We start from the raw sequence: 138,676 nt of genomic DNA, 5'->3' as shown, positions 1-138,676 counted from the left end.
TGTAAAATGAAAAGTTCCTAAAACAGTTTTAAAAACCTGTGGGTTCTGAAGTATTCCTCCTTCTAGTTAACAGACTGGACAGGTCATCATCTCAGCTTTTGCATGTTAATATTTATTTAAGCAGCAAATTGACCCTGTCAGGCTGTTCTTATCCCCCTCTTCCTCCTCCCAGCCCCACCTTGCAGACTCTGCCATTTTGTCTTTCTATTTCAATTCTCAGACATAACTCTCACTGTACCACGGTGTGATAGTAGTACTGGCATCGTTCAGCTGTGTTGTGGGTTTGTTTGTTTGTCTGTTTGTTTCCCCAATTGTCTGGGATGGATAGGAGTCACTATTCTATTTCCTCTGTAGGAAAGTAAAATGTGTTTTATGGTCCAAGTAGCAAACTTACAAGTTAATTTTTGTAACACAACTTACTTGCAGGCCAAACCAGGGACAAGCTGTGTATTCCTTCTGTGGCCCCATTAACAGGATATCTTTCTGTGATGATCAGCAATGGTGGTATCACAGAGTGTTCTCCTACCTCACATCATGAGAAGCAGAAGGCCACTGGCCTTCTCAGGCCTTCCTTCTGTTGGCCTTTCTGACTCTGGAATGATCACTCCACTGAATAGAGTATTCTATCCATTGTCCTGGCTACAAGCACTTGATCATTTCTGCAAACATTTGAGTGATTACTCTGTGTCAGAAGTGTTGGCTGTATGTGCTTCCCGGCCACCTTGTGGTGGTTTACTGCTGTTGAGAATTTAAGCAGGGCCGTCCTTAACTCTTTTTGCATTTGACTGTGTACAAGTTTATTCACAGCTCTTTTATGTAGACTTACCTTTCCTTACAGAGTTCTGTACCCAAGACATTCCCATTAACCCCTGTTGGCTTCTTGTAGCTTTGATAATATTTGGGAGATTCTGTTGTGTATACCTCATTGCTACAGATTTTAGTAGCATCTCTTCAGTGAGTGGAGGGCTCACTGACTGAGAGTTGCACAGTAGAGCACTAAATGTTTAAGCAAAGCTTTTGCTGCAGTCCATTCTAGTGCCTTCTTTATCTTTTTACTGAGCTGCTTCTTTCCTCAGTCCTCCTAGTTGGAAAGGTTTTGTTTTTTTCCCCTTCTGGGACTGTTACCACCTCCCATACAATTTGGAGTTTCTTTTTCTATTCTCCAGTAATCTTTGTGTGTGTATGTCCCCACCCATCACACTTCAACAGTCTTTGTAGCTAATTCTGTCTTAGAAAGGGCAAAAGGATTGGATGGAAAGGGTGCTCTTGTAGGAGCCGGTCAGGAGCTGAGACTGGACTCTGTCCACTAAGCCTTCCCAGAGCAGGCAGCTTATTAGCGGTACCAGAACCTCCCTGTCATCTGGCACTTGAAACTTCAAAATTCAACAAAAGCACTCTAGCACTACACAAAGCATCTGGATGCAACTTTGATCTCAGTCCACACACATGGGTAGTTCTCTCTCTCTCTCTCTCTCTGTCTCTCTCTCTCTCTCTGCAGGGTTTCCCTGTGTAACAGAGCCTTGGCTGTCCAGGACTTGCTTGGTAGAACAGGCTGACCTTGAACTCACAGAGATCCACCTGCCTCTGCCTCCGGAGTGCTCAAATTAAAGGTGTGTGGCATCGAGACCAGCTTGGGTAGTCCTTTTGTTGGAATGCACAAAGTCATTTAATGCATGGAAGACTTGGTTCTTGTATATTAGTGGGCTAGAAAACTTTAGGCTTAGTTCCTTCTCCTCCTGCTTGACAGCATATTGGTATACATGACTCAAAAATAGGTATCCAAGTCCTTGAGTTCATATGATCTTCGAGTACAGTTCTTTAGAAGAACTCAATAATTCCTGGAAAGAACAGGAGAAAGTTAAAACCTGTATACTGATTCCATGGCCAGACTGGACATTCTGAGGGGGTCTGTGCTGGGCCTATATCTCCTGAGACCATCTGTGCACCAAGCTGGACATCATGTAGGAAGCCTGTCTTTTCACCTCTTGGGAGGTGGAAGTAGGAGAATAAGGAGTTTCAGGCCAGTCTTGGTACGCTGCGAACTGAAGACCAGACTGGACTCTATGAGTCTCTTGCCTGTTCATGGAGAATATTTTCTCTTCTTTATTTCTAGCAACAGGGAAAGCAGCAATATTGCTTGGTGCATGGGTGGAGGCGCTCTCTTCAAGTGCAAATTACTGATAGAGTAGTTTCACTGAAACTACTTTTGGCTCTTCCACTGTAGTTCCCTATAAGTCTGATAGTTTGAAGGTACAGTCTTTTATGGTGGGAAAGTCGTGGAGGCAAGAACATGAGGTAACTGGCCACATTGTACCTACAGTCAAGGAGCAGAGACAGTAATGCTTAGGTTGTATTTTTTTTTTTTTTCCTAAATTAAAACTGTTGTCTAATCATGTCTAGAAGGGCTTCAGCGTTGACTTGCCCTTGTATTGCTGGCATTTCTTTTCTCATGGCTTCTGTGTCCTCCTCTGTTGCTCTAAAGGCATCCTGTATGCCCTCTTTGTCAGCTCTGCTCATCCCTCTTCCCTTCTTTGGTGGTCTGTTCATGCCCTCTCAACCTCAGAGCCAGTGAGTCTTGATAAACTTTCCTTGTTTGACTTGTCCTTGAATGTACCATCAAGTTTCCTCTTGTGAGAGTTTGCAACCTTGCACAGGTTTGGGTAATGAACTAGTCCAATACGCTCATGACCTTCAAGCTTAAGAGCCTTTGCATAAGGGAACAGAGCTTCTCCATGCCTCGTCTTGAGTTCTGCTTCTCCTTGGTAGAATACCTTTATTTCTGTGCCAACTCCTGGTAGAAGTGAACCATGTAGTCCTTCATTGATAAGCTTGAAGTGGTTAGGTAGATTGTCATCTCTGCGTTTGCAGCAACAAGACGAAGGTGGCCTATGAAGGCTTGGCAGTCTCGCTGGCACCCTCCTCTATGTCAGAAATCACCTTTTGAAGGAGAGTGTCCAAGTCATTTATGGCTAACCAAACTGCTGCACCTTTGAGATCAATGGTTGTATCAAGTTCAATGCTTGGTAGAGTTGAGCCTTGGAAGACAGTGACATACATGGCATTGAACTTTTGGTGACTTGAGTTGCTGCCTGTTGGGACTTGCAAACTGAATGATACATAAATCCAAGTTTTGACAATTGTGTTCATAAGAGTTGCTGTCTCTCTGACTTCTTCGTTTACCCAAGGCATGCGCTTGCCGTCTTGGTTAGCCTCTCCAGCCCTGTCTCCATGAATGAGAGGGAGAAAGACCTTCTTTCCAGTGACATACAAATCTGGAAAGACAGCAAGAAGATGGCAACAAGGCAGTGAAATAGCTCCTCCGAGTATTTTGGAGTTTATGGCCTCTGGAACACACAGGTTTGTTATAGCTGCCTTGACACCAATGTTTGGTGGTGGTAATGCAATTCTGTCATCCTGCGATAGTGCCAACTTGACTGCGGGGGCAGTTGTGAATGTCTTGCGATAGGTGGAGGAGCTGATCTCCATGATCTCCTACCCACTATTCATCCTAAGTACCCTTGGACACTTAGTCCTTAGGTTGTGTTCTTAAAGAATATACTCAGCAAGAATATTGATTAGAGGGTCCTTCCCCTGCCTGGGCCTTACAGGGAGAACAGAGAAATTATGGTGACCTGGGAGCTTCTTAGAAGAGATAAGCAAAGGGACGTTCATGTTAGAAGCACAGTTGCTAGCCTGCTATTTATCTGGGAGGTTGAGGAGATCCCTATTTTTAACCTACTCAGAGCCACTATCATCTTTGCTGCTTCATTTTTTATTTTTCTTCTTCTTAGGAGTCTTGGCACCCGAGATTGCTTTCCTCACTCTTGAGGCCACTCTACGCTGTTTTCGGTGGTATTTCTTAGCCTTCATTCGACCTCAGTTCTTCTTTAATATTACTTAGAGTGCATATCATGGCTTCCACTGTAGCTACTACATTTAGGCTTGGCTCTCTTCTCGTTTTAGTGCTGAATACTGTTCATTCTGTGGTCTCTTGACCTGGCTCCTGCATCCCATCTTCCTCTTTGTTTGTCCTCCTGTGAGGGAGCCTGCAGTAATGCTCTTAGCTTTGCTTTCCTAGGCACCACTGGGACATTTACCAGAATACAGATACTTTCAGTGTCAAATAGAGCTTGTTCTGTGCACGCCTTAGACAAGCTACCTGTATCTTCCTGTTTGGTTGCTTTCTCTCTAGTCCTGTAATAAGTGTGGTGGGTTTTTTGTTTTGTTTTTTATTTTTTTATTTTTTTTAAAGATCTGGGGGAAGTAAAACTATGCTTCTGCTTGCCTAGATCTGTGGACTCTCATATTAGACCCTGTCCTGAGTTTTAAGGAATATCATACATACTATCCTGCTTTTAACTTCTAAATATTCAAGTCATTTGGTATACACAGAAGTAACCTACTAATCCAAAGATATTCATTGAGGCACATAAGAAGGGCAAAAGCAGGTTGTCAGATTTTACATTTGATGTCTATGCTAGGTTCCTGAATGAAGGAGCCGAGAGATGGTAGTGCCATGTGCCTTCACAGTGTCCCAGGAAATCTGGGTTGGTTGCAAGAGAAAATACCAGTATTTCTGGGTTCCAGTAAGTAGCACAAGAGTTGAGATAGAGAAACAGGGACAGGGAGAGCCCTGCACATTGTTTTGTACCTGATGTAGAGCACTATGGGGAAGGGTTAGCTGCTGACCAGCAGCTGCTTGGAGATCTTACAGCCTCTTCCCAGTTTTAATGCTTCAGAAAAATGTGGCTGACCACTCCTTGTGTTGTTCAGAGCCCAGGTTGAGTGCCAGCCTGAGTTCTACTAATCTGGCAGCTGAACAGGTCAGCAAGAGTTCTAATCACCTGGCCCTGCAGTCCTGATTCAGTCCCACAACTGAATGTGAGAGGCAGACCTCCACATTGCCTTGACATTTCCTTCCATCTACACCAGAATGGAGGCCAGAGAAGAGGATTGATCGATGAATGCTGTGTACACTGCCTCACCACATAGGCCCTGAAGTGGGCCTGTGTTGCTCCTTCTCCCCTACCTCTCACCCAGTAGTGGAGAGGGTGACCATGTTTTGGCTGTCTTTAAGTGGCAAGAGGATCCCAGGCCCTGTGCTCTCTCCCCTGCTCTCTGGGCTAGTAAGCCCGCCCTGCAGTATGAACAAGAGGACGCCTCCTGACCTCCTCCTCAGCACCCATAAGTGGGAAGTGTGACCTCTGCTGAAACATGCTGGGCATGGCAGCTGTGAGGTACCTCCTACATCTGCTTTCTGGCTGTGGTGACTTGGGATTTTTAACCTTATATATCTTTTTCCTTTATTCAAAACAAAACAATTTTTAGCACACTGAAAAAAAAAAAAAAAAAAAAAGCCAAATGTTTTGTGCCTTTCTAAGGCAGCGCTGTACCCCAGGCTGCATCTTAGGACTTAATATGGAAATACCAGAGTCTGAGCTCCTCTGCCTTGAATATCTTTAACCCTAGAGTCTTGGGGACAAGATGTCTGGCTGGAGAGGTGGCACATAGGTACCTGTGGTCTCCTTCTCGGCCATGAGGCTTCATTGGAAAAGAGCAGCATTGTATTCTTGCATCACTTAGTTGGTTCCAGGCAGCAGTTAGTGTTCAGGCGACTACTCTGGATGTCCCCTTCCCCCTCCCCGATAACGGTGCCCTGCTGAGCAGAGCTGTAGGGTGGACTCTCCTGGGAAGAGGAGATGGTTCATTTGTTGTCTTTTTGTTTTGCTGGAGCTTGAGCCAGCTTCAACCTCCTGCCTCTCCTCAGACTTGGTTTTCCTTTCATTTGAAGGCTTCAACCGTAATCCATTAAGTGACTGGTACCCTGAAGCCTGTCACTCATACCATCAAGGTTTCAAACACAAGTTTTCTTACCCTCCCCTTTTCCCTTGTTCTTCCCTGCTTGTGGCTAACAAAGAATGGGGGATGGACGCAGTTCTTTTTAAGGTCCTCCTCATTCAAGATTTTCAAATTCTTGATTTGGGTGGGACAAGAGAGAACTTGTTATTATTTTCCCCAGAATAGAGTCCCAATTTGTATATCAGTGTTAAGAAAACAAAACATACACTTAAGTGAGATTCTCGTGGACTATTTTTAAAATGTCATTAATATAAAAAGATTTCTATTAGCAGTATTTAATCACTCCTATAAAGAGCAGAGGTAAATACTCCTGCAGAGTAGCGGAGCTTAAGACTCTTTCTCTCAAGTCCATGTTGTTTTGCCTGTGTACTGATGTGTGCAGGTCTGTTATACTAATTAGAGGTCTGTTATACTAATGTTATTTATTAATTTTTTTCATTTCCATACAGTTAACTAAAGAGCTTTTTCAAGCACCCATGTCTGTAAAAAAAATATTTTTAAATAAATTTTTTTGTTGTTGTAGCACACTTGAGTTCTGTCTCATCTGGGGCCGGGGGCCAATACACAGGGCAGCTGTGAGACAGTGGCAGCCAGGCAGGTGAGAAGGATACCCAGGACAGGTGTAGCTGCCAGCTAGCCCCAGCAGCCTGGTGCACAGCTTGATGCTATAGAGATACAGGGCAGTCTCCAGGAACCTGTCCCTTCTGTGAAGACAGTTGTGGGTCTGGAAACTCCAGGTCTGTTATCCATAGTGAATGGAAAAACACAGCATGCTTTTGGGACAATAATACTTTATTTTTCTAACACATAATATATAAAAGGAAACAATTTGCAAATTTACAGACAAAACCATATATATATATGTATGTACACACACATATACACTCACTCACTCACTCACTCACTCACTCACTCACTCACTCACTCACAGATGCAAGCATACCTCAAAAGCTCTTCCCAGGCCAGGTTTTCATCTCTTAAGTACCATTTTCCCACTTGGGTTCTCTTAGGATCTGGGCCCATAAGCTCACATAGCAAAATTTGGTACTAACATACCTATAAGCCTAATCTCCGTGAACAGTAGACCACCTCTCCATCCTGTCTCTTTTCTCTCCGTCTTCCATTACCCACTGAGGGAATACAGGAAGCTCGGGCTCAGTAGCCTTCACTCAAAAACAAAAACAGAAAAAACAGTGCCCAGCTTCCTCACTCAGGGATGTGTCTGAAGGACTAACACCAGTTCCTGACTTCTGCCCGAAGGAAGAATGTTCCAAAAGAGACCCTGAATTAGTAGCAGGCAGGAAGGTACAAAAGCAGTACTACAGCTGCTTCCGATGTGTGGGGTTCTCTCATGTGGCCTCATGCCCAGGTCCTGTATCATGTGATAGAACTAGCCTGTTGAGGGGAGAGCAGCAACTCAGAGAAGCAAGCCCACACAGCTGATGGCAGGAGATGGATGTAGAACCACTGGCTGTGTAAGGGGAGAAGGAAAAAAAAACCTGGGATACAGGCCCCTTGGGATAAGCATCACTCAGCGGACACAAAAGAGGACTTGGTATCTAATCCAGGCCTACATGGCCAAGTGATACCCTCCAGGTGGCTCTGTCCCAGCTCTTAGCCCTCTGGACCTGGTCTGCAGTGGGGCTGAGTGAGGATCTTCCCTACTGTCCCTCTGGAGGCTTTTGCTTGGGGTGAAGACTGAGTGGGGAGCCGGAAATATTGGTGAGTCAGCTATTGCCTCAGATCGATGTACTTCTCTCCCTGGAAATGAGTAGAGAGAAGTAACCAGAACACGGAGAGCCAGCAGGGGTCACAACCCTGAGCACCAAAAGGAGAGACTGAAGCAAAAGCTGATGGGTTTGCAACGTCCTTGAGGCAAGCAGCAGAAATGGGGGAAGGGGAAAAGAAAAGATAGAAGTCCCCCACCTATGTCTCTGTGCTGGGAAAGAGTTTTAACAGAATGTAGGGTGGGGCTTTGCTCTCTGTTTCTCCAGGGTCCCTCCACTGTTTGCCCTATCCTGCCATCTGTCAGTAATGTTAGGGCAGGATGGGCCTGCTCCCCATCTCCAAGCAAGGATGAAGGACAGGAGTTAGTGTTCAGGAACAAGTACCATTAGCCCACTACCCCCAATTCCTGAAAGGGGGATCAGGCCCTGGCCTCAGGAACTGCCTCCTACCTGGTCTCCTGGAGCCCTCTTGTCACCGCTGCTGCCCTGAAGGAGAGCCATCTCTTCTGGGAGCTTATCTGACTTAACTTCAACTACAAATTCACTCCTACGAGGCGGGGGCAGCGTGCTGGGAGGAGGGAGGTGAAAGGTTGGCAACTTGGGGACAAGGGAACGGGAAAGCCTTTTGGGATGGCTACTCTTTGGTGCTTTGGGGCCAGTCCAGAAAGGGAGAATTGGAGGAGAAGGTGTGGTTGATGGAAGCTGGGTAGTGGGTGGTAAAAAGGGGTCCATTTTCTGCTCTCAAGGACTAAGTGGGCCATGGGTAGTCAGGGAATGTCCCTTATGAGGTAGCACGCTGGGCAGCCGAAAACAGGGTGGGAATGAGGGCCATTAAGCCTGGCTTACATCTCTTGTTTTCCTGAGTGTCCACATGGCAGTTTGCCCTTCTTGTAGAAGAAATAGAGGGCAGCACCCAGTATGGCAAGGACCAGGATGCACACGATCACAGCCACGATGACCACACCTTTGCTCTCTGGCTGTGGCAGCTTTTTCTCTGTCGAACAAAGACACTTCTAGTCACTCCCTGCCCCCAGGCTGCGACACTGCTGTTGCTGTATCCACCCTATCCAGCCCAGGGTGACAGATAAGCTGTTGTTAACCTTCCTCAACAGGGCACCCTGGCACAGGCCTGACTTACCTGTGGAGGTGCTGTTGCCTCTGGCGTGAGGACTGACCGTGGAGGTGCTGAGGCCAGTGGTCTGGCTGAAGTCAGGTGTGAGGGTGGTTAAAGTGACTAGGAGGCAGAGGGATTGGGGGAGGGGCAGTTAGTAGAAGCTCACATTAATGCCCATGCCTGGGCATGCCCCTGCCATCCTCTGCAGGGAGGCAGCTCTCACCCAGCTTCAGGACAAAGATGGTGGTATTTGAGCCCAGCGAGTTGGAGGCTGTACATTCTACACCCGTCTCTAGCAGCGATGGGGTCACAAGGACATTCAGGGTGCTCACTACTGTCTGTGGATCTGGGTTCCATTCAGTTGCCTAGCAAAAGAGGGGCAGCTCAGAGGGGAGGAGCCTCTCTGGCCACAGCCTCAAGGCCTAAGCAGGGATTAAGAAAATGGAAAGATAAATGGAGCCTGCTCACCGAGCTGTTGACATTCCAGGAGATGGTGGGCTGAGGATGTCCTGAGGCCTCACAAGACAGATTCAGCACTGCATTCTCTTGTACCCACACCTTCCTCTCCTTTAATGCCATCCATGGGGACCCTTGGGGGTGGGGAAGGGTTAGACCCCCCAAATAGCCTGTTCCCACTCCCCAGCACAGCTCCCAAGGGACAAGCTGGCTTTTTAGACCTCCAGCAGCTCAAAAGCAAGCAACACAGGGTGACCTGATCATTGTACAAAGGGCCTCACCAAAAATGCCCACGCTGACCAGCTGTGTACGATTCAAGCCAGGAACTCTGGGGACAGATGCCATGCAGAGATAGCGTCCCCCTGCTTCCCGTTTCAAGTTGTTTAGCTGGAGGATGGGCCCCTTTCCCAGCAGCTGGCCTGTCTAGAGGTGAGAGGTAGGTCAGGGGGTCTGAGGAGTAAGCTCTCATCGCCCACAGTCCCAAAGCCACGTGGGTACCTTGTCTCTCAGCCACTCGAACTCAAGGTCCTGGTTGCTCTCTGCCTCACAGGTCAGTGTGAGGCTATCACCTTCCTGGGCTTCAGGGGCGGTCGGAGTCACTCGAACATCAGATACATCTACAGACACAGCAGAAGCGTCAGGCTGGGCAGGACAACCAGTTCCTCTTTCCCCAGACGGAGCTTCCATCCTAGTGCCTCACAGTTCACTAGCAGCTCCTGGGGGTCACTTGACAGTATGGTTGTAGTTTCCAGGTCTAGGCTCTGACACTGGTAGAGCCCACTATGGTGCTTCTGTGCAGGCTCCAAGGATAGGATACCATTTTCATCGGTGGTCTCCTCCTCCATCTCCCCAGTGCGTGGGTTCTGGGAGAGTACAGAAGGGTGAGGGTAGGCTGATGACCCTCCAGCTACGGTTTCCACCTCTTTGCTTGTGCCCTTGTGCACCCTGCATGCACTCAGCACGGAGCCCTCTTTCTGTACCTGCTTGTTGATAGTGAAGTGGGGTTGAGGGTTGCCATCAGTCTGACACCTGATCTTCACATGATCCCCTTCCTTCAGCGGTCCTACAGGTTCTACCTCCACCCACACTTTTTCTGCAGGGTCTGGGTGGGCAGAGCAGAGAAGGCTCTCAGTCCAAGTGGCCCCGGATTTGATGCACAGGGACTAGCAGGAGTTCCCACCGTGCCCTCCCCCTAAACCAGAGGAACAAGTCAATACTCACAGAAAACAGGGACAGTGACCTCTCTCGATTCCTTCATGCGGTTCCCACTGGGTAGCCGGTAGTTGAGTTCACAGTAAAACTGGGCGTCCTTGTCCTCCTTAACCAGCTGTGCATTCAGAACACTCTGCAAGGTGTACAGGCCGCTGGACTCCACAGTCTGTGATGACTGGATGTGAACGCCTAGGCAGAAGGAGGGAAGCAAGGGTTGGCCTCAGCATCCACCCATCCCACCCCTTCCACACCCCCACCCCCAGCTTCTCCTGGGGAATAGCAGGGAGATACCTAAAGAAGAGGCCCAAGACCAAATCCAAACTGGCAACCCTTCAACCCAGAACTGTTAGTGCTTGGTATCTACCCTGGAAAGACATTTACACCTTAGCACATACACAAGGGTGGTGCCAGGAACTCTCCAGGGCAAAGAAGAATGGCCTACTGGTAGAGCATGTTCTTAACATGTGTGTGGCCTTATAGGTTCAATCCCCAGACTCCAACAAAAGTCCCAAAGTAACAGAAAAAAGAGACACTAAGGTGCTAACAGAAGAATGGTAATTCATCCACATCATATTCAGTATGATGATAGGAAGCAAAACAGGTCTATCTGAACAGCCTGGCCAGGGAAGGTTACACAAGGGGATGTGTGCCCTGAGGGCAAGGCTTCTCAGGCTCAGCACTGATGTTTTGGGGCAGGATTACTTCTTTGTGGTGGGGCCCATCCTGTGGATTGTAGGGTGTGCAGAGCTGGCTTTTCGACCTCTACCTATCAGATGCCAGTAGCAGCCTCTGTGTTTGTGACAACCACTAATGCCCCCAGACACTGCCAGGTAACCCCAGACTAGTGTGTGTGCAAAAACCACTGCTGATTAAGAGAATAAAAAAACCACGCGCCTTGAGCCAGGAATGGCGATGCATTCATGGAATCCTGGTGCTTGGGTGACAGGCAGGAGGATCAGCAGTTAAAAGCCAGCCTGAGTTTCATAAGTTCCTGTCTTAAAATACCATATACAAAACTCCACACAGCTGCAAATGTTTGTTTATGTGATAAACACAGAAATAAAAATGAAAGAAAACGGTTCACAGCAGAAGTCACTTTTAGGAGGAGTCTGGACCACAAAGGAATTCCTAGGGTTTTGGTTTGTTTGTTTGTTTGGTAGTCTAAATTTTTCTTTTAAAAAATTTTGTAGCCAGGTGTGGTGGCACACGCCTTTGCTTCCAGTGGCTGGGAGGCAGTGGCAGATGGATCTCTGTGAATCCCAGGCCAGCCTGGTCTGCAGAGCAAGTTCTAGAACAGCCAGAGGTACACTGAGAAACCTTGTCCGGAAAATTAAAAAAAAAAAAAAATCCCAAAATTTCTACAAGTTTTTTTTATGTGTATGAGCACCACATGCATGCCTTCTGCCCTTGGAGGTCAGAAGAAGGCATCAGATCCCCTGAACGTGGAGCTGTGGGTGGTTGTGAGCTATCACGTGGGTGCTGGGAACTGACCTGGGTCCTGCAAGAGCAACCAGTGCTCTTAACTGAGCCAGCTCTCCAGCCTACAATCTGAATTGTTGAACATCACCTGTAGGTTTTTCTGTTTGTTTGTTTCAGTAAAAGCTCTAAAAAAAACCATGCTAGATGATCCTCCCGAGCCTCAGTGGTAAGGGGCTACTCACGGTTCTCCTCCTCTTGCAGGGGCCGACCGTTCTTGTACCAGATGACTTGAGGAATGGGGAACCCATTCCTCCCCACACAGGTAGCAACCTAAGGAGGACAGGATGGGAGTCTCCTTGCTTCTGACAACCCCCTCTGCCGAGGCTTAGCCCCTGTTCACTGTCACTTAATCTAGTGTATCTCACCTCCCTAAGCTCCTGCCTGTCCACATGGATGCCCACAGCATTGGCCTGGATGGTTGGCTCCTCTGGCGCTTCTACAATGGGAGGGAAATGAGCAGAGATGTGGAGACCCATCTTTACATGGTCTACACTATGCCAAAGGCAGGAATGAGGGGGCACTCACTGTAGACTTGAAGCTTAGTGTAGTGATCCGGGAGCCTCGGTCGCTTGCTCTTACACAGGAAGGTTCGTTCATCATGGGGAGTGACTTGACTCAGGGCCAGAGTAGCTCCCGAACCCTGGAGGCTAAGGCGGTGCTCATATTCTCCAGGTTCACTCCGGCCCTGGCCCTGGCGCACACGGAAAATGAGCACCTGCTCCTCCCTGTGAATCTGAGGGCAAGGAGCAGAGAGATGAGCTACCTGCCCATGGAAGGTGCCTTCCCCCCTGCCGATGCCCTCCGAAGCCCAGGCACCCACCAAGAACCAGTCCACGTGGCTGAAGTTGCCTGAGGACTGGGAGGGGCTGCACCTCAGAAGGGCCGTGCTGCCCACTTCTGCCTCCACCAGGTCTGGTGTGTGTGCAGGCTGCTTTTCCTCTCCTGGCACACCTGGGGAAGGGGAGGGGCATGCCCAGACAGCTCTGTCAGCTCCAGCTGCTCTGTCCCCGATCCAGGCTCACTTCAGCTGTTCTACTCCAACGGTATGGAGACGGCCCTTCCTCTCCTTACCCTCAACTTCACCTTGCCCACATCCCAGTCTGGGTCAGACCTCTCCCAGTGGAGTATGGACTGGAACACAGACAGAGTGACTAGGTATCTCTTCGAAGAAGCTGGTTAGAGAGATAAGGGGAACATGGGCTCTGGGCCAAGAGGAAGGCCCCTTTGCTCCTGGGCCCCTTCCTAGGCCTGGTGAGCTCAGACTATGGGAATGCAAGGCATGTGCCAGGCTGGGGCACACAGGCTCCTTTGTGTCCCCCCCCTCCCCAAAGACGTCACTATTTTACCCTCTGCCCCCCAAATCCTCCAGAAGACACAGTGGACCAACTCTGGCCAGAAGTTACAATTCATACTCCCAAAGAGGCATGTCGAGAGACATTGCAATGTAATCTGTAGACCCCATCCAAGTAGAGAGGGGTCAGGGTCTCCCCCAAGGGTTAGGTCAAAAACCAGAGACTGGGCAGGAATGACATCAGTGGTGCCAGCCTGCTGCCAGCCCTTTGAGGAGGTGATGTCACTGGACACAAGCTGCCTGGACACTGGGATGCCTGGATTGTGTGGCTTCCAGACTGAAGGAAAGGTGGGGCACTCTTCTACCAAAAGCAGGGACTTTGGATCTCTTTTTCTGAGAGCCAAAAGAGCGATACACGAGGAGGTTAAGTTTACTGTGCTGAGGCTGCCAAGCTGAGTTTAGCCCTTTCCCCAGAAATAAAGTCAGCCTGGGAGGCACCGGACTGGAGTACCCCAGGGACGAGGCTGGCACTGGGCATGAGGCCAGCGAAGAGGGTAATGCCCAGCCCTCCCCTTCCCCAGCCTGACCAGTGGCTGGGACGGGATAAGGAGCCAAGAATAACTAACATACGACACCGACACCGCTGCAGGCCCTGCAAAGGAAGCCCGGACCCAGGAGACCCTGTCTACTTAAAGAAACGCTCCGGGCTCTCTCCACCTGACTCTCATCTCCGGCATAAGCTGTTACATTGTACAACTTCTCCACTCATCGTTAGTCCCCTGTGATCCAAACAAACCCGGAGGCACAGGAGACCCACACCACCCGCTGCCCTTGCCAACGCCCAGCCCCAGCAGGAGCTGCCTCCTCCCTCGCTCACCTCCAAGCTGGCAAGAGGCCCAGGCGGAGAGGGAGGGGTCGGCGGCCCCCTCCAGCAAGGGAAACTGCCTTTTCCAGCAACAGGCGGGCGCGGGCTGCACGGGGTTGGGGATGCGCCCCAGCCGCGCCTCGCTACCCGGCTCCAGCTGCCGGCACCAAGAGCGAGCACCTGCGGGTGGCCAGCCCTATCGTCCTGCGAAAACTCGGCCCCACCCCTTCCCGCTCGTCGCTGAAACCTCTCCGCTGAGTCCGTTCCCAGAATACTCTAGAACCTAAGCTGCAAACCCGCTGCAAAGAAGTTGAACGCGCGCGGAGCGCCTGGGAATGGGGACCCTGGCAAGGAGGAGCTCCCGCTGGAGTACAGAGCCCTGACTGCCTTGCTGCCAGTCCTCATCTCCCGGCACGCTCCGGCTCCGTCGAAGACATCCCCCAACTCCCAACTCCTGGAACCTGCGGGGTGCGGGTCGAACCTCCCCCCCAACGCCCCCTCTCCCCAACACAAAGAACTCACCCGTGGCGTGGCGACAGCAGTGGCAGGCGGCGAGCAAGAAGGCGCAGACCAGCCTGGGCAGCCCCATGCTTCCCCGACGGAGGGCGAGAGCCAAGTGAGGAGCTCGACGCTGTCGGGGGCTGACGTCAGGGGGGCGGGGGAGGGGACCCCGGGCGCCGCCCGGCCCCGCCCCGCGCAGCCCCCCGCCCCCTCCCCGCACCCTAGGGGGCGGGCCCGGCGCGCCGGCTGGGAGCTGCTCCCCGATCCCGGCCTGGAGGCCAACTCCCGCTTCCCAGCTTCCTGGCTTGGAAAGGTTGGAGGAGCAATGACAGGTGTCCCGGGGCTCGAATGACTGGCCGGGGCGGCAGAAGAAGCTGGCCTGGTCGCCTTAGAACCCTCTTGGACGCAGTAGCAGCACTCCCTCAGGTTTGGCCGTTATATGTAACCCCGGGACCCTGTGGCATAAGAGGAGCAGAGCGGTGTCCCTGACGGGGGCCTCCCAATCGGGCTCCTCTGCCCTGCTTTGGAGGCATGGAGCTGGCCCTGGTCGCCTTCTGGAAGGACCGCTTCACTGCGGCGGCTGCCGGCTTGGCACTGCCCCAGAGTCTTCACTGACTTGGCAGCCTTGGAGGACGAACTGTGCCAGGTCCCATAGACCTAGGGGTGACTGCCAGGGGGCAGGGGAGTTGGAAATGCTGCATTTTAGGTTATCCTTTCATATTCAAGTCCCTGCAAGGGAGGAAGGGGGATGAATTCACAAGCCCAGGCTCCACGCCCAGACCCAGATAGTTCTGTTCCAACCCTCCTCATGCATTCCTGGTCTCAGTCTCAGTTTCCCCTCACCTGAATGAGGAAAGGTTAATACTAATGGATGTGGAAATCCCCAGCTTGACTCCCAGGAACCTATTGCTCCCCTTAATGCTTGAAAGCTCCCACCCCCACCCCATACTGCTCTACCCACCCCTCAACTCTCTCCTGTGTGGCTCAGTGGCTGGAGCAGTCACATCCATATAGATCAACTGCAGATTGTCAGATAACAAAGTCTCCTACATAGCAAGGTGCCAGGAACCCTAGCTTCCCTTCTTTCCAAACCCCAACTTCTCCCCAGGTCTTCTGGACTCTAAGACTCAAAAAGACCCCAGCCCCATGGCTTCAGGAAGGGTGTCGGTCATATCTGCTGGCCTCGCACCAGAGAGAGGTCTGGAATTAGGTTAGTGGTCTGCAATAGCCTTTCTGCTGCAGCATGAGGGAAGAGGATGAGGCAGCAAACGCCAGAGATGGCCAGGTGACTTGAGAGGATGCTCGGGGCTGTGTTCTGATGACTCAGATGACCGGCAGGCCACATCCACCTCATTGTTCCATCTCATTGACCCTCCTCCCTGTCCATCAGTGTCCAGCCAGAGTCATGCCCTGCCTGCCAGGCCTCTGGTTTAGGCCCTTGAGGAGTAAGAGGGCCCTGCCTCTACCCCACAGAGTGAAAGGATGAGCACTTTGACCTCTGACCCAGAGCGAAATAGGAAAATAAGCATGTTCTCCGAAGAAATGGCTAGAGGATGCTGATTGGCTAGGCAGGCCAAGTGCTCAGCACCTCCCATTGCTTCATTTAACACCATTAACTTATCATTCTCTTCTCTGGCAGTCTGAAAACAAAGCCAGCTAACCACCAAGGACAGACAGTTCTGAATTCTTCCTCTTAGAGGATGCCAGGTGGGGGTTGAAGGAGTCATTTCTGCAGTGAAATAAGATTTCAACCCAGGGTGACATCCCATCCTTCCTGGATATACCTAACCAAAGCAAACAAACAGACTGCACTGTCAGAAGTCTGGCCCCTGCTCAGACTATGTAGTAAGTAGCTTGGGTTCTGAGAGATTGGTGGCCCAGAACTCCTCATCATTTGTTTCTGGGTCTCCATATTTCCTGCTAGGGGGTTGAAGACTCCCACCGTTCTCTTAATATTTGAGCTCTGGAGACCTTACAAGGGGAGGCATCCCTTCTCCTGAATGAACCTGAGGACTAGGAAGCCTACAGTGGAGTCTCCCCTAAGTTCCTGGGATGGTGGGCAGTTCCTAGAGTGTACCTGTGCTTTCATCCTCATTCTGTGTCAAGGGTGCAAAAGCCTTTCTCCTGCTGCTGTGGACCTTGCTGCTACAAAGGATGGCCCCTACCCAAAGCTGAGCAGGCCCTGGGAACTCTGGTTCTGTGTCAGCAGCTGTCAGGTTGTCAGGAACAACAAAAAGAACAAAAGCCTGGAGCCAGCACATTTATGTGCCAGGTAGACAGCATTCGATGACTGGTGGGTACCTAAGCTGTAGCCCCAGCTCCTCCCGGATGTGGAGCCTGAGCTCAGGAGTGATTTGGACAAGGTTGTGAGAGCACACACCCCTCCACCCCACAAGACATTTTACTTAACACTTATTTTGCCTTACAAGTACCTGGTTTTATCCAAAAGAGCCCTATGAGATTTTTTTTTTTTTTTTTTTTTAAGATTAAGAAAAAGAAGAATCATTCTTTTAAATGTCAAAGAAGAGGAGGAGGAGGAGGAGCCAGGCACAGTGGCGCATGCCCATAATCTTAGGGAGACAGAGGCGGGCGGATCTCTGTGAGTTTGAGGCCAGCCTGGTCTACAAAACGAGTCCATGACAGCCAAGGCTACACAGAGAAACCCTGTCTCAAAGTAGTAGTAGAAGAAGAAGAAGAGGAGGAGGAGGAGGAAGAGGAGGAAATAGAAGGTGGCCTCTGGCTGGTAGGGAGGTCAGGCGACTCACAGCTTAGGGATGGTTTTGTGAAGGGGGCATTTTGAAATTACAGACCAAAGATGGGTCAGGACCCTGGAGAGGACTCAAAGGGCTATAAACCGGAAGGGAGAGCAGAGAGCATATTGTGGGTGGAGTGGGTGGGTGGAGGGCCTTCAGCTCATCTAAGACACCGGAGAACAGAGCACCCTCGGGATTTTCAGGAAGCCAGGAGTGAAGCCAGCACACAGAGTAGAACAGGGACCTGAGGGGCAGCGAGGCACACTGAGGCCCGTCGGGTAGTGGACATCCGCCCGTGCGGTTGGGGCTTTCCACTCCTTACTAAAGCGGGGAAGAGTAGAATTGGAGGTAAAAAGACAAGGATTCCCCCACCCCACCGCCGCCGCCGCCGCCGCCTTTTCTGGGAAGGGTGGGCTGGGCGGAGGAAGGAAATGGATAAAGACGTGCTTGCAGCTGCGATGAGGGGGTGGGCAGAAATCTTGGCCTCTGTGAAGTCTGGGGAACCTGCTTCGCACCCGGCACGACCCCAACCCAGCCAGAAAACAGGATTCAGACTCTGCAGAGTAGGGGGATCTGCCCTGGGAGGAGACTGCAGAGTGAAAACCAAGGTGCGTGAAGAGTCGGGGTCAATTACTGCTGAGGACATCATCAAGCCAGGAAACCGGATACTAGGGGGGTGGGTGGAAGATGTGTGGGAAGAAATTGAATGGAGGGAAGCAGTCCCTACTCCGGCCGGACACGAAGTCTCACTCATGTCCTTCGCACCTGACTCAGGGCAGGAGGAAGGAGGTGGACGCTGTATTGGGGTGCACATCAGCCGCAACGTGGAAGAGAGGGAGGGTAGTTTTCGGGGGGGCGGGGGGTGGGATGGGAGGAGCTATTTTTAAACTTGGAAAAACCGTGAGTTCATCTCCACCCTGGAGGCGGCAAAGGCCCTATTGTGCAGGGGTCAGAGAAGGGGGAGCCAGGGGAGGAGGGGGGTGAGTGACACAAAGGCGAGGATTATGTTGGAGCGGGGTGGGGGAGGGGCGTCGGCGTCACAGCTGGCCTACTGAACCTTAGGGTTGCTCTAGACTTGGACTAGGGTAGGGACTTCCACAGACACAGGCCCCGTTGCATCCGGTGGTTCATGCTGGGGAGGGGGCTGGATGGTGGGATTCCCGCTGCCTGGCTTTCCCATGGACTGCCGCGTCTGTTCCCAGGCTCCCAACATTCCAGGACTCCCCTGGGAGCTTCGGGCCTCTTCTCTTGGCCCCTTCCCTGCCGTGGGGTTGGGATGGGGGGGGGGAGGTGAATGTGAACGCATCAGGATATTTCCTAGGGACTAGGAACCCTTAAAAGCCAACAAGGCAGCAATGGATAGAGGTCATAGATAGCCCTTGTGAATACTTAGACCACAGCCTGGCCCTCTTGTTCCCTCTGACCCTAGGGGTCTCTCCTCATGGAACAGCCCACCTGCCCACTTCGCAACACGCAGGGTCTCTAGACTCACAGAAGCAGCCGAGGCGGGAAGGCGCCCCAGCAGCCGCGGGCTCCGAGGTTCTGCCCAGGGGATGCCGAGGGGAGGCGGGGCATCCGGCAGTGCTCACCAACCCAAACATTACCAAAAATGCTCAGGCAGCTCAGTCGAGTTGGGAGGGGGGACCACTGGACTCTCCGGAAACTTCGAATCCGGTCTCCGAGTCTTTCCCAGCGCGGCCCTCAGCGGTGATTCAGTGGGTCCTGCCACCCCTCTGTGAAGGGCGGAGGCAGACCCCGGGGGAGAACGGAGGTGCGGTGCGCCGCTGCGCCCTCGGGTCCGGGACCCAGTGGGACCCCGCGGGCGGCATTCTGCCCAGGCACTCGGGTCCTGGGGAGCTGGGCGCCCTGCGGCTACGCGCAGCCCAAGTCCAGTCGCTGGTGGAGTCCTGGGTCCGAGGCCTCTAGGCTCACACCCTCATCCCACTCCTCTGTCTCCAGCATAAATCTGGGAAAAGGATGTCGGGGTCCCAGGCCGGATGCTGGGAGCTGACACATAAACCCCTCGGGGAGTTTTACATCCGCTCTCCCAAATCCCACCACCAAGGGGGAGGGCTGCTTAAGTTTGACTTTGTGTTAAGTCCTGGAGGCCAAGGCAAGTTGGTCCACAGTTGGGGAGCTTGTGGGGAACTGGGACGCATCATGAGTCACTGAGTCATGTTCTGTGTCTACCGGGCTGCTGTGTTCTCAGGAGGACATGGGTACACCCTCTGTCCTTAAGACTATCAGCCAGCTTCCAGAAAGGGACAGGACAGGGTTAGGACCTAAGGGTAGTTGACTTGAGAAGAAAGGAGATAGCAAAGGTCCGTCTGCTGCTTGCCCTCCCAGACTGCATACCCTGATGGCTTGGGCCATCAGCGGAACTTCAAAAGTAGAGAGATCACCGGATTTGGATTTAAACTAGCTCAGAAGGTGCGGCTTTCCCTGCTTGTATTGTCCCACCGGAGGCCTTGACGCCTCAAGCACCACCGTGAAAGAACTGGTGGCGTTGAGACCTGCTTACTACCTAATTAGCTATTCACCTCAAGCAAAGAAACAAGATGGCTCTGAGGGAGGGAAGCAGCGTTCCCTCTATTTACACAGGGCTTTACAGCTTAGAACTTTCCTTGAAGGGTCACTTTGGTGACCCGTGTTTATCTTGAAGATGAGAAAAGTGGGTGTGCTGGAACTGCAGTCCCAGCACACAGGAAATGGAGCTATGAGGATCATGATTTTGAGGCCAGATTTAACTTAAAAAGGGGCGTGGGGGGCTTTTAGCTGGGTGGTGGCAGCACTTTTAATCCCATCACTGGGAGGCAGAGGCAGGTGGATCTCTGAGTTCAATGCCAGCCTGGTCTGCAAAGCAAGTCCAGGACGGCCAAGGCTACACAGAGAAACCCTGTCTAGAAAACTAAGGGGGTGAGGAGTTACATGACCTTAAGTGGCCATATCTTGTGACTGATGGAATCAGCTTTTAAAACTGTGTTAAAATGCATGTAATGAAAACTCACTTAGAAGGTGGACACAAGAGGACCAGGTAGTTCAAGATGATCCTCGGTGAAAGTGAACTTGAGGTCAGCCTGGAATAATGAGACCCTGTCTCAAAAAAAAAAAAAAAAAATGCACACAATATTTAACCATTTAAAAGTGAATGTCTTAATGGTGCTAAGCATATTACTGGAGTTTTCTGGCAAAAGCCTCCTCTAGGAATACCAATAGAGTAGACGTATCTAACTATTCCAACAGAACAACCATCGTGAGTACATGTCCATGATCCCCACACTTGGGGGGCTGAAGGGCTGGATTGCACCACACCAGGAAACAGTCTGGCCTACATAGTGAAACCCTGTGTCAGCCCTCTCCCGCTTGAACTAAAAAAAAAAAAAAAGAAAGAAAGAAAGAAGGGAGCTGGAGAGATGGGTCAGGGGTTAAGAGCACTGTCTGCTCTTCCAGAGGCCCTGAGTTCAATTCCCAGCAACCACATGGCGGCTCACAACCGTCTATAATGTGATCTGATGTCCTCTTCTGGCATGCAGGCGTACATGGAAATAAAACACTTATCCATAAAATAAATAATAAATAAATATCTTAAAAAAAAAAAGAAAGAAAGAAAGAAAAGGAAAGTGAAGGACAGAGAGAAAAGAGGGTTTAACCACGGTGGCCACATCTCAAAGGACTGGCCCTGTGTGTTTCAAAGGACTGACAGGGACCTTGAGATTTCTTAGGAAAGAAAAACAGCAGAGTGCCCAAGAGTGGAAGGCTGCCTGGGCAGGCGGTCTCCCATCAGGCCAGTGGCCTGCTTGGTCATGATCCGAGTGCTGCTGGGGGTGGGGGGGTGGATCTGGAGAAGTTCAATCCCACAGTTGCTTGAGGGGAGCAGCCTGGGTCCCCTGAGATGGCTTTTGTGTGGGGTACAGACTCATCATCATAGGCTTTGGTTTTCATGGGGTGGAGATGGCCTTTTCTGGGAAATCCTCTACTGCTTGGGGCAGTTTTGTTCTCTTTGTCATACAGACATTTGGCAAGCAGTTGTGTGAGCTGGGCGAGAGGACATGGAGGTGGGGGGAGATTCTAAAGCTCCAAAGTGGAGGGAGAGGAGTACACGTGGAGGGAGGACAGTGACAGTCTCAGTAGTTTCGTTATGTCGGAACTTCTAAATTGGCCCAAGAAAATGGAAAAAGAAAGTTTTGTTTGTTTTGTGAGACAGGGTCTCACATATTCTAGATTGGCCGTAAACTCCCTATGTAGCCAAGAATGACTCTGAACTTCGGACTTTCTGGTCTTCCAGCTCTCATATCGTGAGTTCTGGTATTATAGGCATGTGCCACCTTGCCTGCTTTATGCAGCGTCTGTGGATCACAGCAGGTCTTCATGCATGCTGCAAGAGCACTGTGCTAATGTGCTCCGTTCCCGGCAAGCAATGAACGTTTGAAGAAAGCTTTGAACAAAGTCTGGCACCAAGGAGGGCTGAATTAGAGGCTGGACCCCGTGGAGTTGAAAGGGGTTGGAAGAGGGACTAAGAACAGGAGTGCTGGAGCATTCATTGTCCTGGGCCTCACCAGCCAGGGAAGTCTTTCTGGAAGTCCAGAGGTGTCGATGAAAAGCCGGTGTAGAGAAGGGAGTGAGGTGTGGTGGTGAAAACTTTTAGTCTCTGTACTTGAGAAACAGAAATGCAAGAGTTTCTGGGTTGCTGTAAGTTGGAAGCCAGCCTAGGCTACATTAACAAGATCCTGTCTCAAAAAAAAAAAAAAGGCTGTTCATTCCATTCCAGGCAGGGGAAATGGCACCAACAAAGAGAGGGAGGGAAGGAAGCCAGGCATGATTACACATACTTGTAATCCCCTAGCACCTGGGAGGCAGAGGCAGGAAGATCAGGATTTCAAGTTTCCCCTGAGCTACTGAAGAACCTGTCTCAAAACCAGAATGGCCTGGCCTGGTGATACTGCCTGTATTTAATCCTAGAACTTGGAAGGCAGTAGCAGTTGGAGCTCTGTGAGTTTGGGGCCAGTCAAGGCTACAAAGTGAGACTCTTGTCTCAAAGACCAAACAATAATTTAAAAAAAAAAAATTCAAAAGAGAAAGAGGAAGGAGGCAGAGACCAGGGCACATTCAGTGCAAAGTAAAGCTCTATGTGGAAAGGTTTTTTTGTTGTTGTTTTTTGAGACAGGGTTTCTCTGTGTCGTTTTAGCTGTTCTGGAACTCACTCTGCTGAGCAGGCTGGCCTCGAATTCACAGAGATCCTCTTGCTTCTGCCTCCTGAGAACCAGGATTAAAGCCTGCACCACCACCACCTGGGTCCTCTGTGGGAGGTTTGTTGTGGGTTATTCACCAGAGAAGATTGCTTAGACATGGGTTAAGCCAGCAGAAGGTCTTTATTAGGTGGCCAGTAACTATGCTGGTTGTTTGGTTCCCAGCGAAGCTCCATGCCCTTCTCAGGATGAGCTTCAAGCACAGAAAACATGTCCTGGGCTGACTTACTTCAGTTAACAAGAACAGTTAGCTAGAAAGCAGAATGACAGAAGCCAAAAAGTAAGTGCGTTTAGAGACTTTCTCCCAACTATGGACTTTGATGGATTAGGTCTTTGTTTTCATTTTTGGCAGGTGTGCTGTCTACATGCTGAGTTTTGCAGCCTGAATAGCACTTGCAACCTGGCATCAGCTGTGCTAAGGTCTGGAACACTGTTACAAAGTTTCCAGGAAGCTTATCTGGCTAGAAGGTAAGTGAGGAGGTGAGGTGACAGGTCTTGTGGTTATATTCTCATAGCAACCCTTCATTCGTTCCCACTCTACGTTTACTTCAGCAGAAAATCACAGCTAAGCCCGGTGTGAACCAAGCCTATGTGAACAGGAAGTGCTCGGTGAAGAGTGTTAGCTAGAAATTCACCAGGGTAGAGGGTACAGGAAGATGAGGCAGGACCAGCCTATGGGGAAACACTGTGGATTTCAAGATAAGTTGCGCAATGGGGAGACACTGAAGGCTTTTGAGCAACAGCAGAATAATTGTGATGAAATGGGAATTTGCCTTTACACTGGTTTCTTGAGGTTTCTCTTGGCCCAAGAGCTCCCCCTGGTGTCTTTCATTTGGATTGTTATGGACTAGGTGGGAGGATTCAGGCCTGGAACTGCAGGATTTCAGAGTTATAGAAAACCAGGCTTCAGGGGCCGATTCCATTTTATCCTGAGTGATGACAGAGCACTGTGGCAAAATGAGGTAACAGAGGAGGTTCGAGGTACACAGAGGACGCGGGGACTCCCTTCTCTCTGTTTTCTAACCCCTGTGCCTTTGGAATGAAGTCTGTTGTGGGGGAGGGTGGCCATGAAGACAAGGTCCCTGTATGTGAGAGGCATGGATTCCTAAGGAGGCGAGCAAGCACATTCATAATAAAATATGCCAAGCACTGGGAAGCAAACAGATGCGTGAAACAGCTGTGACGACAGCCGTGTGGGTCAAGGGCAGCCTCCTGGAAGAGTGCCACCCAGCTCATTCTGAGGGAGGAGCAGTAGGGTAGCGAGGTAGCTGAGCACTCAGAGAGTGGACCAGCTGGCTCTGTGCAAGGGACTGCTGGCCATTGGTCAGCATCCTTCGAGGGCAGGGGGAGGCTAGTGAGGGAGGCTGGATTACAGACGATTTGTAAACTGTTTGATAAATTATTAACAGCTACAGGGCGTACACCATGGTTTTAAGGAAGAGAACAATCCCAAGCTGCTTTAAATCCATTAATAAATTCAGGCCCCAGAGGGCCAGAACCAAAGAAGGCCTTGCTTTCTAAGATTCCATTCCCCTTCAGAGTCCCTTCTCTCCCTTACATGTGGACATGTCTGGACGCAATTTCCAACAACATATAGAGTGTGGCCTTATTTTAGCCTTCTGTCCCCTACATTTGACTGAATTATTTTTTTCTTCAACTTTTTCTGCTTCCCATATCCAATGGAGGAGTATACAACCTCAGCATTAATGCCATGGAGGGGAGGACTACGCAGCTGTCGAAAGAGCAAGTACATTTGAGTCATAGTCAGAATGTAGTCTTCTCTCCCTTTGCCTTCTTCTCTCCCTCCTTCCTTTCCTTCCCCTCCTCCTCCGAGTGTTTTTGAGACAGGCTTTTCCTTTGTAGCCTACACATCTCCCTATGTAGTCCATGGAGATGCTTCTGACCCGGTCTCCTAAGTTCTACGATTACAGGCTTGAGCCACCATGCCTGCCCTAGAATATAGTTTTCTATTAGGGAGCTAGCTGTCAGGCTGGGAAGATGATCTATTGGGTTAGGGCGCTGGCTGCCAGGCCTGAAGACCTGAATTCAGTCCCCAGAATCCACATGGTAGGAGAAAACCAACTCCTGAAAGATATCCTCCGACCTCTACAAGTAAGGAGACACGGGACCATCTCAGTCAACTCACTGTTGGCATATTTGTTTAGCTTTTTTTTTTTTTTTTTTTTTTATTAGGTTCTTATATCTCTACCTCCCTTATCCACTCTAATCCCTTCCACCACCACCCCACACACTAGAAAGAAGGTTAGAGGGGAAAATGGGGTGTAGACCTCCATCGGTTACTTCCTGCTGAATAAGGATGTAGTTCCTTGGGACAAGTCCAATCTTCATCATCAGGATGGCCAGCAATCCAGCAGCAGTGAGCCAGCAGCAGCAGCAGAGGCAGCGACCGTGGAGCAGCAGCCGCCACTGGTCCTTTTCCGCAGGGCTCTCCCATTTATACCCTCTTAAAAGATCCCAGAACGAAACTGTCTGCAGCTGGCACAAATCCCGAGACAATCATAGTTGACGGTTGTGGACAAACTGAAGCAGCCCCATATCCCACACCTGGGATTAAAACAAAAAACATTCACATAGCAACAGGGTTGTTTCAAAGAAACCAAAATTCTCACTATGACTCACCGAGTGGGCGGAGCAGCCCATGTACACAGCCCAGTGTTTGGACCAATCACAGCCATTTGTTTGGGCCAGTCAGAGCCCTGCCTCTTAGCATGGTAGAGAGCCAGGGCAAGCTAAGGTGAAAATGGTTGCAGGGTCACCTAGAGTTCATCAAGGCTTGGTACAGGGGAAATTCAGATACCTTGAGTTGCCGCGGGAATCAGCTGCAGTCTTGTGGAGTTACCTCAGCGTGTCAGTGAATGTTCTAGACTGCCGGTGCCGGCACACGATGGTTACGACCGCCGCGTGTGTGCGCAACAGACACAGACAGGACTTGTTATTAACACGAAGAACGATCTGTTAAACAGGCCTTAACACAGCTCGCCACCTGCCCAGTGCCCCAGAGTGCTCCTTACATGTGTCAGTGGCAACTGTCAGGATGATACAATGGGATTGGACCAATGGACAAACCCCAATGCGTATTATTGTTTTCAGTTAATAGTAATGAATATCAACATGTTGACTCATTGATGATAGGAAAAAGCAATCGGAGATACTCTTTAAGACATTTTAGAGCAGGGAATGATGGCGCCCACCTTTCATCCCAGCACTAGGGAGGCAGAGGCAGGCGGATCGATGTGAGTGTGAGGCCAGCCTGGTCTACAAAGTGTTTTCAATAATGTCTGAGGAACGTTTTGTAATGTCAATCCATACTTCTCTTCAAATTTGTATACATTGCTAGTCAGAGCGAGAAATCCAGTAATCTCAACACTCAGGAGGCTAGGCCGGGAAGAGAAACAGTGCAAGGGCAGCCAGGGCCATGCAGTGAGACCCTTTCTCAAAAAGAAAATACAACTAAAAACCTGAAAGCACATTTTTTAAAAGAAAAAATAACCATATAATTTTTGTGCATGTATATAACCCAGGCCAGCATCAAAATTCATGACTCAGGCTCCAGCGTGAGTGCCTTTGATAGGAGACGAGAGTCAGATAAGGGCTCTCATATTCTTTTGTTTGTTTGTTTTTTGAGACAGGGTTTCTCTGTGTAGCCTTGGCTGTCCTGGAACTCACTCTGTAGACCAGGCTGGCCTCAAACTCACAGAGATCTGCCTGCCTCTGCCTCCCAGAGTGCTGGGATGAAAGGCATGTACTGATACATCCGGCCTGCTCCCTAGGATGTTAATTTTTTTCTTCTCAGATTCCTGGCTTCCTGGAAAAGCACATTTTTAGCTTCACTTCTAGGCTGGGTTTATTGGCGTTTGTGGTGGCAGACAACGGCTTGTTGTGCATCTGGAACCACTGACTAGAAAGGCAAGAGCATCCGAGCTCTTCTCTTCCCTGCACAACCACAGGCCTTTCGGATATGGTGCACAATGACACAGTGTTTCAAGGACATGGATTCCGAGAGGTGCTGCCAAGTAGAAGACCAGGAGCTTGAGGTGGTACCTAACCAATACCACTCAGCTGGCCATGTGGAATGCAAAGACAGCCACAAAGTACTTGGCCAGAGCGAAAGCGGTTCAGCTTCCTCGTGACGCGGTGAACAGAGCTGTCACCTTCCTCACCTCCCTTCCTGCAAGCTGTCACAGTCCATGCTTTTCACCCAGGAATCTAAAGTCTTAACAAAGACATAGCCGACCCCACTCCAGTGCTTACTCTTGCCCATTTGCAAGATGAGACTTGTTTTTTTTTTTTTTTTTAAAGGCACACATACCCTTCCTCAGGTGCAATGTTGAGCATGGCTTCCTGCCCCGCATCAGACTGTGAAAACCCCATCGGCTCCTTCTTGCCCTTTTGAAAATGAGGAGTTTGGAGTTGGAGAGTTTACATTTTCCTCAGACCCAGGTTGGAATAAAGACCATCTCTTTAAAGGAGCATGCATAAATTGGGATGCTAAGGCAGGAGGACTGCCTTGAGTTCACGGGTAATCCCAGTTTTAAAATGTTTTGCTTTTGCTTTTTTGACACAGGGCTTTTTGTACACCATGTGCTTAGATTTGAGGTGTGCGCCACCATTCCCAGCTTTCTCTGTTTTTTTTTTTTTTTTTCCAGGAGATAAAGAGGTAGTAGAGGGCCTGACAAGATGGCTGAGCAGTTAAGAGCATGGGCTTCCAGGGCATGCAAGTCCAATTCCCTGCCCCACAGGGCAGCTCACAGCCAACTGTAGCTACAGTCCCATGGGATATGATGCCCTCTTCTGGCCACCTAGGGAACTGCATGCATGTGGTACACAGCTCTTCATGCAGGGAAACATTCATACATAAAACAAGATGAAAAAAAGTTTAAAGACGTAGTAGGACCTCCAGGTTCCAGTAATAGAAACAGTTCTCTGAGCCAGAACCCTACTATTTCCAAAATGAATATTAGGATTAATGGTGCTTCTGCTTGATTGACAGAGGAATTAGCAGGTATCCAAAAAAGTTTTGTTTTTTTTGAGACAGAGAGTTTCTCTGTGTATCCCTGGCTGTCCTCTAACTCTGTAGACCAGGCCTAGAACTCAGAGCTCTGCCTGCCTCTGCCCCCTGAATGCTAGGGTTAAAGGTGTGTGCCACAGCTGTCTGGCTAATTTTTGTTTTAGTATTACAAAAGTTTATTTGTCAAAAAACTCCTGAGATCTGGAGAGGTGGCTCAGTGGTTAAAAGCACTTGCTGCTCTTATGAACACCTGGGGCCTGTTCCCAGCACCCACCGGGCAGCTGTGGTTTAGCTAACTGCTGTCTGACACTCCCGTCTCAGGTCACCTAACCTGCCTCTTTCAGCTTCCCTGGGGACCGGGCAAGCACACAATACCCATACATACATAAAAGTAAATCAATCTTTTGTTTATAGAGGAGGGACTGGAGAGGTGGCTCAGAGGCTAAGGGCCCTGACTACTCTTCCAGAGGATCTGGGTTCAAATTCTATCATCTCCACGGCAGCCCACAACGGCCTGTAGCTCCAAGATCTGACACTTTCTCATAGACATACATGCAGGCAGAACACCAATGCACATAAAATAAAGGTTGTCCCGACCCTCGGGAGTTCAACGGGCTCCTAAGGGGTGTGTGTGGAAAGAATGGGTAGGACACAGACATGTGAGGAAGGAGGCCAAGTCTGTTTGTCTGATCAAGGCCTTGTTTATTAGGAAATTTTACCCAACTTATATAGGGAGAAGGCAGGAAAAGGGGGGAGGCTTAATTACTGCTGCGGGAGATAGCAAGAGTGCTTTCATGGCTTGAATATTGCACCTGCAAGATACCGTAAGGATGTTTTTTAAGCTATCTCACGGATGCTCTAAAACTAACAGACAGATGTCCTCACAAATCTATCACCCATGACTTAGGGTCCTAGATAACTCTTTCACTAAATAGCTTTAGGTCTCCACTAAATGACCTTTGCTCACTATTTGGCTTTGACTTCAGTAAATAAGTTTGGCTCCCAGCAAAAGGTAAATAATTTTTTAATTAAAAAAAGAAAATGTAGATGATCTGATTTTAAAACAATTTTCAGTTGATTATTTTATATTATGAGTGTTTTGCCTGTATGTAGGCCTCTGCACCACCTGTTTGCTCTGTCCTTGGGGGCCAGAAGAGAATGTTGGATCCCTGGAACTAGAGTTATCCTAATGATCGTGAGCTACCAAGTGGGTGCTGGGAATAATAGAATTAGGCCCTTTGGAAGAACAGCCAGTGTTCTTTACTGCTGAGCCATCTTGCCCGCCCTGCATGACCCAATTTTATGACGTGGTGAAACAGGTCCTTTGTGAGCGTCTCTGTGAACAGCCACTGTTAACTTTGTCTATTTCCTCAGAGTTCTTCTGCTGCCCAGCACCTCACAAGCCCACCCAGTCGTCCACTGCAAAGGTCATGAAGGGACGGAAGCCTGAACGATTCCGTGGACACACAGCTCCCGTTGCTAACTTCAGCTGTAACTTCTCTGCATGAACTTCCGATTGGGAGGGTGGGCCTCCCTCGCAGCAGCTCCTCAGTGGACTGAGTGCAGCTGTGAAGGGGCAGGTGGCCTCACTCCCTCCTCCACGAATTCTCTCACAAAGACATTTTAGGATGTGTGTGAACTCTAAACCTTGCTGCTACTGGAGTGGGGCGTACTGAGTGGAGAGGACAGGAGTGGAGAGCAGGCCCCCAGTTAATGCACCTTTTTCTTTATTTTTCTATATTTGAGACACCAGGCTAGCCCCAAGTCCATGTTGATCTTTCTGCCTCAGCTTCCCGACCTGGGATTGTAGGTATGAGCCAACATACTTGGCTTAGAATCTACGTTTTCATACAGTGTCCCCCTACCTGGTGCTGGAGACTGAGCCCAGGGTCTTGTATATGCCAGGCAAGTGTTTCTCTACCACTGAGCTATCTCCAGCCCCATTTTAAAATAGATTTGACTTTGACCCTGTAAATAAATAATTTTCTTGTACACACACACACACAATGCTAGGAATAAAAACCTGAGGCTTTGCCCAAGCTAGGCAAATGCTCTATCACTGAGCTACACCCTAGCTTTAATTTGCATAATTAAAAAATAAAATTTAATTAAAAAGAAAACCTTCAACTCTAAAAATCTTGGCAAGCAACTTTCATCTTGCCAAATGTTTGCCGAGGAGATGAAGGAGCTCACAGAAGAACCTCCTGGTCTCATTCCATCCTTGATCCCCCTCCCCAACACACACACACGTAACCTCGAAATCCCTGCTCTTATCCAGCTGGGCTTTCTCCTACCAAGCAGAAGAGGAGCCAGCCATCAGCAGTGCAGATGCCCCTGGCTGCTAGAGCAGGCCCTGGAGGGCTTCGGTTCTTGCCAGGGCATTTTCCCTACCAGTTCTGCAAGGATAACACCCCTCTGGGCATCCAGTTTTCTTCAGAGCTGGTTTACTGGAGCCCAGAAAGCACACTGGCAAGCAATTCCTTCACCAAGTTAGCCGAGCTAGGATTGCCCACATTGCCCACAGCTGAGTTCCTGGGTCAAGGGCTGTGACTCATGAAAAGTGGCTTTGGGTGGCTGAAGAGATGGCTCAGTGGATAAGAGCACTGCCTGCTCCTCCAGAGGTCCTGAGTGTGTGTGTATGCATGTGTGTGCGCGCGCGCTCACACATGTGCCACAAGGCACTCACAGAAGTCAGAGGACAGCTTTTGGGAGAGCCAGTTCACTCCTTCTATGTGGGTCCCAGGGATTGAAATCATTAGGTGTAGCAGCAGGTCCCTTTTTTTTTACTGAATCATGTTGTAGGCCCTAGCTTGCTATTAAAATGCAACCACCGCAGGTGTGACAGGTGGCAGGTTTGACTGTGGGCACGGGGAATGTGAAGCTCTAGTGTGATCTGCAGACGACACACATTCAAAAAAAAAAAAAAAAAGCATGCTAGGCCTTTGGAGATGGCTCAGAGCTCTTCCTGTCTGTGCAGTTAAGAAGATTGGAGTCTGAATCTCCAGCACACATAAAAAGCTGGGCATGGCTGAGTATACCAGAAACCGCAGGGACAGGAGATGGAGGTAGACCCCAGGAACTTAGTGGCCAGAGAGAATCATCAAAATATGAAAAACAAGGTGCCAAGTGATAGAAGACACTGACACACTCCCTGGTCTCCGAATGTGTGTGTAAGGGTGTGTGCACTTGCCTGTATCTGAAATCTGTTCTCTCTTCCACGGGGGACTGGGCTCAGGTCACCAGGCTTTCACACAGCGAGTGCTTTTTACCTGTATGCAACGGCACAGAGAAACTACAGAATTAGGCTGCTCTGTGGGCAGAAAGAAAGGTTTGTTGGGGATCAAACTGTCAAGACCATCTCTTGGTGCATTTATGTGTGGGAGGGGGGAAGGGGGAGTTGCAGGGAGAAGGGCCGAAAAGCAAGGAAATTTCATATGACAGTGGGGAGAGGGGTCTGAGCTGATACAGGCTGTCAAGATTGATCCGGATCTAGGTGCCCTTGGCAGAAATCCTTAGCTTTTGTGGGAAGGTTAAGAGAACTTTCTGGTGGACAGAAACTGGCTTTTCTTTTCCTTTCCTGGGTGCTGAGATTAAAGGTGTGAGCTAATTAGTCAGGCTTCATTGAATTTTAAAGACAGGGTTTCATGTAGGCAAGACTGTCTTTCCTTAAACTTGCTATATACCTTGGGAAGCCGGCCTTCCTGTCTGCAAAGTCTGCGCTTCCCAAGTGCCCTAGGAAGCCTCGTTTATGTAATGCCGAGGGTTGTGCTTCATGCATGCTAAGCACACTCTTGAATAAGCTACCTCGCCTTCATGGGTGATGCTTGGAGAAAATGAAGGGCTTCGGCACCTATTCAGAGTTTGGGTCAGAGTTGGCAACAGAATTGGAATTCAAAACAAGTAGGAAATGAAGAAACAAACACTGGTGACCAGGGGAAGGATAAGTGTCCTTGTTTACTTTTGTTACCATGATAAAAAGCACTTTGAACAAAAGCATCTTGCGGAGGAAAAGGGTTGTTTACCTTACACTGTCAGGTCACAATCCATCTTTGAGGGAAAGTCAGGGCAGGCACCTGAAGGCAGTCATGCTTACTCTTCCACACATGACCTTTGCCAGCACGGAACAACACTCAGAGCAGGAGCCATGGAGGCTGCTTCTAGCTAGCTGGTTCAGTTACGGCTCTGCTCTCAGCAAGCTTACTTATACAGCTCAGGACCTCTCCACCTAGGGAAGCAACCCACAGCGTGCTGGGTCCTCCCTCACAGACAAGTTTACAGACCAACCCCACCTGGGCAATCCCTTGGATTGAGGTTTCTCTCATACGATTCCAGGCTATGCCAAATTGACAGTTAAGGCTATCAAGGGCAATCGTCACCCAAGAGCCCTCTGAATAAGTAGAAAACACCAGGGCTCCTGATGTATGGGGCACAGATGGCCTACAATGTAACAGAGGCCAAGGCAGACCTCCTTCAGTCTGTGGCTCCTTTTCTCAGTGACCACGAATCTCCTGCAACAACATTCTTTTCTTTTGATAAATAACACGGACGAGGTCCTATCCCAGAGTCGAGCCTGGAGCTCAAAGAGCGCATGCTCCGGGAGCGGTTGGGGCGACAATACTTAAAGTCATTGAAGTCAGGCTCTGGGAGCAGCGAACTGCCTGACCGCATAGGAGAGCAGCGGGAAGCCGATGAAGAGGAACCCGTGCAGGTCCTTAGTGTTCTTGGTCTTATATAACTTCCCCGTGTGCAAAAGCTTTCGGGGACCCAGGCAGTTGCTGAGGGACTTGAAAATAAGTGGTTCTGCCAAGCCTTTGCACTGCACATGTGTCCGGATCCACACTAGCTGGTCTGAATTTTTCTTCTCCCGAACTCGTTCACCCGAGAGCACAGCCCGTCGGCTCGTTCCAGAACCAGTTTCAGGAAGGAGTGTTCCCAGGATACTGCGGATGGCCAGAGGGTAGCGACTGTGTGGGCTTCGGCGGGAAGCTGGACGGGGGCATCTGCATCGTGGGTCTGCTGCCAGCTTCCTTAAACATTCTGTTGACGTCTGTGTCCTCATCTGTCTTCTGCTGTAACAGGTTGCTCCATTAAGCTGACAGCTGCAGAACCGGATATGGGCTGGCATGTGGGACAGCTCGGCCGCCAGGTTGTCCCGGATATCTGAACTGGCGTCTTCTCACCCGCAGTTTTCTTCCGCAGACGTGCTGACGGGCCAATCACCACCTCGAAGAGGAGGGGCTTTCTGAACATAATTCCACCCCTCTCACTGGAAACTGGGTCTTTGGGCGCCATTCAAAAACGCCAATGGTTTGTCGACGTTTCTGCCACTGTCCCTCACCGATTGGCCACAGAACATAGTCCCGCCTCCCGCTTGCCCCACCCCTTTGCTCACAAGATGGCGGCGCCCAGTGGAGTCGAGGCCGCGCCTGGGGTTTGCCGAGGCTGACTCCCTGTCCCGCTCTCCCTTTGGGTGCCAATTGCCGCGAGCGGGAGGACAGGGGCCGGGCGGGGACAGGGGCACCTGCGTGGCTGGACCGCGAGCCCACGCCCAGCCTGCGCCTCCCCCACCCGGCCCCGGCCCGGCCCTACACGATCCCGTCCCATCCTTCCCGGTCTTCTCCCGGTCCGACCCGTTGTCCGGCCTTGTTTCCAGCTCCAGGCTTCTAAAGCTGAGGTACTTCCACGAGTCCGGGCTCCCTGTCACTTTAGAGATGTTCCTCCTCTCCGCTCCCAAACAGCCCGCCTTCCAAACCGGGACTCCTTTCCCTCTTCTAAAGGTCTTCCTTCCAACCCATTTCTTTAGACCTTGGTTCTCCCTTGGTTAGACATTCACATTCCTCCCACGTTAACCCCGAACTTTCAACACTATTGGCAACCTTGACACCGTCTTCACTGAGGAGCCAGGCTTTCCTGTGTTCTGAACTCCACAGCCCCCTATCATGGAGGCTGTGTACCTGGTCGTGAATGGGGTGGGCCTGGTGCTGGACTTGCTGACCTTGGTGTTGGATCTCAACTTCCTGCTCGTGTCCTCCCTCCTGGCTACCTTGGCCTGGCTTTTGGCCTTCGTCTACAACCTGCCACATACAGTGCTGACTAGTCTTCTGCACTTGGGTCGAGGAGTCCTACTTTCTTTGGTGGCCTTGGTTGAAGCATTGGTCCGATTTACCTTCGGAGGATTACAGGCCTTGTGTACTCTTGTCTATAGCTGCTGCTCTGGCTTGGAGAGCTTAAAGCTACTGGGACACCTGGCCTCTCATGGAGCTCTGAGGAGCCGGGAAATACTGAACAGGGGCATCCTGAACATGGTCTCCAATGGCCATGCTTTGCTGCGCCAGGCCTGTGACATCTGTGCCATTGCCATGAGCCTGGTGGCCTACGTGATCAACAGTCTGGTTAACATCTGCCTCATCAGCACTCAGAACTTCTTCTCCCTGGCGCTGGCCCTGTGGGATGCCGTGATGGGGCCTCTGTGGAGGATGACAGACGTGGTGGCTGCTTTCCTGGCTCACATTTCCAGCAGTGCTGTGGCCATGGCCATTCTCCTGTGGACCCCCTGCCAACTGGTACTGGAGCTGTTGGCCTCAGCTGTCCGTCTCCTGGCCAGCTTCCTGCTTTTCCACCTCACTGGTTTGGCGCTGCTGGCTTGTGTGCTGGCAGTGACTTTGGCTGTGTTGCACCCAGACCTCACCTTGAGGCTGGCCACCCGAACTCTCAACCAGCTTCTTGCCCGCCCAACCTACCACCGGCTCCGAGAGGATGTTGTACGGATGCCTCGCCTTGCACTGGGTCTAGAGGCCTGGCGCAGGATTTGGAGCCGATGTCTACAGCTGGCCAGCTGGCCGAATAGGGGAGGAGCACCTGGGGCCCCTCAAGGTGGCCCCAGGAGGGTGTTCACAGCCAGGGCCCAGGGACAGAATCCTTTCCCTGAAGCAGAAGAGGAGGTCAGGAACATCAGAACAGAACCTGCTAGAAGCCGGGAGAGTCTCAATGAGGATGAGCCTACAGCTGGGCAGGACCCGTGGAAGTTGCTGAAGGAGCAAGAGGAGCGGAAGAAGTGTGTTATCTGCCAGGACCAGAGCAAGACCGTGCTACTTCTACCCTGCCGGCACCTGTGCCTGTGCCAGGCCTGCACGGAGATCCTCATGCGCCACCCTGTCTACCACCGCAACTGCCCGCTCTGCCGCCGCGGCATCCTGCAGACCCTTAATGTCTACCTCTGAAGACTCCCTCCCTGCCCGCCCGCCCTCGGCCCCCCACAGGCTAGGACAGCATCAACACTTTGCCTCTGGGATTTGGCCTGAGTCTTCTTCGCCCCGACAGCGACTCTGCCAAGCCTCAAGCCATATATCCGGGACATGTAGCTGGAATGCTCTGAAGACTCCAGTCTGGGCGGGACAGGGTTAACAATTTTTTTCTGAACCCTGTGGGGGGACCCGTGATGCTGAGGGTGGTGAGTATGTCACTATGCAAAGGCCCTGAGACTCTGTATTGGGCTCTTCCGCAGCCTGCCCAGGGCCCACCCAGATGCCTGCCTCTGGGGCTATCTTTCTCTGCTTCTGGCTTTTCTGTTGGAGTCTTTGGTCCTTTCCCCCTAGGCCACACCACATTAGTGTCATTTGAGGATTTTGGCAACTCATGGGCCTTGGAGTGATCTTGATTTTTTTTTTTTTCTTTTCTTTTTTTTTTTTTTTTTTCTTCTTGTTTTGGAATGATCTTGAACCTTTATGTTCAGCCAGAGCCTCTGCCCTGGTGGGTCTGGGAATGGAATCCCGAAGGTGCCCTTAGATCCACTTCTGCCTGTCATTGTCTTTTAAAGACTCCCAACTTGGGGTCAAGAGTTTATACCTGGGTATAGGGGTGCAGCTACACCTGGCTTTGGGACCATTTACCCTCAGGCACCCCAGCACCATGGGGATCCTCAGAAGAAATAACCAGATCTCTACTCATTCCCAACATGGCATAAAACATGGCATTCCTCCTGGGCTCTCCCTGGCATTGGGAGGGCATTCTGCACATTTCACTAGGGTCCAAACAAAGGGCCAGGCCTCAGGGGTCATGCAGCTCTGTTAGGTCAGCCTGCCCAATTTCTATTAATAAAGTTCTGTTGACAGCTCTAACTGTGTGGTCCTTGCAGGTGCCAGCAGGTGGTCAGCTTGCTTTTCCCTCAGGGTCTTTTGAGACTGGCTAGAGTAAAGAGTGGATTGCTGAGCTCTGGGGGTGGGGATTGGGTGGCTGGCGATGCAGAAAGGAAAGCCCCCAGCAAGCCTGGCTGCTTCATGCTCACCCTTCTGACCAGCCCTGCCATCACCCTTCTGGAGCAGCCTTCTCTTAAATGCTTGTGATCGGAATGTGAACTTGTCCCTGTAGCCAGCTCTTCCTGTGTTCCTGTTGGTGCCACTCTTTCCAGGAGGGCACAGCAGAGCCTGCTGCCTAGAGGCCAGTCTGCCCTTTGAGTCCTGGAGGAGCTGGTGTTTGCTTTTTGGTTTTGGTTTGTTAGTTTTTTGGTGTTTTTTTTTTTTTTTCTTTTTTGAAACAGGGTTTTTCTGTGTAGCCCTGGCTGTCGAGGAACTCTGTAAATAAGGCTGGCCTTGAACTCACAGAGGTCCACCTAAGTTTGCCTCTGCTAGGATTAAAGGCGTGTGCTACCACACCCTGTGTGGTCCTTGTCATTTTTTGTGTCTTGGTACAGGGCCTGGTACTGTGATGGGCAGGAGTGTGGGACCCTTTGCTAGAGTTGTGAGCTGGAGCCTAGAGGCCTATGCAGGAAACACAGGAAGCCTAGAGTCCTTTGATACAGCTGCCCTCCCAGGGCTAGCAGGAAATTAGGGGCACACCCCCATAATTTTATGTTACATGTAGAAGCACAGTGTCTGAGACTGTCTTCTGGATGAGGGAGGGGAGGCAGGGTCCTGAAGGAGGTGAGGTCCCTCCACTCTGCTTTGGGAGGTTGAGCAATTGGTGTTAGCAAACCTCGGTATGTTTGTTAGTCATTAGTCTGAGCTTGCTAAGCTGAGTGTGACAGGAGGTGAGCTCTCAAGGGGCCTGTGGCCAGCCTCAGACTTTATGGCTTGGCCCACCCAAGCTGTGCCATCACAGTGGAGACAAGTTCTCCATTTTAGGATCCGAGGCCTGTGGCAGGGCTTGCACCCCACTCCCCCACACCCCAGGGGCTGAGAAGGGCGAAGCCTGGCTCCTTCCAGTCTCTGTTTAATGTGGAGGATAAACATTTTATTAGGGAAGATAAACTTCCTGGGCTGGGGGCCAAGGACCTCCTTTTCTTCCACTCCCATCTGGAGTTCTTTGTGCAGACTTTAATATCCTTTCCCCTAACCACCTTAGAAGCTCCGACCTTAAACCGTTGTTGCAGTCTGGAGCTTCGTCTCCCCCTTGTGGTCATCGTTGGAACTACTTGTCTCTGGGTGGGGGTGACCCCAATTGCTTTTCAGTTATCTAAGAAAGCAGGTATCTTTATCCACTATCTGGCAGGCAATGAGGGCAGCCATGATAAAAATTCTGTGGGGTTTTTTTTTTTTTTTTTTTTTTTTATACCATACAGTGGAAGCTCTCAGTTGGTTTCGCATCTCTGAATTAGAAAAATGTGTCTCTCTTTCTAGGTGGTCATAGCCCTAAATCAGAAGGGCAACCCCCACTCAGGCAACCCTGCTCAGCATCTACATAACTGGGTGCCTGTGGAGCCAATATTCTAGCTCTGCTTGCCTGTATCTCTGCCTCAAGTCTCCGTCCAACCCAGGAACCCTCCTGCTGTGGATCCTCAGAAGAAAGGCAGAAGCCAGTGGGAGGTTTTTAGGTTTATTAAGTGACCTCTGAGAAAAAGTCTGGCCCTGGGAGCAGGAGAGGTGGAGGCAAGGACCTAGAGGGGGCACAGTACTAGGAAGGGAGTATCCCACCTTGGAATCCTGGGCCAGGATCCCACAGTTGCCAGCCTAGCACATTCTAACGTCCCGGGCAGAAACCCAGCTCATCTTGACCTCAGCTGCCCAACTTGACCTCAGACAGCCTGTCTCCTTTCCTCGATAGCAGTGGGACCGGGGGTGGTTCTCTCTCTTCCCTAGTCACTCACAATAGTCCAGGGGGCCAGCCCTCCTGGTGTGCGCCTGTCAGTGTCATGCCCTCTTCTAGGAGCAAGTGCCAGCTCCCAGTTCACTGTATTTTAAGCAAAGACTGGGGAGCTGTGCCAGTCAGAATAGACGAGAAATCCAGAGAAGGTGCTGTCTGTCTTGATGCTGGCATAGATGCCAATGTAATCACCCACGCCCACCTGCACCCACACCTGGTCCTCAGGTTCCAGCCTTACCATAGCCCCCCCTGAGAGCGAGGCTGGCTTGGGCCACCCCCCGAAAAACTGGAAGAAAGAGGCGATGGACTGGCCATTTTTGACAAGGTCGAACTGCAGGCTGGCCCGGTAGACGGTGGCGTGGACGGCGAAGTAGTAGACGCCAGGCACTTGGCAGGTGAACTTGCCCGTGGTGGCATCGTAGTGGCCCTGCTCATTCAGCAGCACGCGGTCGAACGGCAGGGGTGTGTCGGCCGGCGGAGGCACCCGGCTCTCCGAGCGCTTGGCACTGAAGGCTGACCGAGGGGGCACCGAGCACTCTCCAGCAGGCCCCATAGCCCCCACCGGACCTGCCTCTCCACGCGGCCCGGGCTCCCCACGTGGCCCGGGCAGTCCTGCACGGGGTAGAGAGGGGAGGGGGAGAAATCATGAGCTACAGCCGAGTGCAGGAGGGTAGACTCCATTGACTATCTAAGCCTCCCAGCCTCCCTGGCTATTGCCTCCTGCCGGGAGCAGATCTGAAGGGCTGAGAGTAGAGGGATCAGGGTTTCTGCCTCTCTGAGGCTGACTCACCCTCTCCAACCCGCAGCCCATCTCGCCCCCCGCCCCCGGCCAACTGGAATGGGGAGAGTAGCGCCCCCTGGTGGGACCCTGGAACCCTAAAGAATCTACCAGAGCGGCCGCCGGTGCTCAGTAGGACGTCCCCATGCACTGCAGCGAGGATGACTTCTTACCCGGCCTCCCGCCCTCGCCTTTCTCGCCCGGAGCTCCGGGGGCACCGTCGCGGCCATCGCGGCCATCGCGGCCAGGCAGGCCTTGGCTGCCATGGTGACCTGGTGTGCCTGGAAGGCCGGGCTGCCCGGGACACAGGCTGGGGATCTTGTTGTCATCCAGTGGAGGAGAGCCTGACACCAGCCCCAGAAGCAGCAGGGCAAGAAGTGACCTCATGGTGGTGACTGCGAAGACCCAGACGCCAGGATCCTCTTGGAGTCTGTAGGCTGGGCAGGACTAGATTTGAAACCCCCAATCTTGAGACCCACCTCGCGCCCCACCCAGGTGTAACCCGGCAGCTCCCCGCCCACAAACATGCCTCAGGGGCCGAGCGCAGTGAGACAGGATGAAGACGGAGGTGCCCCAGAGCAAGAACTGGGAAAGGAGAAACAAGCCACCCCCACCTTGCCCCCTAGCTGGCGCCCGAGCTTTCCCACAGTCCCCTCCCCCACCCATCTTCCTCCTCTGCCAGACTCACCCCCTCCAGGCTCCCCAGCTCCCCCAGCTGCTCGCTCTGAATGGCTTCTTCAGACCCTCCAGCTGGCCCTGCTCCCACTCCTACCCCGACTAGGCAGCCCCTGCCTTTGCTGACTGACTCCCAGCTTCTGGCTGCTCCTTGCCGGCTCCCTTGCTCCTCCCAGACTCCTAGAGGAAACCAGTTGTTCAGGGGCCAAGAGCTCCGGGGCTGGGAAATAGCAGGGAAATAACTCGTGGTGTCGCCCGGCGGCCGGCCAAAGTTGTGGGGTTGAAGGGGGTGTGGAGAAAGGAGGAGGAGGGAGACTTGAGCCTGCATTACAGGGAAGCTGAACTGTGAGGCAGACACTTAGGGCTCCAGTCCCCAGGAGCTGGAGGAAGGGAAGGATGGGTCAGTCGTAGAGACCAAGGTCGAGACTGGCGTGTGGGGGTGGGATGAATGAGAGCCAGCTGGACCGCCAGGCTTAGATTAGGTTCCCACCACTCCAGTGGCTCTCAGTACAGCTTTGTTGACAAAATGAAAACGCTGAAGGTCAGGTGACAGTGAACTTAAATACTCAAATGGAAAGGGGGGAGGCAGAAGACAGGGAATCAGGGTCAGAGACTTGGGTAGGAAGTCGGCTAGGCCGTCCAATGTCCCCGTATGGAGCCTGGCCACCGCCTAAGGCTGTCTGGGCAGGTAAGAGCACAGAGGGACAGGGAAGATGTGGTAGTCCCATCAGGGCTGGAGCTGGTCCTCCTCCTCCCTGGGAAGCACCAGAGAGGATGCGCAGAGTCCCATGTCTGTCCCTCTTCCCTCTGTTTTCTGCCTGCGCAGCACCCATGTAGGTAGAGGAGGATGGGCAGATGGAGGGCGGGGCTGGCTTCAGGTCAGGGCTGGGAACAAGCTTCCAGGCTAGCTGCCTCAGGCAGCCTGTTGCAGTTGAAGGGCCAGGGGGTGCCCAGTAGCGCCAGGCTCGACTGGCACTGTTGCTCTGCCTCCTGGCAGACAGAGCGGCAAGGGGGTAGAATAGTGCCCAGTGGGGTGCAGTAGGGTACAAGCAGCCCGCAAAGGAACCTCCGGAAATTCTGGTAGCAGGGTAGCCTTGTCAGACTCTGTGGGAGGAAGAGACAGCCCTCAGGTGTCTGGTCCCCGCGCACCCACCCCTTCCTGTGGCCTCCCTCCTCTCTGTCCCCGCACCTTGTAGCCTCTGAGGATGTCTACCACCTCTGCCTGGGTGGCCGGGCCCATCCAGATGTTAGGGAAGGCTGTGTTACTGTAGCTTAACCCAAAGCACATCTCCACCTGGACAGGTTCACAGGCCAGCTCTGAAAGGGGGTGGGGTGGGAGGGAGGCTGTGTCACTGTACGGGACAAGACACTATCTGGCTCTGGGTCACTGTTTCCACATGGGTCCTATGGACTTCCATCCTGAGTATCCTAAGAGGCTGCCACAGAAGGGTTTCATGCACCCCAAGGAGCCTGCGTCTGTCACCCTGTGCATCAGGTAAGGCCCCTCTGGGGACCACTTCTCTCATGTGATCTGTGAAGTGGGCTGTGGAGAAGGACTCTGACAATGTAGATTAAGTCTCAATCCCTACCACTGACTGCCACATTCCCATGTCCCTTTCAGATGACACTAGTGTACAATGTCGCCACCAGCAGAGAGTCTCGCCAAGACTCTGTGAAGTGGTCCCAGGATGAGAAGAGAGAGGCCCAGCCATGAATTTATTCAGGAGGAAGGAAAGGGAGGTGAGAAAAGTGTGGTAGAGGAAGCAGCCTGTTCTGGCCAGCACAACTTGCTCAGGGTAAGGCTCCTTACCTGGTTGTGGGAACAAGTGGCTGCTGCAATTGTCATTGCTGTCATTTGCACAGCCTCTCCACAAGTCACACATCCATTGCAGGTCCCCACACCCTCCATTCTGGCAGAACTCTCTGGGCCCACAAAGGTCTGTAGATACAGGAGCATGACAATGCCCTAGGACATGCATGTACCCACTGCCCTTGAGGGTTCCCCTTAATGTTCCTCGGAGGAGCCTCTGTTGCTCACCCCTACCTGTCCAGGGGCACCTACTCTCTGTAGTGTTGATGGCCTGGTAGGTGGCATAGAAGCCCCCACTGCTGATACCAAGATCCGTCTTGAAGATTACAGCCAGCTGGTGCTGCGAGGAGCTGAGGTGGGGTGGTGGCTCTGCTCCACAGAACCTGCCCAGTGCAGAAAAATATCCTGGGCACAGGCCACTGGCCAGCCCTGGAGGCTCTGAGCTAGGTTCTTGGCCATGTCAGGGGTTCCGGGGAACAAGATTGCTAATTCTTGGGGCTTAGGGGGAAGGAGGCACATGCTATTTGTTACAAAAAGTAGGAGATGACTTCTTAAACTTGAGGCACTCTGAGATGAGGAGAGTCAGGGAAGAGAGGGGAAGGCAAAGGTCATTACAGGTGGGAAGAATAGGGCTAAAGCAACAGCAGAAGTGAAGGCCCACCATGGGGAGGGAGAGCACATGCTGATTCAGGATGCCAGTGAAGGGAGCTCTGATTTATAGAGCAGCTGAAGACAGTGAAGCTGGAGATTCACTTGAACCTAGCATGGGGACCCTGGCCTGCTGGCTGGGGGATGGGTTGCCCACCACTCTTGTCCTGATTAATACCTGCCCAGGAGGCTGAAGGCCCCTGAACCGCCAACTTCATACACCTCCACGTAGTCAAACTTGCACTCAGCCTGTGCCTCCAGGCTGAAGTTGTGGAACTGTAGTCCTATGCCGTATCCCACGGGCACCGAGATGTGCCATGTGCAAAGCTGGGGGAGGATATCCATGAGAGAACTCACAGGGACCTTCACCTCCTCCAGCCTGGACACACAGGGGTCTTCTTTGCCCAGAGCAGACCAGGCAGGGTGTGAGTGGCTGTTTCCTACCTCACCTTCCATCATTGGTGCCTCTTAAAATAGGAAGGGTCAATCAGGCATAGTGGCTTACCCCTGTAATCCCAGTGCTTGGAAGCAGAGTCAAGGTGAGCTCAAGCTCTATGTCAAGTTTCATAGCAGCCTCCTGAGCTACATACAGAGAGTGTCTCTAGAGGCCAAGGTTCAGGGATGGATGTAAAGAGCTTGTCTGGCATGCACAAGACCCTGGGGTTGACCCTCAGCATGGAGAAACAGAAAAACAAAACAAAAAAATCCCAGCAGGTGTGGGGTAGGGGAGGAAGGGGTAGTGCACACCTGTAGTTCCAGGCAGAAGCAGGTGGATCTATGTGAGCTCCAGGCCAGCCACGGCTACATAGTGAGATCACCCTGTCTCAAAACAAAACCCCAGGCCTGGCATGGTGGCACATACCTATAGTCCAAGCACCCAGGAAGCTGGGGCAGGAGGATTCTCACCAGTCACAAGATCAGCATGGGCTGCAGAGTGAGGCCTTGTCTCTTTATAAATAAGTGCCTTTTCAAATTGTTTGGTCTCAGAAACATGTGTTTACCCAGCACACCTGAAATACCTGGTATACAGTTGGTGCTTACCAAGGTCTTTTTCTGGCCTGCATAAACTGTTTTTACCAAATACATTGCCTGGCATACTGTTCCCAGGTGCTCTTGGTGTCTCCTGGGTCCCACACCAGTTCCCAAGGCCACTGCACTTACCTGATGATTAGGATACTGCTGTGGGTAGTTGGGAGAAGAGAACACCCCGTGGGGCCCAGTCAGGTTCCCTCCACATCCTGTAGAGAAGCCAAACGGCACATGGGTGGCCAGGCAAGAACATTTTGGGTCAGAGCAGGGGATCGCAGCCTGAACCTGGGACAGAAGCCTGAAGATGTGCCTGTCCTGTCTGTCGCTGGGCCCGTACCCACGGTCTCAGCACTGCAGTTGGTCTCATCGCTGCCGTCGGCACAGTTGGTAATACCATCACATACTAAGTCATGCTTCAGGCAGAGGAGCAGGTCACAGCGGAACTCATTGTGGGCACAGCTCCCTGGAGAAGGGCACAAAGCATCTGGAGTCAGAACCCCCCTGGCATTTCCATCCCCTTTTGCCAGTTCCAGGAGTGGCTGAAGGGGAAGTAGCTGGGGACATGGGGCGAAGTCACTTACAATGTCCAGGGGCCACAGCTTGGTACCAGGCCTGGAAACCAGACCCTTCCACATCATTGTCAGAGACGAAGGACACACGAAGGCGGCTGGTGTTGGTGTTCAGTGTGGCAGGAGGCGTTTTGCCACACACCCTGTGGAAAGCCAGGTAGGGGTGATGGAATCTCTGAACTCAGGTAAGAAACAGATCAGAGAGGCAAGCAACTTTTCCTAGGCCACACAACAGGGTACTGGCAAGGGAGGCACCAGAGGTCAATTCTGTTAATTTTCTTCTAGTCCACATTTTTGCTTCAGCTTCTAGTTTCTCTACCCTTTAGACAAGTGGGATCCCCTTTAGGCAGAGGGACCCACCTGAGGAGAGGGCCAGCAGGCTCTGGGATAATTTCCAAGCGATCGAAAAGACAGGAGAATACGCTTTCTATGCTGAGGGCTTGAATTTTGAGCTGTATCGTCTGGCCTGTGGCTACCTGGATATGCCAGACACAGTGGCTGTGGGGTGGGTAAAGGTCTGGGTAGTTGGGGCTGCTGAAGAAACCTCTTGGACCAGGAAGGAGGCCTCCACAGGCTGCAGGAGATGGAGGCAAGAGCTCAGAGGTCACTAGGAGAGAGGCCTTTCCCCCACATGCAAGGTTCCTTTTCCAAGCTTTTCCTCCCCACTGCCATCTTAGGCTTTCTCCAGAGAGTGCCCTTAGGACTCACTGGTCTGGCGTGTAGGGTTCAAGGCTGCCTCCTGCTGCCCTGTGGTTGCTGGGGAGGTGGTGAGGATGGTAGTGTTGATGTTAGGGGTGGCGCTGGGAATGCTGCCCATGGGGGCGAGACCCCGGTTGGGCAGTGGGCTCTCGGTAGTCCTGGGGAGGGTTGTAGCCTGCAACTCTGAGGGCAGGAGGATAGAACAGTGTACATTTAGAGGAGCAGGTCCCAGGGGTTTGGCTGAATAACTCAGGCTCTGCATGGAAAGCCCTCCCAAGCCCTTACGAGCCAGGATGACAGCCACCAGCAGCCCCAGCAGCAGGAGCAGCAGGCCGCTGAGCAGCAGGATGCAGAGCCAGGAGAAGTGGCAGTCTGGTTGAAGCCCCCGGAGATGCTGTCCTGCAAGGACACAGTGGACGTCTGAGTGGCAACCCTGCCTGGGGCATCCCTCCCGCCTTAGTTCCTGGGCTCCCTCTATGGCCAAGCAACCCCTGATGGTTAGTTACCATGCCAGGGAGTTTGGTGGCTGCTGCTGGCATCTTTCTGTAAGGCTGGTGGAGGGCAAGAAGGCCCTGCTTCAGGGTCGAAAACGGGATTGCAGAACTCTGTCTGGAATGGAAGGCGGAGGCTTATGAGCTGGGACAGGCAGCTTCACTGGGGACATGGGATTTTGGAAGGTGAGTTCCATGTGGGTCTTACCTTGCTCAACTCAGTTGCTTCCGGACAGAGGACGACATCGGAATAGTCCTTCATGGCTTAAGATTCTGCATGGCTATCTGGAGATCCTGTGACAGCTCAAGACCCCTGAGAGTCCTCTTCCTGGTCACAAGTCACTTATCAAAAAAGTGACCTTTGCTCTCAGAGGGACAAGGCTGTCAGGAGAGACCAGTTCTCTGGTTGCCTTTGGCAGAATGGTTGGGGCTCCAGGCTACTCTGTCTCCACATGGGGGAGGGAACTGAGGCGAGAAGGAATTTATAAAAGGCACGGAATGGTCCTTAATCCAACTCAGCTGAGGATGCTGAGGTCAAGACCCTGGCACTGAGCAGCAGTCCTTAAAGGCACAGGCAGTGGCTGTGGACACCAGCAGAGAGAGTGGGGTGCTCTGTGGACTATGGTTAGGGGAGTTGCCATGCCCCTCCTCCTCACCCAAGGTATGGAAGGAGCTCCTGGGCAACTGCGGGTGGAGATCATGGCTGCAGGGCAGGCCTTGGCTGGCACCTCAGGTGAAGAGAGACAGGCAGGGTAGCAAGCACACTAGGCAGGGCTGTCTTCTAAGGGTCACAGGGTTAGCAGCCCACCACTTCTCCTCATCTGAGTGGCAAATATTAGCTAAACCTGAACTCTCGGAAGAAGCTGCTCCTTCACCCCTGGCTTTTTGTTTGTTTGTGAGATAGTCTCATATTGTCCAGGATAGCTTTGAACTTTTTATATAGGCAAGAATGGCTGTGAACATTTTTGTGTACACACACACACACGCACATACACAATTATATATCAACGTCTCTCACTTGAACCCAGAGATTGCTTGATTCTGTTTGTCCAGCAAACTTGTCCAGCCTACTCCAGGGATCACAGATGGGGCCGCCACACCTGACTGGCACTCACAGCATTTCCGTGAGTGCTGAACATCTGAGCAGTAAGTGTTTTACCCATTAAGCCATTTCCTCAGTAGGACCTGGAGCTCCTGAGCCTGTCTATTCCCCCTGGTGCAGGGGCTGAACCCTTTGTGCATGTTATGTCAGTACTCTACGGACTGAACAGCTTCAACTCTATTTTGTTGTTGTTGTATTATTGTTGCTGTTTTGTTTTGAGACAGGGTCTCTCTCTCTCTGTTGAAGCTAGCCTCAACCTTGAAGCCATCCTCTTGCCTCATTCTCCCTGCTGTTGATAGTGAGTTTTCACATCTGCCTGGGAGAGGCCCCCGTTATATCCATCATCTATGTTACAAGAACGAGGGAAAAAGCACAGGAGGCATGGCGTGAGATTGAGGGGTTGGCCCCACCGTCCGGGTCCTCAAGCCTGCAGGAGGAAGGACAGGTGGGAGAGGGTGCCTGACCTAGTGGGCAGGTTGGATGTGGAGTCTGGCTGTTGGTCCTGGTTGCTGTTGTGGAGTAAAAAGGTGTGTCCCATCCCAGCCTGGCACAGCTGTTCCAGGGAGAAAGGCAAGGGACTGCCAGTCTGTCTTGTTTCATCACAGTGACAGGAAGGGCTGAGAGACTGGAGATAACTTCATATCCCTAGCAATGTATAATGTCTGTGATGCTTCAGGCCCCGGGGAAGAGGCCTTACATATATATTTTTTCTTCTTCTCCTTTTGTGCATAACTCAGTGAGATAGCATAACCATTTTACAAAAGACGGTATTAAGGTTCTGAGATGTTAAGTAACTTCCCCAAGGTCAGACAGCTGAAAAATAAAGAGATGCATTAAAACAGAGCATGTGTTTTGTTTGGGATACAACCTATGAGGGGGTAAAGCCAAATTAGGAGACCAGACAGATCCTAGGAGGGGCAGACAGATCCATGATCCTAAGATCCTGTGATCCTGAGTCTCTGTACTCAGGAAAGAAGCCTTTGTCCAAGTTCTCCCTCTGCCCTCTCTGAGGCCTGCCTTCTTCTTCTTGGACTCTTTTCATGGAGCCCAGCAGCGCTGGTCTTTAGGGAAGGCCATCTTTGGTAGCTGTAGGGACAAGTGTCTTGAAGAGATTATGAGAGGCATTCTTTGGCCGCAAGTCTTTGCCTATTCTCTCGTTGGACCACACTGAGTAGTATCCCTAGCTATGGAAAGAGTTTGGAATAGCTGAGCATGGTAAAGCACACTTTTAATCCCAGCACTTGGGAAGCAGAGGCAGGCAGATCTCTGTGAGTTTGGGGCCAGGCCTAGTCTACAGAGTGAACTCCAGGACAGCCAAGGCTACACAGAGAAACCCTCAAAATAGGGGAGAAGGGAGAGAGAGAGAGAGAGAGATTGAGAGAGAATGGACTAGAACCCACAGACTGGCTGCACTGGTCCGCGATGAATGTGCGCATGGTGCGTTTGGGGGGCTGAACCCCTGGATGTGACTATTCACTGGAGGCTGCAGGTATCAGGCTTGGCTGGGTGATGAAGTGTAATGGAAGTTTTGATTTCTTTAAAAACTCACTTATGTAAATATGTTTTTGTTTGTCCACAGCTGATAATTGCCTCCTGCAGGGTAGGGTCTTTGCCAGCTAGGAACAGCCTGACTCTTGCAGCATGAAGAGGGGCGTGGTCTAGGACCCTGAGGGATAGAGAGAAAGTGTGGCATGTGGTGTGTGGCAGTTTGGAGATCCTGGAGAAGGATATCATGGCTGCTAAGACAGATGGAGAGAAATGCAGTGGCTTGGAGGAGGCTGCTTGCTGTGTTTGCTGTTGATGGAGATTGGTGTAGGCTCTCAGAACCCATCGACCCTGACCAGCCAGGAGAAGTAAAGGGATCTGCGCCTCCTCTCCCCACTAACCTTCTTTCTTATCTAGGGTTGAGGGGTTGGAAAAGAGAGGCTTTAAGGAACCCCAAAATGAGTGCAACAATGAGGTGGGATGATGGAGCTGGTCACTGTCACCTTAGTAGCACATGACTTAGCAAGAGCAGTTTCAAAGTGGGGCTCAGAGACTCCTCTTCTCCACTCCCAACTCAGACCGGATAGGATTTATTACAGCTGTGACTTAGTGAGGGGGGGGAGGATATAGGACAGCACCATGGAAGCCCTCTGTGTATAGGGCTCATCACTGGTCCAGGGGACCATGACTAGCCCCACAGCCATCAGCAGCCATGTCTCAGCTACCATGTCTTCCAGTTCACCCATGTTAGGCTTAGTGAAGCTGCCCTTGGAGATATGAGTCTTCTGGCAGGCAAGGGACTTGAACTTGGCTCTGTGGATGGGTCAGATGACCTGGCCACAGCCTGGGGCGCTTCCAAAAGGCACCCATATACCTATCTGAAGCCAAGGCTAGGGACAACATTGACACCAGAGGAATGAAGACCACTCGAAAAGCATCTGTAAGGTCCTGAGGGTAACCCGTGTAATCTACGAAGGAGGTGGCTATCCCAGAAGCCATTGCATCTTCTTTCTTTTTAACTTTTTGTTTGTTTGAGACATGGTCTTTTATTTAGGTATATGTGTATGTGACTGCACCACGTACGTGCAGATGCCTATGGAGACCAGAAGAGTGTCTCTCCCTGGATTCCAGGGATTGAATTTAAGTTGCCAGGCTCCGTGGCAAGGGCCCTTACTTGCTGAACTATCATGCCAACACAGTTCTAATAAAAGACTGCATTCTTCTCTAATAGTGCATAATTAGGTAGTAATATTATCCAGTAAAAGACGTGTGTGTCTCTTCACATGAGTACACATGCAGGTGTGAGTGAGGAAGTCACAGGTCGGCTTTCAAGAGCCAGCTCTGTTCTTCCACTGTGGGGGCTGAACTCTGGCCCACGGGATTTTGCAGTGCATGCCGTTAAGTGTCCACTGAGCACCTCTCTGGCCGCAAGCTGCTGCTTGTCAGATAGTTGGCCACAGCAATGAGAACCTGCTGTGTGCCACACTTTCTAACCGGCCTCATGATGAGTTGGTGTTATCACAATCGGCTTAGAGACAGGAAACTGGGTTTCGAGAGGTTAAGTCATCTTGAGCTGCAATTGCTGGCCACCTCCTCCTGCCCTTTGCAACCCACACAGGTGGTTGTTTGTGTCCACGAGAGTTGAAGGGTAGGGACCCTTGGAAGTGTCCAGCTCAGCTAGACAGGGCTCAGCTAGATCATGCTGGCTTGGCTGCCGGGCCTGTGTGCACGTTACATGGCTGTTCCGTTCAGTTCCTGATAGAGTAGGAAAATTCTGCCAAGAGTCGGGCCAAATGCTGTCATCAATTAAACCAAAAGGCCAAAAGGCTTCAGATGGTACAAGAACTAGGTGGGATCCATGCTGGCACATCGAGGTGGTGTAGCAGTTGATGGATCTTGAGTCCTCAGTACCCTTACTGTCAACGACAGGACGGATGAGGTGGCCTCTAAGGTCCCAACTCTAAACATTCAAAAAAAAAAAAAAAAAAAAAAAAAAAAAAAAAAAAAGAATTGGGCTAAGCATTGGTCAATCAAAAGTTAATTCTGAGGCTGGAGAACTGGCTAGTACTGTACCAAATCCCCAATATAAGATCTGTCCCTGCATTTGTTATTGCTTCGGTAAGAGCACATGCTACAAAACCCATGGCTTGAATTTGATTCCTGAAACTGACATGGTGGAAGAAGGGAGCTCTCAAAAAAGTTCCATGCACACAATACAGTGTACACACACTGTCCTCCTAGAATAAGTAGATGTAAACAAACAAACCCCAAACCCCTAAGCTGGGCCAGGAAACCATGTGTGTATGAGTCCCAATTCAAATGTGTACTTGGAAGAAAAAAATGACTTAGGATGAAAATACCTGAGCAGAGACCTTCAGTTGGATGAGGCCTGGAGGCCTGCAGAGGAGAGGCACCTTTTCAAGGTCACAGCAGCAAAGGCAGCACCTCCTCTCAGGGAGCGCCTGCGGGAACACCAGCTAAGGACGGGTGAAATAATCCAAGTTGCTAGGAGGCGAAGCAGATCACAAAGAAATGCAGTGATAGACCTGCTTGTGTTTGGGGTTTGCAGCAGTACTGGGGACTGTTGCCATGGGAATGAGATGGCTAAACAGAAAGGAAAGCTGCCAGCAAGGGCAAGGGCTTGACTGAGTCCCTGGTTTGTTGCTATCTGTCCTCTGGAGAACAAAATGCACGGGGTGGCTTCTATCACCACTGAAAAACCAGGCACCATCAACCTGACTGCAAGCCCATTTCTCTTTAGAAGCGAATCCTATTCACCTGTGGCTTTGAGAGAGCTCATCCTGGGCCGGCCCTGCCATTCCTGGAGTGGACAGGGGAGTCCAAGTCCCTCAGAGAGAAGTCACAGGGTTTGTTTACATCTTCCTTCTTATGCTGCTCATGTGGTTTGCTGGGGAGAGCCCCAGCCTAGCACACCAGAGGCCCTGGGTTCAATTTCCAGTACCAACTAAAATAGGATGGTGAGGGCACACAGCCCTGCAGGAATCCCTAGCCCCTGCAGGAGGAGAAGCTGGAGGTATGCGCTTAGCTCATCCTAGGCCTTAGCCAGCTCGAGGACACATGGGCTATGAGATCTTGTGTCAGAATAAGAAAGCTTATCTTTCTTTCCCACCCTCATAAGCTTCCCAGGTTAGAAAGTTGTCTTCCTTCATGAGGTGGACGGCACAGTAACACACAGGCCCCATGTGACAGCAGGTACTTGTGCCACAAGGACGGCTAGATAAGACTGTCCTTTTGGTGCCCAGAGCAGTGAAAGGCAGCTAGGAAGAATCCTGACGGTCTGGTCTACACAGATCAGTTCTTTCACAGAAACATAAGCCAGGTGTGGTGGCTCATCCTGTAACCTCTATACTTTGTAAGGCTACAGCAGGAGGATTTCTGTGAGTTTAAGGCCAGCCTGGGCTACAGCGATTGCATTTTAAAAAGGGAGTTAGATATTCAGGTGGCTTAGCAAGTAAACGCACTTGTCCCAAAGCCTGATGGCCTGCTTGATCCCTGGGACCTTCAAGGTGGCAGGAGAAAACTGGCTCTCGCATGTTGCCCTCTGACCTTCACAGGGACGCACATGCACCTCTTCCCCCAATAAATGTAAAGAGTTACCGCCAGGCATGTGTCCCCGGATGTTTAGACCTTGCCCTTGTAGGGTCATGTCCTTGGAAGAGGCTGCTGAGGTCTTTGGAAGTGTGCTATGCCTCATCTCTAAGCATTTTGGCCCAAAGAATAAAACACAAGGACAAACTCAATCTGAGAATCCAGATGTGGAATATGGCATCTGAAATACTACTTAAATTTAAAAAGAAGTGAAAAGTTTTAACAAGTGGGTAAGTTTCTAGACTGCAGCACTTCAGGCTGAGGCTGAGATCTGCGCTGCCCTCTCCAAGCTGGGAGCACTTCCAGATTTAAGCCCCTCCCAAATCAAGACTGTCACGCCAGCAGCTTCTTTCTCAAAGCTATTTATTCAGTACAAGGCTCCGCTGTACATCAGACTCTCTACTCTTGCTTACACAGTAAACAAGTGGACACCAGCCCTTGGGCTCAGGTTCACAGGTCTTCCCTAGAGAAGGGTATCAGGCCAGGTAAACTCAGGTTGTCTTTCTCAGGTGCCTCGTCCTGGGAACACTCAAGCTCTCCAGGTTTTGAGGGCATAAGCCTGGCCCACCTGTGGGATGTGCAAAATGCACAGTGCAAAATGCCTTAGTGATGAACAGCTTGGCTCTTGGGACAACATGGAGTTTTGTCTAATGTCAGGGCGAAATCAAGCCTGAGGCAATCATACAAGACATTCCCATACATCCAGGCTCAGGCTTCCAGGGTAGGACCAAAGACTGATACCAAGAGGGGGTAAGGGGTGGCATGGGTGTCCCTGAGAAGCTCAGTCCAGAGGGCCTTTGTCTAAAGACTCTGAGGGGACAGGTGGCAGGAAGCTTGGGGATAAGGGCAAGAGAAGAATAAATTAAAGGGAGCTACCGGGACAAAGGGCCTGTGCTGTCCTTCAAACAGCTGAGGAGTAGACTCGGGTGGGTAATAGGGCAGCAGGAAGAACTTGTTACACTATCTTAAGAAATATCCTTTACCCATCCCCCTCTTCACCACTGCAATGTACAACAAACCAGGGGCTAAGGGCAGGACTCCATTTCCCCACCTGGCTTTCAACATGGCACGGGGATAAAGGGCAGCAGCTGAGGGATTTCTCAGGAAGGGGAAGTTACCCCCTGGTCCCCAAATGCTATAAGGCACAATTCTTGGAGGCAACTAGATTCCATCCAAAATATAAAAAAAAATAAAAAAAAAAGGGGAAAGAAAAAAAACAAAAAAAAAAAAAAAGGAACCCTTTCAGAACAGAAAACTTTAGATCCCAGGTCTAATGTGACTACGTGAGGGCCTGGCCAACACCCACCTAGCACCACAGGGGGCTAGCATTAGAAAAGTTGTATTTGGAGAAGTAAAAGAGAGAGAGAACAAAAACCCCAACAACAAAAACAAAAACAGAGGGCCAGCCCAATGTCCCAGCTGTGAAGAGGTGTGAAGGACGGCATCTCCAGTCAGAATACATTCGTTACAGTTAATTTAAACAAACAAAACAAAAACAAAAAAACAAAAAAACCCTTGGGTGTTTGAAAACCCAAACCAGCTTTTTTCAAAGATGTCCCCCTCATCTGTACCCTTGGACTTAGCAGCGTTAAGAGGGCTCTTGGCTCATGGTGTTTCCTCTCTGGACTGGTGAGCAGGTCCAGGGTTGGGGTGGGGTTAAGGGGGACTCTGAGCAGGCTCCTCCCTAGCTCCATCCAGCAGCGATGCTACCAGCAGGCTCCAGATGGCGCTGTCCTCCCAGAAGGCGTGGAGCTGGCCGGGGCAGCAGGTGGACTGACGATCTTCTCCCCATAGTTGTTATTACACACAGGAAAAAACAAAAAACAAAAAAACAAAAAACAAACAAACAACAACAAAAAACCACAGGCTTAAAAATGCAAACAAGAGAAGCCGAGGAGCCGAGGAACACTGCTGACTCTGTCTCTACATCAGTCCGTCGCTCCCGACAGGCCGTGGCTCAGGGGCTCCTGCCTCCTTGCTCCAGACCCTGACCAGGCTGTTATCAACTTCTGCTCGGCAGCTTTATTTTACTTTTATTTTTCTCTTACTTGTCAGGACTTTGTTGTTGGTTTTTTTGTGGTGTTTTTTTTTTTTTTTTCTGAATTTTTTAAAAACTTAGGACGTGGGGCCACCACAGGGAAGAGGGAAGGGCTGTAGCTCCTCAATGCTACATACGGGAGGGTGGACTGGCTAGTTCATAGAAGAGCAAATAGGCGTCGCTGGTGCGCACTTGGCTGGACGGCATGGGTGTGACACTGTGGAAAGATCAGGGAAAAGTCAGAGCCTGTCAAGGAAGGTGGGGGGAAGAGGGGCAGGGGGAATGGGCACGGGGCACAGGGCGGGACAGGACAACACAGAGCCCAGTAGCTGAGGCTGAGGAAGTATCTAACTTCTATGTCAAGTTAACCTCTGCCCCTGTCCTTGAGGTGTTTTATTATTTTTAAATAGGAGAACTTGAACACACACATGCAGGTGTCCAAGGTGGCCAATGGCAATGAACTCCTGTTCTCCAAAATAGTGGTAAGAGCTCTTAACCACCAAGCCGTTTCTTCAGTGCTACCCTTTTTTTGAGACAGGGTTTCATATAACTCAAACTTGCTAAGTAGCTGAGGATGACCTTGAACTCCTGACCCTCCTGCCATCACCTCTCAGGTGTTTAGTTACAGTTGTGTGCTACCGTACCCATTCTTGACAGCCAAAGACAGGGCAGCGCAGAATTGTATATGATGTAGCTTTGGGCCCCAGCTTTCTGTCCATTCACGATGGAAGCTCTGTGAGGTGTTTGCTATCCAGGGGCCCCGCCTGGATCGCATCTCACCTGGAGTCATTAAAAGTGTGCCATTCGCCTGTTACCGGACTTCGGCAGTAGGCTGTATAATGGCCTCCCATGGTGGTTCCGGAGTGATTGGACACAGCATAAAGGTTGTAAACAGCATGGTCTGAGGAGGGAACACAGGTGTCAAACCCTGGAGGTGTTCCTGTCCCCACGCTCCTTCCCTTCCTCCCTTTTATTCCCTAACCTTTTTTTTTTCCCCTCAAAAAATCCATTCTACTTAAAAAACAAAACTTTAAAATTTAATTTACTCATTTTGTGTGTGTGTGTGTGTGTGTGTGTGTGTGTGTGTGTGTGTGTAGGACAGAGGGACAACATAAAGGAGTTAATTCTCACTTTTGTGTGGGTTTGGGGGACCAACCTCAGGCCATCATCACCTTTACCTGCTGCTCTACCTCACTACTTCCCGCTTTTTTCCTAATTGGCTAGTTTCCTGCCACTTTGCCTCTCACTTTCACTATTCCCTCCTGTTGAAGGGTACTCACTGGTGTTTTCTGAAGCAAATTCTCTCAAGTCCAGGTCTCTTAGTGGGAAATTCACAAATGTTGTGAGCTTGCTGGTTCGTATCCTGGATTCTGAGAACCGCTTCAGGTCTGTGATTGCCGGAAGTCAAGGACAGAAAGCAGGAAGGGAGTCCTTGGGAGACGCAGGTCTTCTCAGGAAGCAAGAATGTCTATTCTGCTTTTTCCCTACTCTCCTTCCTTCCCCTTTTGGTTCCCCCCAAAAAAGTCAGGTCCCCACCCTGGGGGTTAAGGATACGGAGCACCAAGATCTTTGGGAACCTCTGGACAGAGAACTTCTTTATACATCGTTTTCTGGCTCGGCAGCGGCAGCATGTCTGAAAGACAAAGTCAAAGGGGCTAGAAAGAACTCTGGGCCTGAGGCAGTGAGACAGCCACACATCATGAAGGTGGCTCTTCAGTCACTGAGGAGTGACTTACTGGCTTCTCATCCCCATCCAACACGTCCTCTTTGGTGAAGAGCCTCATACAGTCCATTAACGTCACCTCAGGATAACCTCTCTGCAGAGAAAAAAGGTCCAGGTCTCGGTCACAACCTTGCAAAGCCCCAAGAGGGAAGCTGACCCCGGGGTTACAGCAGGGCGTACCTTTGCAATGGGCAGTGAGAGGTCCCAGAAGGGATCGAAGACTGTGGAGCAGTAGCCACAGTCGGTGCATGTTAGGGAGCTCTTTAGCTGCCCTACAAAGAGATCTGGGGAGAGAAAGCCAGGGCGTGAGGAATGCACTGAATGCTTGTCTTCCTTTTCCCACCCACTCTTCCCTTAGCTTTGTGGGCCACAGGCAGAGGCAGGGTTCCCTGGAAAAATGACCCCTGGTGTTCTTAAGCAAAAGCAGGTAACAGCCGAAGCAGGCATTTTCTTGTCTATTTACTTACCCCCAATCCGACTGTCTTCCCTCTCAAGATACTTCCTCCACATTTGTCGCCCTTTTTCATCGTCACTGGGGACCACAGACAGGAAGACAGCTGGGTCAGAGCTCAACCCTGGTAGGCTTAAAGGGCTGTCAAGGAGGGTCTTCATGTATTTATATGTATGACTTTCTGTGGTGCCGGGCATGGAATCCCTGGCCTCGCTCCTGTTCTTCACACAATCCTCCACTGAGCTGTACCTCCCAAGCCATGGTTTTCTTGAGACAGGATTAGCCCAGCCTGGTCTCAAATCCATAATCTTTCCTACCTCAGCCTTTTGAATTCTAGGACTACAGGTGTGTGCCACAATGCCTGACTTCAACCTTTTAATCTTCAAAAGCAATCTAGAGGGTGTAAAGTGGAGACAGAATGCTTGCTCATCACTTATGAGGCCCTGGTATGATCCCCGGTGACACAGACACATACTACCAAAATAAAAAGCCCACATTCAAAAACAACAACAAGCTGGTTTGGTGGCATATGCCTTTAATCCCAGCACTCAGGCAGGCAGAGGCAGGCAGATCTCTGCGAGTTCAAGGCCAGCCTGGTCTACAAAGTGAGTCTGGGACAGCCAAGGCTGCACAGAAAAAAACCTGTCTTGAAAAACCAACCAACCAACCAACCAACCAACCAACCAACCAACCAACCAAACAAACAAACTAAAGTAAATTGGATTTCCCCCAATTCATCACTCTCAAAGAAGCAAATGTCCCATTCACAAAGACCTCACTTTACAGCATTTTTCCTCCTCTTACTTACGGGAGATGATCAAGGTTCTCAGGGCTGGCCTTAGGCCTCACTGTCACCCGGTTCACCTCATTGTGGAGGCCATCCAGGAGGAAGCGAAGGAATTCCTGAGCATCCTGCTGACTGAACCCAAGGCAAGTGAGTGACTGGCACCTACCAAGACCCTGTTTGTGCTGCCACCCCCTTTGGGGAGGCCACGCATGCCAGCAGCCCTTACTTATAGCCAACGAAGCGTGGAGCATATCTCTGAATCTGGGTCTTGAACTCAGATGGGCTCACCACATCATTGGGGGATGATGTCCAAATGGTCTGGATTAGTTTTGCAAACTCTGTTGGAAGAGTGATCAGCGAGATGGTGGGGCACGGGTGAGACATTTATTTTTCTTTCTTTTTTTTTTTTTTTCAAGATAGGGTTCCTTTGTGTAGCCTTGGCTGTCCTGGAACTGGCTTTGTAGACCAAGTTGGCCTAGAACTCAGAGATCCACCTGCCTCTGCCTCCCTGAATTCTGGAATTAAAGGCGTGCGCCAGCACTGACCAGATGAGATATTCTTTTTTAAAAAGTGATTTTATTTTAAAGTGTGTATGTGTGTAGGTTCTATGTGCATGCTTGTAAGTTGCCAAGGAGGCCAGAGAGAGTGCTAGATCCCCTGAAGTTACAGGTTACTGTAAGCTGTCTGACGTGGGTTCTGGGAACCAAACTCTGGTCCTCTGAAAGAGCAGTAAGCACTTTTTTTTATAGTGCACACCTGTGATCCCAAGTTAAGGTAGGAGGATCAGGTGCTCAAAGCCAGCTTGGGCTACATGAAACTCTGTCTCAACAAACAAACAAACAAACAAACAAACAAACAAACAAACAAACACAAAACCCAGGACAACCAACCAAGCAGCCCAAGGATCAACCAACCGACCAACAAGATGGCACACTGAAACTGGCGTCAGGCACGACACTGTACACCTGTAATCCCAACACCTGGGAAGCTGCAACAGGAGAGTTATGAGCACGGCTCCAATCAGGGTTACACAGCAAGGCCGTGTCTCAAACAGCAGAGTCTGAAAGTCCAGTCCCAACCAAGAACAGGCAAAGAAAGAAAACCAAAGGGTTGGGGGTGTGTCCACAACACAGTGGTCAGTCCAGCCTGGTGGAGCAGAAGAGCTGGGAAGGGGAGCAGGACCACGCCCACACGGAGCTGCTCACCTTCCATGAGGGCTGTGTGCGCGCTGCTGGTGTGGCCGAGGTCCCGCATGTACAGCCTCTGGAGGCAGTAATCTCTCAACTCTCGGGTGTTGCTCAGGCACTGAAGAATTGAGTTCATGAAGCACTAAAAGATCATCTGGCAATTAGTGGGCGTGCACAGTTCTAGGGTTTTTATAAGCCATGTATTCTCAGCTAATGGCACTATTAGCATGTGGTAGCAGCTTAAAGACATGAGGCAGAGTGGGAGGCCTTCAGGTATGGGGGCTTGCCCTGAAGAGGCCTGCAATTCCCCAATCTCTTCTTTTCTCTCTCTTGCACCCTGCCCACAAGTTGAATGGCTTTGCTACACATGTCTGCCTTGTCACAAGCCCAAACCAACAGAGCCAATAAGCAAGCCATGAACTAAAACCTCCCAAACTGAGCCCAATAAACTTACCGTCTTTTTAAGTTGCTTTCTCTCATGCATTTATCATAGGGAAAGCTGACTAACACTGTGGCGGAGTAAAGACCCTAACCCTGCACCTCTCTATCACTTACAACTAAAGGTTCTGTTTCATCTACCCAAAACTGAACTCTGTCAGCTCCAGGTTCCTGTTTTCTGAGTGAAGGCAGGGAGGTATGAGGCAAGTCCCCACTATGGGAAAAGGCCATATAATTGGTTATTTCCTATTGAGGTGTACAAAAGGGTGGGGCACATTGGTCAGGAGTGGGTGGAAATGATGGGAACCAGGAGGAAGGTCCAGGAGAGCAGCAAGCTGGCAGTGACAAGGGCAACTTCCTTTTAGCACTGCTTCCTGCTGGGGGCGGGTGAGACAGAGCCCAGCAATTCACTGAAACACCAGCCAGGAAGGGCCCGTGCCCTTCCCAATTGCCTATATGGGATAGGAAGTTAGCTAAAGCCTGGAGGAGACTCTATGGGATTATCCCAGTCAGGAGAGTGTGGGAGAGCCTCAGAAGGAAAAGAGTGAGTTGGGAGGAACTTACTGTATTCCCAAGGTTTCGAAGACCGGCCAGACCCTGGGCACTCTTTGAATTCTGTAAGCAGAGAACATATGACGTATGAGGATGAGGCACAGAGCCTGGGACTGTGCTAGCTCTCATTCAACACGCTTCCTCTCACTGCTGGAGTGTTCTATTTTCAGCTATGCTCTATGAGTCTTGAAGAAAAGAGGATGGAGAAATGCCTATTTTCAACACACAAACTATTCTTCAGGGCTTTTTAAATGTATTTCCCCATCTTTTGTTATTTTGAGACAGGGGCTCAATAGATAGCCTAGTGAACTTGTGGCAATCCTCCTGTCTCAGCCTCCTGAGTGCTGGGATTGCAGGTATGAGTTTGGGATTACACTTGACTTCTCTATATTCTTTCTCTGCTACAGTGGCAACCAAGGATTAGAACTCAGGGCTGGGGATTCATAAATCTGGAAATACAGTCAATTCCTTGTTGAAAGAAAACGAAAGTCCAGGTCAGGCATGGTGACGAACGCCTGCAATCCCAGCACTTGGGAAGTGGAGGCAGGAGAATTAAGAATTCAAGGCCCGTGGATTCCAGTACATACATAGTTGAACCCAAAGGCTAGCCTGAGCTATATGAAACGACAAAAAAAGGTTTCATATCTCAAGTCCAGGTACTATTTCAAAGGGCCTGTATTTGTACTAGATGTTCAATATATAAAGAAGCTGTCATAACTGGCGCTGTGAGGGGTTGAGAAGGTTCAATGACGAACCACTCTGCGCTTCAATTTTCAGCTGGGAAAAACTAAAGCTGCCTGCCATTCTGAATTGCCAGAGACAGGTGGAATTCTTTCCAGCTGAACTCAGCTTCTAAGGGCTGAGCCAAGGTGGGAGGATCCTCTCTGCCGGCCTCAGGTTTCAACACCGGGACTGGCCACTGGCACCAAGCTGAGGAAGCACCTGGCTAAAGGTGCCACTCTTGTCTCTACTGTGGAGGCTGGTGAGGGGGTTGGAGAGAGAACAGGTGTGAGATTGCAGGCTCTGAGTATTATTTGTCAAGGTCTCTTAGCTAATCCTGGGCACACCTCTTGGTTATCAGGAAACCTTCAGGCTCAAAGGGTTAAAGCAACAGTGGATGAGTTTGTGGATTCGTCTGCATCCCCCTCTCTTAGGAAGGGGCCTGGGAGCAGGCAACTCTGGAGCAACACTGGCTGGAGCATGCGTGGGGCCAGCTCAACCCTGATCAGAACAGGAGCCTGAAATAACTCAGCTAAAATTACGCATGCCATGTGCTGACAGCCTATGAGGCCGTCAGCGGCTCAAAGCCCAGGAGACTGTCAGCTTGAAGGGGGGTGGGGAGGAGGCAGGTCGAGGGAGGGCTTTTCTCAAGAAGTGTCAGGCCCATCCCACCGGTAAGAGGACCTCCCCCGGTCAGTTTTCAGCTCCAAGTCCAGCAGGTAGAGGAGAAAGCATACCGAGAAGAGGAATGTGGCTTAAGCCTTCAGCTGGAAGAAAAGCTTGCTGGCAGTAAGTCGGGTCCCCCATGACCCTGGCCTGCAGTGCGAACCATATGTGGCCCCAAAGAAAATGTGAATCCCACTACTGGGTGTCATAGTTCAGCGGTAGAGGGCCTGACCAGTATTTGTTAAAGATGTTGGGTTCAGCCCCTGGTCGTGGCAAAATGTGCATTCTGCCTTCCTGACAACCGTGGTGGGCCCTGTAAGCGGGCTCCCCTAGAGACAGTCCCTGGGGACAAAGATGTTATTGGGGCTTTGGATGGAGTGGTAAAAGACTCCCTCTTCCCCAGAGCCCAGCAAGAAAGCAGGGCAGCAATCTTCATGCTGCCCACTTGGAGGCACCCACTGAGGTGTGCCCACACACGATGCCCACTCACACCTGGTTTCGGTAGCTCTTCACTAGTCCTTACCCCCTGTGCCTGGGACGACATCGGTCTAAACAGGCTGGAGAGACAGAAAGCATCCTACCACCGGTGACCATGTCCACATCCACCAAGGCGGGCTCTCAGCTGAAGCACTTATCTCCCAGTACTAGTGAGGGCGGGGAAAGGGAGGCTGGAGTCACCAGTCCACAGAGGGACTCCTGTTTCTAGTCTGACTGGGCAGCTGGAAGGTGGGACGCGCATTCTGGCCCCAATGCTCCTATTGGCTTGAGGGTAGGGAGAAGGGAGAGGCTCCCCTAAATCACCATTAGAGCCCTCTCATTTGTGTGTGTGTAGGGAGACATGTTTTCACTTAAAATTTCCTAAACTCCAAAAACACTTGGCAATTTCTTTTTTCCTTTCTTAGACACGGGGTCTCACTATATAGCCTGAAATTCTGGTTAGCCTGAAATTCACTATGTGGGCCGGATGCCTCTACCTCCCAAGGGATGAGATTATAGGCATTCACCACCATGCCTGACCCCACTGGCCAGGTTTTTAGTGCTCTGTGCAGAAGGCGGGGGTTGCGGGGCTTGGGGGTGGGAGTGGATGGGAGAGCAGGGCTGCTCTAGGCCAGGCCAGATATTCTTCAGCCATGAATAGGAAATCAGGAGCTCCAGGGAAAGTCAGCACTTTCCATTCCAGAGAGGAACAAAATGTCCCAGGAGTGACCTTTCTCACAGGGCAAACAATCCTACCTCGAGGCTGGCAGGGAAAGAGAGGCTAGGACCAAAAAGGTGGGACAGAAACCAGGTACAGCCAGCCTCTCACAATGACAGCACAAGGAACCCATCCTGGCTGTTTGCCTGGGACCCGTGCGCAGAGTTGAGAAAGTTTGGACCCGGCGCCTCCTTACACTCAGCCATCAGCAAACCTAGCTTTGACTCAGTGGCAAGTACTGTTCTAGAGAGAGATGCCACCTCCATAGTAAACAGCACTCCTCTGCTAGGGCAGGAGCGGGGGTTCAAACAGCCTGTCACTGGGTAATGAGGGTTGGCATCTGGGGATGGGCCTGTAAGTAAGGTGGGCTGAGATTGTGACTTCACACTGGAGACCCCAGCTGAGGGACATTCTTGCTTTATCTGCATGGTGAGGGTCAGCCATGTGTCCTGGCTGCAAGCAGGGAGCCCGGTGTAGCCCTGGCACGGGGCAGGGCACGCACTGCCAACACGAGAGCTGGTGCCTGTTACATAAGACCTGTCAAGCTCAGGCCCCTTCTCTTTCCCAAATGGACAGTGCCCAGCCTTAGTCCCAGAACTACTCTGGGAGCTGCTTTAATCAAGGAATCCGCTACCCACTGCAGACAATTGAAAAAGGCCAGGAAGAGAAGGGATCATTCTCTCACCTGTCTGCAACCTCTGCCCTTCACAGGGTCAAAGCACCTTGGCAACTGACCCCCTAGAAGAAAGCCCATTTGGGAACAGAGAAGGGGAGGCACCCCCTTTGATCCACCTTCCTTGTTGGAGTTTGGTCTTGGAGGAGTCTACCCCAAGTCAAGCATGCTGCCTGCTCCCTCTAGTCACACACCAGCCCTAGTCAAGGTTACTCTCGACTGCACCTGGTATAGGTGACTGGAATTAAGCGGCCAGGGGCCACCAGGTGCCCGGGTCATCCAGGGAGGAGGGTCAGTGGGCCTCAGGGGCTTGGATATCAACAGGGGAGGGGCTCTAGGGGAAGCTTAGGGAAGGGGGCATCCCTTGCCAGGAGACCCTTGGAAAAGAGGGACGAGAGCTGGGAAGGAACATCCCGGGGCTCAGAGATTCGTGGTGGGCTGGGGTTGATCCCCGGAGCAAGCAGGACCCCAGACCTTCAGCGTGGGAGGTACCAGAAAAGGGCCCGCGTACCTTGGCTTTGTTGAGCAGAAGCCCCACGAAGGTAGAGAGCAGCAGGGACGGGGACAGAGGGGAGCGAGGCCGCAGCTCCTTGGCGAGGGCGGGAAAGGGGGCGGCGGGGGGCTCTTCGGGCAGGGTCACGGTGTAGGAGGTACGCATGCTGCGGAGCGGGCGGTGGGCTATGCCCCAAACCCGGAGCGGCTGGCCAAGGGGTTACGGGGCGTCCCCGCGCCGTGCCACAACCCGGACACCGAAGCCGGCGGAGATCCCACAAGATCCCGTCGGCGACGCGGGGCAATAACCGCTACTGCGCGGCCCAGCGCGCTCTCCTCCGCCTCAACCTCCCCACCGCGCGCAGCCAACCGACCGGGCCCGGCGCTCGCGCTCCGGCAGACTGGCTGACCCGCGGAGCTTCCAGCCCTGCGACGTCAGCGCCGGGGCGGGGCCGGGCCCGGGACCACGCCCCACCCCGCCTCCGCCCCGCCCCGTCCCAGTAGCCGGCACGCGGACGCCGGCGAGGTCGCAGGGCCCGCCCAGAGCCTCGACACCCCTCTCCGGCCCCCTCCGCCCCTCCCGCCACAGAGAGGCGGGAACCCTACAGTGGCAAAGCGAGGGCGCGCTGTCCCTGGCTGGCCTAGGTGTTGGGACTCCACAAACAAATCTTTGGGGTCTTTGGGAGACGGCCCCTTAGGATCAAGTGTCCGTCCACCTGGAGCGCCTCCGTCCGGAAAGAAGACAATTGGGAGCTTGAGGGTTGCGGACCCTTTTGAAATCCCAGGGACAGCTCACTGTTTTTCAGGGCAGAATGCACTGGCGCACACACTTTTCGTCAGCCATGCAGGGAACCTAGGTCTTCGCGACGTCCAGCATTCTCGCGATCTGCAGGGGTTTGAGGAACCCTGCCTAGGAAAGCTTTCCCACCGCCTCAGGGGCTGAAGCTCCACTCCTCTAGCCCTAGCTTATCCCATTATCGAGAGAGGCGGCGCCCATTTTTATCAGGTACAATAGGTCACTGGCCCTTCTAGCTCCAGGAAAAGAACATTTTCTGGACCCTCCTAACAAATTACCCAATTCCATCTCTCCAGAATCTCAAATTTAACTTTTTGTAAGAGGATGGGAGGAATGGCGCTCGTCTTGTGTGTTGGGGATGGTCTTGTGGGGGGGTGGTTTTGTCGGAGGGGGGGTGGTCTTGTGGAGGGGTGGTCTCTGGCTCCCATGTGGACAATGCTTAAAGGCAAAGGGTCTAGGGAGAGGGGTTTGTTTCTGATGCTCTGTCCCCTCACCTAAACAGGGAAGCGCAGGAATCTGCCGGGAGAAAGTATCTCGTTGGGAGCTTGCAGGCTATTTTTAGCCAGTATTTTTAGCGTTTAAAAATACTCAGAGAGGCAGCAGTGTGCGCTGTTACTCATCTGTGGGCTGCTTCTGTTCCTCCTGGCATGCTCATCCCCACATGCGCACGCGTACCGCGCACACGACCACAGCAGCGTGGGGATTGCGTTCGAGATGCATGTGTGGGCTGTACCTTAGGCTACCCACAAAATAGGAATTTGGTGCAAATAGGTGGGGAGCACGGACATTCTCTCGCGGTCATGTCCTCAACAGTGATGGCGGGAGGAGGAGGGAACAGGAGCCACTGGGCATTGAGGGCAGTCACGGCTGGAGGCATGATCTTCAGACTTTGACCCAACCTGGACCCTGGACGCACACTACAACAGCCTTTTTTTGTTTTTTTTTTTTTTTTTTTTCTTCAAGCTTCCGTCTTTGCAGCTACACCCTTTTCCAGGGGGCAGGTCCCACACTGTGCGCATCAAGGCTCACATTTGCTCACAGCTGTGAGATAACTAGAGCATCTTGCACGTGGTCCAGGAGGCTGTAAAGCTGTCTGTCCGTAGCCTCTTTCCATTATCACCACCCTCGTGTTTCTCTGATCCCTGCCACCAATTACCTTGCTCCTGTTCTGCTCTTAACAGGACCAGAGATGGACAGACGGACCAGTGGGCAAACGCACTTCCTTCCAAGATTGACTACCTGAGTTTGATCGCCAGGACTACTGACATGGTAAAACAGGAAACCCTGTTCACACAAGTTGTCCTCTGACCCCTACACAAAGTAAATAAATACAATAATTTTATTTTAAGACAGGGTCTAATTATGTAGCCCTGAGTGGCCAGGGGCTTGCTATGTAGCCTCATCCCCCTGTCTCTGCCCCCTGAGTGCAGGGATTTAAAGGCAAGCATCACCACGCTTGGGTTATTTCTTTTTCTCTTTTCTTTCTTTTTTTAAGAAACAGAAGAAGGCAGGTGGTGGTGATGGCATGCCGGCACACACCTTTAATCCTAGCACCCGGGAGGCAAAGGCAGGTGGATCTCTGAAATTGAAGACACCCTGGTCTAAAGAGAATTTCAGGACATCCAGAGCTACTCAGAGAAATTCTGTCTTGATAAACCAAAAACCCAACCAACCAACCAACAACAGCACAACAACAACAACAAAAGTAAAGAAAAAGAAAAGGCCAGAACTAGCTGAGCATGGTGCTCCCATAATCCTAGCACTCAGAAGGCTGAGGCAGGAGCATTCCCAGCTTGAGACCAGCTTGGGCTGCACATAGCAAGACCTTGTCTTAACATTTCTCCAGCAGTGTAGCCACCGATGGTGCTCATTCCTGTAAATAACCTCTTATTTATGTTCCTGTAAGCAGCTCCAAGGAAACTCATCGGGTCACCATAACTGGGGCAGAGTAGAAAGAAGAAGAGCGTCAGCAGAAGTGGGGTGATGAGAGGGTGATGGGGGAGTGAGCGGGATTATCAAAACACATTAGATGCATGTATGAGAACATCGTAATGAATCCATTATTATAATTATATATGTAGACAGAAAACATAAAAAAAAACCCAATTGGGCTGGAGAGATGGCTCAGAGATTAAGACCACTGGCTGCTCTTCCAGAGATCCTGAGTTCAATTCCCAGCAACCACATGGCGGTTCCCAACCATCTATAATGAGATCTGGTGTCCTCTTCTGGCATGCAGGTGTACATGCAGATAGAACATTGTATACATAATAAATAAATCTTTAAAACAAAACAGAACAAAACACTTGAGGGCTGGTAGGATGGCTCATCTGGTATAGGTGATGACTACCAAGCCTATCAGCCCGAGTCTGAACTCTAGGTTCCATGCAGTGGAAGGAAAGAAACGGATTTGGCAAGTTATGCTCTGCCTTCCACCCTCGTACTGAGGCAAGGGTATGCCCACACACAATAAACGAATGGAATAAAAACACTCCCGCTGGGATGCAGTGCGGTTGCTAGAGTGTTTGCCTAGCATGCACAAAGCCCTAGATCCAATCCTCAGCACTGCAAAAACTTACATATATGTAATCCCACAAGATGAGAAGTTCAAGGGCATCCTTACCTATATGGCTATCTACTAGGCTATGTTAATTTCCATAATCACAGCAGGAAGTGTTAACTTCTCAATTATAGGTGAAGGACCTACGGCCCAGAGGGGTCAGTGTTCTGCTGGGACTGCAAAGCTAATCAATATGTAGGGCCTGAACCTAGACTTGTCTTACAACCAAACTCACACTTTTAACAAATACTAAGAAATTCTAGGATGTTCCTTCTTTTCTCTGCCTACTTGGAAATTCTACTCAAAACCTGGTGTGGTGGTTAGCACTTGCAAGGCAGCAGCAGGAAGATTATAAATTTGAAGCCAGGATGTGTTACAGAATAAGACCTTGTCTTACAAAACATGCAGGCCAGTTCCCCGAGCAGATGGAAGCCTCTGGGCTTGATCCCTTGGACCCTAAAAATGCTTGGGTTTGGGGGAGACACAACTCCAGTGGTAGTATTACACCTTGAACTTGAACCCCGGAACTACCACAAGCAAAACAGCAACCTTGAGCCTTCTATGAAGCCTTCCCTAATTAATTCCACTCAGTCCTAAATACCCATTACTTCATTCCCTCAGTTTGCATGCTGTTAGTTTATCTGAATATATGTTTAACCTTGTTTTATAACTGTAAAATTTGCAAATGGTCTCGGATGCTGTGTGGCTTGTCTTGGTTGCTCCAGCACTCTGGAACCTCCTCTAGGGCAGGGTTTGAGGTTCCTTAATGAGGTCTTTCTTAATAAAGAGGGCCAGACCAAGCTCTGCTGGGAATCCTGCAAGCTGCAGCTATCCTCCAGGGGAAGGGGTGTGTCCGGTTTTACATGCCAAGCAAGTGTGCTGTGGGGAGGGTGCTGTCCAAGAGTGCTCACCCAGTGTAGCCTGGCTTCTGTGCCAGTGACTTAGACTTAATTGCATGTGCACTCCCACCTTGGCATTGTGCCAGCATGCTCTCCCTCTCTTCTGGGATGCAGGAGGTTGCCGGGGAGGTGTGGGTGTTTCTGGTAGCAGGGAGGGACAGATGGGGAGAGCTGTTGCATGGGAGTATTTTGAGAAATCTAGGGTGAGGGAAACAGATTCACACAGCGTCCAGTTTTGTCCGGCAGGTCTGACTGCTGCCAAATGCAGCCAACAGAGATCTATGGCTTCTTTTCTCAGCTAGCCAAATTCCTGTGAGACCCTTTCTCTTCAGGGCCATTTCCTGAAGTGAGCTGGATAAAAAGGAGCTAGTAATAGCCCTGTGGGGTCTGAATCTTGCTGAGGCTCCGTGGCTCCTGAGTCTGAAATCTCCAGAGCCATGTGGGCTAGGCTGAGTCCTGCAGCCCAAGGCCACCCTTTTTCTGAGGCTGCCTGTGCCCTAGGAGAGGGCATTTTCTTTACCTCCCTCGGGGTTAGCTCTGCAAGGGCAGGGGCTGAAACCGTCCTGCTGCTCTGAGATCCCAGTGGGCAGCTTTGTGCTCAGGCTCAGGAAGATGTTTCGAGGCCAGTGGCCTGCATACTAGTCAGTGTGTTGTTGTCACAGAAACAGATTGCTGGCATGACTGACGGAAAAGGCAGAGACTCTGAGTTTTGGGGAGGGTGTTGTGGGCTTCTAGCCCACAGTGTACTTTGGGGAGGAGGGTTAGTTTACAGTTTACTCTTCCCATCAGCTGTAGGAAACCCCACTTCCTTGTAGGAATTAAACCCCCACAGGTCAAATGTTCTTTGCTCCTTCAGGTCCCAGGAAATCTGGCCTGAACCAGCTAGAAGCCCATACACACTTCCTTCTCTTGCTTATAGCTCTGTCTCGGGTGGTAGTTTTATGTATCCATTGAGGTAAGGGGGGACAAGGGACCACGTGTGCAGCTCTGAGCTCTGAATATGTTTGTTTCTGATATGGTCAGTGGAGCGGGTCCCCCAGGGGCAGGGAACATTTTGCTAGGCTCGGATTAACTTGTGTTGCTTTGCCCCACCCCAGCACTGTATTAACTTACGGTGACGTCCTGGAGTATGTATGTGGGGATGTGTGTGTAGGGGTAGTTGATGGGGAGACAGGATGGATGAAGGGTTCCGAACATCAAATGAGAAATGCTTCATGGGATGAGCACTACACTGATTCTAACAGTCACACCCAGACCCGCTGCCCTTCCTCCTCAGTAGCTAGGACTTGTCCTGGCCATGAGGACTCTCACTTAAAGTCTCCTCTGAGTAACCTTAGCACAGACTGAAGCCCACGGGAAGTTTGGCTGGGGTGGGGTGGGCAAGGTTCTCAGGTGGCCTAGCTGGACAAACGAGACAGCAGAGGTACAGACCAGTGCAGCTGAGTTAACAGGGTGGGAAGGCAGGGGTCAGGAAAGGAAGGTCCACTTTCTGTCAGGCAGTCACTGCCACCCTCCACTTGTTCTCACCTCGGGGCACCATTCAAGTCCAGAGTCCCACCCGAGAGGTGGATCACATGACCCTGCTTTATGTAATCTCCCTGTCACTGAACAGCTGGAACCCAAGGCTTCAGAAGATGAGTCAGCAACCCCAATGGCAAACAGGACCCAGAGCCTGGGATTCCATCACTTCTAGAAACAGTTTCCCTGAGCAGAGGGGAAGGATACATAAGATTGTGTATGCCAGAGAACAGCCTGGGCCAGACCTGGGCCTCAGTCCCTGCCTCTGTGTGGAGGAGGCAGGTATCTAGCCTGCTGACTGTGCTTGGAAGGGCCCTGGGCCAATCCCTGGCTTTCCTTAGGGAGAGGAGGTAAGGCCTGGGAGGGGTGAACACAAGGCCTGAGGCCAGCAGGCAGCTTGCCAGGGCTGGCCAGGGAGCAGCTGGGGGGTGGATCATAGGAGGATTAGGAGGGATTGTAGGGTTAAAGCACAAGCCTGGCAGTGCTCAGTGGGAACAGCTTGTCCTTCCATAGGCCCTGGGGAACAGAGGAGGTGGGGCGGAGGGGGAATCGACTAGGTTGGCACCCTCTGGCTTCTAGGCTTTCTGCAGGGCTGAGCCACCTGGGCTGGCTTGCACTCCTCGCTGGGATAGTGAAACACCTTGATGGCTCCTGGCTCATCCTCCTGCATTTTTGGTGAAAGCGGAGCCTCGGGGGAGACCCTCAGAGTCCCAGGGCTAAGCTGTACCCTCAGCCACCGGCATGTTGGTGGTGCCTACGTTCCTCCCCCCGCCAGTCCTTCACTTATGCTTAGTGGAGCTTGTGAAGGTCCAAGTTCAGGTCGGCCGTTACTGTTTTACTGGCTTGAGATGCCTCCGCATTCATTGTTTGCTTTGAGCCTGTGGCAGCCCTGTGAAGTGGGCAGGGCAGGTGCCATTGCTCACTTTTATAGAGGAGGAAATACATCTGAGCTGATAGCTATCCAAGGTTAAAAGGTCAGACCGTGCCTCTCAGAGGTCATGGACATCCTGCCTCAGCCTCAGATGACCTCTTTTCCTACGGCTAACGACACAAACACTCAGGCCTGCCTCCTACTGTAAATCACGCTAGAGTGGATTTCCCGAAGTGAACTGAAGGCAGGCTGAACACTTCTTGTCTCCTAAAGCACCTGGTCAGGTGCAAAGACCACTGACCTTTACTGAGACCCTACTATGTGTCAGGCTCTTTCACGGTAATTTATGAAGTAGAAACTATGAGCGCTTTCATTATACAGAAGAGCAAACAAGTTTAGAGGTTAAGGAAACTGCCTGAGAAAACCAGGTGTGAGGTGCAGAGAACTCAGTGCTAGGTGCAGAGGACAGCGCTAGAAAGCAGAAAACTGTGAAAAGAAGCCACACTTTGTTCTAGAAAGAAGCCGTCCCTGGAGAACAGAGATTACTGAAGTGCTTGTGATGGGGCAGATTTCAAGGCACCAAAACAGTCACTCTCACTTCCTTAGGATACAATCAGCCCCTAGGACTGAGCACAGGAGGGCTGAGGTTGTGTAGAGGTCTTAGGCTGGGGAGACCTCTCCCTGGTGGGTGGTATTGTACCTAGTGGGACTCAGGATGAAATGCTAGCTCAGACTTAGGGCATTCTTGACCACCTGACAGTGATATGCCTTGCTTCTAGGTGGGAGGGATGGTGGTGCCAGTGATTGAGTTTGCTCACGGCATGTGCTGCCCTTTAAGGTCCTTTCTGAAAACAATTCTCTCTGGCCCTGGAGTAAGGTAGGGCCAGGTGTCCCCAGGAGAAGCGGTGGGAAAGGGGAAGCAGAATCCAGGATGAGTCGTGTGTAGGCTGTGGGCAAGATGACAGATTGCCATTGGATCCAGGGCAGGGCAGTAGATGATGGGGGTCTGTAGTGTAGCCTTTGGCCAAGAAGGCTTCAGCCTCGGCGTGTTTAGACAATCCAAAGAACGTGTGATGGGCAGATTTTAAGGTACTGTCCCGAGAGTGTTTGCTCCCGAGGGCCTGGTGAACTCACTGTTAAGCCCACAGGTGATTCTGATGCCGGCTGCCTACAGACCCCACAAAAAAGCATGCATATACGAGAAGTGCCTTTCTTCTGAACAAAGGAGTCAGCAGAGGCTCAGACCACCGAGAGGAGCATTTTCATTGCCCCTCACCCCTAATTCAGAGGAGGAGAGAGAGACATGTTCTGAGTGGACCCTACCCCATCTCATGCCTGTAGCCAACCCTGACTGCTAGGGTCTGAATGTCCTGGGAGACATAGCTTTTGCATCTCATGCTACTTCCCAGGTGCCCCGGCGAGGTCAAAACACTAAGTAATACTATCAAAGTTGTTCCAAAGTCTTTCGTCAGGATACGCCTTAGTCTATTACCCAACTGTGGCTCCTGGTCCTGAACAAGCCCTCTAAAGCACTATTTCCTGCTACGGCATAGCGCTCCTTTACAAAGGGCATATGAGGAGGGGTACATAAGGAAGCAGAGAACACAGCAGCCAGTCCTCTTGCCAATATGCTTGCCCACCTATGTGTTCTTCGGCCCATTTATCCACTCACCCATCCATCCACTCACCCATCCATCCACCCACCCACCCCTCTCCTCCCCCGGCACCCCCTCCAATCCATCCATCCATCCATCCATCCATCCATCCATCCATCCATCCATCCATCCATCCATCCATCCATCCATGCAATCAGCAGGTCAGCTGAGCTCAGAGTTGCCAGAGGCACTGGGGCAGGGAGGTAGAGATTGGATCATTTTAAAGCTCTGAGAGCGCGCCACCTAATGGACGCACCAATAACTACAGGAAAGGCAGATTGTAGTCCCTGCCGCTGGGAGGTGTGTTCAGGGACTGGATGTAAGGAAGACCATGCCAATCCTTGGTCTATCTCCAGCAAAGCCTCTCCCCTCATTCCAGTCCAGGCAGGCTGGAGCACTGCGGTATTAGATCATCTATCCCTAGACAAAATACGCTATTTTCTGCAAAGATACAAATCCTACTATCCAGATGCCCTGGGTTCTGAGCCTGCCAGCATCAGGGGAAGGGTCCTCCTACGCCTGCTATCTCATGCCAGGACAGGAGGAGAAACATCCAGAGCAGGGATGGAGTGGGAGGATGGCTCTCTTTGCACAGGGAGCATGGTGGTCATTACCACTCTGGCGTCCGGCCCTGAAAGAAGCAGAGCCTAAAAGGGGACCCTAACACTTTGGTTGGGAAAGCACAGGGTTAGAAGAACATTGCAAAGATAAGGGTGTCTGGACATTCTAGAGCATCTTTGGACCATTCCCCTAAGTGTGCAGGTCTTTGGGGAATGGGTCAGCCCTTACCCTCAGCTCTGGGCCCTGGGGCCACCAGCCACGGGACAAGCCCCACTGCTTGTGTTCATTAGTGCTGCCATCAACCATCAGTTAGGTTCCTAGCCTGGCTCTTTCTAATGTGGGCTGTCTCCCCAGCCCATCACCAAATCCCCAAGAGTAAACTCACCATGGTATCTCGCCCTGGAGAACTGGAGCGGCTGGGCCCAGAGGCCTGGCCCTTGCTCTTCTCCCACAGTGTGTAGCGGCCACTTGGTCGGTAGGTAGGACTGAGGACTTCAGGGACTCGGGAGGGAGGGGCTTGCATGAGCACCTGTGGGGCACTGCCCTTGCGACCATAGTTCTCCAGGTAGTCTGTCAGGTACTCAGAGCGGCTGGCTGCTTGGTAGAGGCCCTGCAGGGCACAGAGCTCCTTCCGTGTGCGGGCCAGCATGGGGCTGCGGCCCAGGTTCCCGGGATCTATCCGGTAGCCTTCTGAGGTCCGGTAGCCGTCTGAGGTCCTGTAGCTATCTGACGTCCGGAGGCTGGAGAAATCCCGGGCCAGATCTGATTGGCTGTTCGATTTCTTCTGGTTCAGGGTTGACCCCTGGTCTCGGGCATTCATGGTCAGGTAGCTGAGGGAGTTGCTGGTCACTCCATAAGGGAATCCACTGCCTCCGTTGAGTCCACTGCCTGAAGGCCTTTCATTACCACGGGTCTGGCTCTCAGACCGCTTACTACCCCCAATGATGTCAGGTCTCAGCATGGGGCGGCCCCTGTCATAGTCCAGGATGGAGGAGGGGCCATAGGTGCGGGGCCTTGGGAGGAAGTTGGTGGGGGAGACAGGCTTGAAACCAAGTTTTTCCTTCTCCAGGAAGGAGGCAGCCAGGTTGGCCCCATAGGAGGAGGGGGTGTAGGTGCCATAGCCTGATTTGGCATAAGGGGCATCTGTGTAGCGGGACGATTCTGTATAGCGCTTCAGGGTGGAGGAGAGCTGGGACATCCTTCAGGGTGGCACTCAGTGGGTACTGGGAGCCTCATGGGCTGAAAGACAAAGAGAGCAGTTGTCAAAGGGCCCTGCGAGGTACCAGGCCCGCTCTGCAGTTGTCAAAGCGTCCTGTGAGGTACCAGGCCCGCTCTGGGCTGGCTCTTTATGGCAGGTGACCCAGGGCCTTAGAGCCCAACAGGGGCCACTTAGGGCCTGTTTACCAGAGGCAGGCTAGCTTCAACACACACTCAAACAGGTAAGTACATGGCTTGTGTGTACCCCTCCCCCTGCCCCTGCCACACACACACAGGAAGAATCAGCAAGAGGCCCAGCCCCTCCAGTTCTCCAGCCACCTGTGTCAGAGACTCCAGCTGAATACCATGTGGGTCTTCTTGTAAGTCTTAGCAGAAGCTTCAGAGCTGGCGGGGGCCCACCACCCTCAGTGTCACAGACTGGGGACAATTTTGAGCATTTTGAGTCCTAACTGCTTCTCTACCTTTGGCAAGCAGTACTACTTCAGGTATCAGATTCCTTCCCCTGGAAATGTCATGAAGACCGTGAGGAAAACGGGGCCTCAGGAGGGGAAGTTGAGCTAGGGAGGTGTTGAGGGAGTGTCCGGCAGAAGGGCTGGACTCTGGTCTGCAGACCTACCTTTGTGTTCTTCCTTGGACGCAGGCACCTGCTGCTTGCTCACACAGCAAGGGGGATGCTGATGAGGTAGAACCTATCTATCCCCTTTCCTGAGTTTGGCCTTGTCATCTAAGTGGACCTATGGCCTCCTGGGAGGTTTCCGTACCAAAGTAGGTGCTAAACTGATCCTGGCGTTACTTGACTTGTGGCACCCCATAGAGTCAAGGTCATGTACTGCAGACATTCCCAGACTTTCAAGATTTTTGCAGATTAATCATTGAAGGTGGAGGCTGAATAGCCCTAGAGGCATGCAATTGTTTTTAACCTTTCTATTGAACAGATAGGAGCAGTGATGCTTCTTTACCCAAATTCACATGCTATCTAGAGTCAGGGTTGGAACTCAGGTCGTGGCCCAGCACCCTTTCCCCTCAGCCTTGCTTTTACCATTCCTCATCAGGGTTAGGATGTTCTGGAGACTCCTAGAATTGCCCCCACCGTGGGGAAGATGATTTGGAGAAAGAAGCAAGGGGGGGGGGGTTAGGCTTTCTTCCGGGACTCTTAGGTGGGGGGAGGGGGTTAGGGTGGTGAGGAGGAGAGAGACCTAGCCAGGACTCTCAGAGTGGCATATGATTCTTAAAATCCCTCTCGTGTGTGTGTGTGTGTGTGTGTGTGTGTGTGTGTGTGTGTGTGTGTGTTCGTTCATGACATCTATGAAAGTCAGAGGACAACTTGTGGGAATCAGCTCTCTCTTTTCACCATGCAAATTTGGGGGTTTGAATGTGGGTCGTCCCAAGGGTTGGTTTTGACTCCTGCTGCGACAGGCTGAGCAAAATTATATTAGTTACTTAACCTCTTTCAGCCCCCTCCCCCATTTCCTCACATACTAATTATCAGGGTTCCTATCTCTCAGGGTTGTTGTGGAGAATAAGTGAGATAATAACACGTGAAAGCGCTTAACAATGACTGGCTATTATCTCCTCTCCTAGCTAGCCCAGCCAGGCAGCCCGGCTCCTCCCTTTGTAGTCTATAATAATGGCAGGGCTGCCCATCTCCTGGCCGGGCTGGCTTAACCTCAGCCTGGGCGCCAGGCTTCCCCTTGCCATCCCCTGGTGAGTTAAGTGGCCAGTGAGTAGACATCTAGCCATTCAGCAGACACTGTCTTAAGCAGCCCACAGCTTGCCTAGGCCAGCAGCCCAGCTCACTAGGGCAGAGAGGAGTTCATGCCAAGCCCCAAATGCTGAGAGCTTGGCATGAAGGTTGCAGAAACTCAAGCCACTCAAGGCTTGGGAAAGAAGCAGAGATAGAAGGCGAGTGGGTGGCCACAGGACAGCGTTCCTTAACTGTGCCAGAGACCTCCAGTAATTTTCAGTCCTGGCTGGCAACCAAAAAGGCTGTCCATTTTCTTGCCTGGCCCAGGGGACCCCAATACTCTGTGTATATACTTCCTTGTCTATTATGTGTCCTTGTCTGCTGCAACTTCAACTCAGCTCTGGGAAATAGTAAGTGGGAGAGGATCTGAAGTAGCAACAGAGGGAAATCACTGTGGGGAAACAAACAGAGGCCTAGGAGTGGGGGCAGGGGCCCTGCCCTGCTCTGTTTCACTTTGGAGAACTCCATCAATAATTCAAAGTCAAAGAGACTCCAGATCTCCAGAGCTGGGCTAAGGGACACCCGGTAGCCAATCAGATGGGCCCCTACCCTCAGGGTATGAGCTCATGGCTCCTCCCCACGGCTCTCCCTCCCTTCTCCCAGACTGAGGCTCTTGGTGAATCGGTATTCTGTGGGCACTGCCTCAAGCCTGTGACCTCTCTTAGCCCGGAGGATGACGCACAAGTGCCCAGGCCAAACAAGATACAGCAACAGGGACAGACAGCGTCGGTGCTGTTAAATCCTGGGCTGGGAGTCCCATCTTGTAGCTCATAGAACCCTGGGGAGGGGTCCCCAATCCCAGCTCTCTTGTCTGCTCCAATCTGGCAGCCTCTCTGCTCCCCTCAGTACCACCAGCTACTCCATCCCAGCCCCTGGAAACTGGCAGCACTTATGTCTGCCTCACAGATCCCAGGGCTAGGAGAAGGTTCCTTTTTGGAGCTGAAACCTGGCACATATCTCTCCCCTCCACTAAACCCTACCCTTCCTGGAGAAAAGTCCCAGCACCTTGTAGGTGAGGAGACAGTTTAAGATGTTCTCTCTTGGTGTTACCTGGTCCTGCTGTCCCTGGAGGCTACTGAATGCACCACGGTCAGGCGAGAGCCTCGGTTGGGGAATCTGGCTGTGGCCTTGCTTCCCAAGACAGGGACAGGAAGGGCAGCACTCACATGGCTTCGAGTCTCCCTGTTGCCACAGGAACGACTGGGACTGAATGGCTCTTTCATGGGGCAGTGGGAGGCCGGCCTATTGGCTGGGATCCCCCATACTCCTCCCTGTCCAGTGTGGGGCCCCTGCTGCCTGGCTCCTTTCATTGTTTATCCAGAACTGGCAAGTTCAGGCATGTGGCTCCTGGCTGGGCCTCTCCAGGGTGCCTGCCACCTTGGACAACCGGCGCTGGTAGTCCCTACCCATGCTCCTTCCTCATGCCATTTTTACGGAGATGTTTTTGATACCTCCCTTCCTCTCTGAGACTTTCCATCATTTTTGCAAAGTTTACCCCTGAATGTGGCATGCTGGCAGTTTCCCACACTCCCATAGACCAGACACCAGACTCACCAAGGACCTTAAATGCAGCTTCTGTCTTTAACTGCCAGGCAGCCTCATACCATGTACATCTGACCCTCCCTAGCTTTTCTGGCTCAAACATAGAGCCCTGAAAGTCTCAGAGCAGATACAAGCTTGAACTTTTTCAGATACGTAAACTCAGGCTTACAAACACAATTGCCAAGGTTATATTGTTTGCATTAAATTAAAACGAAAAGGACATCCATATTTCTAAATGCACAAGAAAGTTAAATAGTGGTTTTATTTATTTATTTATTTATTTATTTATTTATTTATTTATTTATTTATTTATTGACAAGTCTTACTTTATAGCCTAGGCTGGCCCCAAACTTTCTATCTTGCCTCATGCCCCAAGTGCTGGGATTATAAGTATGAGCCACCACACCCACCTAATAGTGAAACTTTCAAATGAAGTTCTTTCTGGTCTTAACGGGTCTTAACCTTTAAAACCACACTGACTTGGGCTAAGTGCCTCATTCCTCCCAGCAGCTTTAAGCAGTGGATGCTATTGACAGGTCTACCTGCAGATTAAGGGAGAAATTCCTTCTTCGAGTAATGTGGATCACCTCCCTAAGGCAGGCTGCTGTAGGGTTGGAGCTGGGTGGGGCCTGTGCTCTGTCCACTACAGTCACGCTCAAGTCCCTGGAGCAGGATGGTAGGCCTGTGGAGTCGAGTGAGGACCCCTCCAGGACGCAGATGTCCAGGAATCCAGCCAGGAGAGATGACTCCTTGCAGGAGAAGCCCCTGGATTTTCCACTGTAGCTGAATGAAAGTGAAGCCTGGTGCAACCTGAGCTGCAGCACAATACTGATCAGCCGCGAGATGGAGAGAGAGGCCTCTATTTCATCTGCTGTGCCAAGCTCCATGTGTTCCCTGGTACTGGCATCTGCCCTGGCACAGGCTCCTGGGCTTCAACTTGATTTCGGATATGTCCCTGAGCCTCCTTCTCCAGGCTGCTGCTTAGCCCACTCCCCATGGTATCCACACTAGGCGAGTCAGGGGTTGAAACGAGCCCTGTTCCCCGTGGCAGCCTACCTCCTGGCATCAAGTCACTGTCATCAGCCACTGTCATTTCCTGTAGCTCACGTGAAGGGCTCCCCAACCAGCCCAGCTAGGGGAGGGGCTTAAGCCTCAAGAATCCCAGGCACTCCTGGCCCTGGAGGCAGAGGAAGGGTGATGCCTCACATCTCAGCAGATTCCAGATGTGCTCACCTTTCTGAGCAAAGGCATATCCACATCTGTAGCTTTGCCTGGACTTTCCTTCCACACCCCACTAGACACACTTCATGGACACACCCCAAAGAGCACTAAGTCCCTTTTTCCTCCTGTCCAGATGTTCAGGGCGGGTCAGCGGGGAGTCCCAGTTGGTCTCACAAGGTGCTTGGGAACCTCCACAATGGTGACCTCAGAGCTTCCCAAAGCTGCTTGCTAACCTCATCAGAATGTGCTGACCTGAGGAGTAAGAGAGGTGAGAGAGGGCCCTGTCATACCTATGACCCTTCCTCTTGGCTTCCTGGATCCTCGCTACACTCTCTGACCATAAGTGTCCACCCTGGCAGATGTAGGAAAAATGGCCAGAGGATGGGGATGGCGTACATTTTATGTGTTATACTATCGGCTCCTCTTAGGCCCCTCGAGGCCCCAGCCTGACCCCCTTGACCTGTTGTCAGCACCGCTCTCTGAGGCTGGTTCACGGAAACCCACCCACTCTTTCACAGAATCCCCTCACCTTTGGGGGAATTGAACAAAGGATTTGTACCAGTCTCTATTTCTCTTGCTCTTAGGAAGCACCCAAAACTTGGGGAGGGGGGGGGACATGAGGAGGTAAGGTGAAGAGATCAGAGAGTAAAGAGATTAAGACAAGCTCCTGACTTGTGGAGAAGAAGTGGGTGGGCCCAAGAGGTATCAGTATAGGGTGTTGTTTTTTTTTTTTTTTTTTTTTTTTGATTTGGGGTTGGGAAGGATGGATAGCTTTAAGAAAAGGCAAAGAAACAGGCTTTCTGGAAACAGAGATACCTTTCAATTCTCTTTCCCACCTGCTATACTCAAGTACCCTCCTAGTGCCCCCTGCTCTGGAGGGAGTCCTGTCTCTCTCCCTCTCTAAGGCTTCGGCTGTCCTCTGTCCCCATATCTTGATGAGCACTTGGGCTTGGTTACATCACTCACCCGGCCCAGTGGGCGGCCTCTGGAATGCTCCTCCAAACTCACTCAGGGCTTACTTGGGTCACTCAACAGTCCCTGAAGCTCAGATACCAAAGAGAGAGCTACTGACCTGTGTACGGAGGGTACTGAAAGGGACCTGGGGGCTTCTTTCCCAGCAGGGAAGGGACCGCAGTGTAGAGTCCAGAAGCTGGAGTCTGACTGGGGCTGGGTAATCCGGAGCTCAGGTTACGCTAGCTAGATATATATAGTATCTTATCTGACCTCGCAGAGATGGCAACTCACTTGCATTCCAAGCCCCAGGAGAATTAAAGGGGCAGTGACAAGCCCACCTTCCACCTGATGCCCAGCGGCCGGGGGTAGCCGAGAACTAGCCAGGATCCTGGAGGGGGTATATGGAAATAAAACAACGGGAATGATCAAGGGGGAATAGCATAGAGGGCTGGGGCTGAATTTGAGTCTCAAACATGGAGAAGGTGGATTCTGTAGAGCTGTCAGTCACAGAGTGAGCGTACAGGAAGAGGCCAAACTGCTAGCTAGTCCAACTGCTGGAATTTTGAGATAGGGAAGAGCTACCCCCCAGGACAGAGAGAGCCCTCAGCACTCAGGTTTAGTTCAATCTTTTTTTTTTTCTTTCTTTTTTATGGTGGCCTTCTAGGTGTAGGCCTGAATTCCTATTCTTCCCCTTATTGGATCCAAGATAGCTTTTGAGGGTGCTTAAGTATCTTAGCTATGTAGTTTGTAAAACATATTACAAACTCAGCATGGTGGCACCCGTCTTTAATCCCAGCACTTGGGAGAAAGAGGCAGGTGGATCTCTGAATTCAGGGTCAGCCTGGTCTATGAAGCAGACAGCCAGGGCTACACAGAGAAACTGAAACTCTGTCTTGAAAAATTAAAACCAACCAACCAGCCAACCAACCAACCAACCAACCAAACAAACAAAAACATGAGCAATAATAACAGTTGTGATTATGGTATGCCTCACAGTGATGAGGATAAAATAATAGTTTTAAGTTTCCTCGCACGTGGCAAGAATTCAATAAATGACAATCCTACTGACTGTTTTCACTTTTCTAATCATTGCTGTCAGTAGCAGCGGGCAACCTTTTCCTAGAAGGTGACCCTCCCTAGAAGAAAAGGCCTCAGGCTGCCCCTCCAGGGATTGCTGATGCCAGAGACTAGCCGTGTGGTTTTCTGAAACTGGTCCACATCCCCAAAATGGAAAGGGTAGACAAATCTTGCCACCTTCCCAAGCCGACAGGGCAAACCTTCTTGGGCTCCTTTCCCCTTTGCTCAGAAAAAAATAGCAAGTTGCGGCTTCTCAGTGCTGCCAGGAGTAGTGCTTGGCACCCGAGGGGCCGTTCCAGTGTACCTGTTGGAGGGCTCAGGGTTCCCGGGCAGCAAAGTCAGGCTGGACAGGGTCATTAGAGGAGGGCCTCTCTGGCCTTGGTGCACCTGTCTGCTCCCAAGATGAGTCTTCGTCTCTCCCTGGAGACTGGAAGGCCCCAGGGCTAGTGCCTCCACCCTGTCTCAGCACGGGGTACTGACTCAGACTGGGTCCTATGATGCACTTTAGAGGACGCCCTCATTCCAATCCTCATTCCAGAGTGGCATGCATCTACAGAATCAAAGAGTAGGGGATACCCCCACCCCAGCCCATCCGCCAGTTTCCATGCCTGTTGTTTTGTGTGTGTGTGTGTGTGTGTGTGTGTGTGTGTGTGTGTGTGTGTACCTGTGTTTGGGGAGACAGGAAGTCCCTTCAGAGATCTTCAACTCAACCTCATTCTCAGAGGCTCTGGGGTCAAGAGCTAGGAGTTCTGGCTCCTCAGAAGAGCTAGGATCGGTTGTCCAGGACGCCCCTTGAAACTGCATGTCAGGGAACACAGCAAGGCTGCTTTTGCTTTGGGATTGGTGAGAATTTCAAAGTTGCCTCTTTCTGATTTGGGATTGGTGGAAAATTTTTTTCCCTTCCGTTTAACTGAAGGCTTCCCCCTAAGCCCTCTTCGCCCCCACCCCCCGCTTTGGAAAACTGATCAGAGACACCCCCAGGAGGTGTAACAGCAGGGAAGGAGGTAGTTGCACGCACACGTGGGGAGAGGGGTGTCAGGGTCCAGGCGTCATTCTCAGGCCACACACCACGCGGGGAGCGGAGAGTGTACCCGCGGTTACAGTGTTTCCTCAGAACACATTGATCAGCGCACAGATGGCTCTTCCTGGCACCCTGAACTGTCAGCTGGCAGCCCCTCTCACACACTGGCACCACAACTGGAGTTCCCCCCCACAGCTGGCCTTCGCCCTACATTTCTCATGTCCAGACTGCCCAGGCTGTCCTTGACACCCTACTTTCCGAGCCTCCAAGGCTGGCACCGACCCTGGCTTTTCCCTTCCCCGATCTGCGACAGGTGGCACGTACCTGCCTCTTCTCGGAGGATGGACGAGTCGAACCGGGCACGAGCATGGAGCTGCGGATGAGTCCTGGCTGGTACTGGCGCGGCGCAGCGAGCAGTGGCTGACGCAGAGGGCTCCCTGGCCTCGCTCGGTGCCTGCCCGCCTCTCCCCCACCTCCGCCGGGGGCCCAGAAAGGACCTCTCCGGGAAATCGGCGCCACCCAGCGGGCAGCCGCCTCATCGCGCCCGGGCCGATAAGGCCACACCCCGCGTTTGCGTCACTGGGATACGTCACCGCTATTGGCTTGTTCCTATTGTTGCGTCAGTAGAGCCCCGCCCGGCGTGGGTCTCCCAGGCAACCGGTATATACAGAGAACCACGTGGAGCAAAAGCACGCCCGTCTGGAGCCGGAAGGCGCAAGGAAAGAAGTGGACTGGAATGTGACAGATCCGGGCCGCTGGAAGGACTGAGACAGAGGGTCACGTCACGGGAAAAGGCGGCACGGCAGCGTTCAGATTTTAGGGAAGGCTTAATGTTCCTCCACGCTTTCCTACCGGGCTGGGAATGCTGTGTTCCACAGCCTCTTCTCCTTCTGCCTCCCTTTTAATTTTGTTTTAAAACTGCATTTATTTAAACGAAGAACCAAGTACATCTCATGATAATAACAGAGCCCCATCAATCAATGGGGTAAAGAAAATGACAGCCACTATTATAGCCATCTGTTGCATGATGTAGCTGAAGGCTAGAGAGACCAGGTTCAGTGTCATGAGGTACTAAACGTCAAAGACCTATTACATTTCTACCAACACAGTTCATTTAGGTGACTGCTGGGATTTACCAAGAAAGGACAGAATTATTGTTTTTAAAGATTTATTTATTTATTATGTAGACGATGTTCTGTCTGCATGTACACCTTCACACCAGAAGAGGGCACCAGATCTCATTACAGATGGTTGTGAGTCACCATGTGGTTGCTGGGAAATGAACTCAGGACCTCTGGAAGAGCAGCCAGTGCTCTTAACCTCTGAGCCAGCTTTCTAGACTGCAAACTTGACTTCTAAGAGTTATTTATTTAGTTTGAAAACACCCTTTACAGAAATCAGAGTCACTCTTTTTTTTTTTTTTTTTTTCCAGACAAGGTTTTTCTATGTAGCCCTGCCTGTCCCGGAACTTGCTCTGTAGACCAGCTATCCTGGAACTCACAGAGACCTGCCTACCTCTGCACCAACTCACATGGTCTGACCTGTAACGTGCGTGAAACCACAAACATATAAGCAAACAAACAAAAACCCATAAAAACAAAATAATGAAATGCTAACCCCGTTGGGCTTCCTCTTAAAAGAAAAGGCTGAGGCAAATCTCGAGTTATTTTTTCCCTTTTTTGATTCTTATACGTCCCCTTCTTCCACACTGATGAGGAAAACTACCTAACCAAGTAGGGTGTTGCCAAGGTAAGTCCCAAGACTCCAGCTTTGCCTGAATCACTAATTCTTCCAGGCACCCTTAGATGTTCCTCTTACACTTCCCAGAGGATTCAGACACAGCCAGGAAGCGGGATACTTAAATTTTCACCCTCCCTCACTCCATCTCTTCATTTAACTAGAAGGTATGGAATGTATCTGACACTATTCTGGATATCGGAGATAAAGAGGGTGCAATCCCTCTTTAAGGGGCTCGAACAGAAGGAAAAGAAAAAGCACTCAATACGGCGTGTGAGGTGGCGCTACAGCGATGGATGCCCATTAGACAGCTGGGGGTGGTGAAGGCTGTGTGGGTTGTGGTCACCTCCCACACACACACACATTGAGATGACCCAAATGAGAAAGTAACACTGCTGATCTGCAAGTGCTAAGAAGTGAAGGAATTTAGGGAAGGGATGTTCTAGGCAGAAGGGACTGGAAGCACAAAGGTCCTCAGGTGGGAGCCATATGCTACTTTTGAGGAAACTTAGGTGGGTGTGGCTGGAGTAATGTCTTGACACAGCTTGCTAACTTAGATCATAACCATCACGGTTTTCTGAATTGCCTAGCTGATTTTTTTTTTCCCCTACGTGCTCTCTCAGTGTGCTGGCTAATTTTGTCAACTTGACAGAAGCTAGAGTTATCTGAAACCAGGGGGGTCTCAATTGAAAAAAACAAAAGCCCCATAAAACCCAGCTATAGGACACTTTCTCAATTAGTGATTGATGAAGGAGGGCTCAGCCCATTGTGGGTGGGGCTACCCCTGACCTGGTGGTCCTGTGTTCTATAAGAAAGCATGCTGAGAGATCCCATGATGAGCAAGCCAGTAAGCAGCATCCTCCATGGCCTCTGCCTCAGCTCCTGCCCTGTTTGAGTTCCTGTCCTGACTTCCTTCAATGATGACTATGATGTGGAAGTGCAAACCAGATAAACCTCTTCCTCCCCAAGTTGTTTTGGTGTGATGGTGTTTCATCATAGCAATACTAACCCTAATGAGGACACCTAGAAAACCATAAAAGGGTAAAACCATTAGAGTCATAGATGGGGCTTTATAATCAGACCCTGCCCCCAGCCATGGACGCACCTCACTATGGTATTACCATTAGGTAAGTCATGAACAGTCTAGCCCATGTCCTAACCCATTAGTATGCCCCTCTTTTTGGCTCAAATTGGGGGGATCCACCCGATCTTGCTGCTGCCCAGGAGCACAAATTTTGTTTCAATTCCTCCGGTTTTGTGAGGCTAGCATGGACCATTCTAATCTAGATGACCTCGTCTTAATTTGGTTGCAATTGTGAAGAGCATATTTGTAAAGAAGTCCACACTGACAGGAAGTTGGGAGCAGGACCTGGGTGCATCTTTTCAGGGAACACAACCTACTCCAGGCAGGCTAAGTCCTTCTGCCTTCCCTTCACTAATCCCCCTACACACCTGCTCTGTGGAGCCGTTTTTGTTGTTCTCAGATGTTGGCTCCAGGACACTGGGTATCTTATCCACAGCTAGCTCCTGGCCGCTGTTTACCCCTCTCCATCATTCTTGCTGGTATCAGCCTCCCTGTCATCCTGTAGGCCTCTTGACCCCCTGCTGTCTCATCATGCGTCATCTGCCCACCCACAGGCTTCTTTATATCTGTGCCCAGTTTAGTCTCTGACATCTTGTTATACTCTTCTTGCCAACTTCCTTGATTTCTTCTGCCCTCTCCCCTGTCACTCCTGCCTGGAAGTACCTGACCCTCGATGAGCTGTCTTGCCCACCTCCTCAATACTGCTTCAGAAGAATAAAAAGAGATGGGAAAAGATGAACTGATTAGGTCCACTCCAAGTTCATGACCACACAGCTTGGTCCTATTCAGCATTTCCACCGTCTTTCTGTGCTCTGGTTCCTTTCCTATTGAATTAATTTTCTACTGTCACATCATGCACACCCAGGCATATAGTGGCTTAAAACAACACCATTCATTGTTGCCATCCAAAGGTCACAAGTCTCAATGGATAGGCTTTATTTTCACAAGGTCAGGGTTTCATAAGGCCCAAATCAAGAACAGTGCTGGGATGGAATCCTGCCAGTATGCTCAGGGACAGAACCTACCTTCATGCTTGGCCAGGTTGTTGGTGGAATTCAGTTCTCAGGATGCTGGTTTGAGGCCCTTAGTTTCTTTTTGGGTCTGCCCCTCTGTTCCTAGAGACTGACCCATTTTCCTCTTGCTGGGACCAGATGTAGCCATGGCAACACTTTGCTCCTTCCATTTCTAGTTTCCCTGTAGACCACTGGCCAGAGAATTTTCTCTGCCTTTTCAGCCCAGGTTGAGATGATTGAGGCTCATTCATGAGTTTCAGGAATTGGGGGAGGGGGGTGCCATCAGGAAGCTACTGTCACAATTCTGCCACTGTTCCCACTTTTTGAGATGGTGGCTTTGTCATCCATTCCCTTTGTTTCTTCTCAACACATTGTGGCAGCATTGAGCTTCAAGAGGTTAAGGTAACAAGTTAAAAAAAAAAAGAGTTAATGCTAGGTCTCTCTAACTTCTGGGAGCAAGCATTTAGGCTTCTTTTTCTTTCCTTTTTGAGACAAGGCTTCCTGTATGCCAGGTTGACTTTAATCTCGCTATGTAGTTGAGGATCACCTTCAGCTGCTGACCCTTTTGTCTCCGAGTCACAGCAGATAGACTGCAGATGAGGCACCACCTTACCCATTTACGTGTGTTGGTGACTGAACCCAGGGCTTTGAGCTCATCAAGACAGCATGCTACCAACTAAGCGGTGTCCCCAGCCCGTCATGTAAGCTCTCTGCCACACTGCTGATTTTTTCAAACTTCCCTATTTTCTTGTCCCCTCTCAAAGCTTCCACTTGCCGGCTTGACCACACCTTGTATTTAAGAAGCAGAGGCCTCTTGCATGAAAAGCCCTGTGGTAGTCCTTTTACTGTTGCTATAACTGAAGCCCAGAGGCTGGGTAATTTATAAAAAAAATTTACTTGGCTCAAGGTTTTTAGGCCTGAGTGGTTCAAGAGTATGCCATTGGCATTTGCTTAGCATTTGCTCAGCATCTGGTGAGGAGAGTTTTTTAAGGATCTCACTATGTAGCTCTGGCTCCCCTAGGACTCACTATGTAGGCTAGGCTGGCCTCAAACTCATAGAGATCTGCCTGCCTCTGCCTTCTGACTGGTGGGATTAAAAGCATGAGCCACTATGCCTGTCTGGTACTTTCTTGTTGTATCATAATGGGGCAGAAGGCTCTGAAAGCAGGACAGAGCAAATGTGCCAGCCTGAGTCTCTCTTCTCTGATCTTAATTTTCTTTTTATGATGTTGGGGATGGCATTCATGTCCTGATGCATGTTAGGACATGCATTCTTCATACAGTACCACCAGCCCTTCTCTTCTTATAAAGACATTAAAGCCAGCACGGGAACCATATCCTCACAGCCTTCTTAACCTTAATTAAGTCACGGAGGCCCTGTCTTGGTTTTATTATCGTTTAGTGACAAAGTACCTTGGCAAAAGCAGCTCACGGGAGAAAAGATTTATTTGAGCTCACAATTGCAGATTATAGCCCATCACGTAGGGAGCTCAAGGCAGCAAGAACTTGAAGCAGCTGGTCACCTCCACAGTTAACAGTAGAGGAAGAGTGAATGCATGCATGCTTAGTGCTCTGCTGGCTTTCTGCTTTTATCCAGGACCCCAAGCCTAGGGAATGATTTTGCCCATAGTGGGTCTGTCTTCCCACCTCAATTAATTTAATCAAGATAATCCAGCATGGACTTGCTTACAGACCAAGCTAATCCAGACAGTCCCTCACTGAGATTCCTTTCTTAGGTGATTCTAGATTATGTCAAGCTGATAATTAGTCATTACAGGCTTTACCTCCAAATACCATTATTTTATGAATTTGAAGATTCATAAAATTTAGGGGACATATTCAAATCATTATGCTATGGCAGGTATATTGAACGTTCAAATTCACAACCTATGCTTATGTACCATCTTTTTTTTTTTTTTTTTTTTTTTTTTTTTTTGTGGGTTTGACTGGGTTTCCTGTAGCCCAGGCTGCTGCCAAACTAGCTATGGTCTTGAACTCTTGGTCTTCCTGCCTCCACATCCCAAGTTTTGGGATTGCATGTAGACCACACCCACTCCATATCTTCCTTGTCTTTATTTGTAGATCTCGGACTCTCTCTTTTTGCCATCCCAAAGACTGCATTTTCATCATTTTCTCTTCTTCAGTTGTTCCCTGTCTTCAGGATCTTCAGTAACCAGAACATTATTATATAGTCATGATGTAGTATTACCTTTATAAAAAGTCTTCTTCTTCTTCTTCTTCTTCTTCTTCTTCTTCTTCTTCTTCTTCCTCTTCTTTCTTTTTGAGATAGGGTTTCTCTGTATAGCCCTGGCTGTCCTGGGATTCACTCTGTAGACCAGGTTGGATTCAAACTCACAGAGATCCACCTGCCTCTGCCTCCTGAGTAATTGCCTATTTGTAAAGACTAGATTTGTTTTACTTCATGTATAATAATTTTGGCTTCATGTGCATATGTGGACAATATGTGTACTTGGTGTCTGCAGAGGTCAGAAGAGGGCATCGGACCCTTAGAACTGGAGTTACATTTGATTATGAAGCACCATGTGGATTCCTCTACAATAGCAACAAGCGCTCTTAGCCACTTAGCCATCTCTCCAGCCTCGTCGTTGCCTGTGTTTAAAACACACCAGACCTCCAGACTCCACCTCTAACTCCAGGCACAGTAGCACTCCCTGACAAACAAGTAGACAGTCTTCAATTCACTTTTGCTCACCACTACAGGGTGGCTGCTGCTACCACAGCTCCCACGGTGGCTCTTGCCAAATCTCAAGGTTGTGGGAAGCTGGGCCCTCAGGCATCTCGTGGCTCCTGAGAGCCGAATGTCCAGGTGGCTCCCTGGAATGGCTGGCAAGTGATGGTGGCTGCTGGCTGGAGCTGGTGCTGATGACTGAAATTCCTACACATCTGTGTGACTGAGCTTCTCTGAGTGGGAGGTGGCTTCCAAGTGGGAGTGTCCCTGGAGCTAGCTTTCCAGGAGAACCAGCTGGAAGCTGCAGGCACCTCATGATCCAGCTTTGAAAGGCACACGGCCTGACTCCAGAGGCTGGAGGTGAGACAGCAGGCCATGCTAGATGCAACTGAAGGGTTACACACAGGCCAACGTGATTTAGGAGCTGTCTTCGGAGAATTGCTACTCTGTTCACTAACAACCTGATCCTCATATTACTTTATTGTTGTTATTGTTATTATTAATAATGCTTTTGAGTTAAGGTCTCATATGTAGCCTAGGCTGACCTGAAACAGAGATCCACCTGTCTCTGTCTTCTTAGGATTGTAGTTAAAGGCATGCACTACTATGCCTGGCCTTTTCTTTCCTTCTTTCCTTCTTTCCTTCTTTCCTTCTTTCCTTCCTTCCTTCCTTCCTTCCTTCCTTCCTTCCTTCCTTCCTTCTTTCCTCCTTTCCTTCTTTTCTCCTGCCCTCTCTCCTTCCCTCCCTCCCTCCATCCATCCATCCTTTCTTTTATTGATAGGATATTACTATGTACTCCAGGCTGTCCTTGAATTTGCAATCCTCCTGTCTCAGTCTCCCAAATGTGCCACCAAGCCTGGTCACAAGTCATTCACATTCTGTCCCTGTCTTTGGCATCTCTCTTTTCTTTTCTCCATCCCACTTTGAGGTTCAGGATGATCTTGAACTCACAGTAGTCTCCCTGTCCTAGCCTGAAGTGCTGGATTACAGGCACGAGCCAACACTCTTGACTCTTACTTTGTTCTTAATAGCAGTTAGCCTAGTTGATCCTTTTAAAAAAACGGGGTTATATGTTTCCCAAATAGGCCTCATACTTGCTATGTAGTTGAATATGACTTTAAACTGGTTCATCTGCCTCCACCTCCCCAGTGCTGGGAGTATAGGCATGCACCACCGTGTCTGGTCAATTTTTGTGGTGCTGGGGATAAAACCCCAGGGCCCAGGGCTTTGTGTGTGCTAGGTAAGCACTCTTATCAGCTGAATCACACCCCTATCCAGCTGTCCTCTCCGAACTTCCATGTGAATGTCCAGTGACATAACAAATAGCCTACATCTGGTTCTCAACATCAACAGTTTCTTGGCATTGTCTATCTTAACAAGTGTGATGTCGTTGTTTGAGACTGGGATTCCCTCTCACTTCCTCTTAGCCCCTCCCCAACACAAAAATGGACACTGGTAAGCAAACCCTCAAATGGAACTGGCAGAACATCAATAGAAGTCTTTAAGCATGTTAATATTTTTTTTTATAGAGACAAAAGTTATTATTAGGTTTATAATATAAAAGCAGCCCATTACGCCATCCTATATTCTCATTCCCCTAAGCGGTCACTCTTAACTATTCAGTTCTCCTATTTGTTTGTTTTATATATATAAATCTTTATGCATATATGTATATACTCCTTATATCAACATAGTAAGTCAGATTCTAGATAACAACAATGGGGTCACACATGAGGAACCTACTGGTTACTTGGTTCTTGAGGCTGGAGCCTTGACAGTCTAGCTAGAATAGCTGGACAATGCTAGAATAGCTGTTTCTCACTGCAGGGGAGTATCAATCAGTAGTTACTCGGTCCACAAGGTAGTGTGCCTCAGTGGTCCCAATTTGGTACTAGCTCTTGTGGGTGTGTGCACATACACACATGGAAGCCAGAAGAGAATGTTTTGTGTATTTCTCTATTGATCTCCACCTTTAGTATGTATGTATGCATGCATATATATGCTTTATATATATAAATATATATAAACAAAAATTATATTTATATATAATTTTTGTTTATATATTTATATAAAATTACATAAATATAAAATTATATATATATATATATATAATTTTTGTTTAACCAAACCTGATTCTAGCCATTTCGGCTAGGCTGGCTGGCTAGATCTTGGGACTTTCCTGTCTCTGCTCCCCAACACTGGGGTTACAGGCATGGGAGCCATGCTTGGCTTTTACATGAGTGCTGGGAAGGCTTGGGTTTTACATGAGTGCTGGGAATCTGAACTCAAGTCCTCTTTCTTTTGCCACAAGCACTCTAACCTACTGAGATACCTCCCTTCTTTTTTTCTTTTTCTTCCTCTCCTCATCCTCCTCATTATTATTGTTATTCTCGAGACAGGGTTTCTCTGTGTAGCCCTGACTACCCCAGAACTCACTCTGTAGACCAGACTGGCCTCAAACTCACAGAGATCTGCTTGCTTCTGCCTCCTGAGTGCTGGGATTAAAGGTGTGCCCATTGCACCTGGCACTTGTTCATGTTCTCATCTTTTCCAAAGAGCTTTGTTGTGGCTTCTGGTTAAGACCATACTTAATGTTATCTCAGTCCGTTCTCTCTGCCATGACAAATACCATGGACAGTATGGCCTTCAAGCAAGTGACAGAAATGTACTTTTCACACACTCCAGCCACTGTGCTAGGGAGCGTGTGTGTATGTGAGTTCTTTTAGTAAATCTCTGTAGCAATTTAAAAAACGAATATAGTGGAAAAGAGAAGATTACTCCAACCTGAAAAAGGTGAAATTATAAAAACAGTACAAGAGGGCTCAGTGGTTAAGAGCACTTGCTCTTCTTCCGGAGGACCTGGGTTCAATTGCTGGCACCAGATGGCAACTCCCAAGCATCTGTAACTCCAGTTCCAGGGGATCCAATGCCTGCAAGCTGTCTGTACCCTCGAGGTGGGCAGTTAGAGGTCTTATATACCTGTGACTTGGTTTCCCTCAGGGTAGCAGCCTGTATAACCAGAACAATAGCAAAGTTGGGACATTAGCCTTGGCAAAGTTTGCAGGCTTTATTCAGATTTCATCCGTCTTCTATTTTAACTCTTCCTCTCCAAGTCACTACTTCTCTTTATTTTCACCTCTACAACTTCTGTCCAAGGCATCATCCTCTCTTTGGACTACTGCAATATCTTCTAATCCTCCCTCCCCAAATCAGTGTCCCACACCATAGCCCAGGCTAGGTTGGCTATGTAGCCTATCCTGGTCCAGAAATCATGGCACTCTTCTTGCTTCAGCCCCCCAAGGACTGTGATTGCAAATGTAAGCTTCTACCCCTGGCTTTCGCCTTTTTGTTTCAATTACTATTCTCTGGTCTGTCTCCACTGAGCAACAGGAGAGAGCTAAGCACAGCTTAGATCAGATCCTGGTGCATGTAGCCTGTGGCCTATGAATACCATGATAGTTATGATTATAGCCCAACACTAAATCGTAAACTTTGGGGGCATGGTGTTGTACTTCTTTAATCCCAGAATGTGGGAGGCTGAAACAGGCAGATCTCTGTGAGCTCAAGGTCAGCCTAGCCTACATACAGAGGTTCTAGCTAGCCAGAACTCCCTCTAACTAACAAAGCCCTTCCTGAGTGTTGAGCCATACTTGACTTCCGTAGGTCACTGCTATTGGTGGTCTTAAGCTAATTCCTCTGACCTCGAGTCTTCCATTTGCCAGCAAAGAGATGCTTTCTGTCCAACGGCTGGGAAAGAGTCTGGGCTACATAGTCTCCCAAGACCAAGAGCACTGGGCCTGGGTGAGGAAAGCTGTCCCACCATTGCCTAGAGTCCTCTTGGACTGAGCAGGAGTGAGCTGGTGACTCTCTAGTCCATGCTGGTCCTCAGAAAGATCTTAGTCTAGTGTTCTGCCATGGGTGCACATGGGGGGGGGTGTACCTGGCCCCCAACACAAAAGCTACAAGCTCAGGCAGCAGTTGGGTTTTGTGCAAGGAGGCAGGAAGATGCGTGTCTCAGGTCCCTGAAGCTGTGTTGTTTTCCCCTCTTTGCCAGTGAAACTCCCCACATCTCACCATAACCCCTTTGGCCTTCCCAAGGGAAGGACATCTGTACATCAGGGAGACGGCTACAGTGATGGCTGGTACAGTCTGTGTCAGTGGTTAACCCCATTTGGACATAGGGTACAGAGAAGGGCATCAAAAAACATTTAAAATAAACATTTTGAAAAACAATTTGGTGTGTGTATGTGTGTGTGCATTCACACACAAATACAAGTGTGCCATGGAATAAGTGTGGAGCTCAGGATGGCTTTCAGTGCTTGGCTCTCTCTTTCTACCAATGTGTGTTCCGGGGACTGGACTCAAACCATCAGCCTTGGTGACAAGTGGTTTCACCTACTGAGCCATCTCACCAGCCCCAAGACAGGGACATTTGATGCTCTTGGGCAAGAATTCTAGGCCACTTAAGTTTGGGAACTAAGTGGCCAAAGGTAGAGAGAGGTTACAGGCGAGAAAGTGGGTGGGAAGCCCGGGCCATATGGGCAGGAACCTCAGACCTTTCTAAGTGTCCCAGATACTACAGACTTCCCACAGTCTTTACAAGATTTGCTGACTTGGCCAGAGGGACTGACAAGTATCACGGCCAGCTGTGAAAACCTTTAGCATTCCTGTCTTCATTATGATTGCTTAGGGTTGGTTTAGGTTGCAAGGCCTGCCTGATAGCTTTTTTTTCTTATCTTCTTCTGCCCTCCTGGCCCACGGTCCTCTGGTTTCTTAGGTGTATCCACTCCAGGCCTCAGAGTTGGCAACTCTGAGGTAACTTCAGAAAGCAATCCCACCTCCCTAACAGCTGAATGTGGCCACAGAGCTCTCTAGGAGAGTGCCAAGTGTGACAAAGGTGAAATGAGGAATTCCACCCAGGTGCCAGGGTCTCACACTGACTTCTCGCTTGGTGTTTCCTATCTGGCCTCCCAATTCCTTCCAGAAGAAAAAAAACATGTTAACTCCACCCCTCACTTCTCTAAGGGTGAGGCCTTCCAAACTTGCCTGGTGTTTGTTTGAATCATTCCTTCCCTGCAAAGGTTTTCCTAGACTTCTCTGGTGTGATACGTTGTAAGGAAACGTATCACACTAAGGAAATGCTGAGCAGAGAGCCTGGGTCTTGAGAGTGTCCCTTCCCCAGACAGCTGCACCTGCAAAAGGACTGTCAGCCGCATGGTGTGTGATGGGTGACTTCTTCTGCCTTCTTCAGGCCTGGTCAGAAGGGCGGCCAATGCAAGGGCAGGAAGATTGGGGAGCGAGTGGTACTAACTTAGATAGGGATGTTTAAAAAAAATGTTCAGAGAATTATTGTATCCATGCTAAATACCAAAAGATTCAGCCTCCTCCCCCACATTGCCTGTCAAAGTGGGGTTGTGCTGTCTCAGTAGTTCATTGCAAATGGAACCCGAACAGTTACCACTCTGCAGTTCTCAGAGGGGTGTGTGTGTGTGTGTGTGTGTGTGTGTGTGTGTGTGTGTGTGTGGTGTCACAAACCCAGGAAGAAGGCCTGTTGTGCCTGCTCACGTTTTACTCACTACTTTTTGAGGAGGAATCCAGGGATGGGACCCTATGTTTTCACTCTGGAGGGGAAGCTTATGTAGCTCTTTCTCAGGTGGTTGTTTTTGTATTGAAGGCCTGATGCTTGTGTCCCCCCCCCCGCCCCCATTGTCCCTGCTCCAGGGCCCCAGGGCTCCAGAGCATGCCCTCTCAGCACCCAGGACTTCAGGGTGCATTTCTGTAGAACTAAGGCTGAGAAAAAAAGAGGCGGGGTGCATACTTCAGCACAAAATCCCTGGCACTTCTCGAGCTACATGGCCAGGCTCGCGTGTTGGCGGTGGGTGAACGCTGTTGCCGCATGAGTCAGCAGAGAGAACACACATCAATCTGGGCAAAGATGTCACGTTAGAGTCACTCTCAAGAGAAACCCAGCTATATGGGGCTGCAGAAAGTGGGAGACAGAAGGCAAGAGATAGGAAGGGCCGGGGTACCCCAGAGTCCTGCTGGACCTACTGCACACAGACACACCTTGCCAAACCATCCAGTTTGGGGACCTTGGAAGACTGTAGCAGAGACAGACACGGGGACAGACTCCAGAGACTTGGTTTTATTGTGCAGTTTTCTTTTTCCTCAGTGAGATGCTTTAAGCTGTGGTGGCATTACACACGGTGACAGGACGGGCAGAGCTGCCAGCGGGAAAGAGGGTGTTTGGAAAAGCTGTCTTCCCAAAAGTGTGCACACTGCTTCTCACGCCACCACCTGCCTCTGACACTAGGAATTCCTGAACAAGGCAGGTTGCAAGACTCTGGTTGTTTGGGGGATCTGGGACAGCAAGAGGAGCTGGCACAGAGGGGCAAGGGGAAGAAGAACAAAGAATCTTCCTTAGCAAGTTGAGTCCAGCTGGGTGGCCCTAGGGCTCCCTTCCTTCACTGACTTAGATCCTGTAGTCAGAATTCTGCCTCCTTGGGAGCAGAGAAAGGGCTTCTTTCTCTGCCACCCTTTTCATTACAGGCAGTGGCACTGGAGACCGCAGGCTCTTGTTTTAGAGGAGGGATGATGGCCCCCTACCTCCTATCCTTTCCCCCAATATTTCCTGGCTCAATATTCCCTCCATCTTTCCTGAGTGTACCTTGGCTCAAGAGCCCCAGGGGATTTCTTCAGCGATAGGAAGGGGCTTGTATGTGGTGGCTGAGAATGATCTTGTAGAAGCTACGTTCTCATCCTCATTAGATGGGCCACAAAGGCACAGCAGCACCCTGATATCTTCAGGCATCCCCTCCCTGCCCACTGGGCGCATCAGGCACAAACACACTCCATCACCCTCATCCATACCTCTTTCAGGCATCTGGCTTGGTTGGCAAGGAGGAACTCCCCCCTCAGAGACTGATATCCTGCCACCCTGCAGCCCATCATATGCCCTTATGCTCCGTCAGGTCCCCAGTCCTGGCCTCCCTTGTCCCAAACTCTCAGAGGAAGGAAAGGATAAGCTCTAAATAAACAGACAGAAGCAACCCTGGAATAAAGAGTACAAAATGACAGCCAGTGGTGTGGAGAGAGCGGAGTGGCAGAGGTGGGTGGCAATGGCATGCAGCACTGGGGTTCCTTATGAGGGACAGGGTCCCCGTTTCTCCCCATTTTTGAGATATTTGAGGGACTAGGGGAGGGAGTCAGCTGACACAGAGAAACAGGACCTCTTTACTGGGCCTGGAGGTTTCCTGTTTCTTCATGGGCCCAGCCAGTCACAGAGAAATGAAATCCATGGCTTGGAGGAGGGAGAGCGAAAGCAGGAGCAGCAGCAGCCATGAGGTGTTCTGAACCAGCAGGCTTATGCCACCACACTTCACCAGCTTGTCTGTGGAGAGAGAAGGGGCGGTCAGGACCCAGGTGGGCGGAGGCAACACCAGGTGTTAGTCCTTTAACAAGCCAGCGCCTTGATGTCTTAACAGAACCACTATACTGCCTGTCCCACTTTCAGTTTCTTCAGCTCTTTCTACTTCAAGGCTCTGCCGATCTGGCCCCTGATCTTCCCCCTACTCACAACACAGATGGCAGTGGTTCCCCAGGGGACCAGGTAGAAGTTAGGGGAACATAAGAAGGCTCTAGGGCTCCTCTCCCCTCTGACCTGGCTGCCCACGGTTTTTGTAAGCAGATTGGCTAACCCCAGCCTGGCTAACCTGGCCATTTCATCTTTCTGGGGACCAGTCTCACCTCTGAGCACAGAGATGTTTTGAAAGGAGACCGTGGGAGGCTGGGTAGAGGCTCGCAGCTCACACGTGTAGATGCCCTCGTCCTTGTTGGTAAAGTTGGCCAAGGTGAGGACCTTGATGTTGGGCTTGCTGGAGAGGCTCACCCGAGAGCGGTACGTGTGCTCAGGTACCCCGAGGGTGCCCGAGAGCACGTACTTCTTTTTCTCTCGGGTCAGGCTGAACTCGTGCTGGATGGGCAAGTTGGTGTTATTCTCGTGACGGCAGTCCAGGCGAAGGTTCTGGTCCACCAGGCAGGCTGTCAGGCCGGTCACCTTCTGCCCTCGGGACATCTGCAAGACTGGCACAGCAGTGCCTTCTCTGAATTGGGGGAGATAAAGAGCGGGGGCCTCCCACCTGCAGGAAGAGTGGACTTGGCCTGGCTGGGGAGGATGTGTGGTTTGCACTCACCCCTCGGGTATTGGTGGAATGTCCCACCCCCCACCCCCAGACTCCAACTTCCATCTCTAATCTGCTGGAGCTCTGGACCCCATCAATGTTTTTCAATACAGGACGTCAAGAGGAGGGTTTTTGTTTTGTTTTGTGAGTCAGGGTTTCTCTGTCTGAGGAACACCTCTGGCTGTCCTAGAACTTGCTGTGTATACCAGGCTAGCCTCTGACTCAGAGACCTACTTGCCTCTGCCTCCTGAGTGCTAGGATGAAAGGCATGCATCACCACCGCCCAGCAATAAGAGTTCTTAGTCCCGTATGGAATTTCCAATATGACAAAGATCACCACCAGCAGCAGGTGATCGGTAAGACTGAGTCCTCTGCTACCTGTGCCTCTGAGACTATGGCAAAGAGGCTACTTCCCTGAGTGGAAGGAAGCCAGATGCCCTGGAATGTCAGCCCTGACCCTTGCCCAGTACCTGAAAGCAGGAGAGCGATGCCGATGGCTGGGTTCATGGTGCCGAGAGTTCTGTCCTGGATTCTGGGGTGGGAAAAGCCGGGTGTCAGCCAAGAGATGGGACAAATGGGTTCACGCTTAATGTCAGGGCTTGAGGTCCATGGAGAAGATGATGGACACCTAAGCCGCTCTTTTCACCCCCTTCTCTTTGAAGGTGACACTGCCTAGGGCCCTTTGCCACTCAGGGAAAGCAAAGGAGGAAAGAGCTCACTTCCTGTGATGGTGTGTGTCTGCATTGTCCCTGCATACTTCCCTGTTGGGTGACCTCATCCCTTCTCTGGGATGTAAGACCTACAGGGAAAGGATTGCCTACATTTAATATTTTGATTTGCAGGGTGGTGGTGGCACTGAGCTACAGAGTTAGTGCCAAGACAACCGGGGCTACACAGAGAGAACTTGTCTTGAAAAACAAATACAAGCCGGGCGTGGTGGCACGCCTTTAATGTCAGCACATGGGAGGCAGAGGCAGACGTATTTCTGTGAGGAGGTCAGCCTGGTCTACAAAGACAGGCTAGGACAGCCAAGGCTACACAGAGAAACCTTGTCTAAAAACAAAACCGAAACAAAACAAATAATAAATAAATAGACATTTTTTTTTTTAATTTGGTAAGCTACACATAACTTTTCTTGTCTTAGTCAGTCTGCCTGTGTGCTTCAGGAGCATTTAGGGTTGGTCATGTTGCTGTGCAGCCAGTCTCCAGAACTCAGTCTTTCCAAATGAAAACTTTCATACCCACTAAACAAACAAACAAACAAACAAACAAACCCTCCCTCAGACACTAGATCTTGTTCAGAAGATGATCCTTAATGTTGATGATGATCCAGGTCAGACTTAGCATAGAGTAGATACTCACATACTTGCTTATGTATTGATAGGGTCTCACTATGTAGCTTGGGCAGGCCTCAAACTCACCAAACTGCCCCAGCCTCCTGAGTCCTGGGGTTATAGGTATACACCTCCACCTGTCCTGTTATTATTTTATTGAGATAGTATCTCCCAATGTAGCTCAGGATGCCCTCGAACTCTGTCCTGCCTCAGCTCCCTGGGAGGTGGACAAAGATATTTTATTGAATAAATAGGATTGTGATTGGTTTTTTTTTTTTTTTTTTTTAAACAACAACCAATAAGCATCTGACACTATACACTATGTCCCGCAGTAAGTGGCTCAGAAAGCTTAATGGCCAGGGATGAATTCAGGCACGTATGTGTCTCATCGAGGCGCCACACAGGCCTGTATAGGACACAGGATGTGAATGAGAAGCCACTGCGCACTCATGGCATGTAAGGTAGAGATGTTTGCAAATGGCCAGCTCTTGAGGGGTCCTGAGGCTGCAGTTTCCTGCCTTCCCTGCAGCACCCCAGCTCAACACGCTGGCAGGTAGTCTCCCCTGCCCTTGCTCGAGAGGCCTTTGTGCGGGGAGTGCCCCCCTCTCCTTCTCGCAATCCAAGGTCTGTGGGGGAAAGAGACCAGGGTCCACAGGGTGGGCTGTGACAGTGAATGCCATCTCAGCCTGGGGAGAAGTTGCGGCCTGGAGGCCGGATCCCAAGGCACTGTGGTGGAGAAAGGGGACTATTTATTTTAGAGACAGGGTCTCCTTAAGAAGCCTTGGTGGACTTGGAACTCGCATTGTAGCCCAAGTTAATCTCGAACTCGGAGATCCTTCTGCTTCCACTTGGCATAGGGCTTGGGTCTGAGAACGCTGGGTTATGGAGCGCGGGATTGGGATCGGGGCGGTGGGGGGAGGGCGATGGGGGAGGGATAGGGTACCCTAGGGGAAAGAAATGGGGCTGGGGCTGGAGAAGCCTGACAGAACTAGATGGAAGGGCGGAGGGGCCTGGCAGAGCAGCTGCCCAGAATTTCGAAGCCTACACTCAGCCAAACTGGGCGCCCTCTCCCCGAGGCCGGGCCGGCCTGACCCCACCCTGAAGCCATTTCCGTATTTCAATCCTCCTCTACCAAAGGAGGCCCCCCTTCCCCCCTCTCGCATCCTATCTAGCTCTCCCCACCCCCGCGTCTGCCACTCAGCACTGCGGTTTCCTTACCTGCGGTGCCCCGCACCCAGCCAGCCGCGAGGCGAGGTCAGCCGGCGGAGACTCCCTCCAGTTTGCCACCCACCTCCTCAGTCTACGCGCGCCACCCCCCTACTCTAGCGATCTGAGTTTGGGTGTGGGGCCTGGCTACGGTGGAACCGGGAGGAGCTGGTCCAGAGCAGCAGTGAGGTCGAGCGGTTTCAACCCTGGAAGTCTGGTCTGGAGGGGGGGGGGGAGGGACCACTCCCTTCCCTGCCCCGGGCCTGCAAGTCCCGGCCCCCACCTCTGTCATGCAGGTTACAGGTTAAACTTCCACGCTTCTTATAGGGACGCGTGCAGCAAGCATCTGGAATTTCTTCTCTTCAGGAAAACGAGGCTAATATTAGCAGGCCAGGGGTGTACACTCATCCCGAGAGCCTCTGCCTACTCCTCAAAGGTTTAAACAGCCTTTGTTCACCCTCCCCCAATTAAACGAGCTGCTCCAAGAAGCCTGCCTCCCCGCAAGTCTGGTTCTCCCCTCCATCACCCCCGGCGTCCCATCTCTCCTTTCCTCTCAGGCCACCGATCTGACCGCAGGTGATCATGCCATCAAGGGGTGGGTGTGGGGGGGGACGGAGCGAGAGATACACTTCGGGGGCCCTGGGTGGAAGGCAGAACCAAAGACTGTCCTCCGTGTCCTTCCTCGGTCTCGGAAGGCGTCCGCCAGCAGGCAAAAGCTAGCAACCCTGCACAGCTCCACTCCCGCCCCGGCCTGGGATGCAGGTCCCTCCCGCAGTTCCCTTGCGCTCACAGAGAAGCGCTCGGGTATCCTTTTCCAAAGCTGCAGCTGGGGAAGGCTTGAACCCTCGCCCTGCGGCTGTCCCTGCGGGTGTGGGTTCCTCCCAGCTCCTGCTCTCACCTGGACTCGCGTTGCTGCAGCCTCCTTCGGATGCACCACCGCCTCCAGTTGCTGCACCCAGCGCGAAGCCCGCAGTTTTCACCAGGGGTGGGGGAGAGAGGGGGAAGCAGGGAGGGCCTCGGGGTTCAGCCAATCAGAGGCTGAGGAAAAAAAAGGATGGGGGGGGGGGGGGGGGGGGGCGGGCGAAGACTGGTAGGAGGTGTCGGGTTTGGGTGTCCGAAGGTGGCTTGCTGCTACTGAAGAGGCGCCCTCGGCCCTAACGGTTGGGCAGACCTGCCCGGGGTAAAGAAGGTTTGCGATCTTGGGGATCAGGGTGGGGCATCCTCCTTCTCACAGTCGGAAACGCTTGCACTCCTTTTAAGGCTGTAACCCTTTCTTTGCTAGAAGCCGTGCATGGCGGGGGGGGGGGGGGGGGCTCCAGCTTCCCCATTTTTCTCCTTCTAGGATGGAGCCCTGTTCTTGAGCCTCCAGTGTCAGGTTTTGGCTTTGGAGCCTGGTCTTTCAGCAAAGAAAGTTGGTTAGTCATTTTCCATGCTAGAGCAGTCCTTTGGAAGCAAAGCAAGGGATGCACTTCCCTGGCTCCTCTCTGCTTTCCAGGCCTGCCCACCTCCAAGTACTCAGAACACTTAGCTTGCAGGGAACTGTGCTTTCTGCTCCCGATCTTTCTGTCTCTCTCTTCGAGACTGAGATGGGGTTTCTCTGTGTAACCTCTGTAGACAGGCTGGCCTTGAACTCACAGAGATCCACTTGCCGCTGCTGAGATTAAAAACATGGGCCACCACAACCTGGCAAACTTGCACTTCCTGGCCCAGCCACCTAGAATGGTCTCATGGTCCCAATTGGTCTTCAGACAAGGCAAGGGGCTCATTATGTCCACGGTCACATTATATTCCTCACTCCCATGCCGACAGACTCCTCCTATCCACTCCTGTTACTTCATGGCTGGTAAGTAGCCAGGCCGACCAGTTGTAGGACTCTGGAGCTCAAGCCCACAGTGCTGAGCCACCCTTCAGCGAGTGGAAGAGGAAAGAGAGAACTCTCAGAATGGGGCTGTCTGACTAACTGGAAAGGCTGAGACCCAGTTTCTGATCCTCAGGGGTGCCCCTTCCATACCATCAACTTGACATCAACCAAGAGGCTCTTTCTAAAACCAAGTGTTAATGGTTTATTTGTTTATATATTATTCTTTTTCATGAAACTTGAAATTTGTGTGTGTTCCGGTTGAGTGTACATATCTGGAGTCCAGAAGACAGGCTTCCACAGTTGGTTGCCTCCTACTCTGCAGTCCATGGGGAATGAACTCAGGCTGTCAGGCTTGTCGGCAAGCATCTTCACCCACCAAGCCATCCTGTTGGTCCCTATATTTGTTTTTTAAAAGGCTAGTTTGATTCCTGGTCTTGTGACCTGGCTCTGCCTCTCAGCCATCTGCCTGCTCACTCTCCTATTTCTTCATAGAAGTTGGCTCTGGCACTGTCACTGCAGTTTTCAATATAGTAATGGCACTGTTGGAAGCCGTCCCTGGATTTCCAGATGCAATTTCAGTTCTCTCCCTTGGAGGACTGGGTCCTTCCCTGTGCCTGAGATGATGAGGCATTCTAACAGGAGTGGGGGGCGATTTCTCTGGTAGGCCACTGAACTCTTGGAGTCTGTATGTAAAGCTCCCCAGGGCTTGAGGGCTAAGGAACAGGGACCCTGAAGACCGCCCCTTCATGGAATGGACCCACCCAGCTTTTAGGAGAATTTCTGAGTATCCTGGTACCCTGGTCTCAGCTACTCACCCCCATTTGCCATTCTTTTTCATTCATTTAGCTTCCTTCCCTTTTCATTCCACACATGCTGTGTTCTCCTGTCCCTGGATTCCTGTGTGTTCCTTCTGGCTTAGTGGCTTTTGAGTAAGGTTCAGGGATCTTTCCTATCAGAGTTACAATTGCTTTAGTTTGGGGACTGTCTTCTCCCAGAGCTTGGGGCTGGAGCTTTATTTTGAGGGCAGGACACGGGATATTCAGAGGGCTGTTGGCTGCAGGTGTCATGACTCAGGCTGGCTGAGGCCCTGGATGCTACTCTGCAGGCCCACCCAAGGCTTAGCTGTACTATTTTGCGAAGGTTTCCAGGCGCTGGCCTACTTTCTGGGTCCCTAGGCACTCTGCTTTCAGGAAGGGGAGGGGAGCATGGCCTGTTGAGAGCTTGCAACTCTATGTCTGCTGGAGCAACCTCTCCAGTTGGATGGAATCAAAGGTTCAAAGAAGACAGTCCAGGATCTCAGAAGGGATAATGGATGGGGAAGCAGAAAAGACCGAAAAACTCTCATTACTACTAAACAAGTCAGAAGCTGGAAGGTGGAAAGGAATTGAGTCAAGGTAAGATGGCTTCTTGTTGGCCATCTGGACCCCTCTCCTTTCTTTGTCTCCTGCAGTTACAGCTTGAGACACATGGGTAACAAACTCCTCAAGATCAAAACAATAACAAAATACTTTTCTTTAGAACAGCCGATGGGCAGTCACCCTTTATAGTCATATAAATGTAATCATGTAGGATGATTTTTCTCTTAGGGTTTTATTGCTGTGATGAGACACCATGACCAAAACAACTCTTATAAAGGAAAATCTTTAATTGGGGATGGCTTATAGTTCAGAGGTTTAGTCCATTATCATCATGGCGGGAAACATGGTGGCACAAAGGCAGACATGGTACTGGAGAGGTAGCTGAGAGTTCTACATCTGGATCCATTGGCAACAGGAAGAGAGAGTGAGCTACTGGGCCTGCCTTGAGCTTCTGAAACCTCAAATCCCACCCTCAAGTGACATACTTCTAACAAGGCCACACCTACTTCAGCAAGGTCATACCTCCAATAATGCCACTCTTTATGAGCCTATGGGGCCATTTTCATTCAGAGCCCCACATTTTATATATGTTATCAGAGTGTTGGCAGAGTCATCCAGCCTCTTTCTTCCTCCTGAAGAGGTCAGCGCAGGAGATATGCACTGCGTCTTCAAAGATGCTCATGGGTGGTAGATTGTCCCATTAGTAGCCTCCAATGTGTCAAGCCTCCATCTATGCCATTTCTGGGTGTGGCCCTGTGACAAGCTTTGTCCAATTGGCTATTAGTGTGTGTGTGTGGGTATGAAGCAAACAGATATCTACTGCTTTTGTGTTGGCAGTTGCTTTCTTGGAAATTTGTTCTTGTGTGAACTAAACATATGGAGAGCTGACCATGAATCACTCTTAGGATTGTATAGCTCAGACAGCTTCTAGGTGACATGCTTTTTGTGTATGTATGACCACAGATGAATACATAATTGCAAGTGATTCAGTATACGGAGGCTGGGGGTATAGCCCAGAAGGTGGAATGTTTGCCCAGCATGGAGTTAGTACCCACCCTCCCAAAACGAGGTACGGTGCTAGATGTCTGCAATCCAAGAACCCAGGAATTGGAGGCAGGAGGACCAAGAGTTCAAGGCCATGTTTGCCTATATAGAGAGCTTGAGCTGGCCTGGAATACATGAGATCTTGCCTAAAAAAAAAAAAAAAAAAAAGGAATAAATAAATGAATAAATAATATCTCTCAAAATAACAAACTACCCCAGATTGGCCCATGCTGATTCTAAAATCTAAATTCGAATTCTTGTCTATTTATTCATTAAGAAATGAAGTCTGGAGCTGGGCGAGGTGATACATGCCTGTAATCCCAGCACTCAGGGAGGCAGAGGCTCGTGAATCTCTGTGAGTTCAAGGCTAACCTGCTCTACAAAGCAAGTCCAGGACAGCCAAGACTACACAGAGAAACTCTGTATGTCTTGAAAAAAAACAAAAACAATAAAACAAAGGAAGGAAGGAAGGAAGGAAGGAAGGAAGAAAGAAAGAAAGAAAGAAAGAAAGAAAGAAAGAAAGAAAGAAAGAAAAAAGAAAAAAGAAAAGTAGTAATGAAGTCTGGGGGTGGGGGTAGAGAGATGGTTTAGCAGTTAAGACCACTTGCTGCTCTTCCAGAGAACTCAGGGTTCAATTTTCAGCACGCTCATGGCAGCTCACACCTGTCTGTAACTCCAGTTTCAAGGCTTCTGACACCCTCACACAGACATACATGCAGGCACTAATGAACATAAAATAAATTATATATTAAAAAAAAAAAAGAAATGAATTCTGGACATAGCGAGGCCCTGTTTACAGAGAGAGGGAGAGAAAGAGAGATGGGTAGGAGGGAGGACATCTCTCTGCCCTAAGCTTTCTCTATAGCCGAGGATGACTTTGAAATTCTGACTATCTTGTCTGTGCCTCCCGAGTGCTGAGCATGCAGTGTGCAGCATCACGGCCCTGTGTCCTCCTGGGCTCTTCATGGGCTTCTGATGACCTCAACCAACAGGTTCTGCAGCAGTGATGCTAGGAGATTTCTACACATGAATATTAGGAAGCCATGTGTGTGAGGGTTTCACTGCTATGAAGAGACACCATGACCAACTTTTAACCGGGACAATTAATTCAAAAGAGACAACATAACCAACATATAAAGGGCAACATTTAGTTGGGGGCTGGCTGACAGCTTCAGAGGTTTAGTTCATTATTGTCCTAGTGGGAAGCATGGCAACATCCAGGCAGACCTGGTGCTGGAGAAGGAGCTGAGACGTCTACATCTTGATCCAGAGGCCGCCAGGAAGAGACTGGTTTCCACAGGCATTCAGGAGGAGGCTCTCACTCTACAGAGGCAGAACATGAGCATAGGAAACCTCAAAGCCCACCCCCGTGCTGACACTCTCTCTCCAACAAGGCCACATCTGATTGTGTCATTCCCTGTGGACCCAGCATTCAAACTCGAGTCTACTGGTGTGTGTGTGTGTGTGTGTGTGTGTGTGTGTGTGTGCGCGCGCGCGCGCACTCTCGCATGCACATGCAAACAAACTCAAGCCATCACGCCATGTCTGCTTTCCCTGGTTTGCTGTAACATTTCTCCTGGTGCCCAAATGGAAAAGGTCTGCCTGTTCTGTTGCTACCCTGAAGGGTCCTAAGCTTCCTTACTAAGGAAATTGCATGGTGCCTGTGCTATGTAGCAGTTGCAGAGTTGGTAAGAGCACTGGGCGTGATGACTTGGAGGACGGGAGATATTCCTGCTGTGATTCAGATATGTGTGTGTCCCTCAGACACTCATGCTAGAAGCTCGGTCCCCAGTATAACTGTATGAATCTGGGGGTTCCTTTAAGTGGTGGAGCCTGGTGGAAGGAAGTTAGGCCACAGGGGCTCTACCTTCTCGAGTGGGTCAAGGAGGGACTGGACTGGCCTCTTCTCACTCTCGCCTCCACTCTGTGTGACCTCTCTTCTTTGTGAGCCTTCCACAATCTCCACAGAAGCAGCAGGAAGGAAGGCTCTTACCAGATGTTGACCACATGGGTCAACAATCTTGGTTTTTATATCCCAAATCTATGAGATAAACATATCTCTTTTCTTCTAATTCTTCCTTTTTTGCTGAACCAAAACCCAAACCAAACCAAACCAACCAACCAACCAAACAAACAAACACCTGGCATAACCAAACCAAAACAAAAACCCTTGTATTTAAGTATGTGGTGGTTTGAATAGGAAAGGCTCCCGTAGAGAAGTATTAGGAGGTGTGGCCTTGTTGGATTACATGTGGCCTTGTTGGAGGAAGTGTGCCACTAAGGGTGAGCTTTGAGGTTTTGAAAGCCCAAGCGAGGCCTGGTGGTTCTCTCTTCCTGCTGCCTGTGTATCCAGATGTACAACTTTCAGCTACTTCTCCAGCACTATCTCTGCCTTTGTGCTTCCACACTTCCTGCCGTGACGATAATGGACTAAATCTCAGAAACTGCAAGCCAGCCCCAATTAAACGATTTCTGTTGTAAGAGTTGCTTTGGTCATGACATTCCTTCACAGAAATAGAATACAGACTAAGACAAAAAAAAAAAAATTATGTTTATCTATTTATTTATTTTGGAAGTAATTTTTTTGTTTATTTTATTTTATTTTATTTTATTACCTACACTTTATTCACTTTGTATCCCCCCATAAGCCCCGCCCTCCTCCCCTCCCAGTCCCACCCTCCCTCCCCCTTCTTCACACATGCCCCTCCCAAAGTCCACTGATAGGGGAGGTCCTCCTCTCCTTCCTACTGATCTTAGTCTATCAGATCACATCAGGAGTGGCTGCATTGCCATCTTCTGTGGCCTGGTAAGGCTGCTCCCCCCTCAGGGGGAGGTGATCAAAGAGCAGGCCAATCAGATTGTGTCAGAGGCAGTCCCTTCATCTATTTCTTTTTTATCTTTTGTTGTGTATGTCCTTTTGCATGCCATGGCCCATGTGTGGAAGTCAGAGGACAATTACAGGAGTGGATTCTCTCCTTCTACCATGTGGGACCCAGGGATTGAACTCAAGTCACCAAGCTTTGTGGCAAGCATCTTGACCCAATGACCCACTTCACTAGCACCCCCAACTCTCTTTTATAAACTATGAACTGGCAGTCCTGGCTAGTTTTAAGTCAACTTGACATGGGCTATAAAGTCATCAGAGAAGAGGGAACCTCAATTGAGAAAATGCCTCTATAAGATCAGGTTGTAGGTAAACCCACATTTTCTTAATTAGTGATTAACAAGGAAGGGCCCAGCCCACTGTGGGTGGGGCCACCTCTAGGTTGGTGGTCCTGGGTGCTATAAGAAAACAGGCTGAGCAAACTATGCAGAGCAAGCCAGTAAGCAACATCCCTCCATGGCCTCTGCATCAGCTCCTCCTCCAGGTTCCTACTCTTGAGTTCCGGCCCTCGGTACTTTTGAAGATGGACAGTTATATGGATCTGTGATCGAAGAAACAAAAACAAAAACCTTTCCTCCCCAGACTGCTTTTGGTTAAGGTGTTTCATGACGAAGAGACACTATGACCATGGCAAGTCTTATAAAGGAAAACATGCAATTGGGGCTGGCTTACAGTGTCGGAGATTTAGTCTGTTATCATCATGACAGGGAGCATGACAGCATGAAGCAGGCATGGTGCTGGAGAAGGAGCTGAGAGCTGTACATCTGGATCCACAGGCAGCAGGAAGAGAGCAGGCCTGGCTTGCGCTTCTGAAACCTCAAAGCTCACCCCGAGTGACACAATTTCTCTAACAAGGCCACACCTCCTAGTAGTGTCACTCCCTATGGGCCTATAGGGACATTTTCTTTCAAACCACCACACTGGCCTTGAACTCACTTTGTAGTGCAAGCTTCCTTGCACCCTCAATCATCATCTCCTCCTCCTCCACCTCTTTCTTCTTCTCCCTCTTCTTCCTCTTTCTCATTTTCCTCTTCTTCCTCCTCTTCCTCTTCTCCTTTTCCTCCCCCCCTTCTCTATCTCTTTCCTCCTCTCTTTCCTTCAAGACAGGGTTTTGCTGTGTAACCTTGAGTGAACTGGAACTCACTGTGTGGACTAAGCTGGTCTCAAACTCAAAGATCCATCTGCCTCTGCCTCCCAAGTCCTAGGATTAAAGACATAAGCCATCACACCCAGCAAGATAGTACTTAATGAAGCTGTGATCTAGAAAGGGTGCAGAAAATGTCATTTCATTGCTCCTAGCTAGTTTGACCATTGTAAGGGAGGGAGGCACTAGTTAAGTAGGTCCTGCCCAGTTTGTGCTTTGGAAAATAAAACCCACCCTCATTCTCAGTCTGTCTGTGATGAAATGGATTCTTAAAGTAAGAGAATGGCCTAAAAAAAAGATTAAATCAAGAGTGTGATTGTAGGGCCTTTGTTAAGACCCAGGAAGTATTAAGTGGTGTTTAGCAGAACCTTTGAGCTCAACAGAAGGGCTTCTGAGAATATTAAAAAAGTAGAGTGTTTTTGAAATTAATAAAGTACATGACATTTAGTGTATACATAGAGTCAAGTTATAGTCACAGAAAACCTGTAAGGTTTTAAAGAAGATTATATTGAACAAAGCTGCAAAGGACTGGAAATATTTATATTGCCAAAGGACTGGAAATAGTTCAGGGTGAAAGTGGATTCCAACTTTCCTTGCTTCTTAGGAAGCAGGTCTAAGAACACGTGGGCTTTTTCTCAGGGACAGAAGGGAAGGGTCTGGGAGATTGCTTAGTTTGAGTAAAGAGAGGACCTGGTTTTGATTGACAGCATCCATTTAAAAAGCTGGATGTGGCAGCATGTGCCTATTATCTCAACACCGAAGAGAGTGGGTGGTAGTGGGTGATGGGAACAGAGACAGGTGGGTCTTGGGAGCTCGGTCTAGCCTAACTGGAGCTCAGGGTTCAGTGAGAGACTCAAGGCATAAGGTGGAGGTGGCTGCTTAGCAGTTAAGAGCTCTTGGCTACTCTTAAAAGAGACTAGAGTTCGTTCCCAGCACCCATGTCAGGCTGCTTACAATCACCCATAATTCCAGAAGAGCTGATGCCCGGGCACACACATGCACACAAGTAAATTGGAAGTCTTTGGAAACAGTAAGGTCAAGAGTAATTGAGGAAGACATCTGGGCTTAAACTTCGGCCTCTACATGTGAATGAATGTCCAGGGAGTGTATCTGTACACACTCACATATACCACACAAGAAGAGGGGAAGAAGAGGAGTAGGAGAAAGGGATGCTTAGATGCTAGGACGGAGGAGAGCCCAGAGGGTCTGACTAAGAGCCAAGAAACATGGGGATTTCCTTAGCTGTAATAATGCCTCTAGACTATGGTTCTGATTCCATGTTCCTGGCTCAAGTTCAGAACTTCCTTGGCCAACTCTGTGCTTATTTCTCCCCCTTTACTGGGGGCATCTATTAAGCAGATCCCATCCTTGGTTTATATGTGTGTGTGGAGGGGTAGATTACTTGAGTTTTTACTTTACCAGCCTCTGAATCAAGAGGAGCTATACCTGAGGAGTGGACCAAGAAACCCCAGCCTACCAGAGGTTAAATACATATTAGAGGCTATACCGGGGACTTGATAGCACTGGCGGACCATATTATAGGTGTTTTTGAAGGGGCAGGTCAACTGTATTCGTGAGGGCCTGTGACACTTTAGTAGAGGGCAGACTGTGGTTGATCCCAATATTGATGGCTCTCCAGATTCATGCCCCTTCCACACTGACTGTGGGTTTGACCATAGATGTTTTGGCTGGTGGTTTCCCTTGAACACAATGCATAAGTATCACCTGGTTGCCATGTGCGGAAGACCTACATGCTGCCTTCTGACAGGCCTTCGTGATGATGGCTAGGCATGAAACGAACCCCTCCACAATCATCCAGCCGGCACCTGTCAGCTGGTGATGAGCTCAGCCAACTCGATGAGGGCAGAGGTGAGCATGGCAACTGGTCCAGGGCCACTCTGCTGACCCACAGAACTGCTGCCTTTGGTTGCTAGTTGGAGCAGCTCCTACTCTGTAACAAAAAAGCAGAAGAGGAGAGGGAAGAGGGCTTTAAGACAGAGGTGGCAGCATGAGCAAAGGCCTAGGATCAAAGCAGAGCAAAGTGGGGGTGACGGCAAATGCTAATGGGGCATAGGAGAAATGAGGTCCTTGTCTGTTTTGACTTGGGTTGATAGGAAGGCTGTGACTCAGCCGGGTAGATGTTGGGTTTTTCTTCTTGAGACAGGGTCTCACTCTGCAGCACAGGCTAGCCTTGAATTCTTACTTCTTCTGCTTCCACCATTGTAGTGCTGGGGTTATAAGAATATTCTTTAGAAAGAGTCCCCTAGGGGAGCTTGAGGGGTGACTGAATGCCCACCGGGCCCTTTTCCTGCCCTGATGGCCTTTTACTCTTGTCTGTTCAGCATGGAGGTGGGAGGCAGGTAGATTCTGGGGATGGGAACATGTGATGGGCCCTGAGGTTAGGGTCCATGCTTGTCTTCTTTACTGCTATGTTTTTGGCTCTAGGTCCTGGCACAAGGACATACACGTGCACACACACACACACACACCATAGACTGGAACGCATTAGACAGCCCAGGTTGCCCCTAAACTCATAGAAATCTCCTGCTTCAGCTTTTCCATGGTTGGCATTATAAGCATGTGCGACTCTGCCTGGCTGTGGTGGTTTCAATGAGAATGGCTTCGATAGGCTCATGTATTTGAATGTTTGGTTGGAGAAGCTGTTTGGGAAGAAATTAGGAAGTAATGTTGTGAGGTGTGTAACTGGGGATGGGCTTTAAGGTGTAAAATGTCCACACCATTCCCAGTGCTCTCTCTCTCTCTCTCTCTCTCTCTCTCTCTTGCTTTCTCTTTATGCATGTGCTTTGTTTGTTTGTTTGATTATTGATCTCTCTATGCGGTACTTGCTGTCCTGGAACTCCAGGCTGGCCTTGAACTCACAGAGATCCGCCTGTCCCTGGAAGTGCTGGCACTAAAGGCAAATGCCACTTCGCCCTGCTTTTTGCTTATGGATGAAGAAGTGAGTTCTCAGCTACTGCTCCAGCACCATGCCTGCCTGCCTGCTGCCATGCTCCCTGCCATGGTGGTTGTTGACTCGCCCTCTGGAACTGGAAGTGCCGAATAAACTCTTCTATATGTTGCCTTGGTCATGGTGTCAATAGAAAAGTATCTAAGACACCGACTTTCAAGAATATTGTTTTTGTGATTTTGGAAAGGACATCTAAAATTTTATTATTATTGTGTGGTGTGCATGACAGCAGGCACGCACCAGCTTGCAGGAGCTGATTCCCTCCTTCCACTATTGTGGGGCTTGAACTCAGCTTCCCAGGCTTATGTTTTACCTACTGAACTATCACCAGGCCCTGGTTCTCCGCTGCCTCCTATGTGCTCTAGCCTGGCTTGGAATTTACTGTGTAGATCAGGCTAGCCTTGAAATCCTGCCAATCCTGCAAGTGAGTACTGCCATGCCTGGGAAGATGTCTCTTTGAAGAAACATGGGAAGGAGATAAGAGCAATCTATCATTACAAGGATTACAGGAGGCCAAAAGGAGAGCATTTGGAAGAAGGCTTTGGAGAGAGCAGTGGCTTATGGACAGGCCTCAAGGGAGCCTCCAAAGCAAGAGAAGGATAACAGAAGTGTGTCTGGGGGAGCACACTGCATTCTGAAGTGAGCACTGATGGGGTGTGGAATGGGAGGAGGAGCAGGCCTAGAGGTGTGCTTGAAGGCGAAGCCAGTCCACAAAGACTGCATTTGTTAGGTCAGGGGTTTTAGACTTTCCAGTGAGCGATAAGGAACTATGGGAGACCCTAAATCAGGAAAGAAGTCTGATCAAGTATGGGGGATGGATTGGTGGGAAAGGACTGGAGGGTACACAGGAGTGACAGGGGGATCAGAGCAAAGGGCTGGAATCCAGATGAGGAGGGAGGGGCTGCCGTGGGCTGGTAATGGCAGCAGGTTCAGAGAAGCTGGTCAGAGGAAATACATCACCTAGGTCCTCCTGGGAGGTTTTTGGTGAGGACCCCGGGCACTCCCAGGTTTCTTGTAAGCTTCTCTGAAAGAAGAATACAGAGAAGACAACATTGGGGCCAAGGATATCAGTTCTGGATGGAGCTTAAGGTGCTTGGAGCAAGGAACAGGTGAGAATCCCTGCAAAGGGTCCAGCGGTTGTTACAAATAGGTGGCAATTGGCACCAGATGTGGCTCTGGAAACAGACAGAGCTTCAGGGTCCTACAGAGCACTGACGGGGGCAACAACAGCAGAAGAGTCTAAGGCCAGGACCACTGAACCCAGACAGAGTGACCTGAAAAATGACATGTCCTAGTGAGAAAGTGGTGAACGGCATGAGCTAAGGATTTCGAAAGAAGGAGATTGGAAAACATGGTGGGGGAGGTTCCAGAGGAGGGTGGAGCCTGAGGCTGTTGCTTCAAAATGGCTGCACTTTATTATAGTCAGGGTGTTGTTTATTATTTAGTATAGACTACCATAAGTAATATATCACAGCACTGTAATAGACGACAAGTGATTGTGCCTATTGCTTTGAAATACGATGGCGGGCTCATGCCAAGGTGTGCCCCTGAGAAATTTAGCCATGCAACAGATCTGGTATGAAGGAGGTTTACTGGGGGAAGGGAGAGGAGTGAGGACCTGGAGGAGGGATAGAGGCAGGTGAATGGATACATAGACAGGCAGACAGATGGGAGCAGAGCCACGAGGGCAGAGAGAGGGGTGGGGGAGCACTAAGGACAGAAACGGGGAGAGGGAACATCAAGAGCAGACACAGGGAGCTGGGGTGGCGGGCAGGTCTTTTTTCTGGCCTCTGGCCACACATACCTGGTGCACCTGGCTGCAGCAGGTGATGAAATAAACAATCGCTAGGTCTTGAGGGCAGGCCAGTGGGATCACCTGCATGCTAACATTCCTCCCTTTTTGTTTAATTTTAAAATGAGGAAGTAGAAAGGAGTGAGGGATGCTGGGGCAGGAGGGAGGGCTTTGTGTTCTTCCTGCTGACTGGGGTGGTGGGGGCAACATCATCTTTGGGGATCCTAAGAAAACTGGGATGATGGCCAAGTCCTGGGAGAACTGGCTTTTTCACTGCTGTCTAGGATCTGTGGGACCATCTGTGGCCAGGAGAGTGCAGGCCCATTGAGGTTGAGTCTGTGAGACGAGACCAGAGCACCTGGGGCCATCCTGGATGCAGATCTTGAGGCAACACCTGGACTTGGCAGGATGCTGGGACATGTGTATATGCTGGAACACACACACATACAACATATACATGTATATATATGTTAGGGACAGAAGATGACGTTAAATGCGTTATTCTTGATGTATATTTGAAACTTTTAGGCCCATGGTGTTGGTAGTTGCGGTTGGGGGAGTCCCAAAACCAGGAAGAAGGGGGAGAATTCCATTCTCTGAAATAGGCAATAATAGTGGGAAACTTAGACTGTTGAGTGACAGGGGTACTTCTCTGGAGTTCGTCTGACCTGTAACAGGTGGATCCAAGTGAATTTTCTGAAGCTTACAAGAATTGCTTTTTATTTTGTTTTGTTTTGTTTTGTTTTTCGAGACAGGGTTTCTCTGTGTAGCCTTGGTTGTCCTTGACTCATTTAGTAGACCATGCTGGCCTCAAACTCACAGAGATCCACCTGCCTCTGCCTCCTGACTGCTGGGATTACAGGCATGTGTCACTGTGCCCGATTACAAGAATATTAGGTTTTGAAAAAGGGATAAGTTTCAGACATGTTATCATTACCATTGTTTGTAATCTGTACTGAAATCTGCATTGTCAAAAAAGGCAGTAGAGACACACCTTTGTGTCATAGTAGAGGCCTGGGAAAGGATTTTGGGTTAAAAGCATGAACATTCTTTCAGGTGAGCTCAGGGAAGGCAGAAACCTTGTATGAAGCAGAAGGGAAAAAGCTCACTTGATCTTGGTTTTCAGTATGACTACAAACTGTGGAAGAGGGGCTTCTTCCGTCTGTCCAGAAGACTAGACATATATAGATTTAGCACAATGAGAAAAACTTTTAAGTCTACACGTAAGAGACAACAAAAGGAAATGTAAAATCTTGAGCATATGACTATGATAGCGAGTCGGACAGTGGAAGGCTTTGCCAGAGGTAGACTAATAGCTATAAAACTTATAAAACTTCACTGATGGATGTTAGAACTTCTGAACTCTGAAGTCTTAACACTACAGGGCAACAGTGAGGGGAAGAAATCAGAAGCAGTTTTTATTCACTTATATATATCGTAAATAATTTTCTTATCACCGTTTTAGCTTTCACTTGCATTTACCAACCTTAAAAAAAACCTTCTTAAACCCTAAAATACTTTCTCAGCTCCTTATAACTTAAGCTTCTGTATCTTCAGACCTTACGTAAACTTTATATCTTTTTCCTATCCAATTATTCATGAGACACAGGTGGAATTATTGGGAGCGGTTATTGTAAAGCAAGTTTCTTTGAATAAAAAAATAGTAAAAAAAAAAGTTACATGTAAAACCACTTTACCTGTTTATTTGCTTTTTTTTTTTTTAAAGAGACCTAGTAGTTTTAACTAACTAATGAACTGACTAATGAGCTAACAGTGGTGGATTACCTGGAGTAAGGAGCTAGTTGCCTGCTGTTCTCTAGCTGTCAAGCTACAGTTAGCTTAGCTGTCAATGTGATCAGAGACCTGAGAAGGATAAATTGTAATCTAAATGTCCTACATATCAGTTAAAATGACAGAGCTTAGTCCATCACCTAGAGAGTTGCCCAAGGGTCCTGTGGTTTCCATGGCAATGTGGGCAGAGGCCGTCTTTTCACCAGGACCAGAAGATTCAAGGGTTTTTCTGTGGAGGAAGAACACAGGAGAGACTGACCTCACCTTGTCTTAGGCAATGTGGGACAACCCTCCAGGTGTTCTGCTTGTCCACAGTTCAGGCCGGGCCCTAGCAGTGGGCTTGGCACTGGGGCAGTCTTGCCTAGTAGTTAGCATACCATAATCTATGTGGAGTCCTTTGTCCTTGTGCCCATATCATCTTGGAGACCTTGGGGGTGGGTCACTTAGGATTTGGGAGTCTCTGTCTGTCATAATAAATTTAAACATCTTAAATGCCATATTCAGTAGGTCTGTGACAGGTTTGAGGGCTAGTACCTTCCAACCGTATCTGAGCTAAACAATCTTTGAAGTCTTTAGTTATCTGCTCTAAACTATACCTTGTAAACATAAAATAGGAGGCTAAATAAACCTTAATGTTGTAATTAATTGCATTAATTCTTAACATGACTTCAAATATATTTCGGTACACATTAAAGCATTTGATCATTTATAAGGTGACTAACTACCAACTTGCATTTCTCAATTATTCCTAACAGTTTATGATGACATAGTAGCTTTCATAAGACTAGGACTTCATGTTTTATCCCTGTTAGGTTTAGATTTAAAATAATAATATAAAACTGTAGCCTTCTCAGAATCAAAACAAAACCTTCAATCCATAAACTTAGTCCATTAAGAGACTGGGAATATTTCTGATCTTTATGTGGTGTATCATTATAGAACATAACAATTTCCCGCATGATTTAGTTTATAAAAAAAAAAAAAAATCTATAGCCTACTAACATTAAGGCAGTGGTTTTCCTTAGTTTGTTTGTTTGTTTTTCCTGAGACTGGGCTGTTCTGTCCCTGGCTGTCCTGGAACTTGCTTTGTAGACTAGGCTAGCTTGCACCACCATACCCAGCTATTTTTAAACGTTTTAAAAATAGAGGAGTTGGCCTACGGGAGATCTCACTGGCCTGTCCTCAGGAACCTGACAGTTGCCTACATCTCACCTGCTGCAGCCAGGTGCACCAGGTGTGTGTGGCCAGAGGCCAGATAAAAGGACCTGCCCATCACCCCAGCTCTCTCTCTCTGCTCTTGATGTTCCCTCTCCCCCTTCTGTCTTTAGTGCTCCCCCACCCCTCTCTCTGCCCTCGTGGCTCTGCTCCCATCTGTCTGCCTGTCTATGTATCCATTCACCTGCCTCTATCCCTCCTCCAGGTCCTCACTCCTCTCCCTTCCCCCAGTAAACCTCCTTCATACCAGATCTGTTGCATGGCTTAATTTCTCAGGGGCACACCTTGGCATGGGCCTGCCATCGTACCTCCTTGCTGTATTATATTTCATAACACCTGTAATAAATTTGTTATTGTTAGGCTGGGCAGCTGGCTCAGTGGGTAGACATGCTTGCTGTTGAACCTGATGACCCAAGTTCGATCCTCAGGACCCACATAGTAGAAGGAGGGAGCGAACTCATATAAACTGTCCTATGACCTCCACATGTACAAGTAGGTATATATGTGAGCACACACATATATACAATAAATGAACAAGCAAGCAAGCAAACAAATAAATAAAATTGGTTTTCTTTAGGCATGGCAAGGCAAAGGGACCACAACCAGCCACCTTTGGAAACCTGCCAGACTGCTTTGTCTCCAAGCAGAGATGGCACATCATACTGTGGGGGACGTTGGGAAGAATTAGGTCTGAGGGGAAGGCTGTAGGCTGAAGCCTTACCATTCCAACATGGGAAGGAGTAAAGCTAGGTCATCAGCCTTAGGTTTGGTTGGTATGAGGAACCCTAGCGGCCTCTGCTCTGGAGTGTAGCACTCTTCCTAGCTGTCTGCTAAGGGGTCCTGGGGTGATTTGGTTTGGCTGAGCTCAGCTCCTCTCAGTCTGTACAAAGCCACCGAGGCCAGCAAGGGCCACGTGAGGGTGAAAAGGGCTGAGTGCTGACTCTCCAGCACCGGGAAAATGAATTAGCAGATTTTTGGCAGAGTCAGCTGAGCCAAGGAATGAACAAGATTCATCTTTGAGGAATGCAGGTGGCTACTTAAAATTTTGTAAAATTGCTTTTTTGGGATGAGTGGGGGTGGGGTAGGGATGGGGGGGTGTGGGGTGAGGATGGGGGCGTGGGAAAGGTTCTACAACTCCCAGAGGCCACCTCCACCTGAACTTCCCACAGACAGGCTCAATTGAAGGCACCGTGCTTGGTAAGCAGGCTCTTGCCTCTGGATTTATAGGTTCATGATGCCCCAACTCCTTCGGGAGAGGCTGGCCCTTACCCAGCACCCCTTCCAGCTGGCTTGTGCTGGTAGTGTGGCAAGATGCAAATGGACCCTGGGCTGCTTGGCCATATTAAGGGCACTTTACACTCAGACAGGCAACTGGAGGAAACCGGAAATGTTTTTTTCTATGGTGGAGATGTTTCTGTGCTCTTTGGCTGGAGAAAGGAAGGATAATATTGACAGGTATTTCTTCTGTCCAAAGTGCGTGTGCGCGCAAACACACACACACAAATGCAAAACAATTCTTAAAGAAATGGAAAAAAAAAGAAGAAGAGGAGGGGGAGAGAGAGTATATGAAGTTCCACTTTTCTTGGTGATAGCATAAAGAGCATCCTGAGAGGCTATGTGGTGATGGGGATGGTTTTGTGTGTGTGTGTGTGTGTGTGTGTGTGTGTGTGTGTGTGTGTGTGTGAGAGAGAGAGAGAGAGAGAGAGAGAGAGAGACACGGGTGGTCAGAGACACTTGTTTACTCTCAGCTCTGGATACTTTTTCTTTAGTTTTCCTGTTCTGTCTCTCCTTGCTCTCCTCTTCTTTCTTTAAAAATGGTTTTACACTTGTGTGTGTGTGTGTGTGTGTGTACATGTGTGTGTGCAGATCAGAGGACATCTTGTGGGAGTCAAGAATTTTTCCACCCTGAAGGTCTTGGGTTAGAACTCAGGTTATCAGGTTTGGCAGCAAGTGTCTTTACCTCAGGAGCTATCGGTATGGCCTCATATTTTCTCCCCTTTGTTTTGGGGGATGAACCCAAACTTGTATATTAGACAAGTACTGTTCCCTTAAGCTACACCTCCAGCCCTACAATACACTCTTTAGCTCACTTGGATCCTTTTAGCCTTCCAGGAGGCTTAAGAGGAAGGGCCAGACCTAGGGCATGTGACTCTGAGAAAGAAGTCTTTCTCAGCCTAAATCCTTTCTCATCTTTAGTCACTCACCTCAGTTTGGATCCCATTTGTAAAATGCTTTTTGGAATCTCTCCACCCTCTCTGATGCATCCTAAATTCTAGTCCTCATTCCTTTCCTCTTTCTTCTTTTTGCATGCTAGGCAAGCTGGCTACAGCGGAGGTACACTCTAGCTTGGACTGTTGCAGTAGTCTGCCATCTGTAGCTTTGGCCTCAGGAGTGTCACAAAAATAACTTTGTTTCAAACCACATTAAAAACGACTTCAAAAAATTAAAATTTTATACATATGGATGTTTGTCTGCATGTGTTTGTGTAGTATGAGTGTGCCTGGTGCCCTCAGAGCCAAGAAAGAAGAGTTAGAGGCAGTTGGGAGCTGTCAGGTGGGTGCTGGGAATTGTATCTGGGTCTTCTGGAAGAGCAGCCAGTGCTCAGCCATAGCACCAACTCTTCCAAACCACAGGTTTTCTCCCCTAATTGCAGCTGGGCGCAGTAGTGCACACCTTTAATCTCAGTTACTCGGGAAGAAGAGGCAAGGACTTGCTTGGTTCTAGCAGTGTGAGGTCAGCCACCTCAAAAGAGTTTTACGCACTTGTCTCTTGGTAGCCAAAGGCCCAGGACCCGTGTGATTACTAAAGTAGATGTTAAACTCCTTCAGATTAGGTGGGATAGTTATGGCATACTGCATAGGAGGCATAGTCTCCCACGTGCTTTACTTAGCATACTTAAAACAATGGAAATACCACTGTCAGAGTTTGGAGACATACTGTTTACAAAATGATAAGAGGAAAGTCTTCATGTTATTTAGTAAGGCTCATTTTCCTCACAAATGTTTCCATTCCAAACATAGTTGACTTCATGGAAACAGAGGGCTGACGGCTTTAGGAAAATCCCAACACAGTGGCATACTCCTGAAATGCCATCACTCAGGAGGCAGAGGCAAGTGGATTGCCAGTCTGAGGCCGGCCTGGGCTGTGTAGTAATATTCTACCAAAAAAGAAAAAGCCATAGATGTGTGCAGTTTCAAATATTAGGATGCCATGGAAGAGCACAGAGTAAAAATAGAACATTCTAGGCCCCATCCTTTCACCTTTTGCTGCAGTTGTTAGCAACGATGGACTCTTCTAGAAACAGCTTATGCCTGGAACAGTGTTAGCAATTCTGTTCTTTTGGAAAAATGCTGTCTTTTGTAAATTTCATTATGTATCTTGTCGTTTAATTGAATGGTATTTTATTGAACAACAATGATTTTTGGGTCATGCTGGGCAAAGACATATTAAGTTAGCTTTTTCTTTTATCAGTTGCATAGTATCTCCTCCTCCTTGCACTGTGATTTTTGAGAAGGGTCTTGCAGTGTAGTCCAGGATGCCCTTGCATTGGAGAGCCCCCCGCTTTGCTGGGACTACTGACTGGCCCATGTTACCAAGGCCTGCGAATCTTTTATTCATTCCTGTATATTTTTCACTATATATCTTTCCTCCCCAAGTTGCGTTTTGTCATGGTAATAGAAAACTAACTAAACCACTAATACTTAATTACTCCCCCTGCCCTCCCAGCCAGGCCTGGTGGCTCATGCCTATAATCACAGAATTTGGAAGACTGAGGCCAGAGGACTGATGAGAGTTTCAGGCCAGTTTAGGTTACATTGTGAGTTTAGGGTCTACAGAATGAGATCCTGTCTCAAAGAAGCAACCAGCCTGGAGCTGGAGATTCAGCTGCTTGTTAGAATGCCTGTCTAATGTCTGTGAAGGTGTAGGTTTATTCCTTAGCACAGGGAGGAAAAAGCCTAAACCAACAACCAACCAAACATCAGCTCATCCCTTCTAAGCACACAAAACCTTTGGTGAGATATATAGGTTTTATCTTTAAAAATATATCCACATAGTTACTTTTTTTTTTTTTTTTTTTTTTTTTTTTTTTTTTTTTGAGACAAGATCTCATCCTGAAGACTAGACTGGCTTCAAACTTATGATCTTCCTGCCCCAACCTCTTGAGTGCTGGGGTTGTTTCCAATACACAAAACTCTGTCAGCCTAATCATATGTGATTCTGCTGTGACTGGTATCCAGTTTTACATTACGTATTCTAATATGTCATTGTTACATGGTAATATCTATCTATCTATCTATCTATCTATCTATCTATCTATCTATCTATCTATCTATCTATCTATCATTATCTATCTATCTATCTATCTATCTATCTATCTATCTATCTATCTATCTATCATCTATCTATCTATCCATCCATCTATCTATCTGAGACAGGGACTCACTACATAGCCCTGGCTGGTCTAGAATTCACTATGTAGATCAGGCTGGCCTTGAACACATAAAGCTTTGCCTGCTTCTCTGTTCTTAATTCTGGGATTAAAGGCATGCTTCACTGTGCCTGGCTTTGTTAGCTTGTTTTGAGACAGGGTCTTTTATGAAGCTCACATTGGCATGGGACCCAATGTACAGACCAGGGTGACATTGAACTCCAAAGTTTCCTGCCTCTGATTTCCCAGGGCTGGGACCACAGGAATAAGCTGCCACTCTACCAGTGTTTGAGAAGCACATTACTGAAATGGAAAGAAATTGCCAATTAATGTTGCCTGATTGTGCCTTAATACAGTAGCTATTAAACTACATGTGGTTATTTAAAGAAATTCAAGGGGCTGGTAAGATGGCTCAGAGTGTAAAGACACCAGCTGCTAAACCTGATGACCTTTGAACTATGTGTGTGTGTATGTATATATATATGTCTCCCTTCCTTCCTTCCTTCCTTCCTTCCTTCCTTCCTTCCTTCCTTCCTTCCTTCCTTCCTTCCTTCCTTCCTTCCTTCTTTTTCTCTCTCTCTCTTTTCTTTCTTTCTTTCTCTCTCTCTTTCTTTTCTTTCTCTCTTTCCTTTCTTTCTTTCTTTCTTTCTTTCTTTCTTTCTTTCTTTCTTTCTTTCTTTCTTTCTTTCTTTCTTTCTTTCTTTCTTTCGGCAGGGTCTCTTACTAAGACATGGGGTTTACCAGTTGCGCTAGGCTGGCTGGCCAGTGGGTCTAGGGATCTTTTGTCCCTACCTCCTTTCCACACATGCCACCATGTCCAGCTTTTTACATAAATGGGGGTAGAATCCAGGTCATGGTGGCTGTGTGGTGAGTACTTTACTGACTAGGCTCTATGTCCTCAGCCTCAGTGTATCCATTTCTTTGGTCCTTCTTGGATCCCCTATTCTAGCTTCGGGCTCTTCCTCCTCATCCAGTTCTTTGGTTTGTTGCCTCAAGCTGCCTGGGCTTGGTCCTGGATGCCTTACTGGGGCTGCGAGGGAATGAAGAAAGAGCACACACACAGACACATGCTCAAATCTGGGATCAGGTGGGCTGTGCTCACTTTGATGGAGCAGTGTCTTCTTCTGTGACAGCGCCCAGCCTCAGGGAGTTTATTATGTCTACACAGCACATGGGAGGGGGGTGGTCTTCTACTCTCTGTGGAGGTCCCTGAGGGGGAACAGTCTCTTCTGTAAACAATGGGAGGAGGATGTTGTGGTAGATGCTTCCGGTACACGGTCATTATTCCCACATGGACCAGAGGAAAGCTTCGGCAATGCTCCTGGGTCTGAGGTATTGGGATCCTCCACAGTATACATTTACTCAGGACCTGCTCCCTGTGGGTAGTGTGGACCCTGGAGTCCTTGCCTGCTGAGTAATGCAGTCCCATTTCAGGGGTCCAGACAATCTCATGGTATAGTATCAGGGAGATGGGCTGGGGTCTTACATCACTCAGGCCTGAGGAAGCCATTTCAGGAAGGTCTTTCCTCTGCCAAGGAGGGACCTACGTGTGTTTCTATTTCTGTGTCTTCTTTGGGGTGGAGCCAATGAGAGGAAGATGAGCAGCCGCCTCAGGGTGGCTGTTCTGACTACAATTGTTGCCTTTCCCAGGGAATATTTAGGCCGGGGGCTCAGGAAAGGTGAGGAAGGCCCTTGAGGGGAGTGCAAAGTTGAAAGGTGCTTCTTGTCGTCAGGGTGTGAGTTGAGTTCCCTATCTCCATTTGTTGACAGTTATTCACAATATCGAGGTGTTGAGAGATGGAAACTAAACCCCTGACCCTGGGTCTAGAAGTGGGACTTTGGGAGGTGGTTAGGGTTAGATAAGGTTGATCTGGGGCTATATCTCAGTGGCAATGCTTGCCTAACAAGCAGAAAACCCTGGCTTCCATGTCCAGTACCGGGGGAGGGGGACACACGACAAGAAACATTATATAATGTCATCAGAGTGGAGTCTTTATGATTGAATCCTGGTGGCGGCTTTGTAGAAGAGAGACCACACACACACACACACACACACACACACTACCCCTCTTGCCATGCGCCATTCAGAGCAAGAGGGCTGCCCCTGCATGTTGCTCCCTGATCTTCCATCCCCAGAACTGGGCCTAAATAAATCTCTTTTCATTATAAAGCAGCCTATATCAGATAGTTTATTATAGTTAACAAAGGTTAACAGATACGCCAATATAATGCCTTAGTCTGTTTGAGCTGCTATAACCAATATCGAGGTAGGATGGTACATACTTTAACCCTAGCACTGGAGACACAGAGAGGGGCGGATCTCTGTGCATCCAAGGTCAGCCTCGTCTACGTATGGAGTTCCAGGTCAGCCAGGGCTACGAAGTGAGACCCTCTCTCAAAATAGAACTTAAACAAGAAATGTATAAACAACGGAAATTTATTGCTCACCGTTTTGGAGCTGGGGAAGTCCAAGGCCAAAGGGCCTGAAGGTTTGGTTTCTCTCTGGATCATAGCTTGGTAGAATGAAGGCTCTCTCAGGCCCCCTTTACAGGGCACTAACCCTGTTTCTCAGGAGTGCCTCTCAAAGGCCCCACTGCTCATTACCACAGGGATTAGGTTCTGGTGCATGAGTTTTGAGAGGCCATATGAATTCAGACCTTAGCCAAGGGGATTGCCAAAGGTTCAGCAATTAAGATAATAACATTTACTAATTTGTTTTGAAACAGTCTTACTCTATAGCCTAGGCTAGCCTGGAATTCACTATTCAACCGAGGCTGGCCTGAAACTTGTGGGAAATTCTGCCGTCTCAGTCTCCGAAGTGTGGGAATTCTACGAACGAGCTACCGTGCCTATAATGCCTTTTGTTTTTTTGTCTGCATACAAAGTGGTGGTTCATTATGGCATTTTTCATACCAGATGCCAGGTGCCTTTATGCCACGTCCTTATGTAGTTGACCTTTGCTACTTTGTGGGATCTTCTTTTCACCCTTTATTTCTCCCCACCCCCCCCATTTCTCACCCTATCACTAGATAGGAAAGAAAGAAGGGTAGAGGGGGAAGAGAGAGATAGAGATCTTTGAATATAATTTCTTTCCTTTTGTTTCTTCTTTGAGCACAACTACTAACAAACCACAACCAACCTCCCTAACGACCAACAAGCCCAGGGATTTATATACCCTCTGCAAAGTTCCCAGAATTCCAAACATCACGAAATTGCAGAAACTATCTGCAGCTGGGAAAACAACGCCTCTGCTAGAGCATGAGGCAAATCGTAGTCAGCTCCTATGGATAGTTCAAAGCAGCCCCACATTCCCACACTTGGGATTAAAACAAAACCATATTCTAACCTTATTTCTCTCTCTCTCTGTGTGTGTGTGTGTGTGTGTGTTTTAAAGAAACCAAAATTACAGAATAGTCACTACATCCTTACTCATTCCAAGACAGCTGATGCTTACTGGTGATGTTCCAGAAAGCCAGAACGAATGCTAGGAAGCCCGAGAAACCAAATACTAATATATGAAAAAAAGCCAGGACCTGACTCAACACTTACACACTCATTTTCTTCCCATCACCCTCGCTAGTCCCGACATTCTAAATACAACAGGGACTTTTTGTTGTTGTTGTTGTTGTTTTAAAATACAAAACAAAACTTTCTTTTATTCAAGTACAAAATACTTAGATGGCTCTGCTCAGGTCAGTAGTGTATAGCTGGATGGATTGTCACAAACTGACATGCAGGTGTGGATACCACACAGCCTAGAAACCAAGACAAGCAGCTCCCACAGGGTCTAACCTCTCAGAAGCTGAGGCTAACCCTTAGCCTATTTGCTCTTTTGTTGTTGTTGTTTTAAAAAAATGTTTTTTTGAGATAGGATCTCACTGTGTGACCCTGACTATCCCAGCACTCACTAGAGATCCAATTGCTTCTGCCAGCCAATGTGCTGGGATGAGAGGGTTGTGCTACTATGACCAGCTTTTAGTTCTGTTATCATATTTATTATTAATTATTATATATTTTAAAGATGTATGTGTGTTTGCTTGGGCCACGGTGCATATGTGGAAGGCAGAGGACAGCTTTCGGAAGTTTGGTGCTCTCCTTCTGCAAGGTCCCAGGAATCAAACTCAGGTCATCAGGCTTTCGAAGCAGACGTTTCCACTTGCTTGGTCATCTCACCAGCCCACTCCTCCTGTGTTTTATTGAGGTGAAATTCACTCCACAGAAAGTCAGCCTCGTGCGTACAATTCAGGGCATTTTGTATGCGAGAGGTGCAGCCAAACCCTTCTATCAGGTTTCAACCACAGCTCCAACTTCTCCACAGGAGACGTTCCTGTGAAAGGAGAGTTCCTCGTTTTTCCTACCCCAGCCTCCAGCAAGCATCATGTGACCTTTTATAACTAAGTCTTGTTCAGCATAAGGTTTCCTAGTTTATCACTCAGCAGCATATGCCAGCATCCGATTCCTTTTTAGGGCTGAATAACATTCCACAGTAAACATAAACTGTATTTATGTATTCATCTGTTGATAGACATTATTGACTTTGTGTGTGTGTGTGTGTGTTGGTATGATTGTTAGGAACGCTCACAGGAGAATGCTTACCTGACCATTTCTTGTCAGCAATGCTTCATTTTTATGCAAAACACTCACTCCTTTGAGATGGGCTCTCCAGTTAGCCTTACACTTGCTATATAGTTGAGGATGACCTTGCATTTCCGATCCTTCTCCCTCCATCTTTCAAAGCCTGGCATTACAGGCGCGTGTGACCAGGCCTGGTTTACGTGGCATATAGGCCAGGCAAGCACACTGCCGACTGAATCATGTCCCCAGCCATATTTTCTTTTTATTTCCCTCTCCTCTCGCCCTCTCTTTATTCTTTTCTCTTTTGCTTTCGCTCTCCTCTCTCTGTGGTGTATGTGCACAGTGTGTGTGTGTGTGTGTGTGTGTGTGTGTCCATGCGCCTATGTGTTGCAAAGGACAGAAGAGGATGTTATGTGCCCCGTTCTATTATCTTGTTGGCTTTAGACAGGGTCTCTCAATGAAACTGTTGCTAGGGTGGTGACCAGCAAGCCCCAGAGCTCTTCCTGTCTCCACTTCCTCCCAAGCCTGGGGCTGCAGGTGTGTGGGACCATGCCTCATTGTTTTATGACAATTTGGAGTCAGGTTCTTACAATTGAGCAGCAAACTCGGTTGCGTGCGCACTGAACTGTCTCCCGGCACCTCCCCGCCTTGTTTTCTTGAGAAACTATAATCATGCCAGTGGCTGTGAGGTGGCATCTCCTTGTGAGTTTTCAATCTTTTAAAAAAGAATTTTGTTTATTTATTACACGTGTGTGGGCATGTGCCTGTGTGGGTGTGGGAGCTTGCTCTGAGGTCAGCGGACAACTCTGTAAAGTTAATTCTCTCTTCCCACCTTCATGCTGGCTCTGGGGACTGAACTCAGCTCATCAGCCTTGCACACATGTGCTTTTCCCCACTGAGCCACATGGCCAGCTCTTTTACAAATGGCAAATCATGCTAAGCATACTTCCGTATGTTTGCTGATCATTTGGTGGATGATCTTTTGAGAAATGTCTATTTAAGACTGTCCAGCCAGGTGTGGTGGTGGTCACGCCTTTGTTCCCAGTACTCAGGAGACAGAGGCAGGTGGATCTCTGTGAGTTCCAGGCCAGCCAGGGCTACATAGTAAAATCCTGTCCCCCTACCCTTCAACCCCCCACCCCCCACCCCACACACACACACACACACAAAGACTTCTCCCGTTTAAACTATCCTGCTAGTCTCTTTGCTGTTGAATTCTAAGAGTTCTGTATCTACAGCAAGATGCAGTGGTAAATGTGCTTGCCTCCAAGCCCTATGATCCGTGCTGAATCCCTGGGACCTAGATGGTGCAAGGGGGAGCTGATTCCCACAGGCTGTCTTCTGGCCTCGACCCCGCTCAATGCTCACACTCACATGAACACATTAATCATAAAGGCACCAGTTCCATCAAATAAGGGCCCCAATCTTATGACCTCTCCCAATTTTAATTACTTCTTTATTTTGTTACATGGGGGAGGGAGGTGGTAGAGGCTTTAACATGTGAATATGAGGAGGCACAAGCATTCAGTCTGTAGTGGTTCATTTTTCACTTTTAATTTTTCAGTCTGTCTCTTTAGAATTAAGTAATATGTTTCATTATGGCACTTTCCTGCGTGTGTGTGTGTGCATCTTACTTTGTTCTTTAAAATTGTTTTTCATTTGTGTGTGTTCGTGTATGTATGTGTGTGGATACGTGTGAGCCATAGCTCAAATGCGGAGGTCAGAGAGAAACTTGGAGAACTGGTTCTCTCCTTCCACCGTGTGGGTTCCAGAGGCTGAGCTCGGGGATCAGACTGCAAGCACCTTTTCCTGCTGAGCCATTTTGCCAGCTTTCTTCTCTTCCCTGTACCCAGACCTCCCCGCGTCTCCTGCACACCTCTGGATGGTTCTTCTCCATCCTTCTGCTAGTCTCACTTTGCTTTGGCTTCACATTTACTCCCTTCCCTTCCCTTCTCTCTTCAAGATCTCCTCCTCATCTCTCGTGCTCCCCCTTTCTAGTTTCATGCCTGGTGGCTCTTGATGCGCTTTGGTGAAATCCAGCACGTCTGTTTCTTCTTTGTCTGCCTTGCCTTTTATGTCATAGCCAAGAATTTCCTTTCAGGTCTGAGCTTATGAAGATCCATGGTTAGCTTTTCTTGTGAGTCTCGCTGTTCTCGCCTGTTGGTTCTTTGTGAGGTGGTGTCTGTGGACGCTGTCTGGCACACAGGGTGCAGTGCAGTTTCCTCTGACATGTGGCTATCTGGTCTTCCCAGCACCCTTCTCGGTAGACTGTTTTCTCCCTGCTGAACGCCCTCACGACTTATGCTAAAACTTAACGGTCATGGATGCATGCTTTCTGGAGTCCAACTTTTAGTCCACTCACCCATGTGACTTCATGCCCGCTCCTACACCAGCGCCACACTGTGTTGGTTGCTGTAGCTCTGAAATAAGCTTTGAAATCAGGACACATGAGTTTCCTAGCCTGACTTCATTACAGCACATTAGTGTCAAGTCCATCCATTTCCTGCAAATGGATCTGTGCAGCAGGCACTCCTGGTGTCTGTCTTCTTCCAATTAATCTGTCGGGAAGCACCCTTCAAGTTAAGTTAATTAAATAACACATTTACATGACTTAGAAGAAAACCACATAGAGTGAAAAGATGAATGTGAAAAGCAGAAAATAGCACCGTGACACCATTGATTTCATTTTCTTGAGGCTTTCTGGAGAGAAATTTCAGGCACAAACAGTCCTCTGATGGCGAGCCTGTTTCCTGCTCTATCGATGGTGGGCTTCTAGAGCCAGCAGTCCAAACTTGGCCTTGAATTGAAAATCTGGATCCTGACCAGTGATGGTTTGTCTTGGCTGGATTGAGAGACACCTAGAAAACGGGTAAAACACACTCTAGGGGTCCTGTGCGGGCACTTGCAGAGATGCCTGGCAGGTGAGTGAGCAGACTGAAGGACGGAGACTGTGGACAGCACCATCCAACAGGCTGGGACCGGGAGTTCAAGAAGGAGGCCTCGTGTACACGTGGGTAGCTCACACATCATTGAATGGTCCCTCCGCAGCAGCTGTCACCTGCTAGCATTACGTTCCCGGATTCTTCAGTCTTTGAACATGGACCCTTACCAGCAGCTCTCCAGGGAGGTTCTGAACCTGACCGGTTGCATCATTGCTTGTGTGTGTATGTATCTGTGAATGTGAGCTAATATGTATACACGTGGGTGATGATGTGTGATATAAAGCCAGAAGACAAGCTCAGGTCTCCCTCACCGCTCCCTCACTAGGTGGGAACCCACCAAGTAGGTTCGGCTGGCTGGCCAACAAGCCCCAGAGAGCCGCTTGTCTCTACCATACTACAATGCTTACTTTATTTCTTTTTATTTTAAATTTATTTTGATGTCTGTTGTTTTGCCTGTGTGTATGCCTGTGTACCACGTGCATACAGTGCCCACAGAGGCCAGAATAGGGCGTGGGGTCCCCTGGGACTGGAGTTTAATAAAAGAGTGTGAGCTACCATGTGCGTGCTGGTAAGAAAACCCAGGCCCTCTGCAAAAGAATCCACAGAGCTCTCTCCCCGACCCCCATGCTGGCTTTTATATGAATCCCTGGGTTATAGTTTGAACTTGGGTCATTGTGTTTGTAAGGCAAATACTTTATCTACTGAGCTATCTCCCCAGGACCCATTGTTCCCTCTTGTCTTAAAGCTTCCAGCAGCTTAGACTGAACAGCTGCTGGGGTCCTGGCTCTCCAGCCTTCACATGGCCACGGTGAGAATCTTCAGTCTCTGACCCTGCGCCAGTCTGTTAAGTTCCATTTTATAACTACATACACTCTGTGGGGTCTGATCCCCTACATGAGCCCAATATTCCAGCCCAGAAAGAGAAGATGTGCTGACAACTCAGAGCAAAGGTCAGAAGCCTGGTGTGGTGACACAGCCTTGGCCCTCCGGAGACTGAGGACTATGGGTTCAAGAATAAGTGATATAATGAGCTCAAGGCCAGTTGAGCTCTGGGCTATACAGCGAGTTACAGACCATGTGGACCTCACGGACTACACAATGAGAGCCTGTCTGCTTTGCTTTTCCTGGGTCTTCACCATTGTCCCCGAATAACACTGAGTCTGTGGTAATGTTATACCCAGTTCGTGAGCCCCCAAAAGATCTACAGGAATCAACTCTGTTGCAAAACACATGAGGGTTTTTTTTTTTTTTTTTTTTATTGTAAATTACAAGCTGCAGCTTGGGCCCACAACACCCACCGCCGAAGCGGTGAGAGCTGAGCGCGCATCCCCAGGTTAGTTGGGTGATTTATAGATTCTGGTCCCTCCCAGCATACCCAAGGCAGGGGCAATTCCTGCCTGGCAAGCATCTATTGGTCAAGATGCTACATTTGAATCGATTTGCTATAGGAAGGTTCCCAGACCATTGACCAGGTGTCCCTCCCTAGGGGGAGGGTCCAGTTTCCTAGCAACTGTATCTCTAGTGGGTGGGGAAAGAACGCAGGGAGATAGCTCTCTCCCTCAGGGCATTACTAACTTTTTACCGCACCTACTCTAGGTTTTACCGATAGCTGCTACTTTATCTTTTGGTCTCTCAGTAACAGTAAGGTTGGCTTCAAGAGGGCACCATATGCTTTGTGAGCCTGGCTCTAGGGTCTAATAGAACTTAAAGACTCTGCAAGTAGAAATACAAACAGCTCTGCCCACATCACCGTCAGAACTGATGTTAATCCCACCGAGTGAGAAGACCACTACTACAAATTTGAGCCAAATTTGGAGCAAGCTTTACTAAATCCTGGCCAGGATAATGGACATTGGCCAGGTCCAGACCTGGGATTCCTAGAGAATGACTATAAACTAATTAGACAAACCCCACAAGGCTGCATGCTTCCTGCTTTCATCCAGTCGGGGACAAGCATATGTCCTGATGTACTTCCTGCCTACATATCTCCCACCTAAAAGTGATCGAGTATCCTATACAGTTGGGGCAATCAACCTAGTTTAGAAAAGTAAAAATACGAGGCTTGTTATCTCACATGAACAACAGCGCCCAGCATTCCAGGAAGTTATCTGTCCTTGGGGCAAGTGGGGCTTACAGGTTAGAGGCATTTTGTTTCATAGATATCTCTCCCTCTCTCTCTCTCTCTCTCTCTCTCTCTCTCTCTCTCTCTCTGGTTTTTTGAGACAAGGTTTTTCCTGTCTTGACTGTCCTAGAACTCACTCTACAGATCAGGCTGGCCTTGAACTCACAGAGATCTGCCTGCCTCTGCCTCTCAAATGCTGAGATCAAAGGTGTGGGCCACCACACCCTGCTGTTTTATAGCTCTCTTAAGCACAGTAATTTAAACCTAAAACATAACTTTGGCTCTCACACTGGTGTGGCAGGAAGTTCCTGTGAACATCAAAATTCACATGACTGAATGTTTGATGAGAAACAAGCAGACCTTGTTCAGAGCCTCTCCCACAGATTCCCTACTAGCTACAAGAGAAATGTGGAGCGTTGCGAAATTGACAGGCCTGGCAGATGCCACTTTAACAAAATACTGGAATTTACTTCACCAGGAATAGCACAAGCTGTCGTGGGGTGCCAGCCATGGATGGTTGGAGAGCGACACACCTTCTGCAAGACTCACGGCCTCAAAAGTCTCTGCCGAACATAATTGTGAGGAATTGCCAAACAAGGCCAAGCCAACCACTCTGTACTTTCAAAAAATTGGTGTAAATGTGGGGGTGGAGGGAGAGTAAGCCAACTGAGGACTATTTAGAAAATAGAGCTAACGACCCAGGGATAGTGACACACACCTGTTATTCCCGTACTAGGAAGGCAGAGGCAGGTGGCTTCCAGCAAGCTTGAGGCCAGGGTAATCTATGTGATGAGCTCCAGGCCAGTCAGCTGAGGCCACATATCAAGATTCCCAAAGAGGAGTGAGGCAGGCATTGGGCAAAACGTGTTCTTCTGTGTGCAAACACGTACGTGTAGGCAAAACACTCATATACATAAAATTAAAAACTAAAAATCTAAAAAAAAAAAAAAAAAAAAAAGAAGGATTTCCATGGGGAGGAGTATTGGGGAAAAAGTGAGACTCATGGTACCATCTAATCTCTTTATCTTGAATCTGTTTGTCTGTGGCCTGGGCTTGGTTTAAAGCCTTCTTATGCTCTCTCTGGTTTTCTTTGGGGTAAGCCCCAAGCTCTTTGATTCTGAAGCCATATTTGGCTTTTGGAGTCCCCTCTCCCCCCCTTTTTTTAAAAATTTGTCATTGGGGGTTGGGGGTATACATGCTATGGTGAGGGTGTATTCTCTCTCTCTCTCTGCCGTGTGGGTTCTGGGGTTAAACTTAGGTGGCTAGGCTTGTCACCAAGCACCTTTCTTTACCTGCTGAGCCATCTCACCAGCCCTCCCCTGTTGCTTTCTAAAACAAGTTTCTGTTTGAAGGCATAGCTGGGTTAAGGTTTTTGGTTGACTGTCAACAGCGATGTTCAGTGGATCCTCTGAACTGGGTGCAGCTGTTCCTGGCTGTCATGTGGTCAGAAGTATTGTCCCAGGGAGGTGGGGAGAGGATCCTGGCATCCATTTGAGGCTGTAGCTAGCCAGAGTGTTCTTGTTGAAATGCAAATCTCTGAGCTGCACTGGGCCCAGCTGAACAGCCCCCGCTAGCCATCCAGTTCCTACGGATTGTGACACTGGGTCACAATCTGTGAATTCATGGATTTGTCAGGCGCTGCCACTTTGATCTTTACTTGGCATCTAAAATTTAAGATGTGAATAATTTATGAGGAGGTCATTGTAGTTAATGATACATATAAATGGGCAGTGGCCTCATAGTTTCAATCTGTGGATTCTATGAGTGTGATTGTTATATTGAGGGGATTTTTAAAAGGTGTGTGTGTGTGTGTGTGTATTTCTGGGGGTCAAATCTAGAACACTGCAAGTGCTGGGCAACTGAGAATTTGCCATTGAGATAAATTCTCAGCTCTTGGTTTTTTTGAGACAGTGTCTGTCCTTGAGTTATCCTTCTGATTGCAGTAGTGCAGATTGAACTGGGCCCTCATGTACTAAAGGGAAATACTTTAACACACAACTATATCTCAGACTTTGGCCTTGAACTCTTGATTCTCCTGTCTCTTGCTCCTAGGTGCTAGCTAAAATGATTCTTATGATGGGGAATAATTAATACTATGCTTATGCTCCAAAAAGTAAGCCCCTCCCTCATGCTTGTGGAAGCAACATGAATTAAACTCAGTAGCTCCCTCCTACTCTCTCTTTCACGCATACATACACACACACACACACACACACACACTCACACTCACACACATAGTTAATCACACATACTCATTCACAGGCTCACACATACTCACACACTCACACACACACTCTTACACACACTCACTCTCACATACACTCTCATACACAAACTCACACTCAGTCACTCACACATGACATAAAAATAAGAGGAGCTTGTTAGGGAGAGAAGGGTTTCATCAGGAGACGGAGGGGGATGAGAGTGGGTAATGGGGTTTGGAAGTGATCAAAATTCACTCTATAGAGAGGTATAAAATTGCAAAGGCATTTAAAAATATGTTCTTATCTAGACAACGGAATATTTCAGTACTAAGAAGACATGAGTTGTCAAATCATGAAAAGCCATGGAGAACCTTAAATGGGTATTGACTGAAAAGCCAGATGAAAGGAAAGGCTATATACTGTTTTGTTTCAACCAGAGGACATTCTGGATAATGATGAAGACAGCAAAACCATCAGTGGTCCCAGAGCGGAGGGATGAGAAAGTAGGGCACTTAGGATTGCCAGGACAGGGAGGTTCAGTGTCGGTGTTCCAAATCCTACACATGTTTAATGCTTACAGCAGACCCTAATGCAAACTATTTCTCTGGATGATAATGATATGTCAGTGTAGGGTCACCAGGTACAAGAAATGGGTGTCTATAAAAGTTAGCGTTGTTTACATTGATTTTCCTCTGTTTGTGTGTGTGTGTAAAGGGTGTGCCTATGGAGGTCAGTGGACAGAGAACTTGGAGGAGTTGAGTCTTTCTACTGTGTGGGTGCTGGGGATTGAACCAGGGTCCTTGGGCTTGGTGGCAAGCACCTTTATCCTCTAAGCCATCTCACCTGCCTTAAAATATGGGTCTTGATGGGGAAATGGTAGTGGGGGGGGATTTTGGTAGCGGGGACAGGAGTCTTAAGGGAGCTGCTTTCTGCTCAGCTTTGCCATGAACCTGAAGCCATTCTACAAAATTAAGTCCATTTTTTATTATTTTATTAAAGTTTGAGGGAAAAGCAATATATGACGGTCAAGCTGGAGATCCTTGCAGTTGGTAGGAGGGAATGGAGAAAAACACGTCTCTTAAGGTAGGCATGAGGCCAGAGAAACAGTGAGAAAGCCTAGGAGTCCCAGAAAGCATGTTCAGGAGTGCCAAGCCACAGATCTGAGCAGACTGGATACCCAGTTCTAGATTCTTGTGTCCCAGTGATGCAAACGAAATGCAAACGCAGCCAGCTTATATAAGAAAGAGAAAGGGAAAAATGCAAGGAGTGGGAGGGAGGTTAGTGAGTGGAGGAAAGAAACCCTGGGACCTTTTACAAAACAGTTACATGACTTTTACTTTCAAGGCTCTAGGTGGGACCTGAGGCCACGCTGGCCCTTCTGCTGTGTTGTTCCTTGCATCATGCCCCTGCCGCTCCCATCGGCCTCTTCCCCTTGAAGAGTTTGGTAGGCTCAGTGTGGATGTCGGCCCGTCATGTTTGGAAAGCTTTGCCCTCAAAGCTTTTCTCCTCTGTGCTCTTTAGGACAGCGGCCTCTTGGGTAGAAACAAGAGGCCAAGTAGTCTATTTTCATCCATCATCTATGATTTACAGCTTTCTCACCAGAGCATCATTCCTTCCTTTAAGTGTGATGGCCTGAAAGCAGGGGGAGGGGATATAGGTGAGACAATATGTTCAAAACCCCAGCACTGCCTGGGCTACAGCGTTTTGAGGAACTTCGTGCCCCACAGACTTTCTCACCCATATCCCCTCCCCCTGCTTTCAGGCCATCACACTTAAAGGAAGGAATGATGCTCTGGTGAGAAAGCTGTGGGGCACGAAGTTCCTCAAAACGCTGTAGCCCAGGCAGTGCTGGGGTTTTGAACATATTGTCTCACCTATCTTTTTCAGCAGCTCTTCCTCCAGTCACCACATCCCCATGTCACAGATGACGAAACAGCCTTCTGGAGGCTAAAGGGCTCGCCCAAGTCCCTGCCCCTAACACCACTGCAGACTGTCAGGTTGATTTGTGTGGCAGGGTCATCACTGGTTCTATGTTGTGTTGGGGGACACGGTGGCCCAGAGGGTTCAGCTTTGCTTTTTTGGCTCCTGAGAGTGACAGTGTGAGGTCAGTGGGGACTCAAGAGCCTTGGCTTCTGCATGACTCCATTTCTTCCCCGTGAGGGCTGCTTTCTTTCAGCTCGGGCCTGGGCCTGCTCGCCCATGCCTGCCTCTCTCTCAGAGAGCTGGGGTAGCAGGTATTGGTGTGAGTTCTTGAGGCTGAGGCGGCTTGGCGGTCTCTCTGTCCCCTTGGCTGGGAAAATATATGTTTTCTTTTCCCTGGTGTAGTCTGTCTCTCTCCTCCAGGAACTCTTGGCCTTGCAGGAGCCTGGTAGGTAGGTGTTAGTATTTAGGCAACCTGCTTCTGGGTTGCCTAGCAACCTGTGATGTCATCATGTGTCTCCTGCCAGTTAGCCACACCTGGCAGGAGCTATAAAAGGACCCCTGCCTCTGACCTCGATCTCTTGCTCCTCCTCTTTCCTGTTTTCTCTCCTTTCTCCGTCTGGACACTCTCCCCCCACCATGTCTCTCTCTTTCCTTTTCCTCTCTATCTTTCCACCTCCACCCAATAAATCTCTTTCATATAGTATCTGTTGTGTGCTTGGCATCCTTTTAAAATAAATAATAACATTTGCTGCCGAAACCCCGGAAAGCAGGTCTGCACTTTCACTCCCAGCCACAGATGTTCTCACAGACCCTGGACAGCATCAAAAACAGCCTACTCTTACTGGGCTTGGCCAACATTTCAATATGTCAGCCTTTTGACCTCCTTATCGCAGCCCTAGTATCAGCAGGAAGTAGCTAAAGATGGTTGATGTCTTTGCCTGTGATCCACTTATTATCAACAAAAGGCTGAGATGGTGTGCTTCAGACCCAAGACCAACAGCTCTAGGTTCTCCAAGCATTCCTCAGCCCCTATCTGCTGCTAGGCATGCCTGGCAACTCCACCCTCTACCCTGAACTTCAGGGCAGGGATTTCCTCTCCTCCTTACCATGAAATCTGGACATTTGGGGGCTCTTACTTTTTTCCTCTCTCTCTCTCACCCCCTTGCATGGCAACCAAGAGCTGCTTCCAATGAACCTACATTTATATACTTTAACTTGCCTTACCTGAGAAGCAGTACAGGCTCCTCATTTTTTAATTACAGAAAAAGGGAGGAATGTTAGTATTTAGGCAACCTGCTTCTGGATTGCCTAGCAACCTGTGATGTCATCATGCGTGGACCGCCAGGTAGATGTACCTGGCAGGCGTGGTTCAGCTGCGCAGGAGCTATAAATGAACCCCTGCCTCTTACCTTGCTCTCTTGCTCTTCTTCTTTCTTGCTTTCTCTCCTTTGTTGGGGCACCCTCCCCCCAACATGTCTCTCTCTTTCCTTTTTCTCTCTATCTCTCCACCTCCACCCAGTAAACCTCTTTCATATAATATCTGTTGTGTGCGTGGCGGGTCTTTCACTTTCCCAGCCTCAGTGTCTCTATCTGTGAACCAGGCTGGTCGGTGTCTAATCTGCCGCCTCAGAGCTCTGTTAGGAGGCTTTTCTCTGTGACCTCCCACATCCCGGCCCACAGAAAATAAGCCACCTGCCGAGGATATTTTCAGACACAGCTTAATTTAATAAATCATGACGGGAAAGAGACAGCATGGTGACAGTCCCCCCGGCTTCTTGGAAGGCCTGGAGCTGGTTTCTGAGAGGGCTGCGGAGGTTACAGGCTCTGTGCCAGGCCCCTCCCTCTCTGCCTGGCCAAACTGAGCTCCAGACCAAGGCTTCCATCTCTCCCCAGAGGGAGCCTGGCTTCCCGGCTGAGGGAGGCTGTCCTCATTTACTTCCACTTTTGAGCAGCCCTGGGTTTCTTTTGCATCTTTGTGCGTTGACTCTGTGCCAATTTTTAAAGAACACCAGTTAGCTTCCTGCCTGGAATAGGGTGGGTTGGAGACTGGAGGGGTGAGCAGGGCATAGTCAGCCCTTCCTTGTGAGCTGTTCACACACTTTAACGACTTTAAGGCAGGAACACACTTGTGAAGAAAAGTATGTACCCGTGATAAGATCAGTGCCTGCTGCTTCAGAGGGGAAAAACCTCAAGGCCAGCTGGGGAGATGGAGAGAGGCACAGGAGCTCCACCCTGTTCCTCCTCTGCTCTCCTTTCCTTCCCCTCCTCTTTTGGTCTCAGGTACTAGTGTCTCTATTAGGCACTAAAGCCCAGAAATGTTCTTCTTTTAGTTGATAAGCTCAGATATGCTAATTTTTTTTTTATGCTCTCTGTCTCTCTCTCACACACACACATACACACAGCCTCATGTTATATATTCGCAGCCTACTTGGAACTTACCATGTAGCCAACGTTGACCTTGAATTTCTGACCTTCCCCCTAAATCTGAGATTACAGGCTCATGTTACCAGGCCTGGTTTATATGGTGATTGGGTTGAACACAGGGCTTCGTGAGTCCAGGCAAGTAATCTTCAGCTGAATTACATCCACAGCTCCAATTACCATTGTTTTAAAGCTATGTGGGAAGGATAAGAAAAGGGTAAGGGAAAACTGGATTTGGAAGCTGGAGGCTGGTGGATCAGAACTTCAAGGCAGCCCTCAGCTATGCTGCAAGTTCGGCGACAGTCTGTTTAAAAACAAAACAGAACAAAACAAAAAACAAACCCCACCTCAGATAAGCCTGTGTGGTTCTAAACACCAGATAAGAATTCTTTATTCTTTTTTTTCTCTCTTTCAAGTGTGTGTGTGTGCATATCAGAGGACACCTTTCAGAAGTTGGTTTTCTCTTTCTATCCTGAATTCCAGGGACCAAACTCAGGTCACTGGGCTTTCACAGCAAGCACTTTTATCTGCTGAGCTATCTCTCCATCCTAGACTGACTCTCTCTCTTTCTCTCGCTTCTCTCTCCACTCTATTATTCCACTGCAGTTTCCCCTCCCTCCTCTCCTCTCAGCCTCTCCCCCACCTCTCCTCTTCACCTCACCCCTTCCCACTTCTCCCTGTTTCCCTTCAGAAAAGGGTAAGTCTCCCATGGACATCAACCAGCCATGGCATATCAAGTTACCAAAAGACTAGGCATTTCCTCTTCTATTAAGACTGGACGAGGCAGCCCAGTAGGAGGAAAGGGGTCTCAAAGGCAGGCAAGAGACTCAGAGAGCCCCTGCTCCCACTGTTAGGGAACCACAAGAAGACCAAGCTACACAACTGTAACATGTGTGCAGAGGGCCTCGGTCAGTCTCCTGCAGGCTTCCTGGATGGTGGTTCAGTCTCTGTGAGCCTCTCGGAACCCAGGTTAGTCGATTCTATGGGTTTTCTTTTCTTTCTTTTGGACAGTTGTGTTTCGTTTGTTTGGTTCTATCCTAGGTCTCTGGGCACTCCAGCTTCTGAGCCCTGGCAATCCAGGCAATGTTCAGCCTGGGCTCCCTCTCATGGCATGGGTCTCAAGATGGACCAACCATTGGTTGGCCACTCCCACCTTACCCCAGCACATCTTATAGGCAGGTTAAATTATAGGTCAGAGGATTTGTGGCTGGGTTGGTGTCCCATCCCTCCACCGGAAGCCTTGCCTGGTTATAGGAGAGAGCCAGTTCAGGCTCTTTATCCCTGCATTGCCAAGAGTCTTAGCTAGGGTCATCCTCATAGATTCCTGGGGGTTTCCATTGTCCTAGGTTTCCGGCTCATCCTAGAGGTGTCCCCCTGATTCCAGTTGTCTCTCCCTCCTTTCTCCTCACACCTGATCTCTCCTGTTTCCATCCCCGCCTCCCCATATAGCCCCTCCATCCACCAGTGATATTAGACACACATTCTTTTATATTCCTCCACTGACAGATGAGTACATGTGTCCTGCTTTTTTTGTTATTATTTTTAAGGTGACCTCATTTAGACACCTCATTTAAACCACAGTGTATTACTGTGAAAAAAAAAAACAAACCCGATACAATTAAGTTATAAAGAGGAAACAATTGTCCTTTGTTCATAATTTCAGAGTTTTTGTTTCATGGCTGCTCAGCTCTGTTTCTCTAGGCCAACGGGAGAAGATTGCATCATGGCAGGAAAGCATGTGGTGGGGGTGGGGGTAGGTTCTGTTCATCTCCTGACATTCGGAAAGCAGAGAGAAATTGCTGAAGTCCCAGTATCCCCTCCAAGAGCATGCCTTTCCAGTGGCCTAACTCCCCAACTAAGTTCTTTCAGGTAAAGGTTCTACCTTCTCCCAGTAGTGGCACAGACTGGGGACCAAGCCATGGTAGCACACTGGTTTCTGGGGTCGTTTGAGATCTAAACCATCCTGGTGTTAAAATAAAAGGCAGATGTGTTGAAGGCTTGGTCCCACTGAGGGACTGATCAGAGCCTTTGAAGGGCAACTGCCCCCATCCCTTCCTACCCATCATTCTCTCTGCTTCCTGGCTGCCACAAGACCAGTACTTTTCTTCCAAAATGTCCTGCGCTGTAGTCTCTGCCTTGCCAGAGGCCTAAACCAACGTGACTAGCTGACTGCAGACACCTCTGAAGCTGTGAGCCAAGATACATACTTTTTTCTATTTAAGTTGTTTATGTCAGCAAACCAACACGGGTCCCCAAGTCTGCTTTCTGCTGTTATAATAAAATATCACTGCTTGGTAACTTATAAATTAGTTTTTTAGGTCATGGTTCTGGAGGTTAGAAATACTAAGGCCCATGACACTGGCATCTGGCAACTGAGTATGTGCAAAACAGAGCGGAGAGCCCTGACTCTAACATGTCCTTCTATTAACAGGCCCATACTCACAGCAACTAACCCAACCTAGCAGTGATATCAGTCCATTCATGAGGGCAGGGTCCTGGTGGCCTCATCTCCTTTGAAAAGTCCTATCTCTTGACCTTCTTACAACGGTAACTCAATTTAAATAAAAAAATATACATATATGTGTGTGTGTGTGTGTGTGTGTGTGTGTGTGTGTGTGTGAGTATTTCTATATTGAGACTGGGTCTTTCTATGTAGCTGATCTGGAACTCTCTATGTAGACCAGGCTGGCCTCAAACTCACAGAACGGCCTCTGCCTCCCAGGTGCTAGGGCTAAAGGCTGTACTACCAATCCAGCTTATAGGTGACTTTTCCTTTTCCCGGGGTTGTGATGAAGAGAAGGAAGGGTTTTTGCTTAAGAGCATGTTTATCATGGTGGCAGGGTGTGGTGGTAAGAAAGGCTCTAGGCATAAGGGCAGAAGTACGGGGCAGCTGGTCACATGGCACCTGTGGCCAGGAAGCGGAGGTGGTTACAGAGGTCACTGGTGCTCAGCTTCCTGCCCTTTCTTTTTATCTAGCCCAGCCCTGGCAGTAGATGGAGCCACCCACATTCCGGGTGGCCCTTCTTTCCTCAGTGAACTTCTCTGCAAGAACCTCAAAGATACACCAGAGATGAGTCTCTTAGGTGATTCCAAATCCTGCAACCCAGCACTTAGGAGGAGGAAGAGGAGGCGGGAGAAACAGAAGTTCAAGGTCATCCTTAGGTACCTAGCTAGTTTACAGCCAGCCTGGGATGTGTAAGACCTTGTCTCAAAGAAAGAACAAAACCAAACCAAACCAAACCAAACCCATAACCTTGGGAAAGGCATCTTTGTGCTGTTGAGGCCATCTAGCTGAAGGAAACGAATGCAAAGTTTCAGGCCACAGCAAAGCCAAAGCTGTGGCCAGGTTGCTTTATTTTTTATTTCCCCTATAGAGTCCCCTTTAGGCCTGCTCTGCCCTACCAGCTTTTTAGTGTTCAGGCTCACGGCAGAAGAATCCCAGACTGAGCCGATAGCGCCGTGCTACTTCTCTATGAATCTGGGCATCCATGGGACAGCTACAGAATACAGGGACAAACTGCGCTGGCAATGCCTCCTCCTTGCCTCTCTGGCTCTACTGCTAGTTTCTTCCTCAAAGACACTTAGCATATTCACTCAGGGATAGCTCTGAAGCAAAGTATATCATGACTGCTGAGGCTGAATTCTCCTCATCCACCCTCAATTTGTTCTAACCCTCATTGGCTCAGAATGTGGCAGTATTGGGAGATAAAGGCTTTTTAAAAGAGGTGCTTAAGTAATAACGAGGTCTTTATGGTGAGCCCTAATACAATAGGTCTGGTGTCCCAACAGGAAGAAGAGAGTAGAGCGAAGGTGTGTGTGTGTGTGTGTGTGCACACAGAGGCCAGGCCTGGTGGAGACACCAGAAGATGGCCTTCTACAAAAAAAGCACAGAGACCTTAGAGGAAACAAACTCTTCTAAAAAAATAGAAAAATATTATTATTGTGCATATGATGTTGGGCATATGAGTTGCAGACATACACATACCAAGGTCCACGTGTGGAGGTCAGAGGACGGCTCTGAGAAGTCAGTTCTCTCCTCTACAATGGGGTCTGGAGATTGACAGCAGGTCATCAGGCCAGTGATTTTAACCACTGAGTCATCTTACCACCCCCAGAAGAAAGCTGTTCTTCTGGGACCTTGTTTTCAGGGTCTCAGTTTCCAGAACTGCGAGAAATAAGATCTCTTTTGTTCAAGCTACCCCATCTACGGTTTTGTTATGGATAGATTTTTATGATGGCATATCTGCTCTGTTATTTTATTTTATTTTTTTAAAATTTTTTGTTGCTAAACTTGTGCCATGGCAAGAGTCACTTGTTCTCAAGAGCTTGGCCAGTTAGGCATTCATTAGGAGACTGCCCGTTAAAAAAAAAAAATCTTGTTTCATAACCAACCACGGCTGATAGCAGGCATGTGTGGGTGGAGACACAGCATTCAGAAGGCAATTTGACAGGCTATAAGACAGAGAAATTGCACTGGGGGCTGACCATCTACATGAGAAATGACAGCAGTGACCTCCCCACAGAGACTTATGACCTCACTAAGCTGTGGGATTTTGCCCTGCCTTACAGTGCCAGCTGTCAGTTTCCATCTATGGGGTGGGCCTTAAGGTTGATCAGAAACGCACCCATAGCAATTGTGCCACCTTTGTACCAGTGGGCACATCTTGGTCCTATAGCTTGCAGTGTCCACAGTTGTTGGTGACAGTTCTCTCCCAGAAGCCCACACACTGTCTTATGACACCGTGAGAGCTAGCTAGCAGGAAGGGAGATTCTGGTTCAGTCCTATCCCAGTTTCTCCGTGTCTTATAGCCAAAACATGCAGTGTCTTTGGCGATGTGATCTTACCATGTACTTCTACTGTGCAACCAACAGCAGTGGCAGTAGCTTGAAGGGTGTGGCAGATCCAGGGTCTTAAGATTTGGCCCATAAATCCTGGTGAGGTAGCCTACCTTCGGCGCTGGGATTTTTAGTAGACAACCATTATGGCCTCTGGGTGTGCCCTTCCTGCTCACGCAGAATACTTTCACTTGAATTCCGTGTTAGCTTTGCTGTTTTTCCAGATGTTTTTTTTGTTTGTTTGTTTTGTTTTGTTTTGTTTACAAATCTGCAGGCCACTCAAGGGTTAACATTATACAAAGGAGCCTTTTTACAGGGAGTGGGTAGATTCTGAGGCTTCACCATCATCCACGAGCCTGCTGTGAGCTGTTGAGGGGACACAGAAAGAGGTAGTAAGGGTCAACTCAGTGCAAAATGGTCTCGTTCCTTGTATCAACTCTTTTCGTCAAACAGCAGCATCACCCCGTGCAGCCCTCCCCTACTCCCTTAGCTTCCTTCTTCTGACATGGGGCCTTTGCGCATCTGCCCACGCCTGACCAGGGCCAGTGTGCACTGCTTGACATGCCTCGGGCTTAATGGGAAGCAGGTTATGCTTTAGCCTGCCCTGCCTGCTGCTGCAGTCACCTCCCCAGTTCTGATAGGCTTTGGGCCAGCACTGTGAGCCTAGACTTTCCACTGGATACACCTGGCTGCCTAAAGAGCCTTGGGCTAGGTGAGCAATCTTTACCCCTAATATATGAAGAGAATGTACGCAACAAATTCTGGGGGAATAATTGTCCACCCCTAGGTTAAGCTTAATCTTTTACCTGCGAATTGTTCCTCAGGCTTAGAGTTTTCCAGAAACTATCATAACATTTGGCT

The 138,676-nt window shown here is 49.6% G+C and overlaps 7 protein-coding genes across 14 annotated transcripts in view; 2 read left to right on the top strand and 5 right to left on the bottom strand.

The window, feature by feature from the left end:
- Cbl (Cbl proto-oncogene) overlaps positions 1-6,381 on the top strand; it is an 87,285-nt gene extending 80,904 nt beyond the window's left edge. For both annotated transcript variants that reach the window (XM_055621800.1, XM_055621801.1), the window contains one exon: positions 1-6,381. This exon is cut by the window's left edge and continues 3,641 nt beyond it. The gene's annotated coding sequence lies outside the window, so the exon portion shown is untranslated.
- A 258-nt stretch (positions 6,382-6,639) lies between these two features.
- Positions 6,640-14,610, bottom strand: Mcam (melanoma cell adhesion molecule). Of its 2 annotated transcripts, XM_055622328.1 has the most exons (16): positions 14,526-14,610; positions 12,668-12,798; positions 12,373-12,580; positions 12,213-12,283; positions 12,030-12,117; positions 10,378-10,557; positions 10,137-10,258; positions 9,857-10,019; positions 9,655-9,773; positions 9,438-9,579; positions 9,169-9,290; positions 8,924-9,065; positions 8,725-8,820; positions 8,433-8,580; positions 8,037-8,154; positions 6,640-7,620 (listed from the first exon to the last, which is right to left on the bottom strand). In XM_055622328.1, exons 1-16 carry the CDS (start codon positions 14,590-14,592, stop codon positions 7,591-7,593), a joined length of 1,947 nt encoding a protein of 648 aa, XP_055478303.1. In that variant the 5' UTR covers positions 14,593-14,610; the 3' UTR covers positions 6,640-7,590. The 2 variants fall into 2 exon arrangements, with proteins under 2 accessions (XP_055478303.1, XP_055478304.1); XM_055622329.1 differs by lacking the exon at positions 8,037-8,154.
- An 18,755-nt stretch (positions 14,611-33,365) lies between these two features.
- Positions 33,366-36,176, top strand: Rnf26 (ring finger protein 26). The gene has a single exon (XM_055622319.1). It carries the CDS (start codon positions 33,472-33,474, stop codon positions 34,750-34,752), a length of 1,281 nt encoding a protein of 426 aa, XP_055478294.1. The 5' UTR covers positions 33,366-33,471; the 3' UTR covers positions 34,753-36,176.
- Positions 36,177-37,090: 914 nt separating this feature from the next.
- Positions 37,091-39,266, bottom strand: C1qtnf5 (C1q and TNF related 5). 3 transcript variants are annotated; one of them, XM_055622049.1, is made up of 3 exons: positions 39,076-39,266; positions 38,561-38,824; positions 37,091-38,221 (listed from the first exon to the last, which is right to left on the bottom strand). In XM_055622049.1, exons 2-3 carry the CDS (start codon positions 38,772-38,774, stop codon positions 37,704-37,706), a joined length of 732 nt encoding a protein of 243 aa, XP_055478024.1. In that variant the 5' UTR covers positions 38,775-38,824; positions 39,076-39,266; the 3' UTR covers positions 37,091-37,703. The 3 variants fall into 3 exon arrangements, with proteins under 3 accessions (XP_055478024.1, XP_055478025.1, XP_055478026.1); XM_055622050.1 differs by having other exon boundaries at positions 38,561-38,817; XM_055622051.1 differs by lacking the exon at positions 39,076-39,266 and adding an exon at positions 38,917-38,973 and having other exon boundaries at positions 38,561-38,834.
- A 483-nt stretch (positions 39,267-39,749) lies between these two features.
- On the bottom strand, positions 39,750-44,599 carry Mfrp (membrane frizzled-related protein). Its single transcript, XM_055622280.1, has 13 exons — positions 44,517-44,599; positions 44,324-44,426; positions 44,103-44,216; positions 43,827-44,000; positions 43,479-43,692; positions 43,131-43,261; positions 42,887-43,012; positions 42,682-42,758; positions 41,699-41,847; positions 41,107-41,255; positions 40,873-41,001; positions 40,252-40,379; positions 39,750-40,166 (listed from the first exon to the last, which is right to left on the bottom strand). Exons 1-13 carry the CDS (start codon positions 44,568-44,570, stop codon positions 39,942-39,944), a joined length of 1,773 nt encoding a protein of 590 aa, XP_055478255.1. The 5' UTR covers positions 44,571-44,599; the 3' UTR covers positions 39,750-39,941.
- Positions 44,600-50,850: 6,251 nt separating this feature from the next.
- Usp2 (ubiquitin specific peptidase 2) lies at positions 50,851-79,548 on the bottom strand. Of its 3 annotated transcripts, none has more exons than XM_055622215.1 (13): positions 79,388-79,548; positions 70,672-71,525; positions 57,693-57,743; positions 56,709-56,832; positions 55,730-55,841; positions 55,525-55,635; positions 54,733-54,857; positions 54,446-54,549; positions 54,279-54,359; positions 54,097-54,175; positions 53,823-53,930; positions 53,323-53,443; positions 50,851-52,759 (listed from the first exon to the last, which is right to left on the bottom strand). In XM_055622215.1, exons 2-13 carry the CDS (start codon positions 71,482-71,484, stop codon positions 52,672-52,674), a joined length of 1,917 nt encoding a protein of 638 aa, XP_055478190.1. In that variant the 5' UTR covers positions 71,485-71,525; positions 79,388-79,548; the 3' UTR covers positions 50,851-52,671. The 3 variants fall into 3 exon arrangements, with proteins under 3 accessions (XP_055478190.1, XP_055478191.1, XP_055478192.1); XM_055622216.1 differs by having other exon boundaries at positions 54,733-54,797; positions 79,388-79,546; XM_055622217.1 differs by lacking the exons at positions 70,672-71,525; positions 79,388-79,548 and adding an exon at positions 61,446-61,807 and having other exon boundaries at positions 54,733-54,797.
- A 12,163-nt stretch (positions 79,549-91,711) lies between these two features.
- Thy1 (Thy-1 cell surface antigen) lies at positions 91,712-97,291 on the bottom strand. Of its 2 annotated transcripts, XM_055622362.1 has the most exons (4): positions 97,205-97,291; positions 94,237-94,298; positions 93,333-93,668; positions 91,712-92,976 (listed from the first exon to the last, which is right to left on the bottom strand). In XM_055622362.1, the coding sequence occupies exons 2-4, from the start codon at positions 94,271-94,273 to the stop codon at positions 92,864-92,866; spliced, it is 486 nt and encodes a 161-aa protein (XP_055478337.1). In that variant the 5' UTR covers positions 94,274-94,298; positions 97,205-97,291; the 3' UTR covers positions 91,712-92,863. The 2 variants fall into 2 exon arrangements, with proteins under 2 accessions (XP_055478337.1, XP_055478338.1); XM_055622363.1 differs by lacking the exon at positions 97,205-97,291 and having other exon boundaries at positions 93,333-93,660; positions 94,237-94,302.
- Positions 97,292-138,676: the final 41,385 nt, after the last annotated feature.

This window comes from Psammomys obesus, unplaced genomic scaffold, assembly GCF_907164565.1.
Source record: "Psammomys obesus unplaced genomic scaffold, mPsaObe1.curated_primary_1811, whole genome shotgun sequence".
Taxonomy (NCBI): Eukaryota; Metazoa; Chordata; class Mammalia; order Rodentia; family Muridae; genus Psammomys; species Psammomys obesus.
The sequence above is the reverse complement of the archived record's forward strand: the minus strand, read 5'-3'. Positions and strand labels throughout refer to the sequence as shown.

Coding starts and splice junctions, on each gene's coding strand:
- Mcam (XM_055622328.1), bottom strand. CDS start 14,592: ATGGGGCTGCCCAGGCTGGTCTGCGCCTTCTTGCTCGCCGCCTGCCAC. Junction 10,558..12,029: donor CCTGCAAGAGGAGGAGAACC/GTGAGTAGCCCC, acceptor CCTTCTGCCTAG/GCGTTCACATCCAGTCATCA. Junction 8,821..8,923: donor CATCTTTGTCCTGAAGCTGG/GTGAGAGCTGCC, acceptor TCTGCCTCCTAG/TCACTTTAACCACCCTCACA.
- Rnf26 (XM_055622319.1), top strand. CDS start 33,472: ATGGAGGCTGTGTACCTGGTCGTGAATGGGGTGGGCCTGGTGCTGGAC.
- C1qtnf5 (XM_055622049.1), bottom strand. CDS start 38,774: ATGAGGTCACTTCTTGCCCTGCTGCTTCTGGGGCTGGTGTCAGGCTCT. Junction 38,222..38,560: donor AGGCGAGGGCGGGAGGCCGG/GTAAGAAGTCAT, acceptor TACCCCGTGCAG/GACTGCCCGGGCCACGTGGG.
- Mfrp (XM_055622280.1), bottom strand. CDS start 44,570: ATGAAGGACTATTCCGATGTCGTCCTCTGTCCGGAAGCAACTGAGTTG. Junction 44,427..44,516: donor AAGCAACTGAGTTGAGCAAG/GTAAGACCCACA, acceptor CTTCCATTCCAG/ACAGAGTTCTGCAATCCCGT. Junction 42,759..42,886: donor CTGCAGTGCTGAGACCGTGG/GTACGGGCCCAG, acceptor GCTTCTCTACAG/GATGTGGAGGGAACCTGACT.
- Usp2 (XM_055622215.1), bottom strand. CDS start 71,484: ATGTCCCAGCTCTCCTCCACCCTGAAGCGCTATACAGAATCGTCCCGC. Junction 54,550..54,732: donor GGAAGACAGTCGGATTGGGG/GTAAGTAAATAG, acceptor TTCTCTCCCCAG/ATCTCTTTGTAGGGCAGCTA. Junction 53,444..53,822: donor ATTTGCTTCAGAAAACACCA/GTGAGTACCCTT, acceptor TTCCCTCCTCAG/ACCATGCTGTTTACAACCTT.
- Thy1 (XM_055622362.1), bottom strand. CDS start 94,273: ATGAACCCAGCCATCGGCATCGCTCTCCTGCTTTCAG. Junction 93,669..94,236: donor CATCGCTCTCCTGCTTTCAG/GTACTGGGCAAG, acceptor CTGCTGTGCCAG/TCTTGCAGATGTCCCGAGGG. Junction 92,977..93,332: donor AAACATCTCTGTGCTCAGAG/GTGAGACTGGTC, acceptor CTCTCTCCACAG/ACAAGCTGGTGAAGTGTGGT.